The 143691-nt window shown below is 42.3% G+C and overlaps 6 protein-coding genes and 2 long non-coding RNA genes across 19 annotated transcripts in view; 6 read left to right on the top strand and 2 right to left on the bottom strand.

Annotated features, from left to right (window-relative positions):
• The window catches only part of LOC102077252 (homeobox protein NOBOX), a 25872-nt gene extending 4736 nt beyond the window's left edge, over positions 1–21136 (top strand). Inside the window, exons 2-10 of one of the 4 annotated variants that reach the window (XR_002060523.2) lie at positions 3014–3164; positions 3284–3389; positions 3590–3726; positions 4785–4921; positions 16668–16929; positions 17444–17748; positions 19347–19684; positions 20225–20301; positions 20841–21136. Coding sequence is in view for 3 of the 4 variants with exons in the window: in XM_019355893.2 (XP_019211438.1) it covers positions 3387–3389; positions 3590–3726; positions 4785–4921; positions 16668–16929; positions 17444–17748; positions 19347–19684; positions 20841–20948 (1290 nt within the window). In the remaining variant the exon portion in view is untranslated. Of the gene's footprint in view, positions 1–3013; positions 3165–3283; positions 3390–3589; positions 3727–4784; positions 4922–13990; positions 14014–15169; positions 15237–16667; positions 16930–17443; positions 17749–19346; positions 19685–20224; positions 20302–20840 lie in introns of those variants that run through there. The other 3 variants (XM_019355893.2, XM_019355894.2, XM_019355895.2) reach the window with 3 other exon arrangements.
• Positions 21137–49892: 28756 nt separating this feature from the next.
• On the bottom strand, positions 49893–55235 carry LOC109200357 (uncharacterized). 5 transcript variants are annotated; one of them, XM_019355901.2, is made up of 4 exons: positions 52918–55235; positions 52024–52181; positions 51543–51591; positions 49893–50638 (listed from the first exon to the last, which is right to left on the bottom strand). In XM_019355901.2, exon 1 carries the CDS (start codon positions 55195–55197, stop codon positions 54292–54294), a length of 906 nt encoding a protein of 301 aa, XP_019211446.1. In that variant the 5' UTR covers positions 55198–55235; the 3' UTR covers positions 49893–50638; positions 51543–51591; positions 52024–52181; positions 52918–54291. The 5 variants fall into 5 exon arrangements, with proteins under 5 accessions (XP_019211446.1, XP_019211450.1, XP_019211444.1 ...); XM_019355905.2 differs by lacking the exon at positions 51543–51591 and having other exon boundaries at positions 49893–50641; positions 52918–53311; positions 53810–55235; XM_019355899.2 differs by lacking the exon at positions 51543–51591 and having other exon boundaries at positions 49893–50641.
• A 14165-nt stretch (positions 55236–69400) lies between these two features.
• LOC102079431 (regulator of telomere elongation helicase 1) lies at positions 69401–83702 on the bottom strand. Its single transcript, XM_025904757.1, has 23 exons — positions 83587–83702; positions 83326–83456; positions 81871–82060; positions 80194–80287; positions 79597–79678; positions 78231–78291; positions 77603–77678; positions 76498–76582; positions 76258–76323; positions 75391–75547; positions 75057–75095; positions 74899–74971; positions 73862–73959; positions 73678–73733; positions 73364–73435; positions 73196–73209; positions 73128–73165; positions 72807–72939; positions 72328–72441; positions 71734–71774; positions 71144–71229; positions 69866–69943; positions 69401–69691 (listed from the first exon to the last, which is right to left on the bottom strand). The coding sequence occupies exons 2-23, from the start codon at positions 83425–83427 to the stop codon at positions 69416–69418; spliced, it is 2031 nt and encodes a 676-aa protein (XP_025760542.1). The 5' UTR covers positions 83428–83456; positions 83587–83702; the 3' UTR covers positions 69401–69415.
• Positions 83703–85800: 2098 nt separating this feature from the next.
• LOC109200355 (uncharacterized) lies at positions 85801–90426 on the top strand. The gene is made up of 11 exons (XM_025904756.1): positions 85801–85988; positions 86497–86551; positions 86821–87129; positions 87216–87390; positions 87502–87600; positions 87702–87847; positions 87984–88008; positions 88612–88658; positions 88778–88959; positions 89318–89542; positions 89640–90426. The coding sequence occupies exons 3-11, from the start codon at positions 86831–86833 to the stop codon at positions 90035–90037; spliced, it is 1596 nt and encodes a 531-aa protein (XP_025760541.1). The 5' UTR covers positions 85801–85988; positions 86497–86551; positions 86821–86830; the 3' UTR covers positions 90038–90426.
• A 275-nt stretch (positions 90427–90701) lies between these two features.
• On the top strand, positions 90702–96546 carry LOC109200356 (uncharacterized). Of its 2 annotated transcripts, XR_002060526.2 has the most exons (3): positions 90749–90894; positions 96127–96185; positions 96332–96546. It is a non-coding gene; the product is annotated as an uncharacterized LOC109200356 (long non-coding RNA). The 2 variants fall into 2 exon arrangements; XR_002060525.2 differs by having other exon boundaries at positions 90702–90894; positions 96127–96546.
• A 362-nt stretch (positions 96547–96908) lies between these two features.
• Positions 96909–102862, top strand: LOC109200354 (uncharacterized). Its single transcript, XR_002060524.2, has 4 exons — positions 96909–97151; positions 97252–97409; positions 98821–98998; positions 100081–102862. It is a non-coding gene; the product is annotated as an uncharacterized LOC109200354 (long non-coding RNA).
• A 1337-nt stretch (positions 102863–104199) lies between these two features.
• LOC109200351 (uncharacterized) lies at positions 104200–115227 on the top strand. Of its 4 annotated transcripts, XM_019355888.2 has the most exons (3): positions 104200–104387; positions 109359–109569; positions 109866–110720. In XM_019355888.2, exons 2-3 carry the CDS (start codon positions 109394–109396, stop codon positions 110560–110562), a joined length of 873 nt encoding a protein of 290 aa, XP_019211433.1. In that variant the 5' UTR covers positions 104200–104387; positions 109359–109393; the 3' UTR covers positions 110563–110720. The 4 variants fall into 4 exon arrangements, 2 of the variants coding, with proteins under 2 accessions (XP_019211433.1, XP_019211432.1); XR_002060520.2 differs by lacking the exons at positions 104200–104387; positions 109866–110720 and adding an exon at positions 115188–115227 and having other exon boundaries at positions 109178–109569; XR_002060519.2 differs by lacking the exons at positions 104200–104387; positions 109866–110720 and adding an exon at positions 110759–111253 and having other exon boundaries at positions 109178–109569.
• An 81-nt stretch (positions 115228–115308) lies between these two features.
• Positions 115309–125035, top strand: LOC109200352 (uncharacterized). Its single transcript, XM_019355890.2, has 3 exons — positions 115309–115345; positions 123679–123889; positions 124186–125035. The coding sequence occupies exons 2-3, from the start codon at positions 123714–123716 to the stop codon at positions 124880–124882; spliced, it is 873 nt and encodes a 290-aa protein (XP_019211435.1). The 5' UTR covers positions 115309–115345; positions 123679–123713; the 3' UTR covers positions 124883–125035.
• Positions 125036–143691: the final 18656 nt, after the last annotated feature.

The raw sequence follows: 143691 nt of genomic DNA, 5'->3' as shown, positions 1-143691 counted from the left end.
ACAACAGTGGCAGTACAGATTAAAAACACTTATTCTATTTATTCAGGTACACACTAATAGCTACTGCATAGATTTCTTGCTGAATCATAAATCTCCAGTCAGTCTTTAAGGGTCATATGAGTCAAGATGTGACTCCTCTGTGAGACATTGCCCTGCCATATTGTTGTGAGCTATTAAGGTCACATGAGTCAAGCTGTGGGGGTTGGGAAGAGGATTTCAGGACTGCATTATAGGTGGCTGATAGTTAGCGTCACTACCTCCACTCAGTGGTGGTTGTTCACAGTGCCTCTGTCTGTATTCTTGATCGAAGATCTCTGCTCTCCTATGTAAAGGTCCGAGCACTCCTCACTGCATTGCAGGGTGAACAATGCGTTCTTTAGCATGTGTCGGAGTATTTTGATTAGGTAGTTTTTTGTGAGGGTGTTGCTGTGTCTGAAGTGCACTGGGATGTTGTGCTTGGAGAAATTTCTCCAACAAACCTGCCAGATGCTGTCTGAGTAAAGCATGGAGGATGCAGGATACATGACGCCCACTCGCTTGTTGTGAATACTCTGGATAATTACCTGTAGCATCCTCATATGGGTTCAGGTGGAAATGATTCTGTATTAAGCAGCGCAAAGACAGTTTATCTGAATGATTTGGACATTTGTGTCGAGAGAATTTCAGGGTTACAGTGTGTGAAAAGACAAAAATAAACACATTATACTTGGCTGCTGATCATGAAGTTTAACCTTTAACCCAACAGTTTTGCATTTTCTAGTAAATCTCAACAGGTTTCTAATAATGGCTCATTCAGTGTGTAATTACAGTCTAGTGTGTATGAAATATGCACACCTAGAGTCCTCTGAATTATTAATGATGCAGCTGTGAAAATGGCATCCTGGATTTGAATGTTTGTCTCAGTGTGTAATGTCGTGTGATATCCGTAGGTGACAGATTCTTTGAAGCCATTAACAAGCACATTGAGCGTGTGGAGAATGATCTCATCTCACTGAAAAGCTATGTAAGGTGATAACGGTAAATAAATTGTTCTTTACTGTTATTTGCCAGGATGACACTCTTGGACCCACAGCATGCGCTGTGCTAGTAATCGGTACTTTTAATGTTTACTAGATAATGTTACGGGTTCTACGACAGCAAGACGTTTCAATTTGGCGAGCGCTGTACTTCAGACCAGATCAAATCAGAAATGATTGTTTGTTTTTGAACTACGCTGGCCTGAAGACAAATTTGTACAGAGACTGACAACTGAAATGTGAGTTCGGTAGAGCTGGGACAGTCAGACAGTTACCAGTTTGGCAGGAGAAGAACTGTTTATTTTCATAACTGATCAATCTTTAAAACCCTTTTTTTCCTCCCCCCCAAAAAATCCAAAGTTAGCGGTTGCAGCTTTCCCAGTTGTGATTTATTTGTTAGTTTTTCTTGTCTCTGGGGTGTTTTGATATTGTGAGTACAAGAAAGTAATTATTAGAATGTAATGTGTTAAATTTGCTTAGATGAGAGGGTCCAGCAGTAGATCAGATGAATAGGAAAGGATTTGTCTGTGTGTTTCAGTTTGGCTTAGCTGTAGGCTTGAGTGTGTGTACTTGTTTAGAGGGAAAGGAATTTATGGACACTGGGGGTCTGCTGTCATAAAAGGAGACGGGAAGCTACAGTCGGGGGTTGCTGATGCTGATGCTTGTACCTTTAATAAAAACTCTTAATTGTTCTAACTTAGAAGTAGGTTTGCAGGAGACTCTCCACCTTATCTGTAAATGTAAGACAACAAGAGGCCAATGGCCCAGTGGATGCAGAGTGGGGGTCTCAGTGTTTGTAATATGTTAACTCTGTTTTCTATGTTGTGTAGAGGAATTTGGTTAAGCTTGGGTGAGGAGATTACTTTTATGACCCGAAGGAAGTCACGTATGCAGAGACACACACAAACAGTGCTTTGACTGTTACGACACACCTACATGCACACTCACTCACGTGCACAGACATACGCACAGGTACGCGCACACAGTCACTCACAGGCAGGGATAGCTCAGTAGGTAGAGTGTCTGCCCCATGATCGGAAGGTCGGGGGTTCGACCCCACTGAACGGCTACCCTGAGGTACCCCTGAGCAAGGTACCGTCCCTACACACTGCTCCCCGGGCGCTGCACTGGTGGCTGCCCACTGCTTCACTGGGTGAATGGGTTAAATGCAGAGGAGTAATTTCCCTTCGGGGACTAACACAACACACTTTACACTTATGCACTCAAATAGACATACGGGTACGCGCACACACAGGCACTCACGTGCTCGTGCATACACACACCGACACAGAGTTTACAGCACACCATGGGTCCCTTCTACAAAACTGTGGTTCACAGACAAAGGAGTGAAGATTTTGCAGAGGGACACCGGCCTTGCACGTCTTCCATTCTAGAAGATGCATGCTTAAATGAAGATGAAAAAAGATGAATAAAGGTTTTGTGAAATAACTACTGAGTCCGGTGCCATCTCTGGATGCTCAAGGAATAAAAAAGAACCAGGGTGAAACTGATTTCGTAACAATATGTTTGAGTATTGTCTGTCATCAGAAAAAGTAAACAGTTTGAAGACATTACATCAGGTCCTGGATAACTGCGGTGGGCATTTTATATTCACTAGATTTAATGAACCAAGCAATTAACAGAAAATTAGAAAAATCATTACCTGCTGGCTGCAGACCTGGAACAGACGTGTTAATATCACATATGGGATAGAACAATGGAAATTAATTACTTCCTGGAAGTCCTAAATGAACTTTTATTTTTTGGAAATGATTGCTGCATTGCATTGTGTGGGCTGAAACATTCAACTCTGCACTGCACTCAAAGGTTTTTTTCTTTCCCCCCCAGACGACTCTCCAAAATTATATTCAGCTTTTAAAAATGTGATAATTGATACCTGATTATTTAAAATCCTTTTGAAAGAGGAAAAAACATTGGGACATTTTACTGAATTTGACTGAGAACATTTGTGCTGAGGTACTGTGTCTTCATGGCAGATGGAGATAACGCAGGTATACCCCACCCAACATAGCACCAGGGGCCGAGGTCGAGCCCTCAGCTTCCCACTGCTGCCAGGGATAGAGTCTGTGGACAGCTGCCTGCTGCCACCTGCACCGAAGAAGAGAACACGGATTGACTACAGCACAGGTGAGGGGAAACGTCTCTGTGTGTGCTCACATTTGACTGCTATGCAAATTATTGCCCTGTAATGTGTGTGTGTGTGTGTGTGTGTGTGTGTGTACACACTAACGTGCTCTTGCGTACAGATCAGTTAGAGCATTTAGAGGCCCTGTTCCAAGAGGATCACTATCCGGACGTGAAAAAAGAAAAGTGATTGCTGCTTCAGTCGGCGTCACACCTCAGAGAATTATGGTTAGACTCTTACTCTGTTCATCTTCTGTGAAATTTTACTGAAGGCTTATTTGTGATGTTTTCCTTATGAAGATCTACTACTGGCATTTTTTTCTTTGTGTTCCTGAAATCCCATCTCATCCTCTGTAAAGCAGTTTCTACCTTTTTGTTGGCCTCCTCAGTCTTTTATTTGTTTCCCCCTGAATGTTTCTGGGTCCCAGGTCTGGTTTCAGAACCGAAGGGCGAAGTGGAGGAAAGTACGTGGTGTTACAGCAAAGGTGGAACACGGACAGAGTAGAGCTGAATACAGTCCACATCACCAAATCAATCCCACTTTGCCCACACTGGCTCACAACAGGTATTTCTGTTTCTTTCCTGTGTGTCTGTGTAGGTTTGCAGTCATCCAGGTCATGGTAGTCTAGAGAGACTAAAAAAAATAAGGTAGATGGACATATTTAGGTTTGAAGGCTGTACACTTAAAGAATAAAGGTCACTCTTTTGAGGATGCCAGTGCTCACATTTTGGACTAAGAAGACAAGATGGTTTGAGAGAGATGTAAAGGAGGTCATTTGATCTTGCAAAGGGTTCTTTGGTTAAAAGGGAGTTTTTTCCTTCTTGCTGTTTCTTGCTCCTAGGGTGTTGTTTGATTGCTTTCTCTGCATTATTGTAGGGCCTTTACCTTACAATGCAAAGTGCCTCGAGGCAACTGCTGTGATTTGGCACTATATAAATAATCCAGAATTAAATCCACATCCACTGTGACAATGGATGTCGAGACAATGGTGTACCTGCTGCTCTGTGTGTGGCTTTTTTGCGTGTGTGTGTGTGTGGCGGGGGATTTCCCTCGTTCTTGGCTTTCAGAAATGGTAGTTTTGATTCTTGTGATTAAGTCGCTCTCATGACTGAGTTACGTCTGTTGAAATCACATTTTTGGATAGGCTCAGATCACTTCGAACCGGAGCCGAGTAGGTACTGAAAGTGTTATTGCAGTGTCTTTACTCAGTGTAGTCAGGTACTTTAGTGCTGATTCAAACCCTGCCTCAACTGAGCTATTAAGGTCACATGATGAGGTTGGGCAAGCCCTCACAGTGACTTTACCCTTAACCCCTGGTGATGGTAATAACCCACGGTCTTTTTTTTTTCTTTTTTTTCTCACATCTTGGCTCATGTGAAGAAGCTCTGGGTTAATAGTGGGTCAGTGACCCTCAGGGCCACTTCCAAAGGGGACAGCCCCCCACTAGACGTTAAATACCTGGGACTCCATCTTTGGTTTTTTAGAACTGATGAAGCCTCTTGGATGAGAGGTGAATTATCTTCACAAATGAACAGAATCCCCCCCACCTCTCTAGATTTTTATCTCTGTACTTTGATTTGATTCATGCTTAAGTGCATTTTTGTTCTTTGTCTTTGTTTTAGTAAGGGAGCCGCTTCTTTGTCTCGTTATTATGCTCTCAAGCTACCCCAGCTTGCCCCTGTGCCACCTTCATTCCCCACCATAACCACTCAGAGCCCACCCTCCCACAGCAGCCTGTTGGCCAGCCTCAGCACCCCAGGTGTGAAAATCCACACATGCACATTTTACCAGTGTTGGGCAAGTTACTTTGAAAAAGTAATTCAATTATAGTTACTAGTTACTACTTCAAAAAGTAACTGAGTTAGTAACTGAGTTACAATATCCATCCATCCATCCATTCGCTTCCGCTTATCCTTTCCAGGGTCGCGGGGGCGCTGGAGCCTATCCCAGCTGTCATAGGGCGAGAGGCGGGGTACACCCTGGACAGGTCGCCAGTCTGTCGCAGGGCCAAGAGTTACAATATTCTAAAAGTAATTAATTACTTGGAAAGTAACTATTGCGTTACTTAAAAAAAAGAAAAAAAAGAAAAAGAACGTTTAACCCCCTGGGGTCCAGGGTATAATTGGCCATTTTTTTACTACTCTTGATTTTCCCTCCACATTTTACCTTTAAAAACTATTTGCTTTGCCTTGTTTGGTGTCATTCTTTTTAGCACAACCTCGCATGCCTGAATTTACAGTTATGTTCTCATTTTGTCATACTGTATAACCAGAATTGATCTAAAATCAGACAAAAACCATAAAATCAGAGTAGAAAAAGTTATATTTTTACTGTAACAACCACAAACATCTTTAATGAATCATATTTCATAACTTCAAATGCAAATATTAATTGTAAATTTTAAAATCCTATGCACAAGTTTTGCAAACAACAAATTTATTTGCATCCATTTACCTTGATTTTTTAAATAACCATTTCAAACTATTTACAGAACAATCAGCTGTTCTTCAATAAGATGCCACACAAATTATTTGTGCCACTCCAAAAAATATTTTGTGTCCACTACAAAGGAGAACATCACAGCCTGATACCTGCAGGTCTGACAGCAGCAGGTGTATCACTGCTGTTTCTACCTGGAGACAGCAGTCGCCTCATTGTTCTAACACACAACACAAAACTATCCACAACACTACACACTAACTACACAAGACAACACATTAACTACACACTCCAAACACGCTAAACGTCACAAATCTCACATCTCAAAACTCACTCTCTCTCTTTTTCTGCTCTCTCTCTCTCTCTCTCTCTCTCTCTCTCTCTCTCTCTCTCTCTCTCTCTCCTAAAACTTCCCCTGTTTTGTTTTGTTTTTTTGCTCATAAGCAGAGAGTGCTTGCTAGCGCTAATGTGGCGAAACTATTGAGGAAAAACGCCGCGTATATCTTGTTTATCACGACTCTGGTTTTACGTGGCCTATCAACACAATTTAAAAACTGGTATATATCACCTTGTTGCTTTGTCTTTAAGTGGTCACGTGATTGACTTACCACGACTACTTTATTCTTCCTCAGTCAAACAGCAGCACTCGATTGTTTTGCCCCCTGAGCTCCAGGTGTTGTGCTAGACAGCGATCATGATTGCCGTCCGCGGGAGCGCGCAGCTGCTTAAAACTGTAGCGTCCAGATTACTTACAGCTACTTCCGTGCAGCTGATATAAGATGCGGTAAGCTGAACACAGCTTCAACCGTCTGTTTGTTGAAAAATAGTAACGGACCGCGTTTCCTTGTTAGTAACTGTAACGGCGTTGTAACGATAGGAATAGTAATTAGTTACTGAAAAAAGTAACGCCGTTAGTAACGCCGTTACTAGTAACGCCGTTATTCCCATCACTGCATTTTACGACACCCTGCTTTTAATGCATTAGCTTGATGAGCATTCAGTCTGTCTGTGAGGAATTCGGTTTATCTTATTAAAATAAACGACTCAACCCAAGTTCAAAATGGCATACAAAGGTGTTAAAGATCGCATCACCCTTCAGCTGAGCTATGATGTTAGTAAGCTCTGTGCCCTGTTGTTTTGCACATTATTACACATTTGCCTAATAAGCGGGAAAAGACATCCAGTGCAAAAATAAATATAAATAATTATTAAAAAGAATCTGCCAAATCAAACATGCATGCTTTCCCACTGTGGCGAGCCCTTGTGTATACGTGAACAGCTGAAAGTAGCATTGGAAAGAAAATAGGTCCTACATAAAACTGCTCATAACGAGGTTTTTGAATTTTTGCTTTGTCTGTTTAATCAAACAAAACTAAAGCTGTTAAGTTTTTTTGTCTTCTTAGAGCCCTGCAATGTGAAGGCCATCTCGTTCCATTGATGAAAATGGAAACCTCACAACAAAACAATCTAGATGGTTAAATAAGTCTAAAGGTCAGAGGAAAATATGTAAACTTGGATTTGGGATTAAGTTTCCCTTCAACCTGAATTATCATTCCTTTGTGAGGCCCTGATGAATGATTACAATCAGAATACTTTATTAATCCCAAAGGAAATGATCTCAAACCGGACCAGCTTAAATTCTTTGATATCTGGATGATCAAGCCGCGATGCAGTCTCCCCACCTCCATCATTCCTTGGAATTAGGGCTGTTCGATATAACGATATATATCGGATGACGATATAAAAACGTCTATCGTTTCATTTTACGCTATCGTTTGTTTCGTGGTGTCGCAAAATAAACTGTTTACGGCAATATTTTTTCACCGTTTTGATGGGTCACTGTAGTGACTATATTAATTTCTTAAAGTTCTCTCTTTCTCTTATATTTAATATAACCACACTATGGACGGACAAGCGCCTGTTTTTATGCGTTGTGGTTAGCAACAACGACGGTAACACCACCTCGTGTCCGCTTGTTTATGTTCCACATAATCCTTTCATAATAAAGCTCAAGATCCTGTTGAGACTTTTCAAAATAAACTGAATCACGTGAAAGAGCAGATTATTTACGGATGAGAAGTAAAAAAGAGCCGCCAGGTGCTAAAAAATAAACCTTAGACTCAAACGTTAGAACAGGCTTTTCCCCGCAGCACGCTGTGTAATAAATACTCACAAAGAAAACGGCGGCCGTTACAACTTATGTCTAAAAATCTATCGTTTCATGCATCTGTTAAAACACTGGACTTCAGCTACATGACGCGCAGCTGGAAACACTTCCAGCAAGTCGAGCTGCCCGAGATTCACAGAATTTACAGAAAATGTTAAATTTTTGTGATTTATATCGTTATCGGGACGATAGAATTCTTATATCGGGATATGAGATTTTGGTCATATCGCACAGCCCTACTTGGAATTGTTTGCCATTTTTTGCCATAAACGATTCCCTTATCGATTCCAGTCGCCCCAAAAGACGTCACCACGTTGCGGAGCGTCATTTACCTGGCAGGGCGCCTAAGCGGCTCAAACGCTCAAAGTTTGGTTATACTTTACGAGAACGGATGACAACAGGGCAACTTGCAATACTTGCAAAGTAGATATTTCATTTAAGGGAGGAAACACTACGAATATGCAAAAGCATTTGCTCACAAAACACGCCATAACCTTAAATGAATGTCGTGTTTTTAATTCCGCTCCGGACTCGTGAATCTCAACCCAGCAGCAGCGGTAACGTTTGCACGTCCTCTCCCGTTAATGCGGCAGATAAATAATAATAAATATAATTACTCTATAATAAATCATTACTGTGCGTTGCATTTAGGTGACCATGATAAGAGACACAGACAGAGTCTGGCTGGCTCAGATGCTGGCAGTTCTCGCTGCAGTCTACCGGTAGCGTCTCCTTTCAGGCCAGGATAGACGAAAGTCACCGAGCAGTGACTAAGTTTGTGGTCAAAGGCTTGCACCCATTTGCCACAGCAGATGCCCCCGATTTTCGGTGAATGTCTTTAATTGTAGGCAGGGACATTACTGGATATTCTTGTGTAATTGCTACAGAATAATTTATGTTATACTTTGTTAATGCTACAGAAGAACATTTATTTTACCTTTACAATTTTTTTTCCTGGGGACCCTGTGACACCCCATTGAATAGGCGTAGGCTGTGGATCTCTTAAGGTCTCACGGTTGGGTTTGTAAGGCCATGTTACTCCTAAATTTCTATCTTGTTCAAAGAGAAGATATAAAACAAATTTCTAAGCTAATCGACCTTAGTGTTCTCTTTTTAAAAAAATAAGAATCGATAAGAGAATCGATAAAGAATCGAATCGTTAAACAGAATCAAAAATGGAATCGGAATCGTGAAAATCTTATCAATACCCATCCCTAACCATCATTGAACAAGGATTCAGTTGTTCAATAATTATTTTTAATCTTGTATTATACATTGCTCTCATCACTGTCATATCATCAGCTTTAGTCACCATTCAGTGGTGCAAATTAGAAAGATCAGAAGCTTTGTAGTTGGATGTATAAATTACATGGTGATTTAATAAGGAAATGTATAGGTCAGCATCAGTGTTGGGACTAACGCGTTATTAAGTAACGCGTTACAGTAACTACGTTATTATTGTGGTAACGAGCACGGTAACTAGTTATTATGCCAAAACCAGGAACGCGTTACTCGTTACTGGGATTTAGATAGGCTCGTTACTCGTTACTTCGTGTGGTGGATATCGCGGAGCTTCCACAGATTCAATAACATTAGCAAGTGGTGGAAGCCAGCAGGTGGATGAAGGAAAAGGGAGGCAAGAGGAGAGACCCGAAGCGGCCGCCGGTCCGAGTGTCAGGTGAACTGAACTTCAGGTAAGAAGTTATGACCTGCAGTCTATCTGGGTCAGATATAAACCAAGTTTAGGTGGAGTTTATTTTCGGTATGCTGACATTTTCGTACTGCGTGCTAGCTAGCATGACGGAGTTTCTATACAGCTGGGTGGGTGCTATGTTACTAATGTTGAACTTTATTTTGTTCATACGGTTAATTATTAGAGTTGCCAACCGTCCCGTAAAAACGCGTTTCGTACTGAGGTGAAAAGGAACACAGTTTGTCCCGGACTTCAGCTACAATGAAAAAGACACAAAGCTGAAGCTGCACAGCTGCCTCTTCTTCTCTCATTCTCTCCTCTCCCGTTTCTACTTCAATCACGAAACTGATCAATGATCAGCTGATCGGCTTTTCTCTCTTGTTTATTTATCGCCCACTTTGCGCCAGAAAGAGGAAACCAGCGGAGGTCGCGTTAAACAACAGCAGCACGTTTAAGCTTGATCAGCTGTTGTTAGAATTTATTTAATATTAATTTCTAGTATCAGCTGATGTTTGCTGGAGCCACAGCTGTAAAACTGCTGGTCATGATATCAGTTTGGTTATCTGGTGAGAGGGAAACATGCAGATGAAACCAGGAGATGTCCTTACTGAATCATCAGAGCTGAACAGGTGATGGAGAAACAGGTTTACCTTTTAGGTGACATGGATGAGTTGAAGGGAAGTTATGAACTGTTTCTGAGAGACAAATAACACCAGGATCCTTTTCTAAGTAGCTGACAGCTGGTAACTGTGCAGGGGTGGATCTAGCAAAGTGTTGCCAGGGGGCCAGGTAGGGCATTAACAGGGAAAGGGGGGGACAAGGAAATACTTTTCTTTATTATTCTCATTTAAAATGTCTCGCTTTAAAAAAATAATAATTATCTGAGTCTTACAACAAACAATTGATAGATTGATACATATATACCATCAGAACAGTGTACATCACTGTCACAACAGCGTTTATTTTCATTCAAAGGCTTTATGATTTTTCCTATAATGGCGGGCCGGTCTCTAGTCAAAATGCCCGGGACGATTGTTTTGTCCCAGTCCAGCTCTGTATGCAGCTCATCTGCAGTCTGGTGTTACCTACATCTTCCTATTCAGAAGGCAGAATTTCCAAGTTCTGAGTACAATCAAAAGCACCACGACTGCAGTTTTTGTGTTGGATGTAAAAAGCAGGCTAGAATCATGGCGGCGGTCAACGACGGTCCAGGCGTGGGATTTCTCTCGTGGAAATGTGCACATTATTTTTTCCTTTCTGTTGGTAGGTGGCACAGTGCACTTGTGGCATGTAAGCAAGATAGAAGACTGACAAGACTGATTATCTTGTTAATAATTTTACCTCCTCACTACGTACGACTCTGGATACTGTAGCTCCTGTGAAAACTAAGGCCTCAAATCCAAAGTCCCTGACTCCGTGGTATAATTCTCAAACACGTAGCCTAAAGCAGATAACTCGTAAGCTGGAGAGGAAATGGCGTGTCACAAATTTAGAGGATCATCATTTAGCCTGGAGAAATAGTTTGCTGCTTTATAAGAAAGCCCTCCGCAAAGCCAGAACATCTTACTATTCGTCACTGATTGAAGAAAATAAGAACAACCCCAGGTTTCTCTTCAGCACTGTAGCCAGGCTGACAAAAAGTCAGAGCTCTACTGAGCCAACCATCCCTTTAACGTTAACTAGTAATGACTTCATGAACTTCTTCACAAATAAAATTTTTATCATTAGAGAAAAAATTACCAATAATCATCCCACAGATGTAATATTATCTACAGCTACTCTTAGTACCATCGATGTTAAGTTAGACTCTTTTTCTCCAATTGATCTTTCTGAGTTAACTTCAATAATTAATTCCTCCAAACCATCAACGTGTCTTTTAGACCCCATTCCTACAAAACTGCTCAAAGAAGTCCTGCCATTAATTAATTCTTCGATCTTAAATATGATCAACCTATCTCTAATAATCGGCTATGTACCACAGGCCTTCAAGCTGGCTGTAGTTAAACCTTTACTTAAAAAGCCATCTCTAGACCCAGCTGTCTTAGCTAATTATAGGCCAATCTCCAACCTTCCTTTCATATCAAAAATCCTTGAAAGAGTAGTTGTCAAACAGCTAACAGATCATCTGCAGAGGAATGGCTTATTTGAAGAGTTTCAGTCAGGTTTCAGAGCTCATCACAGCACAGAAACAGCTTTAGTGAAGGTTACAAATGATCTTCTTATGGCCTCTGACAGTGGACTCATCTCTGTGCTTGTCCTGCTAGACCTTAGTGCTGCGTTCGATACTGTTGACCATAATATCCTATTAGAGCGATTAGAACATGCTGTAGGTATTACAGGTACTGCACTGCAGTGGTTTGTATCATATCTATCTAATAGACTCCAGTTTGTACATGTAAATGGAGAGTCCTCTTCAGACACTAAGGTCAATTATGGTGTTCCACAGGGTTCAGTGCTAGGACCAATTCTATTTACATTATACATGCTTCCCCTAGGCAACATCATTAGAAGACATAGCATAAATTTTCACTGCTATGCAGATGACACGCAGCTCTATCTATCCATGAAGCCAGGTAACACACACCAATTAGTTAAACTGCAGGAATGTCTTAAAGACATAAAGACCTGGATGGCCGCTAACTTTCTGCTTCTTAATTCAGATAAAACTGAGGTTATTGTACTCGGCCCTGAAAATCTTAGAAATATGGTATCTAAGCAGATTCTTACTCTGGATGGCATTACCTTGGCCTCCAGTAACACTGTGAGAAACCTTGGAGTCATTTTTGACCAGGACATGTCCTTCAATGCACATATTAAACAAATATGTAAGACTGCTTTCTTCCATTTGCGCAACATCTCTAAAATTAGAAATATCCTGTCTCAGAGTGATGCTGAAAAACTAGTTCATGCATTTATTACTTCCAGGCTGGACTACTGTAATTCACTATTATCAGGAAGTCCTAAAAACTCGCTGAGAAGCCTTCAGCTAATCCAAAATGCTGCAGCAAGAGTACTGACAGGGACTAGAAAGAGAGAGCATATTTCTCCTGTTTTGGCTTCCCTTCATTGGCTTCCTGTTAAATCCAGAATTGATTTCAAAATCCTGCTCCTCACATACAAGGTCTTAAATAATCAGGCCCCATCTTATCTTAATGACCTTGTAGTACCATATCACCCTATTAGAGCACTTCGCTCTTGCACTGCAGGCCTACTTGTTGTTCCTAGAGTATTTAAAAGTAGAATGGGAGGCAGAGCCTTCAGTTTTCAGGCCCCTCTTCTGTGGAACCAACTTCCAGTTTGGATTCGGGAGACAGACACTATCTCTACTTTCAAGATTAGGCTTAAAACTTTCCTTTTTGCTAAAGCATATAGTTAGGGCTGGACCAGGTGACCCTGAATCCTCCCTTAGTTATGCTGCAATAGACGTAGGCTGCCGGGGATTCCCATGATGCATTGAGTTTTTCCCTTCCAGTCACCTTTCTCACTCACTATGTGCTAATAGACCTCTCTGCATCGAATCATATCTGTTATTAATCTCTGTCTCTCTTCCACAGCATGTCTTTCATCCTGTTTTCCTTCTTTCACCCCAACCGGTCGCAGCAGATGGCCGCCCCTCCCTGAGCCTGGTTCTGCCGGAGGTTTCTTCCTGTTAAAAGGGAGTTTTTCCTTCCCACTGTCGCCAAAGTGCTTGCTCATAGGGGGTCATATGATTGTTGGGTTTTTCTCTGTATTTATTATTGTGCTATCTACTGTACAATATAAAGCGCCTTGAGGCGACTTTTGTTGTGATTTGGCGCTATATAAATAAAATTGAATTGAATAAAATTGAATTGAATTGAATTGAATCTTGCTGGGTATCCAGTTACGGAAGCAACACATTAACAAGAGAATTCTGAGTAAAACCAAAGTTACTTTCCCTAGTAACTAGTTACTTTGAAAGTAACGAGTAACTTGAAGTAACTGAGTTACTTTTTTAGAGAAGTAACTAGTAATGTAACTAAGTTACTAATTTAAAGTAACTTACCCAACACTGGTCAGCATTAATTAATAAGACAAAAGGGAGTCATGTTGAGGGCACAGGAAAAACATTAGAATTAAATGGTATGCAGATGCTCTTGGCATATTTGAGGTGAAGGTGAAGTGTTTGAGGTTTCAATTACTGCCACTGAAGCTGAATTTTCAGTCTGTTTGGATCTGCATGTGTTTTCCATCCAGCTGGGATTACAGCGTACCAGTCTTACCCATGGGGCAACATGTGCAGTCAGCCAGCCATGCACCAGCGTACTCAGTGCCCTCCTGCTTACCCTGGCAGCTTGGGACCTGGTCGAGAGCACCAGCCTACCTCTTCCACCATCTTCCCTCTTCCTTCGTTCTTCCCTGGGGAGGACCAGGAGTCGTTGCATGCAAATTCCCAGGATCCTTCACTCAACCAGACTTTCACAAGCAGCACCACCAGCACTACCACCGTCCTGCCACCTGTGTCAACGCTCCTGCCCTCTTGCCTCAGGGTGGAGGATACTCCAGCCAGGAGTCATTGCTAATGCCCTCGCAGGTAACGCAGCCTCTCCATAAAGCCCTGCAGTGCCCTCTTGTGTCAAAATTGATTATGACAGTCCTAGAGAGATCCACAGCCACTTCCACTGCGACTTTTCTCCCATACATTTTTGAATTTAAGTGTGTGTGAGCATGTGTGCATGTGTTTCAACTGTCTATGTAAATATAATGTGTGTGAATTTCTAAATTTCCTGTTTTTATTACTATTAGGATGTTCTCAGCCGAAATGTGAAAGCCACCAGGCTGGAGTTTGCTGGCTACAATAAATGCTCATTGCGCGGTTAATCATTTATTTATTTGCATTTAACTTCCTTTTATAATATAAAACAACAATTGAAGAATATTTTAGTTTTTGTCTTTTGATGTCCCTTTTAAAGACAGTTTGTTTTTGCTCAAATTGTAGCTTATTTCAGGTACCTCAGAAAAGATATCTTGGTACCAGTTTAGAAATCAGAACGAGATGTGAAGAAACACTACACTGAAAAATAACATCACTGACTCTGTATTTTTTTTTTTTTTTTTTTTAAATTGGCTAAAGAATTAATCAGGGACATTCAAGTCTGGGCTTTAGTCACATGTTCCAGGGGAAGTCAGGTGACCGAAAGGAGATCACAGGTACGCGATTTGGGGATGCTCAGACGCCACTATTTATACTAGCGCCCCCTAATGTGCCAGACTGAAAGTAGGTTGAACCAAGACATAATATTCAGCCTGCCACATACAGATGAATTAGTTATATATCAACTCACATACAATTACACCATGTAAGGTAAAATCATAAAGAAAACAACTCATTTTCTCTGTATAATTACTTAGTACTCAGAACTTCTAGGCTTAGTGTTGACTAATGAAAGAAAGTTGATATAATCAATTAACAAGGTAAAGGAATCTGATGCAAGTAATTAATTGTCAGATTATTATGAAGTGGAGACTCTTAAGTGTTGTTGGTGTGCATGTGGCTTAATTCACACCTAATTAAAACACAAAAGTTAAAATCTTGAGGAACATACATGTCTTTTGGTAGATTTAACTGAATAACCATACAAAGATCCCCCTTGCTTTATATTGAGAAGACACCGATTGTGAGCATCTTTGGTATATGGAATGGTCACATGCCCTAAATATGTCTTTACTGTTTCCCTTTTGTGTTACAGACAGAAGAAATGGATGTCACAGTTCCTACAGATGACCAGGACATCCAACTCCCTCATCTGGACAGAAGTAAAAGTGTTTCTGCTTTTATCATTTCAATTTTGGCTTAGAACAATAAAAAAGAAAAAAGACAAAAAAAAGCTTAAAGGCTGAGTCACAAAAAATGTTCAAGACACCCTTGAAGTAAAAACAAAGTTCTTTATCTTTTAGCTAAATAAGGCTTTGCTTTTAAGAAAATTAAAGCATTTGTTAATGTCTGTGTTCTAAATGTCAAATAAAAAAGGTATTTCAGATCTGTGGACTTGTGTTTCTGAAGATTAAATAGCAATGCATTAAAAAAAACGGATTTTATTTTTTTAATTTTAGTCTTTTTATTCATAATTTTTGGTATCTGGAGCAGGTAACTAGTACTTTAAGAAATATGGCCTTCTGTGCAAGCATTGGGTCAAAAATAAATCTTCGTATTAAGATATAATACAATACAATTTTATTTATATAGCACATTTAAAAAACCACAGGTATGCCAAAGTGCTTCACAGAACGAGTTAAGAGGAATAATAAATACGAATACAAAACACAAAATACAAAATACAAATAAAATATGCTAACAGGCGGGTGACATAACTAACCAATAATATAGTAGGCACAACCCGAAAGGCTGAAGGTTCAAACATTCTAAACATTAATAAAGCGAAAAAGATAAGTTACAGTACACTAAAAATGTGGGCTCTAAGAGGCGGGGAAAGCAAGGCTAAACAAATAAGTTTTTAATCGAGATTTAAAAGATTGAATTGAATCAGAAGCCCGAATAGCTAGAGGGAGGTTATTCCTGAGGTAGGGTGCAACAGCTGCGAATGCGCAGTCACCTCTGGTCTTGAGCCAAGATCTAGGTCGCACCAGGAGCATTTGGCCTCCTGATCTGGCCTAAAGGTCAGAGGAAAATATGTAAACTTGGATTTGGGATTAAGTTTCCCTTCAACCTGAATTATCATTCCTTTGTGAGGCCCTGATGAATGATTACAATCAGAATACTTTATTAATCCCAAAGGAAATGATCTCAAACCGGACCAGCTTAAATTCTTTGATATCTGGATGATCAAGCCGCGATGCAGTCTCCCCACCTCCATCATGGCTGAAAAGTTTCGTTACATTTGCTTAGAACCCTCTGTTAACATTAGTTATTTTTAAAAGTAAAAATAACTAAGCCACTGGAAGAGAGGAGGACAAAGCTTGTCCACCAAAACTCCTTCAGTTGTTGGGTCGGTTATGTAAAGTAGCTGCAAATTTGACCTCAATAAAATTTGTGGCTTTCATGGCATTACAAACATTGGTTTTTAACGGATTTTCCTACATATGAGGAAGTGTTTACAGAAGAATGAAATCTTTGTTCAGCTCAGCGAACCTTCACACTGCAGGTTGAGAAAGTAAAATTACATAGAAACCAAACTACAGTATCCCTGTCTAATCTTGCTTTCTAATTGCTTGGTTTTTATCTGTTAGGTGAAAGCAGAGTGATGGATACAGGCCAGCACCAGCTTTCATCTCAGGAGGGTTTGGTGGAGTATCCCCCCCGTCCCATGCAGAGCCCTCCCCCTCTGCAGCTAGCCAGCCTTCCTCTTTTCACCACAACCTTTAACTCTGCAAACCCCACTCCCCCTCTCCTCAACACACCAGCCCACACCCCACCCCTCTTCCTGGATGCTCTGGAGGGTGGCTCTACCTTGGCCCACCATGAGACCCAGTCTCTGCCGACTGACACCAGGTCAGCTCTACTCGCAGCAAACTGTGACATGAATACTAGAGGATGCTTCAAATATGGATGAGTAGAAGAGCTGACAGCAGGACAGAGTAGGCAGAGAGGGAATCTGTGAAATACTGATGTAGTCATGGCTCACACATCGTCTGTAGTAGCAGGGAGTCAGTTTTAGCTAAAATATGCTGTGAGAGATTGCACTTAGTCACTTTGTTCTTATACAATTATGGTTGTATGACTATAGATGTGTAACAGCACTAAAACTTCTACTTTGTGCAAAAATATGTTTATTTTTTAATACGGTTGGCAGTATCTATCCATGTTCAGCCACGCAGATGCACTGCATAGAGATAGTGGCACAAACCTCACATAAATAATGTGAGACCTGAGAATAAAACTCTGATTGTGTCTGTCTGGCTCGATATCACTAGAAGTAATCATAAGAACAACAAAAACCTACAGATGGAGCAATAATCAAAGATGTTTGTTTTTGTGACTAAATTCTTGTTTGCGTTGTCCTCAGTTTGCTCTTTGACTTGGACTACCTGACGTCTAGCCAGCAGAGCAACACTTTGTCTTACCAGCTCCAAACCTCCTACCACACCAGCCAGCCTCAGCTCCAACCTCAAGCATCTCTGCCCCACATGACCTACCTCACACCACCTCCCTACCTCACCCTTAACCCTCCAGAGTCTAATCCTACCTCCTACCTGACTTTTGGCCCTGGAGGAAACTCGACAGGAGTGGTGACCGATTCCACCACGGGTCATGCCTACTTTCAGTCCCAGAGTGCAAGTCAAATCCTACTGCAGTCGTCTGGTCACCACGGTGAGTCACTGGGGTAAAATGAGATTGCATTAATTTATGTATTGGAAAAAATATGAAATTTTACTTTTTTTAAATTTTAAAATTTTACAAATGGAAAGTAAAATCTATACACCCTACATCAGTGTAAACTAACCGAGAAGTCAAAAGAAAGTTTTACTTGGTGCTTTCTATGTAAACAGATGTTTGCACCATCATTATGGATGGGTATCGAAACCCGGTTCTTGTTGAGAACCGGTTCCCACTGTTTCAATTCCTTGGAATTGTTTGCCATTTTTTGCCATAAACGATTCCCTTATCGATTCCAGTCGCCCCAAAAGACGTCACCACGTTGCGGAGCGTCATTTACCTGGCAGGGCGCCTAAGCGGCTCAAACGCTCAAAAGTTTGGTTATACTTTACGAGAACGGATGACAACAGGGCAACTTGCAATACTTGCAAAGTAGATATTTCATTTAAGGGAGGAAACACTACGAATATGCAAAAGCATTTGCTCACAAAAAACGCCATAACCTTAAATGAATGTCGTGTTTTTAATTCCGCTCCGGACTCGTGAATCTCAACCCAGCAGCAGCGGTAACGTTTGCACGTCCTCTCCCGTTAATGCGGCAGATAAATAATAATAAATATAATTACTCTATAATAAATCATTACTGTGCGTTGCATTTAGGTGACCATGATAAGAGACACAGACAGAGTCTGGCTGGCTCAGATGCTGGCAGTTCTCGCTGCAGTCTACCGGTAGCGTCTCCTTTCAGGCCAGGATAGACGAAAGTCACCGAGCAGTGACTAAGTTTGTGGTCAAAGGCTTGCACCCATTTGCCACAGCAGATGCCCCCGATTTTCGGTAAGTGAATGTCTTTAATTGTAGGCAGGGACATTACTGGATATTCTTGTGTAATTGCTACAGAATAATTTATGTTATACTTTGTTAATGCTACAGAAGAATATTTATTTTACCTTTACAATTTTTTTTTCCTGGGGACCCTGTGACACCCCATTGAATAGGCGTAGGCTGTGGATCTCTTAAGGTCTCACGGTTGGGTTTGTAAGGCCATGTTACTCCTAAATTTCTATCTTGTTCAAAGAGAAGATATAAAACAAATTTCTAAGCTAATCGACCTTAGTGTTCTCTTTTTAAAAAAATAAGAATCGATAAGAGAATCGATAAAGAATCGAATCGTTAAACAGAATCAAAAATGGAATCGGAATCGTGAAAATCTTATCAATACCCATCCCTAACCATCATTGAACAAGGATTCAGTTGTTCAATAATTATTTTTAATCTTGTATTATACATTGCTCTCATCACTGTCATATCATCAGCTTTAGTCACCATTCAGTGGTGCAAATTAGAAAGATCAGAAGCTTTGTAGTTGGATGTATAAATTACATGGTGATTTAATAAGGAAATGTATAGGTCAGCATTGATTAATAAGACAAAAGGGAGTCATGTTGAGGGCACAGGAAAAACATTAGAATTAAATGGTATGCAGATGCTCTTGGCATATTTGAGGTGAAGGTGAAGTGTTTGAGGTTTCAATTACTGCCACTGAAGCTGAATTTTCAGTCTGTTTGGATCTGCATGTGTTTTCCATCCAGCTGGGATTACAGCGTACCAGTCTTACCCATGGGGCAACATGTGCAGTCAGCCAGCCATGCACCAGCGTACTCAGTGCCCTCCTGCTTACCCTGGCAGCTTGGGACCTGGTCGAGAGCACCAGCCTACCTCTTCCACCATCTTCCCTCTTCCTTCGTTCTTCCCTGGGGAGGACCAGGAGTCGTTGCATGCAAATTCCCAGGATCCTTCACTCAACCAGACTTTCACAAGCAGCACCACCAGCACTGCCACCGTCCTGCCACCTGTGTCAACGCTCCTGCCCTCTTGCCTCAGGGTGGAGGATACTCCAGCCAGGGAGTCATTGCTAATGCCCTCGCAGGTAACGCAGCCTCTCCATAAAGCCCTGCAGTGCCCTCTTGTGTCAAAATTGATTATGACAGTCCTAGAGAGATCCACAGCCACTTCCACTGCGACTTTTCTCCCATACATTTTTGAATTTAAGTGTGTGTGAGCATGTGTGCATGTGTTTCAACTGTCTATGTAAATATAATGTGTGTGAATTTCTAAATTTCCTGTTTTTATTACTATTAGGATGTTCTCAGCCGAAATGTGAAAGCCACCAGGCTGGAGTTTGCTGGCTACAATAAATGCTCATTGCGCGGTTAATCATTTATTTCTGCATTTAACTTGCTTTTATAATATAAAACAACAATTGAAGAATATTTTAGTTTTTGTCTTTTGATGTCCCTTTTAAAGACAGTTTGTTTTTGCTCAAATTGTAGCTTATTTCAGGTACCTCAGAAAAGATATCTTGGTACCAGTTTAGAAATCAGAACGAGATGTGAAGAAACACTACACTGAAAAATAACATCACTGACTCTGTATTTTTTTTTTTTTTTTTTTTTTAAATTGGCTAAAGAATTAATCAGGGACATTCAAGTCTGGGCTTTAGTCACATGTTCCAGGGGAAGTCAGGTGACCGAAAGGAGATCACAGGTACGCGATTTGGGGATGCTCAGACGCCACTATTTATACTAGCGCCCCCTAATGTGCCAGACTGAAAGTAGGTTGAACCAAGACATAATATTCAGCCTGCCACATACAGATGAATTAGTTATATATCAACTCACATACAATTACACCATGTAAGGTAAAATCATAAAGAAAACAACTCATTTTCTCTGTATAATTACTTAGTACTCAGAACTTCTAGGCTTAGTGTTGACTAATGAAAGAAAGTTGATATAATCAATTAACAAGGTAAAGGAATCTGATGCAAGTAATTAATTGTCAGATTATTATGAAGTGGAGACTCTTAAGTGTTGTTGGTGTGCATGTGGCTTAATTCACACCTAATTAAAACACAAAAGTTAAAATCTTGAGGAACATACATGTCTTTTGGTAGATTTAACTGAATAACCATACAAAGATCCCCCTTGCTTTATATTGAGAAGACACCGATTGTGAGCATCTTTGGTATATGGAATGGTCACATGCCCTAAATATGTCTTTACTGTTTCCCTTTTGTGTTACAGACAGAAGAAATGGATGTCACAGTTCCTACAGATGACCAGGACATCCAACTCCCTCGTCTGGACAGAAGTAAAAGTGTTTCTGCTTTTATCATTTCAATTTTGGCTTAGAACAATAAAAAAGAAAAAAGAAAAAAAAAGCTTAAAGGCTGAGTCACAAAAAATGTTCAAGACACCCTTGAAGTAAAAACAAAGTTCTTTATCTTTTAGCTAAATAAGGCTTTGCTTTTAAGAAAATTAAAGCATTTGTTAATGTCTGTGTTCTAAATGTCAAATAAAAAAGGTATTTCAGATCTGTGGACTTGTGTTTCTGAAGATTAAATAGCAATGCATTAAAAAAAACGGATTTTATTTTTTTAATTTTAGTATTTTTATTCATAATTTTTGGTATCTGGAGCAGGTAACTAGTACTTTAAGAAATATGGCCTTCTGTGCAAGCATTGGGTCAAAAATAAATCTTCGTATTAAGATATAATACAATACAATTTTATTTATATAGCACATTTAAAAAACCACAGGTATGCCAAAGTGCTTCACAGAACGAGTTAAGAGGAATAATAAATATGAATACAAAACACAAAATACAAAATACAAATAAAATATGCTAACAGGCGGGTGACATAACTAACCAATAATATAGTAGGCACAACCCGAAGGGCTGAAGGTTAAAACATTCTAAACATTAATAAAGCGAAAAAGATAAGTTACAGTACACTTAAAATGTGGGCTCTAAGAGGCGGGGAAAGCAAGGCTAAAAAAATAAGTTTTTAATCGAGATTAAAAGATTGAATTGAATCAGAAGCCCGAATAGCTAGAGGGAGGTTATTCCTGAGGTAGGGTGCAACAGCTGCGAATGCGCAGTCACCTCTGGTCTTGAGCCAAGATCTAGGTCGCACCAGGAGCATTTGGCCTCCTGATCTAAGCACTCTCCCAGGGGTATAAGAGCTGAGGAGATCCGTAAGATAGGTGGGTGCGGTGTTATTTATGATTTTAAAAGTGAGCAATAAGATTTTAAAATCAATACGAAATTTAATAGGGAGCCAGTGCAGGTCGGAAAGAACTGGAGTAATAGACTAAAACTTCCAGTTCCCGTTAAGAGATGCACAGCCGCATTTTGAGCGAGCTGCAGTTTGTGAACAAGGGTAGAATGGAAACCAGTATAAAGGAAATTACAGTAATCTAATCTTGATGTAACAAAGGCATGGATAAGTTTCTCCAGGTCTTTACATGGTATGTAGGGCTTGGCCTTAGAGATTAGACGTAATTGATTGAAACTCGATTTAACTACAGAGGACACATGTTTGTCCAACTTGAAGGAACTGTCCAAGACAACACCCAGGTTCCTCACAGTGTCAGAAAGGGAGTCAGCAAAGGGCCCAAAAATACCAATTAGGTTAGCCCAAGAGAAGGGAGTATCAAAGATTACAATTTCAGTCTACTTATCATTTAGAATGAGGGAATTGCTCAGTAGCCAGATTTTAACTTCATTCATACAATTGGAGAAGTGTTGCAACGACGACCTGACATCCTCAGCTAGTTCAAAATAGATTCGAATGTCATCTGCATAAAAGTGAAAAGAAATATTGTCTTTATCAAAGATTTGGCCCAAGGGTAACAAGTATAAAGAGAACAGCATGGGACCCAGCACAGACCCCTGGGGGACACCAGAGGTAACAGGGGCAATGGAGGAGGCGTAGGTACCCATGGTGACAGAAAAGGACCTTTCTGAGAGATAGGATTTAAACCAGCTAAGGGCACTGGCTGTGATGCCCACCAGATGCTCAAGCCTCATTAAAAGGACATTATGGTCCACTAAATCAAAAGCAGAGGACAAATCAAGCAAAATTAACACCACAGGGCGCCCTGAGTCAGCAATTGAGAGAAGATCATTAAAGACTCTCAGTAATGCAGTTACCGTGCTATGGCGTGGCTTGAACCCCGACTGAAATTTTCCCCCGATATTATTTACATCCAAATAAGTTTGAAGTTGGGAATGAACAATCTTCTCTAGGATTTTAGACAGAAACGGGAGTTTGGAAACGGGTCTAAAGTTAGCGAGGTCATTCTGATCAAGGGAGCTCTTTTTGAGTATAGGTTGCACTACAGCATGTTTAAAAGCAGCCGGAACACAACCCGATAACAGTGACAGGTTAATTAATGATAAAATACAGGGCCTGATAATGTTAAACCCATCTTTAATAATGCGAGATGGAGGGATGTCATGAGCAGCATTTGAGTTTTTTAGGTGATCAATTATAATCTTAAGAGTAGGGAGCAAAACTGGATCAAACTGACTGAGGTTAGTAGAGTATCGTAATGCTGGGGCCTGACTCATCACAGGGGGGAGTGAGGCTCTTAGAGATAAGATTCTGCCTGTAAAATGAGTTAAAAAATTTTCACAAAGGGCTAAGGAAGCCAATCTAGGCGTTTCAGGACAAAGATTGATCAATGAGTTAAAAGTCTTAAATAAAATACGTGGGTTGTGACTATTATCTGCAATGACACCCGACAGAAAAGCCGCTTTAGCCAACTTAGCAGATTTCTGAAATTCCAGGCGGGTCCTGCGAAGGATATCAAAAGACACCTGGAGCCTATCTTTTTTCCACCGTCTTTCAGCATGGCGGCAAACACATTGTAAAGCACGTAAATAGTCATTTAGCCATGGCTGAGAGCAGCTTCTAGGCTGTTTTACTTTCATAGGGGCCACAACGTCCAGTAAAGAGGAGCAGGTAGAGAGAAAGGAGTTAGCAAAATCATCAACTGAAGAGGGTGTAGAATGATCAAAGTCAGGGAGAACAGATTCAGAGAAAGCAGCTGAAAATTCAGCCACAGTCCCAGGATTGATTATGCGCACAAGACGTCGAGGACCCTCAAAGTTCTGGTCCAATTTGCATAACTCAGCATCAAAGATGGCTGGGAAATGATCGGAGATTCCAATGTTGATGATGTCCCTGATACAAATGTCCAGTCCGTAAGAAAAATCAAATCAAGGGTATGTCCTTTAAGGTGGGTAGGTGCATTAACCCACTAGATAAGATTAAAAGAGTCAACTAAGGCTAGAAAATCCTTGGCAAACACATCATCTTTACAACAAATGTAAATCTTAAAATCGCCAGTGATAAGAACTGTGGTGGCAGATTTCTTTTCTCATGTATTAATCACATATTTAATCATATCACATTAGTTATAGTTGTATCACTTTCTCACATTACTATAGTAAGAGCACTCCTGTTACTAGTTTACATGCATGTGTAATGTTAACACAGTGAGGCCATTGTAATGGGAGACATTACACAGATAGTGAGACTCCCTTTGCTTATCAGGGATGTAAATCCTTAGGTGAAGGCTAAGCAGAAAACAAGGTCATAATTCTCTCTGTGAGGGAGAAGGTATAGCCCCCCGTGAGAGGGGGGGAGGACATGTGAGAGTTTGTGGAATGTTCTTTGTCTGTGTCTCTGTATATAAGATGTAAGGGCGGTGGCCACAATTCAGAGATGATCCTGGTGTTTCACTGGGATGCTCTCTCCACATTGCAATGTGTTCATTAAACCCACTTCAAATCAAGCTCACTGGGTGTGTTGCAGGTTATTGTTAAAATTTCCACAACAATTTGGCGTTGTCGAACAGGATTCCTCACGTGAGTTTCGCTGAATCGCAGGTACGCGGTGACTGGCCATCCTGGGGGAAAATTGCCCCAGTCCCACCGTTCTTTTCAAAAAAAGGGGGAACCGCTAGAGGCCTTCAGCGACTGACACATGCAGGAATTTAACGAACTATGAGGTAAAGAAATGGGAAAAGAATCTGCAACAGTGAGCTGTTTTGATTTGTGGGGAGTTTTCAAGTGGACCACAAAAAGGGAAAATCTAAAAAAAAAAACGACGCCTAAATTATGGATTGTCGTGGGAAGGACTTTTCTGTCCTTGGGAAGGACTCTTCTGTCCTTGGGTTTATGGTTTTTAGCACTTTGTACCGAAGCAAAGGCTGCAGAGGGGACGCCCGGCTGTAATGGGTGCTGAGCTCAGCAAAGCGGCTACAGGAGCCGTGGGGAGGTTGTGTCCCTAGAGGTGGTCTGGGTGAAAACTCCAAATGGGTGAAGTATGTTTTGTGTAAGAGAAAGATGTTGACAGGAATAAGAGGGTTTTTTTTTTTTTGTTTGTAGTTTATTCTTAAGTTGTTGTTGCTTTTGTTGTTGTCCTTTTGTTTTGGATGGACCACTGGGAGGGAAACCTCAGGAATACGACACCTAATTTCAGGACTGTTGTGGGAAGGACTCTGTCCTTAGTTTGTGGTGTTTAACACTTTTGCACCACAAGGAAAAGGCTGGACGGCGAACGTGCTTGTCCACAAAGCTGAGGTCAGCAGTATGGCCACCTCCGGGTGGTCTGGGCAAATCCAGGTTTTGATTGCGTGATTTTTTTTTCCTCTTTCAGAAATATGGGAAAGAAGACGTGCTGTGGGTGTGTGTACAACCGAGAGTGATGGAAAGAGATGTGTTAAAATGTGTACAGAAGAATAAGAGAGGGAAAGTGTTAATGAGCAGTGATGAAAATGATATCAAATAAATGTCTTAGTGTTTTTGTACAGGTGGCTACGGAACAGGATCAACGTCCTCCACAAGCACAGCGGCCGGAGCAAAATGATAGATTAATATAATTGGAACCACATCCAGCCGTGTTTTGGCTGAAAATTACACAGCTTCACTCCATGTACATCTTCCGATGAAGAACAAGCTTTGAGGGCAATCGATCTCTCCCCAAAGACAAAATGCAGTTCGAGAGCAACGGCGTCGACTTCAAGACTCAACAATGTGAACGCACAGCAACACTGCCCTAAACCTTAAAGGGTTCAGCAGCATGTACAAATACCATGGATGGATGGAAGTATGCGCTCCCAGTGACATCACTGTGTGTGAATGGACTTGAGAAGACTGTTTGAGTTTCACATTGCCATACTGGGAGCTGAAATGGCAAAGGAAGAGACTGAAAAGAGTGAAAGACAAAAGGCAAAGCTGAAGAAGAACGGCCCACTGGGCCGCTGACACGCCATAACTGTGAACTGCTGCAGATGTGGGAGACAGAAGCTGTGAGAAGAGAGCACGGAGGAAAAATGAAGTCTGTTGTTGTTAATGTGAGAACACATGAAAATTGGGTTGGAAAACTGTGCCCGGCTGTCTTGTGGAGGTTGAGAAAAGTCCGTAGGATCGCAACAAAGGTAAAACTAAAACACACACAAACACAGAGATAAATGTGAAGGAAAGGCAGCTCTAAGGACATGCCCTGCTGAATCTGCAGCTCCACTGCACACACATCCATTAAACCTGCCTACTAACACACACATGCAAAGGAGATCGACTTGTTATCTGTCATCAGTGTTAAAATTGTACAAATTTCACAGACACTTGTTATTAAACGCTGAGTGTATCCACTGCTGACAATTAACTCTCCAGGTTGCAGGACTACAGTTTAACTTTTGTGGGAAAAAAGATTCTGGTTTGACCAACCAGTGATCAGACAATAAATTTAGTTGTTAATATAGTAAATTGTCAAATACTTTCTGCTTGATTGGTGCAGCACAAGTAATTTACTGTATGAAGGAAATTCTCTTTTGTGATAATATTTTGAACATGCATTTCTGTTGTCCTGTCAACTTGGTGGGTTAATAGCTGATATGCAAATTAGTTGATTGTTACTAGATCAGGGAAGGGTGACTGGATTATAAAACAAGTGAATAAGATGTAGCAGAGGATTGAAATTAGTTTCCTGTTTCTGATGTATGGGTGAAGCTTACACCCAGATATAAACTCTGATTACATGAGAACAAACTTGTTTTGTGAAATACACGACAGCATGTTACATTTTATGTTTGGGGAAGAAAGAAAAGGGGGAAGAAATTCACATTCCAGTGATAAAACATTGATATGAAGTATTTAGGAAGCTTTTAATGGTGAACATTAGTGTTGTGTGAACTGTGCAGCTGCTAATAAAAAAAAGGATGGACAGTTGTCTGTGTATTTAGCAGGTGGAACTTTGTTGGTTGGCCCCAGACTTTCCAGAATTGTGTAATATTCTGGAGCACTTGTGGGCAACCAGTAAATATGATGTGGGGAAAATGAGCAAAGGTAGTAACTCTTAAGTCTGATTTCAGACCATGTAAGCATCAATTGTTAATTAAAGCCAGAAGCAGTGACTGCAGCACTGCATGGCAGGTTCTAATGCATACAGCCTGTTATTTCACCTGAAGGCAAAACTTTTCCTGTGATTTTTACGGTAAATTTGGGGTTTTTTGTTTTAGTACCAAGCTGATTTTGCCAGTTAGGTTTGGGTTGTTTTTCTTTTTCTAAGAGAAAGACTGTTTTTTTGTTTTGTTTGTTTGTTTGCTTTTTTACACTTAGACATGCCCAGAACCGGGCCTAATTTTGGGGTTGTTGTTTCTTTTTTGTAACAGTGCACTTAGGAAAAAACCTGCCAGGTATCGCCCCCTGGGCGTGATATTTTGTGTGTTGATGATTTAAAAGCAGGCCTGCAAGATGGGGAAAAGCGCTATAAAATACTTTAATTGAGAGCAAATATAAGGTGAGCTTCTCTAGATTACAATTGGATTCTGAGAAAATTCACCTACATAGGATGCTGACCATATCAGATGGTAAGTCCTGTGTTTAAAAGGATTGTAGCGATTCAATCCACTTCAAAAGCAATAAGAATTATTTTTGTTTTTGGAATGACGAAATATTGCTGTCAGTGGATATTTATATTTGTGCGTGGTTTTCCACTGTCAGCAATGATCGTTATGAATGCATGTGACTGGTATAAATGCAAATGCAGAGGTCACTGTGAGAAAGTGTTTATACACTGTGGAATTACAGGGATTATTTTACATAACCATCATCTTATCATTGCAGTAATTATCATTTCATCAAAGTGTTTATTGAAGCTGCTGGCATTATGTTATAATTTATATTATAGGGGTTATCATAATTAAATATTAACATGTTTATTACAGGTGCAGTTATAACTACTTTAAAATGATTGAGTTAAATATATGTATCATAACTCATAGGCTGAGTACATGGTTACAGTAAAATAGTAGCTGAGCAAAGGCCTGAATGTATTCAGCTTCTTGTGGTATTTGAGTTTGCCTAGTTACAGGTGACGGAAGGATGTCCAGTCCAGGGTGACCTCAAAGGCCTTAGATCATCACCATATTCGGAAGAGTATGCCACAAGGAGGAACTTCTGTGTTTGCATTTAATTCTTAAAATACATGAATGTTCTGTACATGCAAATTATGTGCTTGTAAACGCAAGAAGGGGCGTTACAATACCCTGATGTTATAAAAGCAATCTAGAGTGTATTTTGGGTAGAGATGTACAACTGTTTTGCAGTTTGCACCTCTCCACGCTGCGTGCATTAAAATCAATTGTTTGAACGACCTTTTCTGGACTATCATTGTTTTACTCTCATCCTCAATTTCGAACCCGTAACATTTGGTGCATTGGCCGAGGTTGAGTAGAGAGAGTTGGAGGTTGAGACCGAGAGGGTCCAAGGTGCTCAAACAGGCAGACACGAGTCAGTGGTCGAAGTGAGTGGACATAAGCCGGCTTATTGAAAGGTAAGGCACTACCTGTTGAATTATTTCCAAACAGTGCTGAATTGGTTCTGACAAAATTGAAAGTCTACTCACTGAAAATTACTGGTAAAGGTCTGTTTTGATTTTGGTGAAAATCTCATGAGAATTGAAGTTGAAGTAATGATAATGTAAGGTTAAGTGACAGTACTGATTAAAGGAAAAGCAGTTGGACTGCTACGAGGATTTAAATGCAGTTGGACTGCTAAGGAAAGAGAATTTAAAGTAGTTGACTGAATTTAGGATTATAGGTCATTTGAAATCTGTATATGGTCATGCAGTTATAATTGAATATAAAGCTGGGCTTGGACATCAATAAAGTAGGTTGTGTGGTTTTATAGGATGTCTTTAAAAAAAACACAATTAAATTTCTGTAGGACGGAACTGTGGGAAGTTCTAGGAAGTGCATCGCTCAGAGGTAACGCTTGCCGGAGTCGGGGACGCTTAGACTCCGTCCTCTATGAGGGATAGTCAGTTGGTCACTGTGGAGCTTGGGGCACTCCAGAATAACTAGTGGTTGGACCACTTTGCCGTTTGGAACGGTTTATGCACTTTTTTGGGTAGTAAAGGTTGGACCTTGGGCGTTGGACGCTTTTAAATTGACTTAGGAACTTTAGCAATTAGACCAGACACAGGTTGGACCTGATACTGGGTCATTGATTATCAAAAACTTGGAGTTTGTCCCTTGGAGGGTTAATTCAAATTTTGTCTAAATTATGTAGGTTGTGCAATTTAAGGCCTTGTAAATATTATTTAATTTATCAGACGTCTCTGTGTTATAATTTTTATGTTTGTATATAGGCTCTGTCTGCCACGGGCACTGCAGCAGGCTGGTTATTTTGAGAGTGTGTCTGTGTCTATGTAAATGAGATGCCTGTGACTTATTTAGAGTGACATTTCCTGTTTACTAATGAGTGGCTAACGACTGACTGCAGAGCCTGGGTTAAGGACGACTTACATTGGTGTTTTAAGGGAAGAATTGCTTTTATTTCTACTTTGTTGGCATTACGGTTGTTAATTACGATGACTACTTTATGATACATGTAGAATTGGAGTATGGGTTTTGCTTTACACGTCCTTGAACGACGTAATACTTGTTGAAAGTAATAGGACTTGTGTTTTATTGACTCTTTGTACTGACACCGTGTTTTTTGACTAACATTTTATAACAGTTTGTGTAAATACACATGTTGGATTCAGGGTATTGTGTAGTTGAATATACATGAATGGTGATGTGTGTGGAGAAGTGTTAGTTGTCCTGATGTGTGAAAGAGCGCTATTAAAATGTGTGTGAGTGAAATGAAGGCATATTGTTTTTAGATAAAGATTTAGTAGAATTACTGATTATTTGTAGACTGTGAAATTAAAAGGAAGTCTCTGCAGAAGCTGTAGAAACAGGAAACCGTGTGTGTGTGTCTAGGACAGGAAATGCATGCCCATAAAAGGGAAGCTCACGGTGACAAGTGTGCACCCAGAGTAGAGAGAAGAGATTTAACTCTGGGCAGATGAAGCAAAAGGGAGGTTTTAAGATAAACAATGAATATGATACTAATTATATGCTTTAGTGTGCCAATACAGGTGGACTCTCTCAACTTTGCAACCTTGAGTTCAGCAGCAGAAAAGTAGATTAAAAGAATTGGGAGAAAATAAGCCAGTCTTTGGCTCGAAATTGTGCAGCTTGAGCTCTCACTTTGTGCTTGACCTGAGAAGAAACGCAAAGGACAGTCAATTTCCTGATGAAGACCGATAGAACATCGTGGACGTGAAGAAGTAACGGAAGCTAAAAGACAGTGCAGGCGAAAGCAGTAACACTGACAACGACTGATGAGTCCAGCAGCATGGAAGAAAGCACGTGATGCAACATGCATGCTGGTGAAGAACAGCGTGATATGTCTGCTTGAAGGCACTGACTGTCATATTTGCCAAGCTTGGAGCAATCTTGGAAGAAAAGACTGAAAAGATGAATGGAGAAGAAAACAGAGCAAATGAAAATAAGACTGAAGGAAGAGGAAATACTGAAAGATCAAAACAGAGAAGAAACAGACTGTGTTTGCTGGGGCTCTGAAGCCCGAACAGGACACTGTGAATGGAAAAGGACCAGTGAGAGATGAAGCTGGACGAGTTTGACTGCGAGAAGATAGGAGATGATTGGATTGAAATTGAACCCTGAACTCGGGATAGTTTAGGGATGTCCACCATATCACAACAAAGAGGTAAACAATACAAAAGGTAAAGATAATCAAAATAACTGACAATTATATTAATGAATAGAAAACACACAAATACCAATTGTTACATGTGAGACTATTTTTGAAACGAATCAGAAGTGAGATAGTTTGAATCTAGAGCTCAGTGAAAAGATGCATAAATTAAATATGAATATATGAAAATGCAATGAATACATAAGGATGTAATGAAGAAAACAGCTTACACTGCATTTACATGACCACATAACGCAAGGAAGAACACGCTTACATACATGGCATAATTGGTATTTTTGACTAGAAAAAGAGAAATGGGTCGTTTAGGCGTCCGTGATAATAATGAAAATGTTTTAGTTTGTTATTTTTAGGGGCAAGCAGACCTGGACCAATTCTCCAGATGCAGGAGTCGGACGAAATTACAGGTTAACATGAATGGATATGTTAAGGCAAGTTTCTGATTGAATTGTTTACAGTGTCCAGGAACCTGACAGCAAGCCCTAACTGGTGGGGGAAGATCAGGAGGGCTGTGATTTAAGGTGGGGAAGTAAAATTTGGGTTAGTGATTGGGGGACGGAGAAAACTGACTCTTTAACTGGAGAATGGGAAAGTGTCTGTGAGACTGTGAAGCCATATATGCAAAATAGCACACACAAACATACGCAATGAAGATCGGCTTGCTACTTGTATGAGTGATAGAATGGTGTGAATGTTGAATAAACTGATTAAACTAGTTTAAAAGGGTGACTTAGCAGTGCTTTTGCACTGAGTGATCAAAACAAGTGATTAGTATAGAAAGAAAATGAAAATAATTGAATAGTGGCATGAGGTTTAAAAAAGTATTTCTCTTGCCAAGTTAAATTGTTGAGATATGGCTGAGTATGGAAAAAGTTTGAGAGCTTGTGTGAATGTGGACAGAGGAGCTTGCTGTGTGTGTGTGATTGAGGCCTTAAAGGAGGGGTAGATTGTTCAGAGGTGCAAATTTGATTAGGAGGTTTATAAATTAGTGTTGACACATTGTTGTAAGGTGTTAGGCTGAATCTGAGTATGGTAAAGTGCTTAACCGGGGTTATTGTTGTGTACGAAACGGTGTAGCTTTTGGCGAGGTTTTCGGTGTGTTGAACGGGTGAAATTTAAGATTGTTTCAGATTTTTGAGGCTGTTGTTTTATTTCCAGAGAGGGTGTTTGATTAAGACATGGATATGTCTGAGAGGGGCCCCAAAAATTTTTGTAGTAATAAGTGCACTCAGGAAAAAACCTGTCAGGTGATTTTGTTTTGTACTTTGATGAGCTAATAATCAGCTCTCTTTTTTCATTTTTGTTCTAAGCAGGCCTGGAAGAGAGCGAACGGACGGCGTTGACAAAATTACCAAGTACGAAAATCAGGTGGGCATTACAGAATTATAATTGATTACAATCAGAGACTGATTGGCGGCAAGTCTCTGTCTAAAAATGGATTGATCGAGTCAATCCAGTCAAAAGTATAGAGAACTATTTTCCTAAAAAGGAAAACGAGATAAAACAAATGATTGAGCTCATTTTGCTGATGTGGAGCATATGATGATGTGCGCAGAAGGCTGCAGTATCAGCAAAAATATCATGTGTGAATGCATGTGAGTGAATGCGAGTGATCGGACCAAGAGGGGAAATAAATAAAAGGTTGACAAACAGGAGGAGTGGAAGACTTAATTCTGGGGATGTTGATGTTTGTTTTGAGAAAATTATTTACTGGGGTTGGATTCTGTTTAAGTTTATTTTGTGTTATAACACAGGTTGGATCATAAGTGGGGAAATTGAGTATGAAATGTGAAGTTCTGGTTAACACACAGGTTTTTGTTTCTAGGACGTTTCAAGGATGCAGAATGTGGATGGAGCCAAGAAAAGATTTGACATGATGATTAATTTGATTTCATTCCTTAAACACAGGTTTGAAGGTCCGGAGCATGTACCTAATATGATAGGACTAAACTTTTCTTTTAATTCCCTAACCTGAGTGAAGGATTTTGAGTTTGTAACACATGAGATGTGTCACAAAAAGGGGGGTGTTAATATATGCGATTAGCTACATGAAATGTGCTCTTTTAGGGTTACTAAGCAAATGTCTACGTGACCTTTACCTAACAACCTTTGTGATGAGAAACTTGTTTACCGACTTGCTCTCTTGTAGAACATACAGACTTAGAAAAGGGGAACCTCAGCTCTGAGTTCTGAGAATAACTCTGTTAAGTTGACAGGAAACACGTCGAGACAGCAATATAGGGCAAATATGTTTGAGCTTGTAATTAAATGTGGGGCTTGAAAAGAGGAAGCAAATTTGGTACAGGACGTACTTGAGATGATCAGACGAGAGAAGGAGAAGGTCAGGAATAGTTCAAACTAAGATTGAGAAAGTAAATGGGGTAAAAGGGGGTGTAGCTTCAGGGCAGTTCACAGCCTGGCGTAAACGCAAGGTGCTGTCACACAGCTTAAGTTATTTGGTTGATTTATTTTATGACAAAATAATAACAAATAAAGAACAATACAGAATCCAAATTTGAACCAAAGAACAAAATAGTGAAATGTGGATTATTGGGTTTTTCTCTGTATATATGAAGCATTTGTAATGTGTATCTGCTAATGAAGGCTTGTAGAGGCCAGTTTATACTCACAAACAAGTGCTCAGCCAGACTGAAAAACAGGAAGCTTTAGTGCACAAGGCATATTAATAAATATAGACACAAAAAGAGGAACTCCCCATATAAACAACGTTCAAAAATGTGTGAAGTGTAAAGTACCGAAATAACACTATATAAGTCACAGTTGATGATTCTAATGTTAGAGAGCTCTTGCAACTGGCGTCTGAGCTGTGCAGAGGTCGATGTTGGTCATAACAGTGATGTCTCTATTTACAGGTTGAGTTAATTTTATACACAATGCATAACTGTGCTTGTTTAGAGTTGATGTTCCGTCCAAAAGGGTTTTAAGCTTCACTGGTGAGAGTGTCCAGGTGATACATGTTGAGGGAAGATGAGAACATAGCAGGTGAATTGCATGCACGCTTACAAACACACATGATTTAAATATAGGCCAGGCCAAAGGCCTGGACTTGATGCAGCTTTCAACTTTACAGCTCCTAACTTGCAGGAATGGCGGGGAGTGTAATGAATGAATGCAAAACATGCTTACAGACACAAACATGACAGGGGTTTATTTTACAGGGTAAAGGTGGACCACAGGTTGCTTTGTTTCTGCTTAGCAACTACTGAGGTAGAAGGTGTTAAAGATAAATATGCAATAAGTAAACAGGAAATGTGTGAGGGTGAGCCGGGTGAAACAAAATGTTGTAGATAATGGAAACTTGTCTAACGGGCATTAACAGTAACTTTTGCATGTTATGTATATGCTTGAGGCCAAAAGAGGCGTAAATCCAGATAGAAAACTTTGAAGTGTGCTTTTTAGCGGAGAGTCAGGCTGACATGGGGATGGTGTGTATTTTACTGGGGTTGTGTTTAATAAAACTAAAAGCGTTGCTCACACACATAAAGAGTATTGAGATTGAATAAAGTTAATATAATGGATAGAGCCCAGAACATGATAATACATAAGTGAAATCAAATGCAATGTTTGATTTTACTTTTATTGGGAAATAATCAGGCTAGAAATGTGAGTAACCTATGTTTAAACTGTGAAAACACTCTCCACATACTTTGAAACTGCGCAACTCTGAGTGGGCAATGTAATGAAGCAACTGTTACATATTTGCATTAAACTAGCCAACATAGACTCACCACAAAATGATGTAGGATGTTGCCCTGCAGCGGGGGCAGAAAATCATTTGCAAACCAGGGATCTTATGTTGATTATTATATTCTTACTTATGTACACACACACACACAGAAGGGAAAATTTCAAAACAAAACAAAAAACAACTTCGCTTAACCTGTCAAGCACAGGAGCAAAATAAAAATCTCTTTGGGCTCTGTTAAAATTTCTTTAGTAAAAGTGTAAAAGGCCAAACCTAGGAAGTTCGGCAAACAGGAAAGTTCCTCGAGTATCAGGAGTTAATAGTCAGGAAACATTTCTCACATTAACGCCTTATATCTGACAAATCATTGACTCATAGATGCAGATAGACATACAAGTGCACATACATCCAGATGTGCATTTAGACATTAAAAGTGTAGAGACATGTACACACAGATTGGCAAATCGGTACAGAGTCTAGCTGAAGAGCTTAACAAAGTAGACGTGGCAGTAGGGTTTGTGATTTTGCCTGATATGATATTGTGAACCAACTTTGAATAATGACAGGAACCTTAGATGAACACAGTAGGTTAGTAAGGTGTAGCAGAGAGAGGCTGTTTGTTTTTAATTCAATTCAATTCAATTCAATTTTATTTATATAGCGCCAAATCACAACAAAAGTCGCCTCAAGGCGCTTTATATTGTACAGTAGATAGCACAATAATAAATACAGAGAAAAACCCAACAATCATATGACCCCCTATGAGCAAGCACTTTGGCGACAGTGGGAAGGAAAAACTCCCTTTTAACAGGAAGAAACCTCCGGCAGAACCAGGCTCAGGGAGGGGCGGCCATCTGCTGCGACCGGTTGGGGTGAAAGAAGGAAAACAGGATGAAAGACATGCTGTGGAAGAGAGACAGAGATTAATAACAGATATGATTCGATGCAGAGAGGTCTATTAGCACATAGTGAGTGAGAAAGGTGACTGGAAGGGAAAAACTCAATGCATCATGGGAATCCCCGGCAGCCTACGTCTATTGCAGCATAACTAAGGGAGGATTCAGGGTCACCTGGTCCAGCCCTAACTATATGCTTTAGCAAAAAGGAAAGTTTTAAGCCTAATCTTGAAAGTAGAGATAGTGTCTGTCTCCCGAATCCAAACTGGAAGTTGGTTCCACAGAAGAGGGGCCTGAAAACTGAAGGCTCTGCCTCCCATTCTACTTTTAAATACTCTAGGAACAACAAGTAGGCCTGCAGTGCAAGAGCGAAGTGCTCTAATAGGGTGATATGGTACTACAAGGTCATTAAGATAAGATGGGGCCTGATTATTTAAGACCTTGTATGTGAGGAGCAGGATTTTGAAATCAATTCTGGATTTAACAGGAAGCCAATGAAGGGAAGCCAAAACAGGAGAAATATGCTCTCTCTTTCTAGTCCCTGTCAGGACTCTTGCTGCAGCATTTTGGATTAGCTGAAGGCTTCTCAGCGAGTTTTTAGGACTTCCTGATAATAGTGAATTACAGTAGTCCAGCCTGGAAGTAATAAATGCATGAACTAGTTTTTCAGCATCACTCTGAGACAGGATATTTCTAATTTTAGAGATGTTGCGCAAATGGAAGAAAGCAGTCTTACATATTTGTTTAATATGTGCATTGAAGGACATGTCCTGGTCAAAAATGACTCCAAGGTTTCTCACAGTGTTACTGGAGGCCAAGGTAATGCCATCCAGAGTAAGAATCTGCTTAGATACCATATTTCTAAGATTTTCAGGGCCGAGTACAATAACCTCAGTTTTATCTGAATTAAGAAGCAGAAAGTTAGCGGCCATCCAGGTCTTTATGTCTTTAAGACATTCCTGCAGTTTAACTAATTGGTGTGTGTTACCTGGCTTCATGGATAGATAGAGCTGCGTGTCATCTGCATAGCAGTGAAAATTTATGCTATGTCTTCTAATGATGTTGCCTAGGGGAAGCATGTATAATGTAAATAGAATTGGTCCTAGCACTGAACCCTGTGGAACACCATAATTGACCTTAGTGTCTGAAGAGGACTCTCCATTTACATGTACAAACTGGAGTCTATTAGATAGATATGATACAAACCACTGCAGTGCAGTACCTGTAATACCTACAGCATGTTCTAATCGCTCTAATAGGATATTATGGTCAACAGTATCGAACGCAGCACTGAGGTCTAGCAGGACAAGCACAGAGATGAGTCCACTGTCAGAGGCCATAAGAAGATCATTTGTAACCTTCACTAAAGCTGTTTCTGTGCTGTGATGAGCTCTGAAACCTGACTGAAACGCTTAAATAAGCCATTCCTCTGCAGATGATCAGTTAGCTGTTTGACAACTACTCTTTCAAGGATTTTTGATATGAAAGGAAGGTTGGAGATTGGCCTATAATTAGCTAAGACAGCTGGGTCTAGAGATGGCTTTTTAAGTAAAGGTTTAACTACAGCCAGCTTGAAGGCCTGTGGTACATAGCCGATTATTAGAGATAGGTTGATCATATTTAAGATCGAAGAATTAATTAATGGCAGGACTTCTTTGAGCAGTTTTGTAGGAATGGGGTCTAAAAGACACGTTGATGGTTTGGAGGAAGTAATTATTGAAGTTAACTCAGAAAGATCAATTGGAGAAAAAGAGTCTAACTTAACATCGATGGTACTAAGAGTAGCTGTAGATAATATTACATCTGTGGGATGATTATTGGTAATTTTTTCTCTAATGATAAAAATTTTATTTGTGAAGAAGTTCATGAAGTCATTACTAGTTAACGTTAAAGGGATGGTTGGCTCAGTAGAGCTCTGACTTTTTGTCAGCCTGGCTACAGTGCTGAAGAGAAACCTGGGGTTGTTCTTATTTTCTTCAATCAGTGACGAATAGTAAGATGTTCTGGCTTTGCGGAGGGCTTTCTTATAAAGCAGCAAACTATTTCTCCAGGCTAAATGATGATCCTCTAAATTTGTGACACGCCATTTCCTCTCCAGCTTACGAGTTATCTGCTTTAGGCTACGTGTTTGAGAATTATACCACGGAGTCAGGGACTTTGGATTTGAGGCCTTAGTTTTCACAGGAGCTACAGTATCCAGAGTCGTACGTAGTGAGGAGGTAAAATTATTAACAAGATAATCGACCTCTGTTGGAGTAGCGTTCAGATAGCTGCTCTGCTCTATGTTGGTACAGGGCATTGAAGATGATAACAGTGGGTGGATTATATTCTTAAACTTAGTTACAGCACTTTCAGAAAGACATCTACTTTGATAAAGTCTACTCTCCACTGCTGTGTAATCAATTATTGTAAATGTAAATGTTATCAGGAAATGATCAGACAGCAGAGGGTTTTCAGGAAACACTGTTAAATATTCAGTTTCTATGCCATATGTTAAAACAAGATCTAGAGTGTGATTAAAGTGGTGGGTGGGTTCTTTTACATTTTGAGAGAAGCCAATTGAGTCTAGTAACAGATTAAATGCGATGTTGAGGCTGTCATTTTTAGCATCTACATGGATGTTAAAATCACCCACAATAATTATTTTATCTGAGCTGAGCACTAAATCAGATAAAAAGTCTGAGAAATCAGAGAGAAACTCTGTGTAAGGCCCAGGTGGACGATAGATGATAACAAGTAAGACTGGTTTCTGAGTTTTACAGCTGGGGTGGACGAGGCTAAGCATCAGGCTTTCAAATGAATTAAAAGTCTGTCTTGGTCTTTCGTTAATTAATAGGCTGGTGTGAAAAATTGCTGCCACACCGCCCCCTCGGCCTGTGCTTCGGGATTTCTGGTAGTTAGAATGACTCGGGGGTGTTGATTCATTTAAACTAACATACTCATCCTGCTGCAACCAGGTTTCTGTAAGGCAGAGTAAATCGATTTGTTGATCAATTATTAAGTCATGTACTAACAGAGACTTGGAGGAGAGAGACCTAATATTTAATAATCCACATTTCACTGTTTTACTCTTTGGTTCAGATGTGGATACTGTATTGTTCTTTCTTTGTGATTTTTTATGTTTAAGTTGTTTATTGCTGGTTTTTAGTTTGTTTTTTCTCTGTTTGGGAGCTGACACAGTCTCAATGGAGATGGGTTTTTGGGGGGGTAGCAGGAGGAGAGAAGCTGCAGAGAGGCGTGTAAGACTGCAACTCTGCTTCCTGGTCCCAACTCTGGATAGTCATATTTTGGGGGGTTTAATGAATTTGTCCATATTTCTAGAAATGAGAGCTGCTCCATCCAAAGTGGGATGGATGCCGTCTCTCCTAACAAGACCAGGTTTCCTCCAGAAGGTTTGCCAATTATCTATGAAGCCCACATCGTTTCTGGGACACCACTCAGACAGCCAGCAATTTAAGGAGAACATGCGGCTAAACATGTCACTCCTGGTCTGATTGGGGAGGGGACCAGAGAAAACTACAGAGTCCGACATTGTTTTGGCAAAGTTACACACCGATTCAATATTGATTTTAGTGACCTCCGATTGGCGTAACCGGGTGTCATTACTGCCGACGTGAATTATGATCTTACTGTATTTACGTTTACCCTTAGCCAGCAGTTTTAAATTTCCTTCAATGTCGCCTGCTCTGGCCCCTGGAAGACAATTGACTATGGTTGCCGGTGTCTCTAGCTTCACATGTCTGAGAACAGAATCACCAATTACCAGAGTTTGACCCCCGGCGGGTGTGTCGCCGAGTGGGGAAAAACGGTTAGACACATGAACAGGTTGGTGGTGTACCTGGGGCTTCAGTTTAAGACTATGCTTCCTCCTCACCGTCACCCAGCCGCCCTCTTTCCCCAGCTGCTTGGGGTCTGCCGGGGAACAGCTAGCGGGGCCTACGCTATCTTCGGCTGCACCAGCTACAGGGGCCTGGCTAGCTACGGGTGAATGAAGGGTGCGAAGCCGAGTCTCCAATTCAGTAATCCTGGCCTCCAGAGCTGCAAATATGCTACATTTATTACAGGTATCATTACTGCTAAAGGAGGCCGAGGAGTAACTAAACATCTGACACAATGAGCAGGAAAGTGCAGGAGGGACAGGTGAAGTAGCCATGGTGCTAACGAGTCGGCTACGAGCTAAGCTAAGCTAGCGAAACAGTAAAGAGACAGTGAGTGAATACTTTGGCTATAAATTAGGTAGTGAGTACACAGAAAGGGTGATTCAGATGAAGCACGTTAAGATTATACTATGAAAAAGGGATGTATCAAAAGATTTAAATTAAATTGCTAAGCAGAAAAGCTACTCAGAAACACCACTGTGTTTGAGCAGGAACAGGAAGTGATACTATACCACAGAGCGAGCGAATCTTCTCCTGTATCCCTTACAGGAGAAGATTTCCACTAGAGAGGGACCCAGAAGAGGAGCGGAGATCATTTAAGCATGAAGTGTTTTCAAGTGGGGGCTGGTGTTTATTACTAGACCACCTAGAGGACAGGAGGTTATTGTCTGATTTGCCGAGTCAGGGGGCCGAAGAGAGAAGAGCAGCAGTTGAGAAGGTCGCCAACAGAAAGGAGCGGTGACAAATTGAGGACTCCACAAAAGCAGGGGAGTTTTTTTTCCAGGATACAAAGTTTATATAACATGATGCAAACACGTGAATCAGAGACACGTAATGAGAAGAAACTTATTAAAATGTTCCTTACTACTACATGTTTATTGTATGCAATGATATTAACCATGGCTGTGTTGTTCACTGTTTATATTTTGCAGGGTACTCCAGACCCCTTGTCTGAACACGGAGGCCAGTCCAGTCCAGCACTTCCTGAGACTGTAGTTGCTAAAACGGGATCGGTAAAAAGACAAAAGCGCGAGGTGTCAGGTAAAGGTGATGAGTGTCTCAGCAGCAATAATGGCATAGAGTTGAATTATGTTAAAGGGTCTACCAGCTCATTCACGTTTGATTTGTGTAACGTCATTAAGTGTACAGGAGCTAATAGTAGTTGGAGAGCGTATGATGTACAGGTCTGCAATCACCCCATGATATGCTTAGGTAAATTTAGTTGATCCAAAGTCTAAGCCGCTCGCAGAAAGTTCTATCACCATTCTGACTGATCAGATGCTAACTTTGAGAGCAGTAGCTCAAAAGCAACAGGAACCAAAAGGGAGAGTACTTCTGACCACAGATTACTCTAGACTGGAGCTTAAGGATTTAATCGAGCGTGTCACTGGTTTCAAGGACAGTAACCTCTGGCTTGATTGGGTGGCTCAAAATGCTAGAGAACAACATGTATCTGACAATGTTGCCTGTGCTTCAGCCAGGCCACGTTTGTCTACAGAGCGACTGGGAGCTCCACTCATGCTGATTAGAAACCAGGTAAAGACTATTCCATAACACAACTCGCGAACTTTAGCTGCCAGACATAAGAGACAGATTTTGGCCAAAAGAGGGACCTAGGGTACACATGTTTATGATCCTCGCCTAAACTCACCGACCTGGGTAGACTCCATAGGAGTGCCTAGGGGAGTTCCAGACGAGTACAAGCTGGTAAATCTGATAGCTGCAGGATTTGAGAGTATATTTCTTTGGGTAACGCCTAATCAAAATTTTGACCGCATTAGGTTCACTAAAACCTGCTGAGACTCTCTAACCTCACCAGGGACGCCATGATGGGGTTGGAAGAACAATTGGGTCCGAGTTTGCTGATGGGAGTGTAAAATCAAATGACCCTTCACGTGAGAGGGGAGGCGTATGCGCCATGTTCGGAGACATGTGCTGCACTTTTATCCCTATTAATACTGCCCCAGATGGCTCAGTAACCTGAGCTCTGGTGGGTCTGAAGAATTTGTCTAAAACAATGCATGAGCACTCAGGTATCGAAAATCCGCTGGCGTCCTGGATGACATCTGTGTTTGGACAATGGAAAGGTGTGGCTATGTCAGTGATATGTTCATTGGCTGTATTTTTGGGAATGTTGGTCATCGCTGGTTGTTGTATCATTCCTTGTGTAAGAGGACTGTTGGTAAAGGTAATGGGTTGTGAACCCTGGCTGGGTTGAGGGCATCTATAGGATGAACTTAGAACCCATAGAGCCGAGCAGGGAGTGATGCAACACGAAGTGTGGTGACATTCCTGATTGGAATGTCAAAAGAGGGAATTGTGGAATTACAGGGATTATTTTACATAACCATCATCTTATCATTGCAGTAATTATCATTTCATCAAAGTGTTTATTGAAGCTGCTGGCATTATGTTATAATTTATATTATAGGGGTTATCATAATTAAATATTAACATGTTTATTACAGGTGCAGTTATAACTACTTTAAAATGATTGAGTTAAATATATGTATCATAACTCATAGGCTGAGTACATGGTTACAGTAAAATAGTAGCTGAGCAAAGGCCTGAATGTATTCAGCTTCTTGTGGTATTTGAGTTTGCCTAGTTACAGGTGACGGAAGGATGTCCAGTCCAGGGTGACCTCAAAGGCCTTAGATCATCACCATATTCGGAAGAGTATGCCACAAGTAGGAACTTCTGTGTTTGCATTTAATTCTTAAAATACATGAATGTTCTGTACATGCAAATTATGTGCTTGTAAACGCAAGAAGGGGCGTTACAATACCCTGATGTTATAAAAGCAATCTAGAGTGTATTTTGGGTAGAGATGTACAACTGTTTTGCAGTTTGCACCTCTCCACGCTGCGTGCATTAAAATCAATTGTTTGAACGACCTTTTCTGGACTATCATTGTTTTACTCTCATCCTCAATTTCGAACCCGTAACAACACCTGCGCAGGCTAACATTTACATTCTCTTTTCTTTCATCATGTGATCTGATTCTGTGATTTATGGTAGGACACACAACTGGTTAATTTTTTTTTTTTCTCACAGGATTACTGGGTTTATGTGTGAAGGCAACTGTGATTACAGGTTATATGTTAGTTATGCAATTACACTATGTTGTTGAGAAAATGTTGGAGAAAATGTGAATACAGTGTCAAACATACTGTGCTTGAAACCAGTATTACTTCTTTCTTTTAACTTTATGATCTTTTTGCAGCACCTCTGGAACCTGTTGATCCAGGAAAAACCTCCAGGATGCTTCATATGTTTTGCTGATGTTTGCTTCTTTCTAAGAGTGCTGGTGGAGGATTCGGCACAGACACAGACAGACATAAGTGAAACGAAACAGGTTGTGCAGTGATTACAGAACATCTTACTGTTGGGCTCCTTATCATATCACTGTTGAGCTCATAGTGTGAAAACAAGTGAGTGACAATACTTAAGAAAAGTCACTGGTTACTGTAGTTTTGATTAAACACATGGGGTGATTCATCATTTGGGTAAATTATGGCAACAGTAGTGTTTTTAATTATCTGGGGAAATAAACTGCACATGGCACACTTGTGTCTGTGGTGTGGGATGCCTTATTGCTCCTATGACCCTACAGTTGTTTGCAAGTGTGAAGTTTGTATTTACTCACCGATTTTGCTTTCTATGTAATTGTGGTGTGGATTCGAGCTCCAGGCAGAGCCAAGAGTTAGACCAACTTAACATTTAATACTAATTTTATTCTTTAACAATGGGGTTTACAGGGCTGGTGCGAAATTACTCTGGAGGAGAAGCCCTGATGTTGTCTGAGAAATGATTTAATTAACCATTTTCTTTTGTTGTTCTCCTAGTTCTGATGAGTTGACTCATGGGAGAGACCATGTGTCAAAAGGAGGGATTCCAGGTTTAACATGAAACAATGCTTTCTATGTTTTCCATGATGATTTTGTCCATGGCTTTTTACTGTGATTAGTGGGATAACAGTTCATTTCAGGTATTAAACCTCTACAGGGCGTAATTCCATGTTCAGATAAGCTTTTGATGATCTATAAGTAAACTTCACTGAACTGGAAGGGAAATGTGGTTTGATGATGGTTGACATGTTTTCCAAACGGTTAGAAGTTTGTCCTCCTATAAAGGGATACAGGTGCAGTGGTCAGAGTATTGCTGGAAAAAATCATCCCAAGGGTGGAATCTCCTGACTGAGACTGGGTGCTGATCAGAAGTCTTCAGAGACCCAGCGAGAAACAGGGACCATTCATAGCAAAGCTGACAGCCCAGGCAGTGGTTGAGGTCAAAGGTCGTGCGGTTTGGCGCCCTACTAAAAATCATGAGAAGATTCCAGAACCACAGCAATGACCATAAAGCTGCGTTGGAATGAGAGGGTGAGGGGTGAAAAGAGCGCCCTCCTCCAACAAGGGCGTGCCAAGCTCCAACTCAACGACTGCAGAGCAGACTCTGAGCCACCCAAGAGGGATCAGCGAATGAATGCAGATCACACCTGCTTAAACAGCCAATCAGTTTCCCTGGAAAGCTTAGTATGTTTTTAAGTTTAGGAGGTCGTTGGTGTGATGTTAATAATCATTTTATAAATGATATGCATTTACATGACTCTCCGAACATCACAAACTCTGTTAGGGTCCTGAGCCTGAGTAGAAGTGATTGGAGTAATTATAGCATGCAAGTTTTACAGCAACTTGTGCGCATTTTGTAGGGAAGCTAGACTGATTATCTAGCTGTCAGTTCCTGATGCGTAAGTGCATTAGGCCCTCATTGTCTGAGTAAACATAATAACAACAGTTGTGAGTTCTTTTGACATGTGTACTCAATTTTGACACATTTGACACCGTAAAGGTAGGATTTGGGGTTCATCACATTTCATTGAGGGATTTTGATCTCAATGAAATCAACCTCAAACATGCTGGAAGCACCTAAAGCAGGAGGTCTAGAGTTAAATGTGGTTGTTTTGGTTTCCCCAATCACTGATGTGGGGACAGTAAAGATGATTGTAAATGCCCTTGAGAGGGTTTACACCTTTTAAACAGGCCGATGGCCCCACAATAGTAAAGAGTACAGTACACTGCATAGATGGAGTGGAAAGATCTATAATTCTGTTGCAAAATGTAGCTCAGAAGTGTTTGATACATGATGGCTATGTGGAAATTCATGGCTACTTTTGGGTTTTACTCTAAAAGAAGTACTAACATCAGTGTTAGTATATGTTTGTGGTATTAATTTACAGGTTCAGACATATTCACTGTCCTTGATGGCAAACATCTGGACAGGGCAAAGCAAATGGCACAAAGTAGGGTGTGATGTTTGGTGAGGCATGTGTGCCTCGATCCCTAATAACACTGGGGAAGAGGGTCTTTTATAGAAACAGTTAATAAATTGGGAGACTTAATGATAAAGTGGGAAAATATATCACACACTGAAAAACTTCCTTATCTTAACAACGGGTTCTTATGAGAGAGCAGCTTGATGTAACTATGGTTGAAGTTTTCTTTGCAGATGAAAAACAAACACTGTTTCATTTCTATACATGATCTCATATTGTGTTTTATTTTATGATATAACTGCCATCCTTCGAACAAAGGGTGGAGACTCAGATGGAGAGAAGATGGCCATAAAATGTAAATTTGTTGTTTCCTTCTGACCATAGGGAAGATGCACATTGTGAATTCTTTGAGTACACAATGGTGCTGATGTTCAGTAGTTAGAAAAGAAATCTCCATGTGTTTTTATGTGATTCTTAATTAATTATTTTTAATTCTTAATTGTGGTATCACAAAGGGTGGAATGTGGTGGCAGATTTCTTTTCTCATGTATTAATCACATATTTAATCATATCACATTAGTTATAGTTGTATCACTTTCTCACATTACTATAGTAAGAGCACTCCTGTTACTAGTTTACATGCATGTGTAATGTTAACACAGTGAGGCCATTGTAATGGGAGACATTACACAGATAGTGAGACTCCCTTTGCTTATCAGGGATGTAAATCCTTAGGTGAAGGCTAAGCAGAAAACAAGGTCATAATTCTCTCTGTGAGGGAGAAGGTATAGCCCCCCGTGAGAGGGGGGGAGGACATGTGAGAGTTTGTGGAATGTTCTTTGTCTGTGTCTCTGTATATAAGATGTAAGGGCGGTGGCCACAATTCAGAGATGATCCTGGTGTTTCACTGGGATGCTCTCTCCACATTGCAATGTGTTCATTAAACCCACTTCAAATCAAGCTCACTGGGTGTGTTGCAGGTTATTGTTAAAATTTCCACAACAGAACACAATCATAATTTAGGTAAAGAGATGCTAAAAAGTCACCAAAGTTGTTAATGAAACCTTATTATATTTCGGGGGATGGTAAATCACAACACAGCCTCGTCAGGGGGCTGCCCCGAGAACCTGCCACCTCACCCGGACCTAGTACTCCCTCTGTGTCCACCCTCCATCTTCAAACAGTAAGGCAAATTACTGTGATGTTTCCAAATTTTCCCGTACACTATTTCCCAGCCTTAATTATTAAATCCACTCTCCTCTCTTTGCAGCACACTGAGACTCCCAGTGCATTTCCCGCAGTCTGCGTCTCCCCTCTATGCTCATGAGAAAAGAGTTTTTCATGAAGATTTAGGTTTTGCTAGTTGATAACTCAGGTCAAGCCCTTGTTTTAAGTTTTGTTTACAGGCATAGAGGAAAACCTTAGTTTATGGTACCTTGTTATTTATCTTAACATTTTTCCTTTTTGGGAAATAAAGACTTATTCATGTTTTCACATTCATGTGATGTTTTGTATGAATTCTGCAGTTGAGTCCTCCCGTCAGCCCGGCCTAGGCCATGACAGAAATTTTATTCCATGTAACCTTCTCCTAACTTGACATAACAAATGTTAAATTAGTAAAGTGTGCAACCTACCTGACATTGCAAAACTTTGTTGAATGCCTCTCTTTATGTTAAAAGGAGCACTTAAACTGCCAATGACCTTCAAAACATAACATGGTCAATCACTTTTCTCAACTTGCATGCCCATACTTTGAGAAGATCTTATAGTCAGCACATAAGAGACTGACTTGTCTCCAATTCTTTATTTCATAAAGATCTTCATTCTTGGGAAGAAGCGTGAGTACAGCTCTGCAACAGCTTAGGGGGAACTTTCCCCCAAGCCACACTGTCATTGAGAACGTCCAACAGAGCTTCAGCCAACACAGACCAATGTGATTTATCAAATTCCACAGGCAAGCCATCTATTCCTGGAGTTGTATCTTTTTCCATACTCAACAATGCCTCCAAGACAATAACTATGCTGCCAAGTCAATGTTCTCTTGCTGTGAAACCTTGGGCAAGTTATTAGGAAACTCTTCACTCATCAACAAATCTTTTCTAAACTCACTGACATATGAAAAATAATCTGCAGCTCTTTTTTTGTAATTCAGTGGGGTCAACTCTTTTGCATCCTCACATCAAATTCAGTGAAAAGATCGATTTTCTCAGTTTTTTCCCTCCAAACTAAAGAGGTATTTAGAGGAAGCATTCATATTTAAAAAATATTTTGAAAACGGGTTATAGAGCTAGATGGTAGATATTGGGTGTTGATTCTTTATACAATGAGAAGTTGGTCCTATACAGCCTCTTTATTATTGGGGTTGAAGATTACATCTTTCTTATCCTGTTGGGTTAGGTGGACAAGTATTGGGAATGAAGTATGAACTATGAAGTTTGACTACGAATAACACTAGATGATCTGTGCAGAACACTGAATTGAGCCACCATGGTTTTGGACCCCATATGGCCTCTGAAAGGAAATATTCCAGGTGAACATTATGGAAGGTTGTACCTGTTCTTTCCCACAATGGTGGGCCCCCAATTTCCTTTCCTATTTGTTCCTCGAGTTACGGCAGACTGTCACTACTTCTAAATGGAACGCAGCCTTCCTACGGCGGACAGCTAACAACAGGAATCGGACGCGCGGTCCACCCTAGTCCACAGCAACCACCATAGCAACAGCCTAGCATGACTTTAAAAACATATTCTTTCTTCATAACTTTCAAAAACGTGAAATGATTTGTAAAGTGTTAAAGTGTTACAGCTACAGAGAGCTATGGCGCAGGGGCGATTTTAGCCCATTTTTGGGGGTGCTTCAGCACCCCCAAAATGAATCAAAGCACCCCCAAAGATTTCTTACTTTTTTTGACAATATTTGCTGTTTGTGGGACACACTACTAAAAATATAAAAAGCATACAGTACGTAATTGAGATGGAACATTTTAACAACAAAAGTATAGTTAACCCCTCCCCCCCTCCCAAAGTGGTTTGTTCCAGCTCGGCTCTCCCCCACTCTGGCTCTAGCGCCGTTGCTGCCAGAGCGATGGTGGCTGAGACGCAGCAGAGCGGAGGTGGAAGCACCTCCCTTAAAACAGGACATATTAGCTGCATTTAACCTTCAGTTACTCTTTATATAGTTAGGTAGGAGTCAGGCCATGTTTCGTTTTAGCTGAAAAACATTACACCCAGGTAACCTGCTGTGTTGAAAACGTGTTTCCCGACTATGTTTGCTACCCTACAATCCGTCCTATTCTGTAGTAACATCAGCGACATTTGACCGTCCTGTTGCTCCCATTTAAATGTATACAGCCTATTTAAAATCTAAAACTTAACATTGTCCGTAGCCTGCTGTTGTTACCACCATCCTGTTTGAAATGTAATGAGAGAAACTGGTTATTTTGTCCAATGTACAAGGTACTAACTAGCTAACTGGCTGGATGCCCATTAACCTTATAACTCCACTGTTGTGTGTGTGTGTGTGTATGTTTGTGTACAGAGAGACAGCCAGGTTCATAATGGATATGAGGAAGTTTTTTCAAAAAAAGAAGCCACATTTAGGTAAAAGTGTAAGGTCAAATTATCCCTCAATAAAGGATAATGTTGGGTCAGTGTTTCAATATTTATATCCTTTATTAGATGTACATGCGGTTTGGTTATTTGCCTTTTGGTTGAAAGTACACTGAGAGAGGACATTTTTATATTAGTGATCTTAATGGTATTTTTTTTTTTTTATCTAATTGAATACAGTCTATTTGTGTATGATTGTCAGTCCAAAGAGGGAGAGAGGAAAGAGGAGAACCTGAGGAGAAAGTACAAGGTCAGGAAGAACCAGGTAAGAAAACAGACAGGGAATACTAACAGGCAAAACAGAAACTGTTAAACTGGCAAAGAAAAACCCCCAACTCATTTTACTCATACAATCTGGAAGTTGTGTTCTCCCTATATTAAAACTGCTATACAGAATCTGCAAAACAAACTGGGTTGTCAGCCCTGGCACTGCATTACCATATTGAACTTCAGTCAGAGGAAGTCACGGTTGCCAAAAACTTTTTGAAGCTGAAGAGTGAGGCTGGTGCCATTCCAGATATCTTAACATCTTCTGGATAATCAGATCTTCCCCACACTGAAAACTGTTATTCAGGTTGCCCTAACAAACCCAGTTAGAAGCTGTAGCTGTGAAACGTCTTTTAGTGTCTTGAGTCAGCTCCATACCTGGCTGAGAAGGACCATGGGTCAAAGCAGACTCCAGCACCTGGCTGTGATGTCAGCTGAGAAAGAGGTGCTTGAGAGACTTGACCATGAAATTGTGATAGACAGATTTACCAACCTCAAGGTGAGGTGACATAGGAGAAAAGAAAAGAAAAAATCTGCAGAGCCACAGTAGTATCTGCAGTAAAGATCTTTTCATACATTGTATACATTGTACCATAGGCCAAGGTGTCTCATTTTTTTTAATTTTTTAATAATATTTTGTACAGTTCAAGGACTCTTCTATTTTTGGAGTGTATTTTTTATGTATCTGTATTGTATTATACATACACTTTAAAAGTGAATCTCTGTCCAAAAAATGCACTCAGTTTACTTTTTACTGACTATGAGCATCATTCATTATTCTCCCGCAGTAATTAAGGTTAGGATATGTATTTTTTTTAAAAAATTCCAATCCATTCTTCTTTAGCAGCATTTAAATAACCTTTATCAGATTTGCTGGTTTTGTTACAGACTTTTCAAAAAAGTGTTTTGCTTTTCTTTCACAAATGTGGGGATTAAATTGTGTTAAAATGTACAAAACAGTGATGTCATGTTTTGTCACGAGGACCCAGGCACAGAAAGACTTGATGAATTTAAGAATCTTATGACTTAATAAAGAAATTTGCAGACTTGCACAGAGAGGGTAAAATTATGATGACTGATAATGGAGATGAAGACAACAGACGATGAGGACAGGGAGGAACAGGGGTTTAAATGCACCAAAGAGACAGTCAGAGGGAACTCGGGACAACGGGAGATATTTAAAGATGCAGGGACTGACAGAGACGGGGAAGAAGTCTCATCGTGACGAGTAAAGTTTACCTTGCCTGCATGGGCAGCTCTCTGGGTGCTCAGCACCCCCAAAGCTCTGATCCTAGAATCGCCCCTGCTATGGCGGTATCTTTGGAAGCTGTTTGCATAGCTAATACTATACGATGTAACCATGGAGACAGTCAGTCACGTGAGCTAGCGGTGCACGTTTACTACAGCGTCCACACGCTGCACAGGGTAAAGACATTACTTCAATATTGTTTTATATTTATATATATTTGCCTTCTGTTGACCATCACCTCAGGTTCACCATTACAGTTTCAGCATACAGATGCACACTGTCTAAATATGAACACATTAAAAAAAAAAATCATGTCTCAGAAATAAGCACAGCTGTTCATGTTTGTCATTATAGTTTTATTTGTAAGAAAACTGTGAACTTCAAATTGTGTATCAAGTCAAAGAACATTTGACAAGTCTGAGTCATTCCTTTGCCCTATGAGAGCTGGAATAAATATATATCCTGACAGTTACAGTTGAAACAGTAGAGACAGGTAGAAATGGGATCAGATTCATCTTTGCTTAGTCAGACACGTCCTGTGTTGGCCTTAGCCCGAATTTTCCTTGGGGTCAACCTTCAGGATAAATAAAGTTTCATTGAATTGAATTGAATCATATTAAAAAACAAACAATAGAACGATCCGTGTGATTTTGCATCCATTTCCAAATTGTAGTCAAGCAGCCCAGTCTCATAAATAGGTAACAGAAATGTCTCTAATGTAGACGTGTACAGTGTAGTGTAAGCATTAAAAGACCATAAAGGAAACACTAACATTTATGTGAAACTAATTGTAATAAAAAATGAGCAGGTGCTTTACAGATTTATAAGAAAGAATCTGAAAACAACACTTTTTTTGGTCTAAGTGGTCAAAGTAGAAAACAGAACTGATGTTCAAGAACAAACTGTAGCTGCACTAATATTACACATCTCAATTGTTGTGGTGAACAGACATGTTGCTTTTAAAACCACATGCAGTGTGTGACCATGACTGTCCACTGAGACCATGAACGCCACTTCGCTGAAGTCGTCTTCTTCTTCTTGCCATCAAAATGGAAGCAGACAGAGCACGAGCTGCTTTGATCTACTGAAAGGAAAAAGCAGAACATATGAGCTGAAACTATTAAGATAGAAACAATCGTTCAGTGCAGTCTCTCAGGTAGCTTAGCCTGTTACAGTACAGTTAACACAGTGTCAAGGAACTCCAGTGTGGGAACTAGTGGCTTTAGGTTTATAGTCATTTGAATTTCATCCATTCATTCATTTAATTCAGGAGGAAGAAATGCCAGGTTGGCGCAGGCTGGATAGATGCATTTGGTCCCATACTGTCTTTAACTAAATGACTTGGTTCACTTTATGGCTGGGCTGTATGTGGGGTTATATCATGTTATTTGGGCAGGAGTACCTGTCCCCTGTTAGGCTTAGAAAGTTTCTCCATAAGCAGAGCTTCCAAGTCTTATAGCTTTTAGCACATCTGTAGCTGTGCAGGCTGACAGGTTTTTGGTGGCTCTTTCTACCCCACACTGGTTGTGAGTGTGTAAATACCCCCACTACTTCTTTTGGGTTGCAGTTATCTTGGGAGGAAGGGGTGAGTCTGCCAGGACTAGATGAATAACAATGATCCGGGATACATAAATTTCATAATCTCTATCAATTAAACCTGGCCTGAGGGCTGCCATTTTTTACATTCAGTTATTTCTCTTAGAAATGTTGGATCTAAATAATGAAGGTGTTACAGTTAAAGTGACACTGGTCAGTGTATCAATATAAAAAATACCTGATATCGAGTGTCAAACAATATCAAAGCTGTAAAAGCTGTTTACAGTCAGAATTTATAAAACTATGATGTTTGTAAATAAATTCAAACAAGTGAGATTTTCTCTTTGTGCTGAATATCAACACTGTGACTTCTTAGGCAGTAAGCTTCACATCAGCACAGTTGTAGAAGCCGTCACTCCAAATGTCTTTTGATAACAAGAAAAAAATACCTTGTCAGTCCACAGCCTGAAGTTCTTCTCCAAACATCTTCTTTGTCTGCTGGTTTGAAGACAATAAACCACAAAAAGATGATTTAGTCACTTTGTCTGCATCATGCAGCTCGAATGTGTCGTGCAATGATGTTGAATAGCCGTCGTTATCCCTCTGCTGTGTCACTAAGATTGTACTGTACAGCATCTCATTGACATGTGAGGAACGCTTATGTAACACGATAACAGACGTCTGGTCTTACATCATTAAAATATAACGGGCAGGAGATATTAAGATATTTTTATATTTATATTATATTTTATAGCTGACAGATATTACTAAATAGATAGAATTTACTAAATGGTTGATGTACATGAAAAATATGTCCATAATCACAAATGACCATGAGAGCCAGTAGAATTAATTCAACTGGACACTCAAAAGACGTCCTTAAAAGCTCTTTAAGTGGCAGAACAAATGAAGAAACAGTTAATTGCTCACTTGAGATGAAATCTGCTCAGCTACTTTGAAAACAGCTTCTAACTGGTTCCTCCTTTAACAGGATGACTGCTCAGGGGTAAGGCCATCATGCAGTCCAGCAACCTTTATGGTTCTGCTTTGATTCACCAGGAACTATTAGGGAAACCTTCCAGCGCCTCCTGTGAAAGACACAGGGATAAACACAAACATTTATTAACATGTTCCACAGTCTTCCAGTTTGATTTTCTCATCCTGTGGACAACAACATACAGGGATGCAGGTTTATTGTTAACTTTTGTAAGGTTTCTTTACTGAACATATCCAGCTGCAGCTCCACTGTGATCCTGGATAAGCACTTAAGAAAATGTGTCAATAAATGGACATACATCAGTTTACTATATTTATCCAAACAGACGGGACCAATAATGCTTGACTGAGTTAGAGACTTTAACAGACTCTTCTATGTAAGAATGTCTCGTGCTGATAGACCTGCAAATTTGACAACAAAGGTTTTTCAGACTACATGTGGCTGTCCTCTATGTCAGCTCACACATTTACATTCATGTCACACTTATTTCTGCTTTCCCATTTTTATCATTATTACTTACATTTTGATTAGATACCTTGAGTTTGTAAATGATCAGATTACATAATTGGGATACAATTCAATACAATTCATGTACCCAATTCAGGGTTGTGGGAGGATGAAGCCTATCCCAGCTGATACAGGACAAAGACAAGCTGCCAGTTATCGCAGGGCTAAGACAATACGTGTAACAGAAAATCCACTTAAATGTTTGATATTTCTAATAATAATCATAATTATGACTATTATTTAAAGGTTTCTTTATAAATACATTTCGATTTTTTTTTATAACCCCTAGAATATAAACCTGAGCTGTTTCAGATTCTGACCTCTGACCTCAGTGACAGGCTGTGTCCTCACTGCAGCTCCCTCTGGGAAGTACGTCTGCTTCTTGTCTTCCCCCAGTGTTGACCGCCTGCCCTGAATATCACGTACTGTACCTGAGGAACTAAAAGGACAAACACTTGCCTTCATTTATGAAGTACATTCATACAGAGATAATCTATGGAAACACACTAGTTCAATCTTTGGGAGGAATCAGTTCCTGTGAAACATTTCTGTAAATCAACATCGTGGAGAATGAAATGAGTTCTTCAGGTGACTCAGCAGTCCGACACTGACAAATGAAACTTCTGTGGATGAAGAATCAGGATTTTTTTGATTTCCAATCCAGTTAAACTATTAAGGATGAAGCAACAGTGCTCATCTTCGCTCTTCTGAAATCTGTGTTAAACAACAACAAACATAAATTAGTAACAAAAATACAGCTGAGTAGAAGCTTTACAAACCACCAGCAGCCATAAATTAATTAATTAATAAATAAATGTAAATTTTAATCTTCAAATGTTTCTGAGCCGTCTTCAACCTGCTTTTAACACAGAAAAGTCCCACAGTCAATGCAGCCTGACTCAATCCTAAATGTTCAGCACACACAGAGACACAGAGGGACCGTTTAAAGTTTAGTGTTAACCTGAGTCACTGATCATTTACAGTATTACAGAGTCTGGCAGTTGTGATGGCCAAACCCGTGGCCACACTTTAAAGTCAGTAACTCTTCATTTTTTCATTTGAACATAGTAACACACTTTAGTTTCCAATAACTTTATTGATTGGTTTGGATACATTTGTTCTATTTGTAAGCGCGCACATTTAGTTTACTTATGTATTCATACCACTTCATTACTTTGATTTTTGACTAACCTTTGTCTTTTTATTTCTTACCTGCCATCATCCCTGGGAGTTGCTGGAGAAAAGCTGGTAGCCAGGGTTTGAAACCATTAAATACAAAGAGGGCTAATTGGACCACACCACCACTTCCTGCTAAAGGGGAGAATATGTGTTTTCTTTACTTTAAAAACAAAGTATTTGTATTTAATTAAATATTTGAGTTTAGGGTTTAATGGGGTTTTTGATTTTCCTCTTTGGTGTTTAGTTTATTAACAAACTAGATTGTACTGCATTGTTTTGTGATTTATGATTGTGTTTGTTTGTTACCCCTCATGTGTCACAATGGTCTGATCAGCCATTATATATACCCTTGTATGTTATTTCATGTTAGGTCAATTATGTTTGTTTGGGCAGTCATTTGGTTTGTTAAGTTTGCAGTCTTTGCCTGAGTTCAGTTTTGTTTCTTTGACCTCTTTTATGAGCTCAACATTTATTACTTTTGTAAATATAATTTTTGGGGGTTAAATAAATGGAAACTATATTGTAACGATGGATAAATGTTGTGTTATAGTCAGGTTGTTTATCTCTGCACGCTGTTGTTTCTTTAAGATACATGTTTGGTTGTGCTGCAGGAAAAAGGGTGTTAATGTGTGCAGGAAGGGGAGGGCGGTCCTGTGTTGTTGTGGTTGTGTGTGACTGTGCGGGGCTGAAGTGAGGGGTTGTATGAGAGCACTCTCCCCGGAGTTAACGGCCTGTTCGCCTGTCACCGAATAAACGGACAAACTGAGACCCAAACGTCTGGTTCTTGAGAACGTTACACTGGTGTCAGAAGTGAAGAACGTCCGCCTGAAACGCCCGACAACCTGTTGCTGGCGACGGTGACCGTCACGAGACCGGAGGATGTTGCCGGACAAGATTAAGAGGGAGACAGAGGAGAGGGAGGTTCGTCCGCGCTCGCCTGCCCATAGAGTGAGGGAAACGGCGCTGCGGCTGTCTGCTGAGGCTGGATTTTCTCCAGGTTTGACTAGGCTCGGGACATTTTCGCACCGTGGCCGCGATTCCGGTGGGGGGGAGTCGACCTCGCTTGGCGCGCCGTCACGTGATGTAAACAAACATGGCGGCGCCCAGCAAGCTGCCGCGAACATAAAAACGCCTAAGTTCGGCGGCAAGACGCCATGGGAAGTGTTTATTGCACAGTTTGAGCTGTTAGCTGTTGCAGCTGGCTGGTCTGAGGAACATAAAGCTCTCCAATTGGCTTTGTGCCTGTGTGAGGATGCAGCTGCATGCCTGCTGCTGCTGACCGAGGAGCAAAGGGGGATTATAATGCTCTGGTTGGGGCACTTCAGAGACGTTTCGGGCAGTATAACCAACCGGTGCTGCTGAGGTCGGAGTTCCACAACAGACGCAGATTGCCAGGAGAGCCCCTTCGCATTTTGGCCCATGAAGTCGAGTGTCTTTGCCGGAGGGCGTATGACAGCATGCCACCATCAGTGCAGGCGGAGTTAGCTCGGGACCAGTTCCTGCAGGCCCTGAGCCCTAAAGAGCTCCGTATGCAAACTCAGCTTGCTCGACCAGCCACGCTCAGTGTGGCCCTGGAGCTAGCGTTGGAGAGGGAGATGCTTGCAGGATCCTCTGGGGGCGCTGATGACACACATGTGGTGAGGGCTATGTCAGCACCTGCGGAGCAGATGGAGATGCCGGCGGGCCCGTGCAGTTTGGTTCAGATGGCTTCTCTGCAGTCGCCTTCCCCTCGGGCTGGCCCACGCCGCCGACCACAGAGCTGCTGGGGATGTGGACAAGTCGGACACCTCATCAGGCAGTGCCCCAAGCTTGCAATGGTTCAGGGAAACGCCCACGGGCCCGTGTAGGTGGGAGTACACGGGCCAGGGAGAACGACATCCCCACACCACCGCCATTTCCACCCAGTGCGGTCATCGCTGTGGGCTGGACCCAGGTTGGCGACTTTTGCCATGTTCCAGTGATGATTGCGGGGGTTTCCTGTACGGCCCTTCTGGACACGGGGTCCAATGCAACGCTGGTCCGACCCGATGTCGTCCCAACCGGAGCTGCTGTGCAACCGACTAATGTGCGACTTAACACTGTGACCGGGGATCTGGCCCCAATTAGAGGGAGGGGAGTGTTCCAGTTTAAGGTGGGGGACCTCGGTGTGCCTTATGCTGCCTGGGTGGCTGACGTGCAGGACGCCTGCATCCTTGGGCTGGATTTTTTGCGAGCCATTGGTGGTGTACTGGACTTGGGCAAAGGCTTCCTCATACTCCCTGATGGGAAGAAGGTGCAGCTTATTCCTCCCCCGGTCTGCCCAGCATCTGCCGCAGCATCCACCTCCACCTCGGAGACCCCCGCGGACCCGCCAGCAGAACAGCAAGTGGGGGAGGAGGAGAGGCTCTCAGCAGTGAGGAGCATCTGGTCCAAGAACTGTGAGGGGCTGACTCCACAGCAGCAAGAGAGTCTATGGCAGGTACTAAGAGAGTTCAGTGACATTTTTGCCCTGAAGGAAAGTGATGTTGGCTTGACACACTTGGTAGAGCACGTCATTGAGACCGGGGATGCCCAGCCTATTAAAGTGCGCCCCCGCCGCCTGCCCCTGGCTCATCAGGAGGCTGCTGACAGAGAGCTGTGCGAGATGATGAAGGCGGGCATCATAGAGCCATCTGATAGCCCGTGGGCCTCCGCTGTGGTGATGGTGCCTAAGAAAAATAGCCCAAGGATGCGTTTCTGTGTGGACTACAGACCACTCAACAAAGTGACAAAAAAGGACTCTTACCGCCTTCCCAGGATTGACGAGTCTCTCGATTTAGTAGCCGGATCCTCCTGGTTCTCCACCCTTGACCTGCGGAGTGGCTACTGGCAGGTGCCACTGTCCCCTGAGTCCAGACCGAAGACAGCCTTCTGCACCAACAGGGGACTATGGCAGTTCAGGGTCCTGAGCTTTGGTCTTTGTAACGCTCCTGCTACCTTTGAGAGGCTGATGGACAGTGTGCTGGCTGGTGTCCCACGCCAACGGTGTCTGGTCTACCTGGATGACCTTCTAGCACACGGGAGCTCCTTTGATGCTGCCCTGGATGCCCTGAGACAAGTGTTGGGGAGGGTGGCAGCTGCAGGCCTGAAGCTGCACCCCGACAAGTGCCACTTCATGAGGAGGGAGGTGGAGTTTCTGGGCCACAAGCTGGGTCAGGAGGGCATCGGCACTTTGGAGGAGAAAATTCACACCATTACTGAGTGGCCCACACCAGCGGACCAGAAACAGCTCAAAAGCTTCCTAGGACTGGCGTCTTATTACAGGAGGTTTGTGAAGGGCTTTTCCTCTATAGCTGCACCACTCTTCCGCCTGCTGCAGAAGGACCGTGACTTCATCTGGACCCAGGACTGTCAGCAGGCATTCAACACCCTCCACAGATCGCTGACAGAGTCCCCAGTTCTCGCCCCCCCTGACCCCACCCTGCCTTTTGTCCTGGACACTGACGCAAGCAATGTGGGGCTGGGAGCTGTGTTGTCGCAGGTTGGGCCGGAAGGTGAGAAGGTGGTGGCGTACTTCAGCCGGGTCCTGAACAGGGGTGAGCGGCGCTACTGTGTCACACGACGAGAGCTGCTGGCCGTGGTGGCAGGGGTGAGACACTTTAAGTACTACCTGTGTGGCACATCATTTGTTATCAGAACTGATCATGCCGCCCTCCAGTGGCTGATGTCTTTCAGGGAGCCAGAGGGACAGGTAGCTCGCTGGCTGGAAGAGCTCCAAGCCTTCAATTTCACTGTGGAGCACAGAGCAGGGATGCACCATTCTAACGCAGACGCCCTCTCTCGTCGCCCATGTGCTGCAGCTGGCTGCCGTTACTGTGAGAAGCGAGAGGAGACAGAGCGGGAACTCACAACAATGGATGGAGCAACACAGCTCACCTGCAGGGCTCTTCTGGTGGTGGATGCAGCGGAGTGGAGGGCACGGCAGGAACAAGACACTGACCTGCTGCCAGTCCTGCAGTGGCTGGAGAGGGAGGAGCGACCCCTTTGGGATGAGGTCACTGGGTTTTCCATCTGTACCAGGGGGCTGTGGGCCAAGTTTACAGCTCTCAGGCTGAAGGAGGGGGTGTTGGAGCGTGCCTGGAAGGATCCTGCCACAGGGGAGGAGAGGTGGCAGGTTGTGGTGCCAAGGTCGCTGAGGTCAGCTGTGCTGGAAGCCTGCCATGGGAGCACTGGCTCCGGCCACTTTGGGGTGTCCAAGACCCTCCGCCGCCTCCGCCAGGGCTACTACTGGGGTCAGCAGCGGAGGGATGTTGAAGACTTTTGCCGCAGCTGTGATGCATGTTCCTCGCACAAAGGGCCACAGGACCAGTCCCGGGCTCAGCTTCAGCAGCAACCAGCTGGAGCTCCAATGGAGCGAGTAGCTGTGGACGTCATGGGCCCATTTCCTCGTACAGACAGAGGAAGCCGCTATGTCCTTGTGGCCATGGACTATTTTACCAAGTGGCTGGAAGCATATGCCATCCCAGATCAGGAGGCTGAGACTGTCGCTGATGTATTAGTGGAGGGGATGTTCAGCCGCTTTGGAACAGCAGAGACCCTCCACAGTGACCAGGGGCGTAACTTTGAGTCCAAGGTATTTGCTGCCATGTGCGAACGCCTGGGGATTAAGAAGACCCGCACCACCCCACTTCACCCCCAAAGCGATGGACTGGTGGAAAGGTTTAACAGGACGCTGGCCCAGCAGCTAGCCTTCCTTACCTCAGAACACCAACAGGACTGGGACTACCATCTTCCCCTTGTCCTCATGGCCTACAGGTCGGCAGTGCAAGACTCCACCCAATGTACACCTGCCCTGCTCATGTTAGGGAGAGAGCTGAGAACTCCTGCAGAGTTGGCTTTTGGGAAGCCCCCGGACGCGCCAGAGGCACCACCAGGCCGGGAATACGCAAGGAGGCTGCAGGACCGGCTAGATTCTGCACATTCCTATGCCCGGGAGCAGCTGGCGAAGGCAGGCCTGCGCCAAAAGAGGAATTATGACATCACCACTAAGGGGAGGCACTTCCGTGCTGGGGAGCTGGTGTGGGTCTACAGCCCAAAGAGAAAGAAAGGACGGTGTCCTAAACTGGATAGCAGTTGGGTGGGGCCCTGCAGCGTCCTGGAGCGAGTGGGGGAAGTTGTTTACAGGGTGCAGTTGCCTCCTAGAGGGAGGAAAGTGGCGCTGCACAGAGACCGGATGGCCCCCTATAGAGGGCAGTCCCTCCCCTCCTTCCCTGAGGGACGTGTACAGAGCTCCCATGACCCTGCACAGAGGGACCCCCGGCCGGAGCTGCATTCCCCTCCCTCGGACTCTCCACCTCAAAGCCCCGAAGCTCCGTGTACACCCCAGGGGCTCAGGAGGTCAAGGAGGAAACGTAGGCTACCACCCCGCCTCAGAGACTGTGTTGTTCCCTCGAGGACGAGGAACTTATTGCTGGGGGGGCAGTGTAACGATGGATAAATGTTGTGTTATAGTCAGGTTGTTTATCTCTGCACGCTGTTGTTTCTTTAAGATACATGTTTGGTTGTGCTGCAGGAAAAAGGGTGTTAATGTGTGCAGGAAGGGGAGGGGGGTCCTGTGTTGTTGTGGTTGTGTGTGACTGTGCGGGGCTGAAGTGAGGGGTTGTATGAGAGCACTCTCCCCGGAGTTAACGGCCTGTTCGCCTGTCACCGAATAAACGGACAAACTGAGACCCAAACGTCTGGTTCTTGAGAACGTTACAATATTTTTCTAATAATTCCTGGGACTCCTCCTGTTTTTCAACTCGGTCCATCACACAGTCTTTGCATGATGTCCACGTCACTGTAAGTTTCTAGCTGACTCTCAGGTGTGACAGGTGTGCCAGCAGGAAATAGTAATAAAAACCTGCATCCTGAGGTTTGTCATGCAGGATTAAAGGAGCCAGACTTTGTTCACACAGCTAGGATTGTATTTTACACTGACCCTGGGTCAGTATAAGTATCATACAGTTTGAACGAAGCACTGAAACTTGCACATAGAGATGCATTGAAGCTAATCGGCATATTTACTGTCAATCTGTGGCTGCGATTAATCACTTTACTGGAAACTTTATTAACTAGTAACTTCATCAGTCATGACAGAAGCTAATATTTCTGTGCTAACATCGTTTAAACAGTAACAGCTTTACTACAATATAAGCTAACATTTACACCTTAACTTTAAGCTAGCACCATAAAGACGGTGTTGTGGATAGGCGTAGCTTTGGGTCACGTGGTGTCGGTGATAGTAATAGTGATTGCTATATCACCTGTTCAGGTCCCGAGGGGATTTTTGTGAATGAGTGGGTGATGGGGGAAGTCGACTTTTGCTGACCGCCCATTTTAGAATGTTTTTGTCACTGCTTTTCTACGGATTTTAAGGATTGATAACAAATAAAGAAGTTTTTAATCTGGAACTTTGACTTACGTTTTGAACAGCGGGCGCGTCAACATTATTCCCCTATTCAGCTGCTCGGCGACTCAAAGGCTTGACGGTCGCCAATATTTGTCAGCAAAAAGTGCGACGGCAATGGAGCTTCCCGCAATCAGCGCTGAATAAACGCCGACGCGAGCCCACACACCGCCGCCACTTCACCCATTAAAGCGGCTAGTCTGACAGATAAGGAGAAGACGACGGTGGTATGTAAACTGTGTTTTTTCTGCTGCGTATTGCTTGTTGGAACGCAGTGTGGATTCTGACCATACGAAGACGTTTTTGTGACACGCCCACCGCTACGTTTGCTGTTGGATGTGGTGTATGTGTGTGCTGTGGCTCTGCAGGCGTTCAACTGAGTTTGAAGGAATTGCTGTTGCCTTTGTTTTGGATTTGGAATGCTGCTTATGTTGAATGCTTAAAATGAGTGGATCACAGGCTGCATCTGTTGTTGGAAAAACTGAAAAGGATAAAAGATTAATTTCTCTCACTGAGAAAGCTCTTGCAAACAAAATTGAAACTATCCAAACAGATCGGAAAAGGCATGTAAACAAAATGAAAAGTGTTATTATGTCTCTTAAAGAACTAATGAAAGATGATAAAAATCATTCACAAGTCAAAAAACAGTTTGATGAGTTAACACACCTGTTTAAGGATGCCAGTACATTGCATGAATCTTTACTTTCTCTAATCTCATTTGATGAGAAAGATAAACAAAATACATGGTTCTCAAGCATCGCTAAATACAATAAAGGGTTTATGGAGGATGTTAAGATATGGCTTTCTGAAACTGATAAACGTACGGGGAGGCCATCATCTGACAAAGCACAGTCACAGGAAACTTGCCTGGGAGGAGAAATGGAGTTGCTAGAGCACCCTGGAAAAGAACCTCAGTCATCTCTTAATCCCCAGAATGATGTTAATGATGATGTGTTACCATCCGACAGTGTGTCAAATCAAGGCAGTAGGTCAAGCTCAAGAGTATCATCTACTTCATCTGCACGTCTCAGGGCAGAAGCTGAAATGGCCGCCTTGCTCGCACGTCAACATATGCTGAAAGAAAAACACTCTCTTGAAGAGCAAGAGGAACAATTGAGGAGAAAGAAAGAACAACTTCAGCTTGAAGCAGATATAGCTGCAACTGTTGCAAAGGTTAACGTGCTGAGAACTGGATCCACTATGCGGAGCGTCGCTTCACGGAAATCTAATGGAATGGAATCATATATTAAAACAAAGGGAAACAGCCTTGAATTTCTTGATGCGGATGCAGAGACTTTTCTTCCACAGATGCTTACAAAAGGAAACATAATCACTGGGAATGCAGAGCTTCAAGTAAAAACAGTGCAACAGACTATGAAAAGGGAAAAGCCTGCACCCGCTCTTATGGGGCCTTCTGACGCTTTTCGATCAATTCCACTTTTGCCTAAGCCACAAGCTGCTCATCCAGTAGCCAATGAAAATCTGTTGTCCATTATGGAAAAACAAAATGAATTAACTTGTATGTTGGTCCATCAGCAAAGTCTTTCTTCACTGCCCAAAAGGGAGATTCAAACCTTTGATGGTGACCCTTTACATTTTCAGGCTTTTATGCGCTCTTTTGAACAGGTCATAGAAGCAAAGACTGGCGATGCTGGCGACTGCCTGCATTATCTTGCACAGTACACCAAGGGGCAGCCCAATGAACTTGTTAAAAGCTGTCAACACATGTCTGAGAGTGCTGGATATGTAAAGGCAAAGACTCTGCTGTATGAGCACTTTGGGAATGGACATGTGATTGCATCTGCTTATTTGAACAAAGTTCACTCATGGCCACTGATTAGATCGGAAGATGGAAAAGCTCTTCAGGCATATTGTTTGTTCTTACGTGGATGCTGCAATGCAATGGAAGAGATTAATGATCTCTCTGAATTAAATACACCTGCCAATATGCTTGCTGTGATTAGAAGACTGCCATATAAGTTAAAAGACAAATGGCGAACAGTAGCATGTGACATTCAGGAGAGGCAACATCGCAGAGCCGCATTCACTGACATTGTTTCCTTCCTTGAGCGTCAAGTTAAAATTGCAACAGACCCCGTCTTTGGAAATCTATGTGACGTTCCAGCGACACATCTTTCAGCCAAGGGCAGCAATGGAGGGAAACGTTCTCCACATCTAAGAGCTAAAGGAAGTAGCTTTGCCACAACAGTCTCTGATGTTGAGAGACAGAATCAGACAGGGGCTCAAGATCGTCACAGCACTGTGAAGGCTTGTTTTTTCTGCAAAGGCGGACACACACTGGAGTCATGTGCTCTGCTTGATAAGAAACCTCATAATGAGAAGATTTCTTTTCTTAAAAAGAACAGCATCTGTTTTGGCTGTTTGTGTACTGGGCACATAAGCAAAGAATGCAGAAAACGCCTTTCATGTAAAATCTGTGGTCTCAGACATGCAAGTATACTCCATATCCACCATAAAGAAAAGAATGAAGTCAGACCTGATAATGAGGCAGATAACATTCCTGTTACAATTCAGACTAGTGGTCTTACTGGGGCCGGTGAACAAGACTGTAAGCTTGCCATTGTGCCAGTTAAAGTAAAATCAAAGAGAGGTCAAAGAATAGTGGAAACGTATGCCTTTCTGGACCAAGGGAGTTCAGCATCCTTTTGTACAGTGGGTCTTATGGACAAGCTGAATATTGCCGGGAGGAGGACAAAGATTCTCCTGCGCACCATGGGACAGGAGAAAGTGGTGGACAGTTTCATTGTACCTGAACTTGAAGTTGCTGGATTGGACAGTGACATGTACTGTGATATGCCTAACCTCTTCACTCAGCAGAAAATGCCTGTAGATCTTGGTAACATCCCAAATCAACAGGACCTAGATGACTGGCCACATTTGAAGCATGTTCATTTGCCAGAAATTAAGGCCAATGCGGAGCTTTTGATTGGCATGAATATGCCCAGAGCTCTAGAACCTTTGGAGGTCATCCGAAGTGTAGGTGATGGACCTTTTGCCATTAGGACTGTGCTTGGCTGGACAGTGAATGGGCCACTTAATCGAGAATGCTGTGGAAGGCCAGGATGTCTGGCAACAGTTACTGCCAACAGAGTTTCTGCTGTCACACTGGACAAGCTATGGAAACAGCAGTTTAAGATGGACTTTCCTGAGAGCAGCAATGATGAACAGATGGGGCTGTCAAAGGAAGACTTGAAGTTCCTGGAATTGGCCAGCAAGACGGTGACTTTGAGGGATGGGCACTACAGCATTGCCCTGCCACTGAAAGACCGAGACATAAGAATGCCTGACAACCGTGCAATTGCTGAGCAACAAGCCTTGGTTTCGAAGAAAAGGTTAATCAGAGATAAAGAACTTCCACATGAAGATCCGGAAGTTAAGGTGTCTGCTGCCATCGAGGTCTCACAAGCACACGATGATGATCATCCTCTGACCCTTTTCATCCATCGTGCCTCATCCTGGATTCGTCTCATCAGGGTGATGGGTTGGATTTTGAGGTTCAAGACACTGCTATTGCATCGCAAGAAAATACATTTCCAGTCTGCATCTAATATAATTCAGTCTGAAGATGCTCAACATAAGGTTGATTTCCAGCATGGCTTTCTTTCATTGGGAGAGATTGAGGATGCTGAGATGCAAATAATTAAGTTCTGTCAGAGGAAGAGCTACGCTGAAGAAATTTCTTGTCTCCAAAGGGGAGAGTCTGTGAAACGAAGCAGCCACATATATAAGTTGAATCCTATTCTGGAGGATGATGTGCTGCGGGTTGGTGGACGTCTCAGTAGGGCTGTCATGTCAGGAGATTCCAAGCATCCTGTCATAATCGCTAAAGAGCTTCACATTTCTAATCTCATTCTACAGCATATTCATAAAGAGGTGGGTTATGGTGGAAAGAACCACATACTCTCAAAGCTGCATCAAAAATACTGGATTCCTGGTGCTGGTACTTTGATTCGAAGCATCATGTCGAGGTGTGTGACCTGCAGAAGGTTTCATGGAGCTGCAGGCCAGCAGCAGGTGGCTGAGTTGCCTGAAAGCAGAGTGACCCCTGAGAAACCCCCATTTAGCTTTGTTGGAGTGGACTATTTTGGCCCATTTGAAGTGAAGCGTGGGAGAAGTCTTGTGAAGCGGTATGGTGTTATTTTTACTTGTTTGGCAATTAGAGCAGTACATATTGAGGTTGCCTCATCTCTTGACACTGACTCTTTCGTTAATGCCTTACGACGTTTCATTGCAAGACAAGGTCAGGTACAAGAACTGCGCTCGGACAATGGGACTAACTTTGTGGGCGCAGAGCGCGAGCTGAGACGAGCTATGGAAGAGTGGAATCAGCAAAAGATCTCTGATGCTGTGTCTTTGAAGGGAGTGAGATGGATCTTTAATCCTCCAACTGGATCGCATCATGGCGGAGCATGGGAGCGGTTGATTCGTTCTGTCAGAAAGGTCCTTAATTCTGCTCTCCAAACACAGCATTTGGACGAGGAAGGGCTCCAAACTGCTCTTTGTGAAGTAGAGTCAATCCTCAACAGTAGACCCATTACGCTGGAATCCACTGATCCAAATGATTTGGAAGCCTTAACACCAAACCATCTCCTTCTTCTCAAGTCCAACCCGTCTTTACCACCTGGTCTGTTCCGGAGGGACGATCTCTACGCACGTAAACGATGGAGGCAAGTTCAATATATATCTGACCTGTTTTGGAAAAGATGGACTAAAGAATACTTGCCACAACTTCAGCAGCGCCAGAAATGGGGAAGGATTAAACGCAACTTTGTTCCTGGAGATGTGGTCCTCATAGTGGATGATTCTGCACCTCGTGGTTCCTGGATCATTGGGAGAGTCACCGGAGCTGCGCCAGATGAAAAGGGGCTTGTGCGTCAGGTCTGGATTAAGACCCCAACCAGCCATGTGTGCAGACCCGTAACAAAGATATGCCTTCTTCAGGAGACCTCTGACCCATGACGGTGACATTTTTGACACAATGTGACATAACTAACTTTGAATTGACTTTGTTGTTGTGAGATGTACATCACAGACTGACTATATTTAGGCTAAGTGCTGGTAGCCTCTGGCCTATGACTGACTGACTGACCATGTGCAGACAGAAGAAAAGAAGAGAAGAAATGAGAAAACAACTTTGGTGGACTTTTGAGTATGTTATGTTGTCTCACTGGGTGTCTGTGATGTGATGTAGTGTATGTCTTGAGTTATGGTGTCGATGTGTAATTATTACTGTGAGAATGTAATAATTAGGGGCCGGAATGTTGTGGATAGGCGTAGCTTTGGGTCACGTGGTGTCGGTGATAGTAATAGTGATTGCTAAATCACCTGTTCAGGTGTGACAGGTGTGCCAGCAGGAAATAGTAATAAAAACCTGCATCCTGAGGTTTGTCATGCAGGATTAAAGGAGCCAGACTTTGTTCACACAGCTAGGATTGTATTTTACACTGACCCTGGGTCAGTATAAGTATCATACAGTTTGAACGAAGCACTGAAACTTGCACATAGAGATGCATTGAAGCTAATCGGCATATTTACTGTCAATCTGTGGCTGCGATTAATCACTTTACTGGAAACTTTATTAACTAGTAACTTCATCAGTCATGACAGAAGCTAATATTTCTGTGCTAACATCGTTTAAACAGTAACAGCTTTACTTGCTGACCGCCCATTTTAGAATGTTTTTGTCACTGCTTTTCTACGGATTTTAAGGATTGATAACAAATAAAGAAGTTTTTAATCTGGAACTTTGACTTACGTTTTGAACAGCGGGCACGTCAACATTATTCCCCTATTCAGCTGCTTGGCGACTCAAAGGCTTGACGGTCGCCAATAGACGGTAAAACACGTAATAATATCTACAAATGCATCTTAAAGCTGTTATATTAGCACTCGCTGTATTACTAACATAACCACATTAACATTATTGACACTTGCTGACTTTTAATAGTCATTCTATAAATGCTGTCCGTTTAAATGGTCTTACCTGTAAACACTGCTGCATCCACCGGATTCCAGCCAGAGTGGATTCTGGAGTCTTCCCACGCTCCTGTTAGTGATCCTCCATCTGGATGGATGATAACAACCTTCTGAACAATCTAGCAGGTGGAGATGGCCCACATCTATGGGACTGATTTCTGCTAATAACGCCCATTGTATGGACTGATAACAGCCGAAGCGGGTGAATAAAGTCACCCAGTCGCTAGCTGTGCCATTACCCAGCATACACCTCTTCCTCCGTAAATGCAATAAACGATACAAAAGTAATAGCCTATAATTACTTTATCTGCTGTTTCTCAGGTAGTTGCTTACATTATATAATATATTGTGTTCAGTACACGTCACTACAATGTGATTTTGGAAATATGTAAATATACGAACAACAGGCTCATCCGCGGAAATCTCTTTTCGTCAATAAACAACGATTAGGGGGCAGCATAGTTTTCAATAGGAGGACCCTGCACGTCAATTCTCGACGCGAGGGGGGGTACCCTGCGCGTCCATAAGTGAAGCAGAGGGAGCCTGACCATGCGTCACACATTTGACGAGTTGGGAGTGAGAACGTGTTGCAACGATCTACCATCTATCATACCTTGCGGGGGAGCAGCCAAACACAAGGAGCAGCCAGAACAAACAAGCAAAACAAACGAAAACAGAGCCGCTCTCTAATAATAAAACTAATAAAATAGAAGAGTTAACTAAGAATGGATGGTCAGATATTATAAAATAATAACAGTAAATTGCCACCACAACGAAAAAGAACTAAATCAGGCCATGACACTTCTATGCTCAAAGTATATTTGTTATTCACTAACTATATGGCCTGAAATGAAATTATCCAACATTACAATCATGACAACAGAAGCTTTACCGGTGAGTAAGCATTTGCCTTTCAGGTCGTAACATTCTCTTGTCCATTTGGCTTGAGCTGTTGTACATATGAACTTGCCTCAGATGGATTAACAAAAATATGTCAGTCCCCTTGAAAGGTTATCAGCATCCTTGCTGGGTAGATAATGCCAAAACGGAGGTCCGGGATGCGAAGTGTTAACAGCTGGTTTTTTACTGGGTCAAACAACCTTCGTTGTTTACGGAGCTCCATTGAGAAATCTGGAAAAAACATGACTCTCTTGCCCTCGTAAAGTACGCTGCCCTTTTGCCTGGCGATTCTTAGAACCCGAACCTTATCAGCAGATTTTAAAAACTTCATTAACACCTCGCGGGGCCGTGTTGGATTTACTGTTGACTTTGAAACATCCCGGGGTCTCCCGATTCTGTGGGCTCGCTCAAACATTATGGGTTCTGGAAAAGATTGAATCCCAAGCACCTCTGGGATCCACTTAGTTAGGAATTCACACATATCTGTGCCCTCTTCTCCTTCAGGGAGACCCACCAAACGAATATTATTTCTTCGGCTGTTATTCTCCAGCTCTTCTACCTTGCGTGTTAGTGTCTCCAACTTTGTTTCCAAAGCGGTATTCGTAGCTTTAATTTATTAAAGGTATTCGTTTGTTCCAATTCTGTCTTCTGCCAGTGCGACACGGTTTGCCAGAAGTTGTATATCACATCTTGCGGCTTTGATTTTGGCAAGCACAATATCAAATCTTTTCCCAAAGTTAGTGATGGCCCGCGTGAAGCTGACGCTTCGGAGCGTGTGTCGAAAAAAACAACACACTGGTTCAGAAGCACTGTGTCGAGGCTTGCTTCGTTTGGCAAAAGTCACATGACCAGTGACGTCCGAAGCTTCATTACGCACGTAACTGCTTTGGTACCTGATTCAAATGGATATAAGGAAGTGAATCATTCACGGGATATGTGGAGTGTGTTGATGGTGACAGATAGCGAAGTACCTGGAGGCAGGACCTCACAGCAGAGGCATGCGCCATAATGTGTTGTATGTTATTATATGTATTTTGCATCTATTTTATTTACCAACATCAAGAAGTCATAATCAAAGAAAGGCCACACCATGGTGCATGTTTACATAAGGAAAGTTTATTGATCAAAATGTATTAAGCAAATAAGCATTACAATTTTTTCAGCCCCCCAATCGAGGAAAAAAAATAACATTTACATGTTCAAAGCAACACAACTTTGGCCCAATATCAGAGAGAACTCCACTCTGGAGTGAGCAGTGATAATTAAGCAGTTCGTTTTATTTTGCAGATTCAAGCTGCTCTTCATAATTTTCGCCACCAGATGTCACCGGAGAGGACTGTGTTGAAAAGCTTCAAGTAATGAACCGTTTTTCAATACAAGCTTCAGTGCTTCAGAAAGCTTCATTTGGCCATCACTACCCAAAGTCTACTTGCATTGACTGAAGTACGGATGTCGGGACAACTTCGCTAGCATTAGCATCCGTAGTTAGCTCATCTTCCGTCATCTCGCTAGCTTGTTGTTCCGGATCTTGAACCAGGCTAGGCTTTTGCTGTTTTGAGTGCTGCTTCGTAGTTTTGGGAGGCATCGTATATATTTTTTCGGATTTGGCACTTCCAGTAAAGTTAGAATTTGATGTAGATTCGATTAAATTAGTAGTTAACTCCTTGAAAGTTAGGAGTGGCTCTGCCACGCGACTGCTCAGCAGCGAACCATAGCGGAAGTCCAAGTAGCTTCTAATGATTTCTTTCAACTGCTCTTTTTCCAGGTTGCTATGGTTTTACAGCCTTCATCTATTATGACTTGAACATTATTGGATGCACTACTTTAAATTAATTGAGATTTTATATTAATCGTACGGGGTCAAAGGCATATAATAAACTCAAATATTAACATACATCCACTTAAATCTTTCATAAGGTCTTTGTCTTTTAAATTGATGAGGTCAAGGCCGTTAAACTCATCAGTGATTGTGATGTATTACAGCTGGAAGTTTCTCTTTGCAAGCATAAAAGGGATCTGTGTGGATTGACAAATACTCAGAACAACATGAAAGTCCAAGGAACTCAGTTTATGTAAATTGGGAAGGTCTCTTGGAACCATTCTGAACTGCAATTCCAAGATCATTAGTTCAAACAATTACATACAAGATATTCAAATGACTCACTACTTTACCATGCTCTGAAGGTCCCCTAGGATATGAACAACTACAACATTTGCAGGTGCCCACATAGATAAGCCAAATGATTTCTGGAGAACAGTTTTTTGGACCAAGAAAAACAATGACCGAGTTGTTGTCCACAATTACAAGGTGTGTTTGGACGAGTAAAAGTGAGGACTTAACACCTAACAACACTGCACCAACTATCAAGTATGGTACAGATGGATGATTTGTACGAACATTCATGATCATGATGATTGTATGTAAACTTCTGATCGCAACTGTATACCCACACTATACAGCAAAAGTTGGAGCTGAAACATGACAACAGAAAACATTGTAGGACTTTTGCAGAGTCCATGGACAGCCTCCTCACCTTCCCTCGACACACACCAAAGAAGGCTCCTCCTTTGGATCGGGGATCATTGACTTTGGTGTAATAACCATCAATGACCTAGGAATAGACAGAAAGAAGCTCAATTTCTTTCAAGGCTTTAGATTTTTATAACTATATAAAGTTATCCTAAGCTTTATAACCAAAGCTTAGGAAATTTCTTTAGATGTGAAATGTTTAAAGAGGGGTTTACAGCCGAGTGATAAGACACCTAAAAAATAAATAAATACTAACTTCATTAAAGGTGCCCTTCTCTGTAGGTTCAACAAACATGGGCTTTAACTTCTCAATGCGGTTTGCATGTCCGTTAGCCTGGCGATAACACATATACACACGCAGGAAATTACTTTATACAGTAACATCTTAGATTGTTATAAATGATTAAATTGACTGCGGAGTACCTCATTTAAGAAGGAAGAAAGAAAGAAAGAAAGAAAGAAAGAAAGACAGAAATTAGTTCATACAGGTTAAAAGGCTTTTTACTTTTAATTATTACATTCACGGTGGCACGGTGGTTAGCACTGTTGCCGCACAGCAAGAAGGTCCTGAGTTCAATTCCACCATCAGGCCGGGGTCTTTCTGTGTGGAGTTTGCATGTTCTCCCCGTGTTTGCGTGGGTTCCCTCCGGGTACTCCGGCTTCCTCCCACCATCCAAAGACATGCAGTTTGAGGGGATAGGTTAATTGGATAATCCAAATTGTCACTAGGTGTGAATGTGAGTGTGAATGGTTGTCTGTCCTTGTGTGTTGGCCCTGCGACAGACTGGCGACCTGTCCAGGGTGTACCCCGCCTCTCGCCCTATGACAGCTGGGATAGGCTCCAGTGCCCCCCGCGACCCTGAAAAGGATAAGCGGAAGCGAATGGATGGATGGACATTTATATTTTGATATCTTTACATGCTATTTTTTAAAATATGCACACTGTACCCTTATGCACCCTGATGGCTCCCCGCCCCACCAGCTTATCGTGGTGGAGGGGTTTGTATGTCCCAGGTATCCCAGAGGCTAAATTGTGAGGGGGCTATTTGCCCCGTGGTAGGGCCACCCATGGCAAACTGGTCCTGGTTGAGGGGCCACACAAAGAGCGATTTAAAAGGCCCCTGGTAATAGAACATCAAAGGAACAGTTCCCACTACCCGGGACAGGGTTACCAGGGAGAATGCTGGACAGACCACGTGAATGTAAGGGTATAGTTAGAAGTCCACAAAACTTCTCAAAGTCGACTTTGAGAAGGGTGTCTGGCCCATTGCTCCGGGCCATTCGATCCTTATACGACCGTTGCAAAAGCTCGTCTGCATGGCCCATCATCCACTGGAAACAATAGCAGAGTTGTCTGTATATTAAATTTCCATTAAATTTATTTCTAATTTGCTAGACAATACAAAATATAATTCATGGAGGAAGAGAAAGCAAAACATAAACATAAAAGTGACTAGAAAAGCTAACCCCCCCCCCCCCCCGGCCCCCAAACCCTTATGGTTTTCCACAGGTGATTCTGCTGAATTCCACTTACCCTCCAGAATTCCAGTGCTTTTTCCATTGAAGGAAAGGAAGGGAAAAATACTAAGAGTCCATGAGGAACCAGACGACTCAGGTTGGCTGAGGAAAGAACACAGGTTACAAAGGTGTATCAGAATCAAAACCAAGGTAACAATTAAGTTTAAAATCCAGGCATCTGTGAAAATAGAATTTATGAAATTTAACAGAGTTAAAAGGTAGCAGAGAGTTAGCTCACTAGTTTCCACCTAAACATAATACGCCATGTTCTGATCGAGAGATTTCTAAAAAAAACATTACAACATACAGCTGAAGGATGGACGCTAACTTTTTTTTCTTAAATGGGCTTGCTGAGATTGAATAGAACAAGATAAAAGCCTTAAAACGTGTTAAAAACACAACAGCCTCAATAAATGCTGAGTAGTTTGGGCCCGGAAACAGGGGTCAGGTACGTCATCACTTAATGAAAAAGATAATAAGCAATATGAAATAACCATGAAGAACAGAGCATTAAATTAACAGTGTTGCTGATGTCAGTAAGAAAAAAAAAATCTCCTTAGAAACAGCAAAACCAAACAATTTCAATACTGTATATTGTGATCTTACCAACAGTGTTGCCTAAAGATGCCATGTTTTCAGGAACAAACCTGTCACAGAAATTTAAAGTTTGAGTTTAGCAATCAAGTAAAAACTTCAAAGTCAGAACCAATGTAGGTATATATTAGTGCTGTCAGCGTTCACACGTTAATCTGGCGTTAACAGGCTTAAACGCGTTAAGGCAGTCCTCACAATTAACACAATTAATATTTTAACGCACTCAATCCATCTGGAGTGCAGAATATAAAACAGTATGATTGGTGGGGTGTTCTTTCTAATATTTATCTTGCAATACAAAGTGCATTGAAAAGACTGTTTTCTTGAATTAGTATTATATAAAAATTAACTAAAGTCTTACATACACATAAAAGGATTTTACTTGAATTTATAATAAATCAAAAGATGAGAAAAAAATATGGTTACACAACGATAATTGACTCCAGAAGTCAGAAAAACTAGCCAATAAATGAGCAAATTATAAGTTTTGCCATGCACCTTAATTTGTATTTAGGCATATGGCAAAACATATTTCATTTCAAAGAACTGCAAATTTCCAAAGTGACCTGTTAGAAAGTAATTATATGCTAAAAAAAGAATACTGACCTTCGATCAAACGTTGAACTTAAGGGCACTCCATCTGGGCCTTGTGCAATGACGCCCATAAAGATCTGGTCGCGCTCAATCACATAGCTGTTCTCCAGACATACTGGGAATTCTCTGTAAGAGGAGCAGCAGAAACTCACTGTGATCAAATTTTAGAATCATTCTTATTTATTCATAGACCATGTCAAACCAGTTCGCCTGGCTATAAAATGAATCATTAACTTTCATGTTGAGCATCGTTCAATTGCTAGAAAAATCAAATAATGAACAGAAGATTTAAATTATGAGATAGTGAACAGTTTCTACATCAAATAGCAGTTCACTGTAGAAAGGGTTTAATTCTTCTGTTCAATGTTCAGACTAAACAGGTAGAAATGTGATTGCTTTTTTTTTTTTTTTTTTTAAATTAGTTGCTACTCAAGCTGGTGTGGGAAAAATTTAATTGTGCAGCAGTGCAGTCAGAGTGACAGCTAACTTACATTCTCATCTCAGATGTGAAAGAAGACAGGGGCGATAGGGTACCACTTGTCAGAATGATGCAGCGAATGCCTTGATTCACCAGATCTTGCATACTGAAGGCCGGAGAGAAGCACCAGTAACTCAGAATATTTCCTGCAATTTCCAGAGAAACACATCACATTTACCTGTAGTACGAATCTTTCATACACTAATAACAATTGAATCTATAACTTTTAACAGGGTTCACACTCTAGCAGAAATATATAAATGGTATTACTAAAATTCATTCTGTCAATGTGGATCCACGTAACACAACAATGCATCAGGTTGTGCACCGTTACCTTGCTTTTTGGATGAACCTGAAGCCCACATATCAACACTAGGTTTTTTTGAGTGAATGCTGGTGTCTCAATGGATATGAACCTGAGCCGAACAGATGACAAAAGCTCATAATTAGTTTTTTTTTTTTTATTATTATTTAAGATACCGGAACAATAGTGATAGTTTCAGTTACTTTTCACTCACATGTGGCAAAGATATGTTACTTACTATTATTTCATTGACTTAATGAACACACCTTAAAATGAGCCGTGTTGGTTTCCATCTGGTGTTGTTTCTCCTTTTCTGATGGTTCACCACAAAATACCAGCTAAAATAACAAAACAAAGGGGAACATTCAAACATGCCACAAGGTGATTAAATAGCTACTCTTTATACAACGAAGAGTAATGGAATTCTATAATTTTATTGAATGTCCTCAATCAAATCTGGTAGGCCACACAAATAATATGGGAACAATGCATATTAGTTTTCAAAAATCAAAGACCCCCCCACCCCACCACAAAAAAGATTACTATTGACCAATTTCTTTAATAGCCATACAATGTGTACCTGTATGATATCAGAAAGCTTCTGGAGTCCACTAGTATTGAGAAATATTCCTGGCTCTGAGGAGAGACATGCATCAAACAGGTCATTTGTTAATTAGTTGCACTGATCTGTATAATAAAACCAGCCAATGTTACAAATGATAAATGACGTGATAATGTGTCTAAGCCAAAATATGATGCCCTACGTTGTGCCAGGTATCCAATGATGTGCTCCAGAGCTTCAAAGACTGCTGTCTTGCTGCTGAACGTCAGATTAGCTTTTTCGAACACCTCATAGATGAAGCTAGGACACAACAGAGAGACATGCAGTGCTTACTAGGTTTATTATAACAGTTAAGATTAAGAATCATTGTCTCAGCAGCTTTAAGTGAGAACCCGCACTAGGGTCAAGGTACTAACTACAGAGACATTCTATGACCACACTTTATTCTTGTTGTTGGTGTTTTTTAACATATGATTTGAAAAGCACAGACTTGTTGCTTCTCTTCAACATTACAAATATTTGGTTTTCTTTAAATGACTGTCACAAAAATTGGCTACAGCTACAGAAGATTATTGCAAATATGGATGTTTTTTATGATTTCTAAAACATCAATACTTCACAGCAACAGTAAAGACAAGCATTTTACAATCACCAAAAGGTGATTGTAGGGAGGAACGCTGGTTTGAGCGCAGAGTCAAGGAGCCCATTTACATGAAAAGGGAAAGACCATCTGTGAATCGAGGAGGGGGCCTAAGGGTACGTCTTTCACCATCTTACAATGCTGTGATTGCAGCCATTCCCCAACTCTCTGTGAATGGTACTCATGGTCATTGATCAGTGGGTTTTGGTCAGCGGTTGTTTATCAATGGTCATGAGAATTTGCATAATTAAGATTAAGGAACTGACCTCCAAGCCCTTTTTTCCTTCAATGGGCTGGTTTCAGTCATTATGCAAATATATATATGATTATTATATATATGAACCAATGTATAATATGACAGTAGTTACAATCAGGTAATCAGGTGTGTTTCTTCAGGTCACTTTTGTTTGATACATATAGTATATAGTAGGAGGAGACAAGTAAGGTAAGGGTCAACGTGTGAAGTCGTGTGTCACTTGTGATTTTTGATTAACTCTACAATCAGTTTATTAATGGGCAGTTGATATGCTCTTATTTTAAAAGCTTGGTCAGATGGAGTAGCACTGGTCACATATTTGTTCTACCATGCTGTCACCTACATTCCAGGTTTGGTAATGCCTTGATCACTTGGATCATAGGCATGAATGGCAGCTTCCAGATCCAGTAGTATCTCTGTTAAAGCAGAAAATAAGTTTTAAAAACTCTTGTCACAAACCAACAGGACGACTGACTGTGCAATACTTTAATAAATACTTACGTTTGATTTTTGCAATGGTGGAGACGCCTAATTTTAAACCTAAAACAAAAAAAAAGAAAATATCAAAAGACGTGCAGCTGACCATCCTTTACTTGCTTTACAAAACAACAAAAAATTATTACTATTAATAATTTAATAAGGCCAAGGCTAAACTAAGGCTAATAAAGTTAGTGAAGACTTAAAAGGTAGAAGTAAATCCAAACTTATACAAGAATACAAGTAGCCCAAAATACCATGAAATTTATACACAACTATACATGCTATATATTCCATGGAAAACTCTTTTAGAAACATGTATATAACCTGAGAAATTGAGACAAGTATGTTTCCTTACCAGAACTGGAGGTGTCTACACTAAAGTCTACATTCACAGAGCCTCTGTGGCTGATTTCTTTAGACTGCTCCACAAGCAGCCTGTCCACAGCGTCAATGGCTGAGGCTACATCGTAGGGAGTGAGATCAAATGATGTTGAGTCTTCACATGTCTTTTCCTGCAAATAAAAGGAGTAAAAATTCCAGGAGGAACCCACCCGAGGGATTAATAAAGTTTTATCTAATCTAATCTAATATAAACATTGCTACCCCAAATTGAAAGGTCTGCAAATGTTTTGTTCATGTGAAAGTGGAATATGTATCAGCCTGTAAATAACATTGATGGAACCACATTGTGTGTTATTTATTACAAATTGTTTGTAAAGCACAAGTAACTGAAAAATTTAATACATTTCACTTCAACTATTATGGCATGATGATGACAGTAGTACTTTAGTATGCCCAAGAGTACATTTCATTGTTCACATTGTTCATGTTTAAATACTGTACACTGAACATTTTGTGAAACTGCAGATCTACTGTTATCAATCATTTGTAATGCACAGTAATGACATGGGATGTAATAGAAAAAATGCATTGAACAGCATAGCTTCACAAAAAAAATATCTGGCTTGCAAAAGGATAGTTCATTAAATGTGAATTTTGGCATGTACTTGTTTCTCTACACTAAAACGAAAGGAAAATCTGGAAGCATTGGTTTTAATATGTGCTTATGGTTTGAGCAGCCCAGCGGTCTTTATTTAGGATCTATGTGGCCTGCAAGTTAAAATGAATTTGAAACCCTTAGTAGTGGGTCACTTCTGGTCTTCGAAGCTTTAATTTAGTTTATTTAGTGAATACATTTGACAAAGGAAAGATATAACCATACCACATTGTGAGCCTCGTCAAAGATAACCACAGCTCCATTCAGGTCGATACTGTGCACCTTACGGCTCTGTGGAATGGAAAGATGGAGAGAGCGAGAGAGCGAGAGAGCAGCAGTCGAATATTAGCATTCATGGAAATTGGAAATGACAGTGCCAATCATAACACTAAACTCTCTGTTGATGCTCAATTATGGTCACATATATCATCCTCAGATGTAATGGGGATGGATGGCTGAGCTCACCTTTGGATCTAGCAGGTAGTTGTATGGCATAAAAATGACATCTGCTTCTTGTTTCAGTGAACGGGAGAGGTAGTAAGGACAGACTCTGTGAAAAAATGTGCAAATCCGAAATCAAATACATGAACTTCATGCAAAAACAGACCCATCCTGATTGCTGTTAAAAAATGAAAATTCAACACTTTGATCAACTCTAGATCTTTGATCTGCTTAATTTGTCATGAAATGATGACAGACCAGTCCTTACCTGGCCATGAAACTATCTATCAGTCAGTTATCCAGCTACTTTAAATTGCTAAAAATAGAGGACGATGCATTAAAAATGGCTGAAATTCCTAAACGGTTAACACCAAATATCTGTTAAGCCCCATTCATTTTGCAAGTCTACACTTAAATGACATTTATATTGCTGACTTTGAGAATTCACTGTAATGGTATGCAGAGTGAAAATTACAAAGATTTCATAATTGTCTAAATGTTCATGAACTATACACTACAGTTTCCCCGCCAACCACTCATTCATTACATAGTTTAATTTACTTGCGATCCATTAGTATTTAGTAACTAAACAACAGTATCATTTTTTTTGTAACAGAATTTTAATTATTGGTAAATATGCAATTTTCCTGATTTGCAAAGGTAATCCAGTATTCTACAGTGGAGCCCTTGGAAGTCTTGTTCTTGCAGTACCCCTAACTAAAGTGGATAAGCAGACCCACCCACTCTAATGAAATGCCTCTATTCTGTAACATATTTATTGGGTCACCTGACTGTTCCGATCAAGAGTTCAGCTTAACTTTAAGTTGTGACCCATCTATAGATTACCTACAGGGGTTTCACACTGGCAACAGTTTTAAAGGGTCTTGCTGGACAACACTAAATAGCATCTTATACTGAAGTAAAGAGGATAATACTGATAAAGTGACTGATTAAGAAAATACTATTTGATTCATTAGCTTCTATTAAGACAATACTTTGGTGTCACACAGAGACATACCCACCTGCCAATGCTACCAATGATTATTTCTTACCAAAGTAAGAAAGTGCAGAACACAAACTTATTAGTGAAACAGACATTTACAAAAAAAAGAACACATCAATTACAAACCTCTGCTTGTTGCCAAATTGGACCAAATCCTCCACATCAAGGATAGAACTAACAAAGTCTCTATCAGTGCTCTTTTCTAGAAGAAAAAAAGAAGATCAAGCTTAAGATTGAGTATTTATAAGATAAATTGCTATAAATCACTGATGGAATAGAATAGACCTTTAAAATCCCACAAATTACAAATTTGGGATGGTTACACAGCTCTTATAGCAAGACAGATATAAACACAAGTAGTCCTATATACAGAAGAAACCAAATTTGTATGTGCAGATAAAAATTTACAGAGAGATGTATAAAAATGACACGTGTCAAGTTTCCTGTTTCTATCAAATGGGCGATTTTTATATAAGTTATAAAACAGCATCCTAATAAGTTATTATAATTCACTATTCTCGAAGTAACAAATGCATGGACCACATTCTCAACATAACAATTTTCATTCAAATTTTGACAGCCACTAAAAGCAGGCAGTAGACATTTCATTAATATCCACATTTTGGACATTCCTGGACTTCAAACTTCCTCACAGTAGTACTTGAGGTCTGTACAACACAAACAAAGAAGGTAAATTACATGCTTTTCTAGATTATTATGCTACACAGATATAGTCACTCTGTTAGACCATTACCTTCAACTTTTTTGTAGTAGACACATGACCCGGTGGAAACTTTTCCTCTGCACATATGAACCTGGAAAACAAAAAATTGATTCCACAATAAGACTAAAATCACAAACTATCTACCCATAACCTCTTACTTATCATTTTTTTTCCACCAGCTAGCTCATTGGCTCATTTTTAATAGTACACACACAGACATATTAATTAGAAAGGATAGCGTCACATATGTCTTTTATGCTTTATTCCACACACAGTTAGGTATTGCAAGTTAGATGTAGACTGGCACACCCAGGCACCATTAAACACTGGAGAAGAAGAGACCCGTCTCTGACCTTTGGGAGTGAGAGGGCCTGCGGGGGGAGGCCTTGGAAGGTGAATCTTCATGTGACTGTTACGTGAAAAACACGGTTGAGAGACTCTTGCGGCAGATAAAATAACTATTTTTTGACATGCTGGTGAGGTCTTGTAAGATGCCCAAACCACCTCAAATGGCTCATTTCAATGTGGAAGAGTAGCGTCATTTAAACTCTGCGAAAATTTACCCTGGATAGGTTTCCCTCTTTGACACTGAGCAAGTATAACAAGTTGGTAGAGGCACGATTGGCACGCAGTAGAAAGACAACTACTAGCAAATGGCCTGAGCCCACCAAAATTAGAAAATTGGCATGATGTAATGTTGTAAATATTTAAAATGTAAAAGCAGTCTACAACTATTGCAGCATAACTAAGGGAGGATTCAGGGTCACCTGATCCAGCCCTCACTATACGCTTTAGAAAAGAGGAAGATTTTAAGCCTGATCTGTCTCCTGAATCCAAACTGGAAGCTGGTTCCACAAAAGAGGGGCCTGAAAACTGAAGGCTCTGCCTCCCATTCTACTTGTAAGTAAGACCTTGTATGTGAGGAGCAGGATTTGGAATTCATGTAAAGGGGCTGATGTGGTGGCCGTTGGTTTCATTGAGCTGCTTCGACAAAAATGAGGATCTCATCTTGCTCTCAGATATAATAAAACTCCACTGTCTTGAAGCAGAGCGGGCGATAGTAGTGCTTGTGTTCCTGAGATCTAATGCACACTGAAGGCCCACACCAACCAGAACCTGCAGCAGGTGGAGAACTGATTTTTGTAATGCTACTGTTTTAGGCAGTTGACCAGAACAAGAGTGAAGTTACTATTCCGAGCGGAAGTCCAATAGAGTACAGTTGGCACAACTGATTTTTGTTCTTTCTAAATGTAGTCAAACTCGAAGTAGATTTTTGTCCTTTTTTTTCAGCAGTGAGCTTGAAGAAATGCACTGTTTTGTTATTAAGACAATTCATTAGACATAGCAGTTAAAACATCCCATTTATAACTCTATCGCACTTGCCTTTATAACTTACTTTGACGTGGTTGCTCTTCTGACACATGACGTCCTGATTAATACACAACTGCTCTCTTGAGCCCAGCACACACACCTTTGGGCTGAATCGAAAGAGACATGGAGAACAGGTTTACCATAAATAGCCAACAAAACCAGAACAGACAAAAGGTGCTGCAGTCAGTAAGACTTCAAAATGATTATAGCTTATGTAATAACCATTTAAAGCCCCAGTAGTATTTGGTTAATTGTGACTTATATTGTGGTATAATGTGTTGCTTTTTGAGATCTTTTAGCCTGTTAAACTTTGTCAGATATGTTCTGTTATTAGGTTTCAGTTATCAGGCCTGAGTGTATTTTTGTGAAACTGAACTCATTACACAACAAAAAAACCCAAAAACGGTAGCTATTGTACCATTCCAAGATCAAATTCAGCTATACTAAAATGTATACTGTAAACCTGGTAATTAAAATTTGTATCTCCCTAGTAAATACTAACAGTAGGGGGTTGGTGTCCTCATTACACCATGATCACAAAACCTATTAGAAATGTTGTTTTATATTGTGAATAGCTGTCATTCAGACACTGACGCATGATCAAAAAGTTAGAAATGCTTACCTGTATGAAGTGTTCTTTAACTCATTAATAACCTGTGTAAGCTGAGAATGTGTCCTCGTTGCGTATATGATCTTGGGGACATCAGTGTAGTAGGCTTGACAACAATAAGAAAAGACAATTAGGGCTTTATACGTTGCTAAAAAAAACTTAATTGAACACTTTTTAACATAGTATACCATCAAGTCAAACTTCTGGGATATTGGGCCTGATTTACTAACAGTGTGTATGCGCAAATCTGTCTTTGAAGAAATTGGAGAATGTATGCAATGATCCAAAAGAACAGAGACAATACAGTTTGAACAGATTAAACAGCTGAGCCATAAATATGCCAAAGTTGCAACATGATGCATATTCTAAACTTCTGTATCAGGGCAGCTGTGCCTCCACCAGTGTGTGAATGTGAGAGTGAATGAATAGTGGAATTGTACAGCTATATAAATGCAATCCATTATTATTATTATTTTTATTATTATTAGCTGTGCTACCACCTCAAAGAGCCACTGAACACCAAGCTGAGCGGCCTCCTACAACTCACACATTCTTTGTATGATTTGAATGCATAGCTGAAACATGGGGATGACAAAGCCCTTGAGGCCTATGCTGGGTACCAGTCTGACTCTTATGATGCTATTAAAGCTGCACTGTTATTTAAGTTTTATGTGACAGAGGACACCTACATATACCAGTTCTGGAGCACCACTGTACCAGTGGAAGAGAGTGTTAGAGACACCAACAATCAGTTAAGTGGGCTCTATAAATGATGGATAAAGCATGAAAGTCAGAGTAAAGAAGAGATTGGGAAAACCATTATCTTAGAGAAGTTTCTTTGTGTGCTTCATCCAAATGTCTGCACACATGGGTGAAGGAGAACAATACAAAGAACAGGTCTGACGAATCAAAATATCAAAGTTCGGGTTTAAATTATTGTCACTATGTATGGAGGATGTCAGGACAGAAGTACAACATAAGTGTGTACAGTCATCTGTAAAACAAAATCAAGGCTTTATAGCTTAGGACTATTTCAAAAAGTGGTGTTGGGAATTTTGTCAGAACTGGTGGAATTGTGAATACAGATGTTGATCCAGTATTCAATACCATCTAAAAAACATGTGGTTTAACCCATTCCCAACCCATCTTAACAGGGGATGGAACAAAGAGTAGCAAACATCCAAAGAAGAGCTTTAGAACATGCTTTGAAAATCTGAAGGAACTATTACTTAAGACTGGTTAAAGGAATCACAACAAATGTTGCCTAGGACTTCAGACTATGTTGAAGAAGAAGGACATCCTACCAAATATTGACTTCCAACCTTGTTAGAGTAGTACAAATGCTGTTTTGAAATATGTAGAATATTTCCATGTATGGTTGGAAACATTACATGTTTGAGTAAATCGTTAAATCCTATTTTCCTAACAAAATATAAAGTGGTTTGAGTGCTCAAAAAGAGTAGAAAAGCACTATAGAAGAAGCAGTCAATTTACCATTTATCAAAATATAATATAATCCGTGCTAGCTCATTTTCTTTTGCATAGCAATGTAAGCACACAGCATGTCTTTGTAGCTTATATCCTTTGCATTTTTGTGTATGTATGTATGTATGTATGTATGTATCTGTTATTCTTCTTTGACCAGTAAAATTAAAAATGACTCTTGATTTGCAGATGATACAAACATACTTGGTTTGTCACCGTGAGCTGTCCCCCAGGAAGACAGAGGTGTGTTTGGAAACATCTCCTGGCCCAGCGTCTCTGGCATCATACAGGTAGACATGGTGTCCTTGAAGTTCTCCCTCCAGGCCAGGGTGGCGCACAGCAGGCACAAAGTCTTACCTGTGCCTGTGGGGCTCTCCAGAACCCCATTGACTTTCTGAAATAAACAGACAGGTAAAGTTATACATGAAATAATTTTTTTTTTTAAAAATCTGAGAAAACCCAAAAACCCAAATTCTGATGGTACCAACATTAAAATATTAGAGACTTCCATGTATTAGACTATGCTTTTATGAGCAAACATTTGGTATTGTGGAGGAAGATCTTCCTTTTAGCAGAAAGAAATCCCTAGCAGATCAGGTTCAGAAAAGGGCAGATATCTGCACAAATCAGTTAAAAGGTGAGGTGAAAAATAACTAAATAAATAAAACAGCAACATGTGCGTCAAGATCCATTAGGTGACAATTGTGTGCAAGTTTGATCAAATTCTGACCAGCACTCTAGAAGTAGAAATTCTTGTGACTTGTGGATGAATATGTGGATATACGCCTTGCAATTGCATAAACTGACCTTTGGCCAGATGTGTAGTGTGGTGAGAAATACAAAAAAAGTCTATCAGAGAGAGTACACAACCACATGTTTAGTGCAAAAACACCCTAAGTCAATTTTTGCACTAAACATGTGGTTGTGTACTCAGCAGCCTAACATAAGGATGGTTCAGGTTCATTAAGCTTTCACTGCCAGAGTAAATATGTTATGATTCAAAAACATTGTAATCATTCATACACATGAAAAGACAGATTTAAAATGTCTTTTAAAAATTACTTTCTTTCTTTAATTACTTTTCTTCTGTAATCAAGAACTGTTAAAATCAGTTCTTGATTAAACATCGGGGGTATTTGAGCTGTTTGTCAGTTGTCAAGAGGCAGGGTAAACCTAAGACTAGTCAGCAGAGTGCTATGTGTTACATAGAAACTCTACAGAAATTCTAAGGACAGGTCAATAACGTGAAGCCTCTTTTGTCATATGTTTTTTTCCCATCATCATCATCATTATATTCTGTGAAGCCACATTTTGGACAAGCAGACGTCAGATGACTTGCCGTTTGGCAAATGGTAAGCATGGTGGCCTCATGGGGCTTTGGAGCGTGATGTCACGGGAGGGGGTGTGACTGGCGAGGTGCCATTTTAGCAGACCAAAAAAAGGGCCGAAGGAGGGAAAGCATCAGCTCTTTTGAGCTGCTTTTAAGTATGGTACGTTGCAAAACTTCTGTCCACCACAGTGTTTGTTTTGATTCGTGGCCTGCTAACATGGCGCTGCGCTGACGTCAACTCCAAAGCCCAATAGCCATGGCTACTCGGTATTTTGCCCCTTTACAGCTTATTTCCATCAACGGACATACACATCACAGTCGATACTTACCTCCTGAAGACATTCGATTACTTTGTTCATGTATGCCTTCTGAGATTCGTATGGAGAAAAAGGGAAATTCACAGTCACTCCCCTAAGAGTCAGTGAAGGCATCCTGTCGTCTGGCGTCAGTCGGCAGCAGCCTAGACGAAATAGTTGTTTAAAATAGAGAGATATTTCTTCCAGCTCTGCAGTCACAGTCACTCCCACTTTTCGACCCGGATAAATGAGTCAACTTTAGTAAAAAAACAAACAAAACCAAAACCCAATTACTTTCAGCATCGGCTCGTTTACGATTAGTAGAAAGCAGTTCCAAATGGTTTTGTCAACGTCCAAGTAAGGACGATCACTATTGGCTGTCCTAGAAGTCGCGAGATAACGTGATCGCATACTTTGCATAATTGGTCCTGCCTAAGTAATTGTAACAGACACCGTAGGAGAGAGAAATAACATCGTGGAATACACATAAAGTGAGTAAAAAAAAAAAAGGGAAAAAGGGTTTAGAATACATTTTGAACTATACATATATATATATGTATATGACCTTGAACTCTGGGTCAAAGATGCAAGTAGCAGTTATTTATATTTCCTATCACCTTAAATCTTCACTCAAAGACAAGTATCTCTGACAGTGTATATGTAGATGTATTATATATAAGAGACAAACATTGTTCTTTCAATATGTTGGCATTACTAAATTTGGCTCAATGCTTACATATATGTGTAAAAAGAAAATGTACAAGCTGTGATAACTGTTTCTGATAGAATGAAGATCAGACTGATATATGAAATATTCCTTTATTGGGTGAGAAAATCAGACCATGTCATAACTGCTTTAAGTCATACAGAATAGATCTCAGAGGCTTAAACAGGCTGACTTCTGCTAAATGGGTCAAACTGGGCAGAAAGTCTACAAACACATAACATCCTTATAGAATATGATGTAACACTAAAGATCAACTTACCTCAGAATATATAAAGCATATAAACAATTACAGCAATATGATGCAACAAACACAGCAGTGCTACTAATCCAAAATACTCAAAGCTTCATAGAACTGAAACAAACATTTATTTTTAGCTCCATTCTGCTGCTGATACATACTTTAGGTTTCTGAATATTAAACTTGTTGCTGCCTTTCATAGTGTGTAACTTGAAGGCCCTGTGTACTTTCTCCCACACTGAAAACACTGGGATGATAACATTATTTGAACATTACCTGATAAGACTGATTCAGGACAGACAACTAGTTATGTTAAACTTTCCTAGCAGTCCTTCACAAACAGGGAACAGTCTGTCTATTCTCTCCATCTGCCAGCTGCTGCTGGCTCTTCCTCCTCCTCTTCCTCACACACTGCTGAGTTTGTCCTGGTGGATCATCAGGGTGCAAAGCCTCACAGATGATGTGCAGCAGTGGGTCCCTCAGTCTGTCCTCACTCTGGACAGTTGTCACACATGGAAATCAAATATGTGATAAGCTGCAGGATTCAAACACAAGTGTAACTTATAAATACATGTTCATACTTTTATTCCACAATCAGAGAGAAAGAAACAGAGAGAGAGTGCAGGACAGACAGACAGGTGACAGTCTCAGGTGTACACACTGCTACAAAACAGCACAAGAGAAGGAGGATTTAGTGTTTGTGTTATTACGAGTGCTAAACAAGAAGAGTTCCAGATGGTCCAGTGGACACATGTGTGACTCATGTGATTAAAGCATCTTTACTTCAAGCGTGCGGTCTCTGAATTGGGACACAACCCCTGTCCACTGTGAGTGACCATCTTTTAACAGAGGCGGTGGTTTACGACACCAACTGTCTGCCATCTATAATCCAGTTTTGAGTTCCCTCCCCAGACGCCTTAACGCCCACTCACATCCTGGGCCATCTGAACTCAGGAATTCACATGACAAGGTGGGGCCAGGTTTCACAATGAGCTCACCCGAAACCCTGGCTGATTAGGTCCCACACCTGCTTTCACACCTTGGCGCATGTGATTAGAGGATCACCAGGGGGTCCTTTGTCCCTGCTTGGGGGGATACTCACACTGGGTTTAAATCTGGGACATTTGACCTTAGAACTGAAGAAGCTTCTCGGATGAGAGGTGAAACGTCTTCAAGCAACTTAAAGAAGTCCAGATGCTTTTCTTTGCAAATTCCTTTGACTACAATGACCTCAATGACTGAGAACCTTCACAGACATACTGACAATGAACAGTTCCGGTCCCTTTTATTCACAGTCACAGAACAAAAGGCTTTTACAGTTGCAGTTCACACCTTGGCTCTAAACAGAAAAACTCTCTATCACCTGTGTGAATCTCCCCCAGTCTGGGGTCAAGTCTTCCTGTGTGAGCTTCCGTCTCCTGGGAGACATTCACCAGTTTCTCACTGTCTGTTTCCCAGCGTGAATGAGTTGTGAACCAGACATACTAAACTAAGTGACATGAAAGCATTGTTTTTATACTTGAATCACTACACAATGGAACAACTGGGACATGTGTTGTTCTTACATGTGCTCTTTTTGATCCAGCTGCTGAGGGAATCACTGCCGGTAGCAGCCTCACACAGCTATTGTTGAGGGCACAGAGAGGACTCCACATGGACACACACATTTTAAAAAAATGCCTCAAGAAAAGGGCACTTTGGCCACCATCACAAAATGAAAGCTCATCTTTGGTGAGTGTGATGAGAGCATTTAGAGATGTCGATTTGGAAAGCTGACAGCTAGTTAAGGCATATGGCCTGAAAGGAAGAAGGTGATTTTTGACAGATACATGGTGGATCTCTTCTTTTCTTTTGTTTGTGTGTTTATTTTTTCTCCAACTGTCCTGTTGTGTGCACCCACAGCCCCGTTACTTTACTATTAAAAGTCACAATGGAAAAATTCTCCCACTGAAAACTCTATGTCGAGAAGAACAAAATAAACTTTGGGAGAACGGACCAGTTAGTTTTAACAGCTCCTAAATTAACATGAAAAACAGTTTTCACCAACAAATTCAGTTCACTGTTTGGGTCAATGCGTCGTTCAGTGAGTCGTTCAGTGGGTTGTTCAGTAGGTGGTAAAACTGGGCCTTTTGTTTTGTCATTAAGTAGGCAAAAGGGGGTGGGGTAGCATACAGCTACAAAGATATAAAAGTAGCCAACTTGTGTTATGCTGTGGTTATTTGCCACTGTGTTTCCGCAGGACACTGACTGAGAGAGAGAAGGACGAGAACAGAAGACAACTGTTCAGTTTTAATGTAAGTACTGTTTGTTGGGCTTTTAAGTGGTTGAACATGTAAAACTTGCATGTGCCATTCTCCTCATTTTTAAACTTTAAAACTTTTTTTAAAACTTTTTTCTTGAAGTTTTATTTTTTTTTAGGGGGGAGGGGGGGATGGAAGCAAAGTTTCTGTGTGGATGTATTCTTGTTGTTGTTTGTTTGTTTTCTCATACTGTCAAAATATACTAAATTGATATGCAGAGTTTTTCTCACTCACTCTCTGCCTCTCACTCTTTGTATTTACAGTGTAAACAAGATGGAGACAAATTTTGTGTATTGCCTGCTTTGCAAAAAGCCTCAAAATTGCATTCAAACACACCTGAGAAAAGTTTGCCTGAAAGACTGCACACCACAGGAACGTGAGGAAGAAGCTTCCAGAGCCATTGACTCACAGAAGCTGTTTGGTAATGAAGGTAGAGTCTGGAACTTCACAGAGCTCCAGGAGTACTGCAAGGATGAAGAAGCTTGCATTAAACTCTGCACTCGCCTTCAATCACGTGGATTTCTCATCACGAACAGTCCCCAAGCATGCCCGACAGTCGTGCCAACAGCGAGGTATGATGACCTTATTGCCACTTCCACATATTGGATGACACATACACACTTTCAATAATGTCTTACCTCTGTCACATTTGCAATAGGCCTGATAAGAAGAAAATTCTTGCCGTGGCCATGAAGGACATCGACTATTTCCATGCAAGACTTTCAGGCGGTGATTCCATCCCCACATTTGCAATGACTACCTTCAGACAGTACTGCGAGGCCATCCTGATTTTACAGCATGGACTGACAGCAAATGCTGTTCAACAACTTTCTGTAAGTGCGCCGCCAACAATAAAAGTGCACGATAAGTGAAATTACAGCTGATGTAAGTCTGTATTTCTTTAAGCTCCAACACCTTTTTTCCCCCCACACACACATACACAGGTAGAGGAGTGGATGGCGCGGAAAGCAGTAACTGATGGTGCTGAGCTGAGTTCCACAGCATTCAGTGGTAACTTGATGATAACCAGCCAGGAAGAACAAGTAAGTCATTCATTCTCGGCATCGACTGTCTTCTTACTCTATAGGTACCTTGTGAATTGATTTTATGAGATATTTAACATTGATTCCTTTATTCTCTGGAGTTGTTGGACTGCTATTTTAGGAACATCCGTGCAGTGTCCTTGCAAAATCAAGTTGCTGGCAGCGATGACAGGGGCAAGTTCTTCCTAGGAGAATGTGGGGTCCCACTGTCCAACCCATCATTAGATGTAAAACGCCTGAGAGCGAGGTGAGTGCTGGACATAAATGGATCAACAGCATATTAAGAAAGATTTGTTTCTTTGATCTGACAGAGAAAACCTTGTACTTCGGCTTTTTCATCTCTCTTGGCTCTCTAATTCATGTACATGCATTAAAAACCACAGATACCTGAGCACTGAACCTGAGGATGCGGGGAGGATCATCAAGGACTCCAGTCACCCCAGCCATAAACTCTTCAGACTACTTCCATCAGGAAGGAGGTTCTGCAGCATCCGGTCCCGTACCAGCAGACTGAGAGACAGCTTTTTCCACCAGGCCATCAGACTGCTGAACACGTCATAGACACCTCACCCTCACTACTGGAACTTCAACATTATGCACTCCATACTGTACATTAATGCCACTGTTTTGCACATACCTACCTCTGTATATTTTATATTTTATATATCTTATTTTATTGTTTACTCTATTTCATTTGTAAAACATGTATATACACACTCACACACACACACACACACACACACACACACACACACACACGTAGAAAAACATATTTAGTACACACATTCAGTAATGTATATACCTTTATATATGGTACATATATTTATTACTTTTTAGATTAACCATTTTTATATTTTGCTTGTTGCACGTTATTGTATTTTGCACAACTCTGTTGCTTGTGAAGCTTGCACACAAGAATTTCACTCGCATGTACTGTACCAGTGTACCTGCACATGTGATGTGACAATAAAGGTGATTTGATTTTGATTTGATTTTTTTGCTATGGCTGAGTCAGCATCAAGCTCAGTAGGAGGACTACAGACACCAGGACAGGCCAGGTACACTTTTTTTTTTTTAAATATCACACACTACCACAAGTCAACCTGTGTTACAAGTTTCCACATTTAAAAACTTTTGATGGATTTGATCCATCCCCTCCTCTACACCTTTCGTGTAGCACATCATCTACGCACCGCCCACTCCAAGAATGGGATGCCTTCCTCCAGGCCTTCCCGGTCACCCTGAATGGAGAGCCACCATCCAAACGGCAGTGTGTACAGGCTGGCTTTCCACAGCACAGACACCACTACAAGAAATGGAGGGATATTCAGCTGAAGAAAAGAGTTGGGTACATTCTCGGTAAGGCCTGGGCATGTCATGTTAATGGAGCCTCTTCTGTTGAATTGCTTTGTTTGTTTTGCATGTATTTCAGAATGAAAATACTTCAATAATCTCCAAGAAAATTATGTGGGTTACACTTGTGTAGACACAATAGCAGTAACAGACTGAACTAATTAAATAATACAATACATGTAAGTACAACCCACTCAGTGTTATACACCAAAATATACACAGATAGCTCAATTATAAATATAAGGAATATTTTAAGGTACAAATATGTGATTGACTAAAATGCATATGGTTGATTTTTCATTTTTAAGCCGCAATAATCACTTGCATTATTTCTTGTACCTCGCTTTGTGACCACTTCGTTTAGGTCAGTCAGTTGGCAGAAGAGGTAACCCACCTCAGCCTGCACGTGTGCAGATGGCTTTGGACAAGGAGAAATGGCACACCAACAAGCCCACTGTCAATGCCATCTTGCAGGCCTGGGTTGCTCCGCAGCCCAGTATACAAGACAACGAGTCCCTCATGTCTTCGATTGCAGAGCAGAAGTGGAAGGGCCTGGCTTTGCAAGACTTCGGGGAACGGAAGGGCAAAGGTAAAATGCACACATCATTTAAACTACACGGTCTTTAAATTGCAAGTGAACGTTTCTAAGAGCCCTGTCATGACCGATGGTCTCTTTCAACTTACAGGTGTGATCGCACTTATGCCTTTCCACAAAGGGGATATCGTGTGCGATTACCACGGGACATACATCAGTGAAGCAGAAGGGAAACGGAGGCCCCAGTCGGGGTATCTGTTCTTCTTCAGGGACGAGTGTGACCGAGGTATGTGCATCGATGCCACTGCATTCCCCTGTGCCTGTCATCCCGACATTGAAACCTATGGAAGGCGAATGAACCATTCCCGGAAAAATCCCAACATCAAGCCCCAGAAGTTTACAATGAACTTCCCTGCAGGACCTCAGGAGACAATACTTTTCATCGCCTTGAAGGACATCACAGTTGGTGAGGAGCTTTTATGGGACTACGGAGTAACTCGGAAATCTTATGGTGGTGAAGGGGAAGACTTGGAGTGGCTGGACAGCTGACTTTGATTTTATCTGTTCTTTTCCTCTTCTCTTTGCTTGGGTTTTTTTATGCAGTGATTTTAATCTTCCCGGAGATGGCAGTAATTTGTTTTAAAAAAAAAAACAAACAGCTGTTTTTACATTGTATTGCCAGTCATTTAAATGTGGTTTGAGGGTTTGTTTTGTTTTGTTTTGCTTTAATTTACGTATTGAAATAAAAAGTGTCATGTTTCCAAACTTCACTCTGCTTCATATTGTATTATATAGGTTCACCGTTTCGTGTTTTATTGTCAAAGTCTTGTGTTTCCATGTTCAGGTGTCTTGTTTTGCTTCCCCTGTGACTCCATTTTAATTTCTCATCTGTGTTCCCCATGTCATGACGACTCCTGAAGAGCATGATGATTAACATAGCCAAGGCGATTATGAAACACGTCAGGTTTACAGATGAATAATAATAATAATAATAATAATAATAATAAGTGTGACATACTAGCTCTACATGAGTGTCTCATGCAGTCAATATGTAATACACAGATGACAGATGAGGTGAGATATCTAGGCATTATCTCTTGTCATTTGAAAGATTAACTATTAACAGAAAATAAGAATATCTCAATAATAGACTTAGAATTTTCTATTCTAAGATAGAGAGAAAGGACACAAAAGAAAAACAAATCTCCCTGATTAAAATTTGCCACAGACATTCACGTGATCAACAACAGACACACATCATGCCCCTATCATGGTCTAAACCAATCAGAGACAGTCTCTAGAAGTTGCTAAATGACGGCATCGCCTAATTTGCATAATTGGTCACGCTGATGTAATTGTAACCTACGTTGTTGGAGAGAGAAGTAACATCGTGGAAGAGACATAAAGTGAGTAAAAAACGTCCTAAATGCAGTTAGAATTTATTTAGAACTACAAATTAAATTTCTTTTAGTAATAATTGTTTTTTAATGTCACAATTCCAACCCTGCTCCTTTATCCGGGTTTGGACCGGCAAGAGTGACCCGAAATTGGCACGACTGCGTTACAGTCAGTGCGGGAGCAGCGGCTTCGCTCTTGCGCGATTCATTTGCCGTTTGGAGGCATAGGTGTGAACGTCTCCTGCCCTGATAGCAGCTGGGGAGGACTATCCTCCGCCTGTGAGCGCTTTGGCACGGGTGAAGTGCCCATGGCAGCGCTGCTGCTTGTTGAGAGTAAGACTTAAATACTTATTACTATTCCACAGTTTTGAGACAAGCTTCACATATGGTATATCATTTTGTGCGGCTGAATCAGGAATGGTGTGCTATGACTTTTGGTGTTTATTACTTCTGGTGTTTATTACTTCTATAGTTTTTTTAAATATGAATATTTTAATGCAAGTTTTTGCCCATTGAAATGAATGGGAAGGCTTCATTTGTGGTGTGTTGGCTCTCTCTAGTGGTATGCCGGGAGTGGTACGGCCTGTCTACCCTTATTTGGATTACCGTAATGACGACAATATCAATGGCGCGCACAGCGTCTCTGCTTTCAGGAACCATTGGAAGTTTTAAGGTTGCGCGAACCATTGAATAGTTACGGTAACGGAAAACTCCATATCCCACAATTCATAGCACACCTCTGCCGAGTTAAACAATGGCGGACACCTCTTCGTTTTAAATGTATTTTATTAGTGTTTCTAGGTCACAAAATAAACTTTTAAGATATTTCAGGCGAGAATGTAGGTGTGTAACTTCAAATATCTGCTCGTTTTGTGAAAACATCCCATAATAGCAACAGTGTTCTGACGATGTTGCTGATAGCCGGCTAGCTAGCTAACCCGATCGGTACCCCGCATGCGCGAAAGGTGTCTACTTCCGGTCGAAGCGTTTTAGATAGTTAGGGTCAGAGTATCTGTTAAGATGTTAAGAATAATAAGTATATCTTCAAACGTTTGCAATAATGAAGCATTTCAGTACAATGTAGACAAAAACGAAAAATAGAAAGATAGTTACGGATCAGGACTCCCCGATCCTTACTGCGCATGTGCACAGTCCGACCTTACAAATCGGGTCTACCCGATCCGTACCGCGCATGTGCAGATGTTTTCTTCTTCTTCTGTTCGTTTAATGGCAGTTTACTCCCCAGTGTACGAGGATACCGCCACCTGCTGACGGAGCGAATGAACCCTGTTATAAACTGAATTAGCGTATTTCAAATGCGTGTTAAATTTGATTTAGCGATAGTCAAGTGTGTTTATGCTTGTCTGTGTGGAGAGGATTGATTGGAATAGTGATGATGATGTCCGTTTCTATCACTGTCATTGTCAGTAAACACTTAATCTGGCTGATGAATCTTCACGTGACCTATTACAAAGTCTGTATTATTAAGTCTGTAATTAGGCGCCATTCTTATTATTTTACGGAGCTTTTGTTCAATCGGGGGACGCTGTCTGTTGAGGAGAAAAGCATGAATTTGTTTGTATACGGATTATCCATTGTTTAAATGTCCCGGTAGTCGAAAAGGAGGCAGAGCTGTTGAGAAATGCTAGGAGCTAACTGGGCGCTAACTGTATCCATCCATCCATTCGCTTCCGCTTCTCCTTTTCAGGGTCGCGGGGGCGCTGGAGCCTATCCCAGCTGTCATAGGGCCAACACACAAGGACAGACAACCATTCACACTCACATTCGCTCGCACATTCACACCTAGTGGCAATTTGGTTTATCCAATTAACCTATCCCACAAGTTGCATGTCTTTGGACGGTGGGAGGAAGCCGGAGTACCCGGAGAGAACCCACGCAAACACGGGGAGAACATGCAAACTCCACACAGAAAGACCCCGGCCTGATGTTGGAATTGAACTCAGGACCTTCTTGCTGTGCGGCAACAGTGCTAACCACCGTGCCACCGTGCTGCCCACTAACTGTATCATTCAAATATATTGAATGTCGCAATGCTGGCAAAGAGAGGAAGTGACGTAAGATTTGCGCATGCAGGGTACCGATCGGGTTGTGGTACGGATCGGGTAGCGACAGCGCCGCTAGCTGGCCCCCCTTTTGCCAGGGGCCAGGTAGGGCATTAACAGGGAAAGGTGGACACAAAGTTATACTTTGATTTCTTTCTCTCATCATCATAATAATAATAATAATAATAATGCATTGGATTTATATAGCGCTATAAATATTTAGCTTTTATTAAATAGTTATCTGAATCTTACAGCCAAAGTTTGTATAATAATACACAAGATTGGCTGTAGACCATTGTTCATCATTCAGAGCACTGTGTAAAATAACAAAACCAAAAAGTGAATGCAAAAGTGCATAAATATTTATTTTACGTGTTTGATGTGTGTGGCGGGGCGTGGTCTGCAGTGCCGCTGCAGGGGAAGTGGACCCACCTGAGCAGCATCTGCAATCACGACTCTCGGGCGTAGTCTGTGCTCTCTCGGCTGTTTTTAAGGTGTGTGTCGGGCTGTAAGTTGAAAAGCTACAGCCGGCTGTGTGGGTAAACCAACCATGTGTGAAAAGTGGTCCATAACATAATGCTTCAAAGCGTGTTCGTGCAAACATTGTCGGGTCTGCCGTGGTACAATGGGACTTCTGCTCATGAACCTGTGTGCACAGCATCTGCAAATCGGCGCGGTACGAAGTAACTTCATCTTTACACAAAACTGTAAGCTGTCATCTGTGAAGCGTGAGCGGTGTTTGTTTTTACCATAGTTCATGGTGGAGAATGGCTGCTCTTCTGAGTTTTGCCCTAAGCAGCCGTATGAATGGCAAACTACACTGATTACCAGCGGCATAGCCACACTTAAAATTTCTTCTGAAATTTTCGCTTTCTAGTTCATTCGCTTATTACCCATCAGTCTACCGATGTTTATAGCGCTGGCGGCCGCTGTGTTTTATTTTCTTTGTACTTAAATGACCTCGGACAAGAAGGCTTATTTTCTGCAGTTCAATACTGAAGAAATGTAAACTTTTTCAAATTTTGTATAATTGCAGAACATTTTTAAGGTTATCTGCTATAAAATCCATGCCAGGGAAATCTCTTTCAAGTTTTTTTTTTTTGTATTTTATTCTGTGCATTTAAAACCAGAGACTCAAGACACACAAGACCCAGTAAAAGAGCCTGAGAGGAGTTCAGAAGCGCTCCCATAAAAGATGCAGGGACTGCAGAGAAGATCTCCATGACTCTGACAGAGATTTCAGTTTTCATGAAGAAATAGGACATGGAGCTTCAGCTGAGAACAGAGAAAGAGAGGGGAAGAGGCTGCCATCACAGGGTTACGGTTGCAGAGGAGAAATGAAGGGCATGGCTTTTCAAGACTGCTATGTCTGAAAATGGTCTCTATTTATAAAGGCAATTTCAGAACACCACATTTTTGACTGTGGGATGTTTATGGACCCGGAATCCAGAGAGTTATCATGGCGTGTGCAAATTCTTTTACGTAGCCCAGCTTAAATTGCATTTAAAGAAAGAAGAAAAAAAAAAAGTAGGCAATTTCAGAATACCTGTTAGTTCCCACCAGAGTTAAGAGCACATCTCTGGGTTATCATTATAACAGACTACCTGAACGTGTCACATTCCTTTTGTCCTTGCTTTAATTTTCTTGGACTGCTGGCACTGGGACCGGGCCATGGAGAAGCAGAAGAAGATGGATGGAATTTGAGATCAACACATTTTTGACTGTGTGATGTATTTATTCTGCATTAAAATGGACCAAGCACCTCCAGCTCTCCCTCCTAGGTCAACAAAGGCACCCATCTTCCACCACAAACAACAGGAAGGCCGACACTAGAAGAAGCCTAACATGACAAAACAACATGATCTGGTACCTTGTGCCTTTTTAGTGACACTATATCGGTGTGTAGTATCACTGCAAAATATATGAGTTTAAGACAAAACTGCTGTCAACGATGGTGAAACTCTACATTTTCATGGTTTAGTTTATAACATGCAGTCTGTCCCCTGAAGAAACCATCCCTTATGCCATTTTGTGGCCAAGTTGCTGTCTCTGCCTGCTGTGAAGTGCACACACTGGGATCCTATATTAATGTAATTCTAGTCTCATAAATCAAATTCATGCAGCCTGGAGATGAAAAGTTAGGCAATCTGGGAATGTGTTTGGGATATTTTTGCACCAGCATGTTATTTCTTTTCTTCTTCTTTTTTTTATTCATGCATACAGCCATATGTCAGCACTCATGTTTTTGTTTGTTATTTGGGCCATACTGCTTGGACCTTCTGGAGCCGGAAAGGTGACTCGTGGCCCTCAGCTCGGAGAGAAATACTGCATTTGACACCCATTTCTAAACTGCTGAACCACTTTTGTGAAGGTGCTGGATACAGTTTGGCTGTGGCACTCAACTTCACTCAGACCAAAACAGAAATGCCAAAAAACAGAGCTCCATATCTGCCTTTTTCACAGCTCCTCGGAGAGTTCTCAATAAGATGTGCACTTGTGAGCCACCAAACATGGATTCAGTGCAGCCTCTTTCATCATCATACCGAATTTCCCAGAGGAACCCACCCGAGGGATTAATAAAGTTTTATCTTATCTTATCTGACTCAGCTACACCGACAGCCACAGCGTCAGGGAAAAACGAGGGCGGATTGTTGGTCTTGAAAACTCCGACTTTGAGCCCGTTTTAGTTGACGAGTGTAAAATTAGAAATGTGACTGAGAAGGAAACAGAATTATGGCAGGCACATTCAGAAAACCATTCAACTTTACAAAATGTATACTGTGAATCTGAAGAAGAGAAGCCTGGAAAGTGTGAACCACCACAGAATAAGAGGAGGGTCTCTGATGCCACCTTTACACAAGATGACAGTCAACCTCTACCACAGACGTGGAGTCAGGACCCTGTTCACTTTCAGTCAGTACACTGAAAATGAGTTTCATCAGACTAACCACAAATGTACGACAGTCAAGAACTTCAGCAGCTCTGAGCCAAGTTTCCTAAACAGTCTGCAGTATGAGGAGGACGAAGTCTTTAGAAAACTGATAGCTGCAGAAGGACTAACCTCAACTCAAAAATCTTTAAAACGCCTTCATTCTTCTCATATGATTAATGAGAAGGAAAACGGGACGCCACTGTCTTATAATTCCCCAGGAAAAATCTCCTGTTTCTCTCATTTCAGACCTGTTTCAAATCATAAGCAGACACAACCAAAAACCGCTTCATGTCGGAAACAAACAGGTAAGACTTTTTAAAAAAAATCTTTTATCATGAGGAGCAGAGAAGATGACAAGAACAGGAAAGACTGAACTAACAGTCTTTTAGTATACTTTTTATTACAAACCCTAACGAGCAGTAACTGATTATGTGTTGCTCTACACTTGTAGGATGCATCTTAAAGGCATGCGGGGCAGAGGAGATGAGCGGAAGAGGAAACAGATATGGAGGACAGATAGCGCCATCGATATGTTGCTCATCAATGACCAACAATTAGCAGAAATCTGGCAACGGACAGTTGGCAAAAAGACGGCATTACACCCCAAGCCTCCACTGTCCCAGTAACAGCGGATTACCATGGAGAGTAAAGTTTTCAGTTGGTAAAAAAAAAAAAAAAAAAGTCAGAGGGCTGCCTCCTGCCCTGCCCTCTGACATTTTTACTCTCCATGGTAATCCGCTTCTCCCCTCTCCCCCCTCGTCCTCACCTCCTTACCTGTGCCCCTCCCTTTAGGCAGGGAGGGGTCTAAATTCATTTCCCTGTTCATATTTCAGCCTCCCTTCTCCCCACTCAACCCTCCTCCTCACCTCCTCCTCATCCCTCCTTCTCTCCCTTCCTTTGTGTGGAGTTTGGTGTGGAGAAAAAAAAGTTTCTCTTGTTGATACCACACTTCCACTAAACAGTACCGGGATAGACACAACACTTAAAAAGTTAACGGCTACGACAACGGGGAAAAAATGTTTAAAAGAAGCCTTACGGTGGATCAGATTCCTTCCACCCAAATGTTATTTATGTGAAAATAAAAATGCCACCGCACACGTTTGCTTGAGGAATCCATCAGACCAGACCACCTCCATTTTGTGAGCCCACAGAACCCTCCCCATCTGGCTCTCCCCTCCTCACCCCTCCTCCTCTCCCATCCTCTGTGTGGAGAAAACCATGTTTCAGAACTGTGGGATGTTTATGGACGCGGAATCCAAAGAGTTGCCTTGGTATGTGCAAATACCTTTTACGTAGCCCATCTTAAATTACTTAAAAAAAAAATAAGAAAGAAAGAAAGAAAGAAGGCAATTTCAGAATACCTGTCTCCAGCTCTCCCTCCTAGGTCAACAAAGGCACCCATCTTGCACCATGAACAACAGGAAGGCCTAACCCAGAAGAAGCCTAAGATGAAAAAACAACACGATCTGTTACCTTGTACAGACTGGTGGAGATCGGAGATTTGATCGAGGAGTGGCCAGAGACAAACGGTATGTAAAATCCACCCTGAATGAAAGAGCTGAACCTCGGAGGAATAGAGTACAATCGGATGATCCACACTTTTTTTTATTAAAGTGTGCAAAATTTACAGACTTATTAAAGCGGTTGATCATCTGAAAAATGTTTCAGAAGACAGTTATCATCAATTTCTGAATAAGAATAACCACAAATTTAGTAACTTTGATTAGACTATTCTTATTTCTGTTAATGATAAGAGACAATAATGATGAACAATAGTTTATTGTTCATCCCCTTCAGTAGCACAAACCCTGCAATTTCTGCAGTCTGCCTTTGATGTCGTTCAGTCCCATTTAACTCAACTTAAGTTGGTGTTAAATCCAGAGAAATCCAAGTTCATGTTATTCTCAAATGGCAAAGAGTTGTTAGCTACGTCTCCTAAGATTAAAACAATTCAAGGAACTGAAATTGAAATGGTCACATCTTACAAGTATCTAGGGATCATTATAGATCAGAATTTGTCATTTAAGACTCACATTCAAAGGCTTGTGTCGAAGTTCAAACTAAAACTAGGTTACTTTTTTAGAAACCAATCCTGTTTCTCCCTCCAAGTGAGAAAACACTTGATTCATGCAACTTTTTTACCTTTATTGGATTATGGTGACCTGCTTTTTATGAATGCACCTGCCCACTACCTAAAGAGGTTGGATACTGTGTACCATTGTGCTTTACGTTTTATTACTAGCTATGGAAATCGTGTACAACATTCTTCTTTGTATGCTGCTGCTAAATGTCCATCTTTGCATATTCGCAGACTCTCCCATTGGTTGCTCTTTATCTAGAAATCTCTCCTTGGGCTGGTTCCATCTTATTTATGTGTTTATGTGTAAAAACCACAACCAATACAGCCTTCGTTCGCACAATATCATACAATTGATTGTCTCAAAAATCAGAACAGAATTGGGGAAAAAGGCTTTTAAATACGCTGCCCCTGCTTCCTGGAATAATCTGCAGAAGGAACTGAAATTATCAGAATTGCTTACATTGGGAGAGTTTAAGTCTGTCTTAAAGGAACGAGAGAACAGCTCTTTTACTCAGTGTGATTGTTTTTAATGTACTCTTAATTTGATCTGTTATTGTATATTTTACACACGTTGGTATGGGATATTGTATTTGTTTTAAATGTTATATACCTATGTGGTATGTGACTTTTGTTCGAATGATGCCAGGTCTCTCTTGGAAATGAGATTTTTAATCTCAATGAGATTTTTACCTGGATAAATAAAGGACTGATAAAATAATAAATAATAGACCTGCTATCTCCAATAGAAGGACACAGACTGTAATTGAGGAAATGCTAAAAACTGGGCTGAGAGATCAATTGTTATCCTCCATGACCATTATAACCAAAGCATAGAGTATGAGTTTAAAATTTGTTTTCAGTTTTCTAGAGAGGCCCCTTTGAGATGGCACCATCCTGGGAGAAACGGAACCTGGGCCGCCGTCTCCAGCCCGACTCGTTGGACCAGAACCAGGCGGTGGTTATAGCCAAGCTAGCAGACTGGAATCCAGCTACCACATCAGCAGTGACAAACCCAGTAAACAAGAATGACAGCCACAGGTGAGCAGGGAAACGACAAAGCGGAATAACCGTGTCAACTCCTCACTGAAACAATACAGCTTTGAGTTACACTCACACACCTACACAGATTGAAAAATTGTGTGCAGACCCGCCTCCAAACAAGAATAACAGAGGACTCTGTCAGGAATAGAAATATTGTCCTGCTATTAGTTGCTGCTATTTTTATAATCATCATTAACATTTCAGTGTTAATAGTGATGTTGCTTTCCTAGATGCATTCAGATGTTCAAACATATTGGTATCATATTAGTTTTTATTACAGGTCCAGTAAAAAGAACCACTTTAAACTGTGGATGTTAATGTTAATGTTTATGCAGACTGCAGGGTGAAAGAGTAACTCCAAAATGAGACAGGAAGTTATAGGCTTTTGAAGTTGCAGGCTTTGCAAAAGTGAAACCAAAACCAGAGTCTGAGTTTGTATAATGAGTTTATACATTTTACATAGAAGTTAAGATCATTACACACAGGATGGCCTGAGCCTGGTTGGTTGCCTAAGTTGAGGTCAACTAAGGTGCAGAGAGCAGATGCACACTCTGTGCACGCACAGACAGACAAATAGTGAGAGGTCATGACACGTACGCAGTACACAGCATGCACGCGCCCTCGCACGTGTACGCACAGACACACATACACACACACACTGTTGGGGTGTAGGTGAAAGTTGACTGATGAAGCAGTAGATGCACGATGCGAGAGCTGAGCTGGCTTACGGGAAACCACCGGGGAGAAGATGGAAGCCAGTGTACTTTTTAATTGTGCCTTAAGTTGTCAAATAGAACATTTGTGGTTTTGAAGCTGATGTATGTGATGACGCAATGAGGGGGCGTCACTAAATATACTCTGATGCATATAAAACTGTATTTTGATGTTAGGAGGATGAGATTGTGGGGCTGTCTGCTTACAGAGTCCGCTCATTCTCCCACGCGTGTCATTTCATTAAAATCATCGTCTTTACCCTTTGGACCAGTGTGGTTACTTGCATTCCTCCTGTGTTTCCTTCCCTATATTTTTGAACCTTAACAACTCCTCCTCTTGTCTCCCTTCCTCACCATCCTCACCAGAACGACAGGTCTGCACTCCAACGAGAGACCCCAACACACAGAGGAAACTCCAGGACTGGAATCTTCATGTGAAGAAAATATCGGTGATCATCGGTGACTCCAATGTGCACAGACTCCTCCGTCCTATAAAGCAGAGGGGTACAGATCGACAGATTTCCATGAGCGAAATGTTGCCACCCGGTGAGGCCCAGCTGGAGAAAGCACACTGTGGAAAATCTGGTTTTATAACTTTGGACTGAATACCAGTGATGGAGCTGAAAATGGGACTAAAGGCAGAGCAGTAAGCAATCTTTCTAAGGCCCTTCTTTGTGAAGAACAAGCCACATCGTTGCATCTGAACAACTTTATTACAGGTTTAGATGAACAGATTCCTGCACTTCCTACTTTGATATTCAGCACAGAGAAGGACAACATTCACTCGACCAGTAGAGCTGCAATGTGTATGTTAGAACAGTGGAACCAGTGTGTAAATGAGGCATCCCCCATAAGCCTTGAAAAGTGGGAGGAGAGTAGTGGTGTGATTCACCTTTCTTAAGTTCCAATGCTCAGCGGGTCCTTTGGACAGAAATAAGTTCTTCTTCTTTCAATTATTGTTTATTCTGTTCATTGTAGAATCAGCTAGGCTCCAGTGGTCAGGAGAAGCTTCTGCTATATGAAGCTGTTACAGTGCTTTTTGTTACATTGAACGAGAGTAGTTTTTCTTGTTGCTTGTTTGATCTACTGCCGTTTAAAAGATTATAATTACTGAAGTGAATGTGTTTTGAGACAGTTTACAGTGACACTGAAGCTCCACTCAACCAAGTGTGCCTCAACAGTCTGAAATGAAAAGATTTTTCTTCCTTTTTTTTATTTCTCTCCCTCTCATGCTTCTGTTTGGATTCCCATTGGACAAAGCACTTCGGTTTGTGTTAGCAGGCTGAAAACAATAATTTTGGATGTTTCTTTCGGCTCTTGAGGTGCCCTCATTGAGTGCGGTTTGCTCAGTGTCCTCGAGGGTATGTGAGGAGCCTTCCATAGTTGGGTTGTTGTGTTTTTACCCCAGCAGCTATTCATCTCCATCTCAACAGTTCATGACCAACATGCCGTGGCTGCCCCCTGTACCTGTTGAGTACCTTTACCCTCATCCACTGGAGCCTGGACCTCCAGCTGATTGCAGCCACTTTAGTGCAAGGAGGATATGATTGCGTTTTGTGTGACTGTCTGGCAGTTCACCCTTCCCTTTCTACCCAAACCCATTTTCCACTCCAGCCTCTACCCCACTCAGTTCAGACCCCTCCTCAGGCAGGGAGGGGTCTGAACTGACTGTCGCAGGATTCTCATTAATACAGGAAAGAAGGGACTGGAAGACGAGATGAGGACTTTTAGCAATTCTCCCCACCCCCAACCTTAACCCACCATCCAGTCCTGCCCCCCTTCTCTCCTCATACCGGTGCCCACAGTTCAGACCCCTCCTCAGGCCCCTTCCTGCCTGAGGAGGGGTCTGAAGTATTTCCCAGCCTTATAAAGAAAGGAGTGTCGGATGGGGCAGCCTTCCCGATCTCCAATCGGGCAGATTTACGCTTAAAGAATCCCATTGTGCTGTGTAAAAGAGAGAATTACACTGTGTCTCAGCTGGTGGTGGAACCAGACAGTCAGGCAAGTTCAGGACCGTGCACGTCCTCCTGCCTTCAAAAGAGGGGGGAGGAGGAGGTGAATAGTTCAGCCTTCCTTCTCCCCCCTCACCCTCACCCTTTACCCGTGCCCCTCCCTTTAGGCAGGGAGGGGTCTGAACTTCATTTCCTTGTTCATATTCACGTCCTCCTGCCCTCTATGAGGGGGCAGGAGGACGTGAATATTTCAGCCTCCCTTCTCCCCACTCACCCCTCCTCCTCCTCACCTCCTCTCTTTTACCTCGGCAGCCCATGACCGACATGCCGTGGCTGCCCCCTGTACCCGTTGAGTACCTGTACCCTCATCCACTGAAGCCTGGACCTCCAGCTGATTGCAGCCACTTTAGTGCAAGGAGATGATTGCGTTTTGTGTGACTGTCTTGCAGTTCACCCTTCCCTTTCTACCCTAACCCATTTTCCACTCCAGCCTCTACCCCACTCGGTTCAGACCCCTCCTCAGGCAAGGAGGGGTTTCAATCCCATTTCCCGCACCCCCAACCTTAACCCACCATCAAGTCCTGCCCCCTTCTCTCCTCATACCGCTGCCCACAGTTCAGACCCCTCCTCAGGCCCCTTACTGCCTGAGGAGGGGTCTGAAGTATTTTCCAGCCTTATAAAGAAAGGGAAGGCTGAAGTGGCAGACCGTCGTGCAAAAAACGAGCATCTCCTCCATGCACTGCTTACAGTCAAATGACAAAATATGTGAACTCTTTTTAAACAGGAAAAAGGAAGAAATTGTACACCAGAGGGTGCTGTATTTATTATGTAGCTGTTTTTTGTTTGTTTTTTTGTTTGTTTGTTGTCTCTTGTTTTTTCTCTCCATACAGGTGATCCAGGTGTTTTGTTTGTTTTCTTTCTTTCTTCTCCCCTTTCTCGCCATCTCTTCTCCCCTCAATTTTTCTTTCTCTCCCTTTCTTTCTTTCATTCTTTCTCCCTGTCCTATCTCCCAGTCATGTCTGTCCCGACTGTAACAACTGAAAATAAAATAAAATACACAATTATAATAAAGGTCAATCAAATGGACCAATATGGCAAGGCCATGATGATCCAGTTGGTAAAGTAAATCCGCTTGGCATCTCTCTTGGCCTTAAGACAACAATTCTGATGGCTAAAGATCCAAACGGGACAGGGGGGGGAAAAAAAAAAAAAAAAGAAATTGTACACCAGAGGGGGGCAAGAAGGAGAAAAACCGTTGTTCCTTCCCTCCCCCAGAAGGCAGTAGAATATCATGTTTTAAATGCCACTTTTTTGGGGGGGTAAAATTTCTTGACAAATATGTTTCTCTTTTTTGTTTTGTTATTTCGTCCCTCTTTGGTACAGCTACAAAACATGTGCGAGGTGTTGCCCCATGGGAAATTGTGCTATAGCTAGAAACCTGTGTTTTCATATATACATGCATATATAACAAGCTTTTTAGTTTCTCTGTTGCTTTGTTGAAGTTCTTTGTGTTTCAATAAACTCCCTGTATTTAAACAGTACTGCATTGACTTCAGTGTAAAATAAATGGGATCTGCACACACAAAACAAAACAGAAGTTAAACCCTCCGCCCCCCCGGAGACTCAAACAAACCACAGAGAAAGACATTCTATCTTTGACAGTGTATATATACATGTATTATATATAAGAGACAAATATTGTTCCTTCAGTGTGTTGCCATTACTACATTTGGCTCAATGCCTACATATATGTGTAAAAAGCAAATGTACGAGCTGTGATAACTGTTGCTGATAAGATGAAGAGTAGACTGATATATGAAATATTCCTTTATTGGGTGAGAAAAGCAGACCGTGTCATAACTGCTTTGAGTCATACAGAATAGATATCAGAGCCTTAAACAGGCTGACTTCTGTTTTTTTCTTTTCTTTCTTTTTTTTTTTAATTTCATAAAATTTTAATTCAATTGTTTCATTCCAGAACATTAACAAAAGTACATGAGAACCTCTGTACGCGGTCCAACTCAAACCCGGTGATCTCCAGAGAAATTAATTTTGACTGTAACTTAACGTGCAGAGGCACAACAGCTTATCTCCAGAGCGCACAAGCTGATCTCCTGATTTCTAATGTAGTTTTTCTTAAAAACTGCATTTCTAATACTTCACCCCTTTTCCTTTAAGCTACATTGGTTTTGTTATAGTTGAAGTTTCCAAATTCCACTTTACAAAAGTGAAGGAGAAAAAAAAAAGCACACAAACAGGCTGACTTCTGCTAAATGGGTCAAACTGGGCAGAAAGTATACAAAAACATAACATCCTTATAGGATATGATGTAACTCTATAGATCAACTTGCTTCAGAATATATAAAGCATATAAACAATTACAGCAATAGGATGCAACAAACACAGCAGTGCTACTAATCCAAAATACTCAAAGCTTCATAGAACTGAAACAAACATTTATTGTTAGCTCCATTCTGCTGCTGATACATACTTTGGGTTTCTGAATATTAAACTTGTTGCTGCCTTTCATAGTGTGGACGAGGACATGCCAAGAACAGGAAACACAAGAGAGTCAGCCGTCCGAGCTTCACAGGGCCCGTATCAGCTGAACCCATATTCAGCCCAACGCTGCCTCCAAATCTCCTCGTCCTCTCCTCCGCCTGCTGGGACCAGTAGGCAGCGCATCGCCTGCTACTGGGACCTTTCGGCAGCAGCAGCCAGGTAAAGCATGCACTGTGACTCACTGTCCCAGCACCACAGGCCCTCTCTCACACTGACATCTCTACTCATTTCTCTTGTTTTGCCCTGACCTGTGAGCCGCTGTGTGTGTGTATGTGTGCGTGCGTGCGTGTGCTGGCCTGTGCGTGTGTGTGTGTGTGTGTGTGTCTGTGTGTCTCTGTGTGTGACACAGAGAGAGGGAGAGAAAGGCACCTGACGTGCTTTGGAAAACCAAACCCTCAAACAAAGCAAAGAGACTGACAGATGCAACAAGAGATTGTATTATTTGTGGTAAGCCACGACGTCTTGCTCTCCAATTGTAGTCTGCGGCCCGAAGCCAAAGGAGCGGAGGAGCAGGTGACGCAGTGCTCCAAAGGCCTGCTTCTGCTCTCTCCCTTCTGCTGTCTCCTTCTGCAAGCGCTTCTGTGCAGGGAGACATCTTACCAAAAGGTTTACAGCTCTGTCTCCAGATAGGAGGGTCTGACAAAGACAGGGCGGCCACCCGTGGAGTCGGGGTAGGGTTCCGCATGCGTGGGCGCATCACATGACCTCTCTCCAACCACTGCCCCATCCTGCAAAGGTACTCTGAACGGTGCCATGTCGGGCGCCCACGGATGCGCCCGGACACAGGCAACACAGTGCCAGTGGAACCAGGCCCTTTGGACCTTCGTTTCTCCAATTGGGACCGTTTTGTCCCATCCTCTTTGGTCCGATTCGCCATATCTCCAGAACCGAAAAGGCCATCGGTGCCGGCACTTCACCACAGCGTCCGCCACCCATCAAAACCCCCGCCTACACACAAACATCAGCCCTCTACGCCTCTTACTTTTCCAGTTATTACACTTTTGTCCCATCCTCTCCTGGCTTTTCTCCCCTTAACCCTAACCCTAACCCCCTAACCCTAACCCCCCCTTCATTCCCCAAACCTCACTCATGTGAGGAACCCTCATGTTCAATAGTTCATTAACATTGTTTTAAAACACATTGAAAAATACACAACATCACTGCAAAAAAACAAAAAAATACACAAAAAAATACACAAAAAACTCTAAAATATCTTGAAAAAACATCAAAAACTTCATTTCTATTTGTTCACATTGTTTGTAAATAGTTAAAAATAATTTTTCCTGTTAGTATTGTGTACAACGTTGTTTATCTTTAAAACATGCAAAATTCATAATTAAAAATATAATTAAAAGCACCAAAAATGAATAAACAGAAAAAAATATAAAAACCACCAAAAACACCAAAAAAATATTTAAAATCAGTTCATAAAATACTAAAAACACTTTCAAACGAAGTTTCATTTAAAACTTTTATGTTGGTTAAAAACTATTAAAAAACCTTAAAAAACAATTTTGTATTACTCAATTATATGCACATTTTCTATTTTCTATTTTTTTCATCACTATTGGCAAGGCTGCAAAAACTCCAAACATCAGTTCATTGAAAACTGCATTTTCAGTTTACTTCATCAGAGGCTATATAAGGGGAGGAGTGCTGAACACCCTCATTCTTGCCCTGACAGCCGAAGGAGCAACATCTCCTGATAGCTTACAGCAGCCAGTTTTTCAGTTTGTACAGCGTGTGCCCTGGCCTGAAGAAGACCCTGTTGGGTCGAAACGTTGCCCCGGGCACACTACTAATTGGCCTATTTTGAATTTATTAAAAATTAATTAATTTTTTTATTTTTATTAAAAAAATCACTTTTTTCGTTCTTTTCATTTTATTATCTTTTTTGCATTATTAATTAGATACATTACCATTCATACCTACATTCATAAATAACAAACAAATACATTTTATTAAACTATAATACCAAAGGCTGCATCATCCACACAATTTCATTATTAGATAACAAAGGCTTCACCAGAGACAAGACAAACAACACAACAAAAAACAAAACAAAAAAATGGTCTACCTGGAGGATGACCAGGATTGGATCCCTGTACGGTACCGGGACGGCGCTTAGTGCCTGGTGGCCGTAACAGGCAGTGGAGTAGCGGGAGGGCCCAAGGGAAGGACCGTGCACCTCCGCGTCCCTTTAGGGACCGGAACACTTTTCCTCTCCCTAACCCCTAACCCCTAACCCTAACCCCTATACCTCGGTCCTCCCCAGGGAGGACGGGGCCGTAACCCACCTCCTAACCCTACCCTAGTTCAGTATCCCGCAGCAGGAGTATGAAAAGGTGTCCACTTCTCTTAAAGACATGATCGTGGGGATTTTCATCAAAAACAGTAAGTTTGAGAAAGCAGAAGAGGTGCTGATGAAACACTTTCCTCCCAAAAATATTGGAAAGAGAGCAATATTCATGGGTCTCATCAGGAAAAAGAATAAGATTCATGACGTCATTGAGCAAATCAACTTTCAGCAGTTCAAGGAGGAAAGGGGTCGCTCCCGTATGCAGACCAAGATCAATCGACCCCAATCTCAAGACCAGGATTGGTCTTCTTGGGACCGGGGAGGGAGGGGCCCGGGAGGGAAGGACCGTGCATACCTCGGTCCTCCCCAGGAGGACGGGGCCGTAACCCACGTCCTAACCCCTAACCCTAACCCCTAACCCTAACCCCCCCTGCCCTGTAGATCCACTTAGTGTGGCCCCCTTTCCCTGGCGGGTTGCAGAGTATGGGGGTGCCTACTGGGGTCAGCGGGGGAGCTGGCCCCAGGGAGGGGTCACTTGCCCCTCCCTTCCTTCCCTCCCCATCTCCAGCTGCCTCCCTCTTCTCGCTCCACCACAGTCACCCACACATGCAGGGCCTTGGGGTAGGGGTGTGTCACCAGGGTGCAGGGGAGGCATCCCCCCCTCTGTCCCCTTCTGGCTGCCTCTGCCTCAATTTTATCCCACAACTTAGACATTCACATTACTCACACTCTCATTACACATACATATAGGATCTTGGGGGTGGGCACGCCACACAGAATCCAAATTACCATCAGGGTGTACACCTCACCCCTGGCGTCGTTGCCCACCTCTCAATTTTAAATACACGTAGACATTGAGGGCTAGCAGGAGGGGCTATACGCTTACCTGCTGCTCTGGCAGGTAGCTCCATGCCCTCCTGGGTTTTAAATGCACCTTAGAACACACATACATCAACACTACATATGAGCGGGTGGAGGGAGGTTTGGAGTCTTCACACACCCCCGTTTTCTGCGGCCTGCTGGAGCGGGGGGCTAGGAGGAGGAGTTGGCCGTCCGACTGGGGTCTGGAATGTGGGGCCTCCCTGCTGCTGCGGAGTCGGGGCGGTCTGCTTCTCCCCACCGCAGGGAAAAGGGTAACACCACCTGGGTCTGGGTGCAGTTTCCCCCTCCAGGGGCAAGGGTACCCGGACCCGGTTCTTAGAGTACGCTTGGGGAGAGTGATTGTGTGTACAGCGTCTCTTTATGTCTGTCTCCGCGTTGGTTGAGTGTGGAATAATTGCCTATGAGAGCATGAGGGTGGGAATGGATGTTTGTATCTGTGTGTGCCTGTATGTCTGTGTCTATATGTCAGGTTGGGTATCAGACGCCACCTCTCTGGGGACATCTCAGGCCCTCCAAGGTTTGGAGGCCTATCTCCCCCCACCACTTCCCCTGCCGGTGGTGGACGGCCTCAGACATCGGTGCGTTGGTGGTTCTCTGTGTCCGGGGGTGGGCGCCCAGGTACACACCGGCTCACTCCTTGGCGGCTGCTTATCGGGGCCTGGAGCCTGGGGCTCGCTCGGGCCACTTCGGAGGCGGGGTGTCCTCGGCCTCTCGGCCCAGGGCTCGGTCACTCAGGCACAGCTGGCTGCCGGCGGAGCTCACGGGCACGTCACTGCAACCCCCCCGGCTTCTGCTCCGCGGCTGCTGAGTGACCCCTCATCTGGGACTCTCCTCAGCTCTTTCTGGGATAGTGACGCGGCTGCCCCTCTGTTGGTCTTCCTTGGTCTCTTGTGTTCTGGGGGCCTCTGGATGTCTGGAGTTTTGATCTCCTCCATACCTGCTTCATGCCCTGGAGGACGGGGCAGTGGCCCCCCACACCCTCTAGCAGATCATTACATGAAGGAACCTTTTAAAAACAAGCGCGTTCATGCTCACAGGTATACACACAGGTGATCACACACAAACTACACCCTTTTTGGCTCTTACCTCAAAGCACACTGTGCGCTGTCGATCTTACGTGCTGCACAATAATGTTTAATATTTAGTATTTACTGTCATATTCCCATAGATCATTGTGATGTTGTTTATTACTCTCGTTTTCTTCTGCTTGCTTTCTCTTTCTTTCTCAACAGGTGAACCAGATGATCGATATATGTATTTTTTGTCTGCTTATTTTGTTGGTTTTTGGTTTTTTGCCCTTTTTCCCCGTCCCTCTTCCCCGCTGTTTTTCTTTCCCTCTTTCTTTCTCCCCTTTCTTTCCCCCAGTTAAGTCTGTCCCGTATTCAGCAAGTGAAAATAAAATAAACAATAAAAGGTGAATCAAATGGACCATTACGGCAAGGCTGGGATGGTCAATTTGGTAAAGTAAATCCGTTGGGCATCTTTCTTCGCCTTTAGACAATAATTCTGATGGCAAAAGAACCAAACGGGACAGGTCAAAAAAAAAAAAAAAAAAAAAAAAAAAAGATCCACTTAGTGTGTCTCTCTGTGTGTGTGTGTGTGTGTGTGTGTGAGTGTGTGTGTGACAGAGAGAGAGTGCCACTTGCTGTGTATTTCAACACAAAAGGCAGTACTCTTACTGTTTGGGATTATCTGGGGAAAGTGCTTTTGTGTACTAGGCTTTCTCTATATTTTCAGGTTTCTTTTCACTTTTGTATTGTACAAATTACTTCTTTGTCTGTGTAGCTTTAAGCTTTAGTGTAAAATAAATGGGATCTGCACACAGAAAACAAAAGAGGAGTTAAAGCCTCCCCCCCCCCAGACACTCAAACAAAGCACAGAGAAAGACAGACCCACAAGGCCATTCTGTTATTGCGTTAACTGATCATGTGTTGCCCTGCCACTTGCAGGCCTCATCCTGCCGCACATATGTGTGCACCAGGACATGCCAGGAACAGGAAACACAAGAGAGTCAGCCATCCAAGCTTCACAGGGCCCGAATCAGCTGAACCCATATTCAGCCCACCGCTGCCTCCAAATCTCCTCCTCCTCTCCTCCGCCTGCTGGGACCAGTAGGCAGCGCATCGCCTGCTACTGGGACCTTTCGGCAGCAGCAGCCAGGTAAAGCATGCACTGTGACTCACTGTCCCAGCACCACAGGCCCTCTCTCACACTGACATCTCTACTCATTTCTCTTGTTTTGCTCTCATTTCTCAGCCGCTCTGTGTGTGCGTGCGTGCGTGTGTGTGTGTGTGTGACACAGAGAGAGAGGGGCCGAAAGAGAGCCACACAGAATGACAGGCAGGCAGATCACAAAGCACTGAAATTCAAATTTTGCCCTGTAGATCCACTTAGTGTGTCTCTCTGTGTGTGTGTCTGTGTGTGTGTGTCTCTCTCTCTGTCTTTTACACAAACAGCACATGTCACTGCATTTTCAGCACCTTTCATATGCAGTGCAGTGCTGTTGCCCTGCTAGGCGCCCTCCTGTGGACAAGACAGGCAATTGATTGTCACAACCTTGAAAGGTATAGAGAGCATGGAATGCCATGGCTGCCCCAAGTGATGAAGAGGATTCCAGGGAAGACTGAAAAGCACACGCGGAACAAGGTCTTGGTGCTGGTCAGCTCAGTGGGACTTATCATGAATAAGGATTTTGTGTCCTATGAGAAACTGAAGGACCTACTCCTGGAGCTGAAGATGACACAGGCAGAGCTCCAAAAGTACAGGATCCTTTCCACATCAGTTTGTGAAAAAGTTTTCGGCTTCACTCTCTATAAGCTCCACTACGATATCCTTTATCGAATGGGGAACCCAAAACCCCATACGGAGAAAAAGTTGCCTCCAGATCTTCCCCTGGAGATGGAGGAAGAGGATGCACCTGTACTTGAAGAGGATGAGGAACCTGACCTATTGCAGACGAGAGCTGTGTACATGCCCGCTCACACCAGCAGACACTGGACACAGCAGGAAGAGGGATTTATCAACCTTGATCCAACAATCTCCACTGGCGTGGCATACAAGGAGTATGTCGGACAATGCAAAGCAGCAAGACTACCTGCAAGGTCGTACAAGGGCTTTGGGAGAAAGCGAAGAGACCTTCTCAGGAATGAATAGGCATGCAAGTTGATTTCCTGTTCTAATGATGTCCTTTTTTTAAATTTTGACTTTATGTTAGAACTAGCAATTTCAAAAAAACAACAAAAAAACAACCCACCCCTCTTTCTCTTATTTTGACTTTATGCTTAGAACTAGCAATTTCAACAAAAACAACAAAAAATTTGAATTTTTGGTTTTTGTTTGGCAATTTCAGAATACCTGTCTCCAGCTCTCCCTCCTAGGTCAACAAAGGCACCCATCTGCTGCTGCTGCCCCTTTGAGATGGCAGCATCCTGGGAGAAACGGAACCTGCTTGACTTCCAGGTGTGAGAACTTGCAAGTGTCCAGAATCAGGAGAGATTGGGGGACCCACTTTAGCAGGATCATCTGTGAATAGACTGGATAGAAATAAGTTCTTCTTCTATCAGTTATTATTTATTCTGTTCATTATAGAATCAGCTACTGTTCTGCCAGACCTGAGAAACATGTTCCCAGTTCAGTTCACATCTTACTTACACTGACAACTTTGTTTTGGCTGTATATTTGTTTAGTTTTATATATATATAACTTGTTTTACAATTTATCTACCAGGTCGCACTAAGACGATGTACATTTCAATCTGTCAAGTTTAGTTCATAAATATGTTTGTTCTGGGTAGATCATTGCTTGAGAAATCTTCTTTACAAAATGACTGTTGTGTACTAAAAGGGGGGGAAAAAAATAAAATGTGTACTTCACATTACGGTTGAAACTGGGGTTTTTTAAAAAAAAAAAAAGTTATTTTATATAAACAATTTTTGCTCATAACCAATTAAAAAAATATTTTTTCCAAAACAAATTCTTTGAAGAAATGTACCTCACATCTTCCCACCTGCTTTCACTGCATAACAGCCCACACTAGTGAAACAAGACCCAGTAAAAGAGCCTGAAAGGAGTTCAGAAGTGCCCTGAAGCACCAATTTTGCCCGCAGGCACCGCAAGAGCCTTTATGTTTGTCACAAAGATAACTGCTAGACTCCACATACAGTGGTGAAGATGAAAATTATTTATTTCTTACTCTTCTTATATTTATTGTTTGTTTACTTGCACTGCTGTAACTGGAGCCTCCTCATCTCGTCTCTCTATATACTGTACTGTATGTAGCGGAGATGACAATAAAGTTTACTTTGACTTCAGCAGCGAGCAGGCGCACCGAGGGCTCTCGCGCTCACTTTTCGTGTATAGAATTTCGAAAAAACATCGGTGCAAATTTTAAGTCTGTATCATAATGTCTGCTGTTTTCGTGTTTGTTTGTGAAGCGAGATCGATCAACTGCAGACCAGACAACAAACGACGGAGGCACCAGACAAGTGCAATCAAACGACGAGTTTATTAACACAGGAGAACAACCATCAGCATATGGCCTGTTTTGCTCTGACAAAAATACACTGGGTTCTGGTTTTATAACATAGAGGATCACGCCCCCATGTACACGTCAAATACAGGTCAAAAATACATTGTTTACAGACAAGGGTACATCATGTACATCTTAATAACTATAAACAGACATCTAACTTCTCTTTTCTATATCACTTGCCTTTTACGGTAATAAACTTCAAGCTTCAGGGTCTCTAAGAGCTAATAATGGACACTCGTCATTAATTACTAAGTAGACTAAATTGCAGCAAGTCTCAAGAAGGAGCAGAAGACACTTGGGCCTTCGCTCAGGCCTGTTGCTAGATTTATGTGTATTGTAAGCATGCATGCAATTAACCTGCTATGTTCTCATCTACCCTCAACATGTATCACCTGGAAACTCTCACCAGTGAAGCTTAAAACCCTCTTGGATGGAACATCAACTCTAAACAAGCACAGATATGCAATGTGTATAAAATGAACTCTACCTGTGCATAGAATGAATGTGATGACAAACATATTCAATGCAATATGAACCCTGTAAGGAATATTACTGATAAAATAATACTGTAAACCATATTATTAATGCATTCATCATAAGGCAGATTATATCGTAGCAATAAAAGAATCTCTGAATCCCAACATTCCTTCTTTTGACATTCCAACAAGGAATGTCACCACATTTCATGTTGTATCCCTCCCTTTGTTCGTATTTTTGTTTTATTTTGCGAGTTGGTTATCAGATGCCGCTCCAGCCAGCCAGAGACTCCCCCGCCAAGCAAATGGACGATAGAAAACCCATCTGTGCATATGCCATTCCCAATATGCGCTGCCTGATGTCGGGGCAGCATGAGCATGAGCAACCTTTTTTATTTTTTTTTTATTTTTTTATTTGCCGTCGACCACCACCAGGCCGCCGACCCCGGTAGTCCCCCCCACTACTGGGCGTGACCTCGAATTGGCAGTAGTCCAGTTGAAAGTGGAGGTGGACAGAGAAAGGTGAGTAGCTTGAAGGAAGCGATATCGATTCTTTAAATCCTGAATTGACTGAATATAAATGTATTTTACCAGAAATGCCAGAATCTCAGGTTAAAGCTCACAAAACTATTTCAACAACCAGCAAATGAGAGCAGGAAACGCATTCCACATAAATGGGTAAACACAGAGCGGACCCGACGCATCAGAATTAGCTTAGTGGCGTCGGGGCTGAAAGCCATTAATTCCCTCTTACTTTTGCTGTTTTTCTTCCAACACGATAAAAACCACAGTTCATGCACAGCTCTCACTGTACTTCAAGAACAGTTTCCCATCTCAAACATCTGTTTTCCGCATTAATCATTCGCTTATTACCCATCGCAATGTTCCCTCTAAGCTGCGCCCGTGCGCAATTGCGCATTGCTGGCACGGTCTACTATGGAAAAAACATGGCAATAAAACAGCTGACCACCATAAAATAGTCTTGATGCAGTGGAACTGATATGATAGAGTGGTGTGAATGTGATTGAGAATATATACATATACTGTGTGTGTGTCGGTCGCAAAAAAAACGGCCCGTAGAGCCGCCTCCTTGAAGTGAATAACGGGAGCCTGCTCTGTTTTTTTGTGTGTGCTCTCAGCAAGGGAGGGGACGGGTGCAACAAAAACAGCCACCTGTTTGCTGGGCAGAGGGGGGAGGGGCAGTCGTCACTCTCCCAGTGGCATGTCAACAGACGGGGGGGAAGAGAGAGAGATCGTTTTTTATCTTTTTGGATTCAAGTGCACATTTGAAGTCTGTGGCTGTATCCCAATTCATGGTCTGCAGCCTTAAAGTACGCAGCCTCAACGGTCCTCAAGGGCCGCGTACTCAAAGACGGCTAAGGCCGGAAGTGCGAGGCTTGTGAAATGGGACGATCTAGCCTCCGTGGCGCTGCCCAGGTTGCCTAGCAACCATGATAGCTGGAAACGTGTGGTTGACAGAAATGAAGGAGAACATTTGTTTGTTTCTACACGAGCTTTGTGTGATTTAATAAGTATCTGAGGCTGAGACCACAGGACTGTAAAACATGATTGTTGGACTTCATTTCTGTACTGAACAGTCATTTTAAGATTAGCTAGTAAGTAACAATTAGTTAATGTTGTTCATGAGACTAAAGTCAGTGTAAATATGATATGGCCAATATTATAGTTATTATATTAATCATTATTAGTTATTACAGCACTGAGTTTGAAGTCTTAAATCAATTCACTTTTATTGTCACATCACATGTGAAGGTACACTGGTACAGCACATGTGAGTGAACTCTGTGTCAAATAATGAGCTCCAGTAAAGATTCAAGTTGTAGTTGTTTATATGTCCTATCACCTTAAATCTTCACTCAAAGACAAGTGTCTTTGACAGTGTATATATACATGTATTATATATAACAGACAAATATTGTTCCTTCAGTGTGTTGCCATTACTACATTTGGCTCAATGACTACATATATGTGTAAAAAGCAAATGTACGAGCTGTGATAACTGTTGCTGATAAGATGAAGAGTAGACTGATATATGAAATATTCCTTTATTGGGTGAGAAAAGCAGACCGTGTCATAACTGCTTTGAGTCATACAGAATAGATATCAGAGCCTTAAACAGGCTCACTTCTGTTTTTCTCTTTTCTTTCTTTTTTTTTAATTTCATAAAATTTTCATTCAATTGTTTCATTCCAGAACATTAACAAAAGTACATGAGAACCTCTGTACGCGGTCCAACTCAAACCCGGTGATCTCCAGAGAAATTAATTTTGACTGTAACTTAACGTGCAGAGGCACAACAGCTTATCTCCAGAGCGCACAAGCTGATCTCCTGATTTCTAATGTAGTTTTTCTTAAAAACTGCATTTCTAATACTTCACCCCTTTTCCTTTAAGCTACATTGGTTTGGTTATAGTTGAAGTTTCCAAATTCCACTTTAAAAGAGTGAAGGGACAAAAAAAAAGAAGCACACAAACAGGCTGACTTCTGCTAAATGGGTCAAACTGGGCAGAAAGTATACAAACACATAACATGCTTATAGGATATGATGTAACACTATAGATCAACTTGCTTCAGAATATATAAAGCATATAAACAATTACAGCAATAGGATGCAACAAACACAGCAGTGCTACTAATCCAAAATACTCAAAGCTTCACAGAACTGAAACAAACATTTATTGTTAGCTCCATTCTGCTGCTGATACATACTTTAGGTTTCTGAATATTAAACTTGTTGCTGCCTTTCATAGTGTGGACGAGGACATGCCAGGAACAGGAAACACAAGAGAGTCAGCCGTCCGAGCTTCACGGGGCCCGAATCAGCTGAACCCAAATTCAGCCCACCGCTGCCTCCAAATCTCCTCGTCCTCTCCTCCGCCTCCTGCGACCTTTAGGCAGCAGCAGCCAGGTAAAGCATGCACTGTGACTCACTGTCCCAGCACCACAGGCCCTCTCTCACACTGACATCTCTACTCATTTCTCTTGTTTTGCCCTGATCTGTGAGCCGCTCTGTGTGTGCGTGCGTGCGTGTGTGTGTGTGTGTGACACAGAGAGAGAGGGGCCGAAAGAGAGCCAAACAGAATGACAGGCAGGCAGATCACAAAGCACTGAAATTCACATTTTGCCCTGTAGATCCACTTAGTGTGTCTCTGTGTGTGTGTGTGTGTGTGTGTGTGTGTGTGTCTGTGTGTGTGTGTGTGTGTGTGTGTGTTTCTCTCTCTCTGTCTTTTACACAAACAGCACATGTCACTGCATTTTCACCACCTTTCATGTGCAGTGCACTGGACTTGCCAGCTGGTGGGCGCCCTCCGGTGGAGAAGACAGGCAATTGAGTGTCACAAGCTGTTAGCTGATAATGTGGTCGAACAGCGGCAGACACTTTGTGCTGCATTCAGCCAGCAGAGGGAGCCCCTCTTGTCAGATCACACTTTGACAGAAGCTGCCCTGCTTCTCCTTGTGTGCTTGTGTGACACTTGCCATGCATTTCAACACAAAAGGCATTACATATATGTGTAAAAAGCAAATGTACGAGCTGTGATAACTGTTGCTGATAAGATGAAGAGTAGACTGATATATGAAATATTCCTTTATTGGGTGAGAAAAGCAGACCGTGTCATAACTGCTTTGAGTCATACAGAATAGATATCAGAGCCTTAAACAGGCTGACTTCTTTTTCTTTTTCTTTTCTTTCTTTTTTTTTAATTTCATAAAATTTTCATTCAATTGTTTCATTCCAGAACATTAACAAAAGTACATGAGAACCTCTGTACGCGGTCCAACTCAAACCCGGTGATCTCCAGAGAAATTAATTTTGACTGTAACTTAACGTGCAGAGGCACAACAGCTTATCTCCAGAGCGCACAAGCTGATCTCCTGATTTCTAATGTAGTTTTTCTTAAAAACTGCATTTCTAATACTTCACCCCTTTTCCTTTAAGCTACATTGGTTTCGTTGTAGTTGAAGTTTCCAAATTCCACTTTAAAAGAGTGAAGGGACAAAAAAAAAGAAGCACACAAACAGGCTGACTTCTGCTAAATGGGTCAAACTGGGCAGAAAGTATACAAACACATAACATGCTTATAGGATATGATGTAACACTATAGATCAACTTGCTTCAGAATATATAAAGCATATAAACAATTACAGCAATAGGATGCAACAAACACAGCAGTGCTACTAATCCAAAATACTCAAAGCTTCACAGAACTGAAACAAACATTTATTGTTAGCTCCATTCTGCTGCTGATACATACTTTAGGTTTCTGAATATTAAACTTGTTGCTGCCTTTCATAGTGTGGACGAGGACATGCCAGGAACAGGAAACACAAGAGAGTCAGCCGTCCGAGCTTCACGGGGCCCGAATCAGCTGAACCCAAATTCAGCCCACCGCTGCCTCCAAATCTCCTCCTCCTCTCCTCCGCCTCCTGCGACCTTTAGGCAGCAGCAGCCAGGTAAAGCATGCACTGTGACTCACTGTCCCAGCACCACAGGCCCTGTCTGACACTGAAATCTGTACTCATTTCTCTTGTTTTGCCCTGACCGGTGAGCCGCTCTGTGTGTGCGTGCGTGCGTGTGCTTGCCTGTGCGTGTGTGTGTGTGTGTGTGTGTGTCTCTGTGTGTGACACAGAGAGAGGGAGAGAAAGGCACCTGACGTGCTTTGGGAAACCAAACCCTCAAACAAAGCAAAGAGACTGACAGATGCAACAAGAGATTGTATTATTTGTGGTAAGCCACGACGTCTTGCTCTCCAATTGTAGTCTGCGGCCCGAAGCCAAAGGAGCGGAGGAGCAGGTGACGCAGTGCTCCAAAGGCCTGCTTCTGCTCTCTCCCTTCTGCTGTCTCCTTCTGCAAGCGCTTCTGTGCAGGGAGACGTCTTACCAAAAGGTTTACAGCTCTGTCTCCAGATAGGAGGGTCTGACAAAGACAGGGCGGCCACCCGTGGAGTCGGGGTAGGGTTCCGCATGCGTGGGCGCATCACATGACCTCTCTCCAACCACTGCCCCATCCTGCAAAGGTACTCTCAACGGTGCCATGTCGGGCGCCCACGGATGCGCCCGGACACAGGCGACACAGTGCCAGTGGAACCAGGCCCTTTGGACCTTCGTATCTCCAATTGGGACCGTTTTGTCCCATCCTCTTTGGTCCGATTCGCCATATCTCCAGAACCGAAAAGGCCATCGGTGCCGGCACTTCACCACAGCGTCCGCCACCCATCAAAACCCCCGCCTACACACCAACATCAGCCCTCTACGCCTCTTACTTTTCCAGTTATTACACTTTTGTCCCATCCTCTCCTGGCTTTTCTCCCCTTACCCTAACCCTAACCCTAACCCTAACCCTAACCCTAACCCCCTAACCCTAACCCTAACCCTAACCCTAACCCTAACCCTAACCCTAACCCTACCCTGAGTCATACAGAATAGATATCAGAGCCTTAAACAGGCTGACTTCTGTTTTTTTCTTTTCTTTCTTTTTTTTTTTAATTTCATAAAATTTTAATTCAATTGTTTCATTCCAGAACATTAACAAAAGTACATGAGAACCTCTGTACGCGGTCCAACTCAAACCCGGTGATCTCCAGAGAAATTAATTTTGACTGTAACTTAACGTGCAGAGGCACAACAGCTTATCTCCAGAGCGCACAAGCTGATCTCCTGATTTCTAATGTAGTTTTTCTTAAAAACTGCATTTCTAATACTTCACCCCTTTTCCTTTAAGCTACATTGGTTTTGTTATAGTTGAAGTTTCCAAATTCCACTTTACAAAAGTGAAGGAGAAAAAAAAAAGCACACAAACAGGCTGACTTCTGCTAAATGGGTCAAACTGGGCAGAAAGTATACAAAAACATAACATCCTTATAGGATATGATGTAACTCTATAGATCAACTTGCTTCAGAATATATAAAGCATATAAACAATTACAGCAATAGGATGCAACAAACACAGCAGTGCTACTAATCCAAAATACTCAAAGCTTCATAGAACTGAAACAAACATTTATTGTTAGCTCCATTCTGCTGCTGATACATACTTTGGGTTTCTGAATATTAAACTTGTTGCTGCCTTTCATAGTGTGGACGAGGACATGCCAAGAACAGGAAACACAAGAGAGTCAGCCGTCCGAGCTTCACAGGGCCCGTATCAGCTGAACCCATATTCAGCCCAACGCTGCCTCCAAATCTCCTCGTCCTCTCCTCCGCCTGCTGGGACCAGTAGGCAGCGCATCGCCTGCTACTGGGACCTTTCGGCAGCAGCAGCCAGGTAAAGCATGGACTGTGACTCACTGTCCCAGCACCACAGGCCCTCTCTCACACTGACATCTCTACTCATTTCTCTTGTTTTGCCCTGACCTGTGAGCCGCTGTGTGTGTGTATGTGTGCGTGCGTGCGTGTGGTGGCCTGTGCGTGTGTGTGTGTGTGTGTGTGTCTGTGTGTCTCTGTGTGTGACACAGAGAGAGGGAGAGAAAGGCACCTGACGTGCTTTGGAAAACCAAACCCTCAAACAAAGCAAAGAGACTGACAGATGCAACAAGAGATTGTATTATTTGTGGTAAGCCACGACGTCTTGCTCTCCAATTGTAGTCTGCGGCCCGAAGCCAAAGGAGCGGAGGAGCAGGTGACGCAGTGCTCCAAAGGCCTGCTTCTGCTCTCTCCCTTCTGCTGTCTCCTTCTGCAAGCGCTTCTGTGCAGGGAGACATCTTACCAAAAGGTTTACAGCTCTGTCTCCAGATAGGAGGGTCTGACAAAGACAGGGCGGCCACCCGTGGAGTCGGGGTAGGGTTCCGCATGCGTGGGCGCATCACATGACCTCTCTCCAACCACTGCCCCATCCTGCAAAGGTACTCTGAACGGTGCCATGTCGGGCGCCCACGGATGCGCCCGGACACAGGCAACACAGTGCCAGTGGAACCAGGCCCTTTGGACCTTCGTTTCTCCAATTGGGACCGTTTTGTCCCATCCTCTTTGGTCCGATTCGCCATATCTCCAGAACCGAAAAGGCCATCGGTGGCGGCACTTCACCACAGCGTCCGCCACCCATCAAAACCCCCGCCTACACACAAACATCAGCCCTCTACGCCTCTTACTTTTCCAGTTATTACACTTTTGTCCCATCCTCTCCTGGCTTTTCTCCCCTTAACCCTAACCCTAACCCCCTAACCCTAACCCCCCCTTCATTCCCCAAACCTCACTCATGTGAGGAACCCTCATGTTCAATAGTTCATTAACATTGTTTTAAAACACATTGAAAAATACACAACATCACTGCAAAAAAACAAAAAAATACACAAAAAAATACACAAAAAACTCTAAAATATCTTGAAAAAACATCAAAAACTTCATTTCTATTTGTTCACATTGTTTGTAAATAGTTAAAAATAATTTTTCCTGTTAGTATTGTGTACAACGTTGTTTATCTTTAAAACATGCAAAATTCATAATTAAAAATATAATTAAAAGCACCAAAAATGAATAAACAGAAAAAAATATAAAAACCACCAAAAACACCAAAAAAATATTTAAAATCAGTTCATAAAATACTAAAAACACTTTCAAACGAAGTTTCATTTAAAACTTTTATGTTGGTTAAAAACTATTAAAAAACCTTAAAAAACAATTTTGTATTACTCAATTATATGCACATTTTCTATTTTCTATTTTTTTCATCACTATTGGCAAGGCTGCAAAAACTCCAAACATCAGTTCATTGAAAACTGCATTTTCAGTTTACTTCATCAGAGGCTATATAAGGGGAGGAGTGCTGAACACCCTCATTCTTGCCCTGACAGCCGAAGGAGCAACATCTCCTGATAGCTTACAGCAGCCAGTTTTTCAGTTTGTACAGCGTGTGCCCTGGCCTGAAGAAGACCCTGTTGGGTCGAAACGTTGCCCCGGGCACACTACTAATTGGCCTATTTTGAATTTATTAAAAATTAATTAATTTTTTTATTTTTATTAAAAAAATCACTTTTTTCGTTCTTTTCATTTTATTATCTTTTTTGCATTATTAATTAGATACATTACCATTCATACCTACATTCATAAATAACAAACAAATACATTTTATTAAACTATAATACCAAAGGCTGCATCATCCACACAATTTCATTATTAGATAACAAAGGCTTCACCAGAGACAAGACAAAACAACACAACAAAAAACAAAACAAAAAAATGGTCTACCTGGAGGATGACCAGGATTGGATCCCTGTACGGTACCGGGGACGGCGCTTAGTGCCTGGTGGCCGTAACAGGCAGTGGAGTAGCGGGAGGGCCCAAGGGAAGGACCGTGCACCTCCGCGTCCCTTTAGGGACCGGAACACTTTTCCTCTCCCTAACCCCTAACCCCTAACCCTAACCCCTATACCTCGGTCCTCCCCAGGGAGGACGGGGCCGTAACCCACCTCCTAACCCTACCCTAGTTCAGTATCCCGCAGCAGGAGTATGAAAAGGTGTCCACTTCTCTTAAAGACATGATCGTGGGGATTTTCATCAAAAACAGTAAGTTTGAGAAAGCAGAAGAGGTGCTGATGAAACACTTTCCTCCCAAAAATATTGGAAAGAGAGCAATATTCATGGGTCTCATCAGGAAAAAGAATAAGATTCATGACGTCATTGAGCAAATCAACTTTCAGCAGTTCAAGGAGGAAAGGGGTCGCTCCCGTATGCAGACCAAGATCAATCGACCCCAATCTCAAGACCAGGATTGGTCTTCTTGGGACCGGGGAGGGAGGGGCCCGGGAGGGAAGGACCGTGCATACCTCGGTCCTCCCCAGGGAGGACGGGGCCGTAACCCACGTCCTAACCCCTAACCCTAACCCCTAACCCTAACCCCCCCCTGCCCTGTAGATCCACTTAGTGTGGCCCCCCTTTCCCTGGCGGGTTGCAGAGTATGGGGGTGCCTACTGGGGTCAGCGGGGGAGCTGGCCCCAGGGAGGGGTCACTTGCCCCTCCCTTCCTTCCCTCCCCATCTCCAGCTGCCTCCCTCTTCTCGCTCCACCACAGTCACCCACACATGCAGGGCCTTGGGGTAGGGGTGTGTCACCAGGGTGCAGGGGAGGCATCCCCCCCCTCTGTCCCCTTCTGGCTGCCTCTGCCTCAATTTTATCCCACAACTTAGACATTCACATTACTCACACTCTCATTACACATACATATAGGATCTTGGGGGTGGGCACGCCACACAGAATCCAAATTACCATCAGGGTGTACACCTCACCCCTGGCGTCGTTGCCCACCTCTCAATTTTAAATACACGTAGACATTGAGGGCTAGCAGGAGGGGCTATACGCTTACCTGCTGCTCTGGCAGGTAGCTCCATGCCCTCCTGGGTTTTAAATGCACCTTAGAACACACATACATCAACACTACATATGAGCGGGTGGAGGGAGGTTTGGAGTCTTCACACACCCCCGTTTTCTGCGGCCTGCTGGAGCGGGGGGGCTAGGAGGAGGAGTTGGCCGTCCGACTGGGGTCTGGAATGTGGGGCCTCCCTGCTGCTGCGGAGTCGGGGCGGTCTGCTTCTCCCCACCGCAGGGAAAAGGGTAACACCACCTGGGTCTGGGTGCAGTTTCCCCCTCCAGGGGCAAGGGTACCCGGACCCGGTTCTTAGAGTACGCTTGGGGAGAGTGATTGTGTGTACAGCGTCTCTTTATGTCTGTCTCCGCGTTGGTTGAGTGTGGAATAATTGCCTATGAGAGCATGAGGGTGGGAATGGATGTTTGTATCTGTGTGTGCCTGTATGTCTGTGTCTATATGTCAGGTTGGGTATCAGACGCCACCTCTCTGGGGACATCTCAGGCCCTCCAAGGTTTGGAGGCCTATCTCCCCCACCACTTCCCCTGCCGGTGGTGGACGGCCTCAGACATCGGTGCGTTGGTGGTTCTCTGTGTCCGGGGTGGGCGCCCAGGTACACACCGGCTCACTCCTTGGCGGCTGCTTATCGGGGCCTGGAGCCTGGGGCTCGCTCGGGCCACTTCGGAGGCGGGGTGTCCTCGGCCTCTCGGCCCAGGGCTCGGTCACTCAGGCACAGCTGGCTGCCGGCGGAGCTCACGGGCACGTCACTGCAACCCCCCGGCTTCTGCTCCGCGGCTGCTGAGTGACCCCTCATCTGGGACTCTCCTCAGCTCTTTCTGGGATAGTGACGCGGCTGCCCCTCTGTTGGTCTTCCTTGGTCTCTTGTGTTCTGGGGGCCTCTGGATGTCTGGAGTTTTGATCTCCTCCATACCTGCTTCATGCCCTGGAGGACGGGGCAGTGGCCCCCACACCCTCTAGCAGATCATTACATGAAGGAACCTTTTAAAAACAAGCGCGTTCATGCTCACAGGTATACACACAGGTGATCACACACAAACTACACCCTTTTTTGGCTCTTACCTCAAAGCACACTGTGCGCTGTCGATCTTACGTGCTGCACAATAATGTTTAATATTTAGTATTTACTGTCATATTCCCATAGATCATTGTGATGTTGTTTATTACTCTCGTTTTCTTCTGCTTGCTTTCTCTTTCTTTCTCAACAGGTGAACCAGATGATCGATATATGTATTTTTTGTCTGCTTATTTTGTTGGTTTTTGGTTTTTTGCCCTTTTTCCCCGTCCCTCTTCCCCGCTGTTTTTCTTTCCCTCTTTCTTTCTCCCCTTTCTTTCCCCCAGTTAAGTCTGTCCCGTATTCAGCAAGTGAAAATAAAATAAACAATAAAAGGTGAATCAAATGGACCATTACGGCAAGGCTGGGATGGTCAATTTGGTAAAGTAAATCCGTTGGGCATCTTTCTTCGCCTTTAGACAATAATTCTGATGGCAAAAGAACCAAACGGGACAGGTCAAAAAAAAAAAAAAAAAAAAAAAAAAAAAGATCCACTTAGTGTGTCTCTCTGTGTGTGTGTGTGTGTGTGTGTGTGTGAGTGTGTGTGTGACAGAGAGAGAGTGCCACTTGCTGTGTATTTCAACACAAAAGGCAGTACTCTTACTGTTTGGGATTATCTGGGGAAAGTGCTTTTGTGTACTAGGCTTTCTCTATATTTTTCAGGTTTCTTTTCACTTTTGTATTGTACAAATTACTTCTTTGTCTGTGTAGCTTTAAGCTTTAGTGTAAAATAAATGGGATCTGCACACAGAAAACAAAAGAGGAGTTAAAGCCTCCCCCCCCCCAGACACTCAAACAAAGCACAGAGAAAGACAGACCCACAAGGCCATTCTGTTATTGCGTTAACTGATCATGTGTTGCCCTGCCACTTGCAGGCCTCATCCTGCCGCACATATGTGTGCACCAGGACATGCCAGGAACAGGAAACACAAGAGAGTCAGCCATCCAAGCTTCACAGGGCCCGAATCAGCTGAACCCATATTCAGCCCACCGCTGCCTCCAAATCTCCTCCTCCTCTCCTCCGCCTGCTGGGACCAGTAGGCAGCGCATCGCCTGCTACTGGGACCTTTCGGCAGCAGCAGCCAGGTAAAGCATGCACTGTGACTCACTGTCCCAGCACCACAGGCCCTCTCTCACACTGACATCTCTACTCATTTCTCTTGTTTTGCTCTCATTTCTCAGCCGCTCTGTGTGTGCGTGCGTGCGTGTGTGTGTGTGTGTGACACAGAGAGAGAGGGGCCGAAAGAGAGCCACACAGAATGACAGGCAGGCAGATCACAAAGCACTGAAATTCAAATTTTGCCCTGTAGATCCACTTAGTGTGTCTCTCTGTGTGTGTGTCTGTGTGTGTGTGTCTCTCTCTCTGTCTTTTACACAAACAGCACATGTCACTGCATTTTCAGCACCTTTCATATGCAGTGCAGTGCTGTTGCCCTGCTAGGCGCCCTCCTGTGGACAAGACAGGCAATTGATTGTCACAACCTTGAAAGGTATAGAGAGCATGGAATGCCATGGCTGCCCCAAGTGATGAAGAGGATTCCAGGGAAGACTGAAAAGCACACGCGGAACAAGGTCTTGGTGCTGGTCAGCTCAGTGGGACTTATCATGAATAAGGATTTTGTGTCCTATGAGAAACTGAAGGACCTACTCCTGGAGCTGAAGATGACACAGGCAGAGCTCCAAAAGTACAGGATCCTTTCCACATCAGTTTGTGAAAAAGTTTTCGGCTTCACTCTCTATAAGCTCCACTACGATATCCTTTATCGAATGGGGAACCCAAAACCCCATACGGAGAAAAAGTTGCCTCCAGATCTTCCCCTGGAGATGGAGGAAGAGGATGCACCTGTACTTGAAGAGGATGAGGAACCTGACCTATTGCAGACGAGAGCTGTGTACATGCCCGCTCACACCAGCAGACACTGGACACAGCAGGAAGAGGGATTTATCAACCTTGATCCAACAATCTCCACTGGCGTGGCATACAAGGAGTATGTCGGACAATGCAAAGCAGCAAGACTACCTGCAAGGTCGTACAAGGGCTTTGGGAGAAAGCGAAGAGACCTTCTCAGGAATGAATAGGCATGCAAGTTGATTTCCTGTTCTAATGATGTCCTTTTTTTAAATTTTGACTTTATGTTAGAACTAGCAATTTCCAAAAAACAACAAAAAAACAACCCACCCCTCTTTCTCTTATTTTGACTTTATGCTTAGAACTAGCAATTTCAACAAAAACAACAAAAAATTTGAATTTTTGGTTTTTGTTTGGCAATTTCAGAATACCTGTCTCCAGCTCTCCCTCCTAGGTCAACAAAGGCACCCATCTGCTGCTGCTGCCCCTTTGAGATGGCAGCATCCTGGGAGAAACGGAACCTGCTTGACTTCCAGGTGTGAGAACTTGCAAGTGTCCAGAATCAGGAGAGATTGGGGACCCACTTTAGCAGGATCATCTGTGAATAGACTGGATAGAAATAAGTTCTTCTTCTATCAGTTATTATTTATTCTGTTCATTATAGAATCAGCTACTGTTCTGCCAGACCTGAGAAACATGTTCCCAGTTCAGTTCACATCTTACTTACACTGACAACTTTGTTTTGGCTGTATATTTGTTTAGTTTTATATATATATAACTTGTTTTACAATTTATCTACCAGGTCGCACTAAGACGATGTACATTTCAATCTGTCAAGTTTAGTTCATAAATATGTTTGTTCTGGGTAGATCATTGCTTGAGAAATCTTCTTTACAAAATGACTGTTGTGTACTAAAAGGGGGGGAAAAAAAATAAAATGTGTACTTCACATTACGGTTGAAACTGGGGTTTTTTAAAAAAAAAAAAAAGTTATTTTATATAAACAATTTTTGCTCATAACCAATTAAAAAAATATTTTTTCCAAAACAAATTCTTTGAAGAAATGTACCTCACATCTTCCCACCTGCTTTCACTGCATAACAGCCCACACTAGTGAAACAAGACCCAGTAAAAGAGCCTGAAAGGAGTTCAGAAGTGCCCTGAAGCACCAATTTTGCCCGCAGGCACCGCAAGAGCCTTTATGTTTGTCACAAAGATAACTGCTAGACTCCACATACAGTGGTGAAGATGAAAATTATTTATTTTCTTACTCTTCTTATATTTATTGTTTGTTTACTTGCACTGCTGTAACTGGAGCCTCCTCATCTCGTCTCTCTATATACTGTACTGTATGTAGCGGAGATGACAATAAAGTTTACTTTGACTTCAGCAGCGAGCAGGCGCACCGAGGGCTCTCGCGCTCACTTTTCGTGTATAGAATTTCGAAAAAACATCGGTGCAAATTTTAAGTCTGTATCATAATGTCTGCTGTTTTCGTGTTTGTTTGTGAAGCGAGATCGATCAACTGCAGACCAGACAACAAACGACGGAGGCACCAGACAAGTGCAATCAAACGACGAGTTTATTAACACAGGAGAACAACCATCAGCATATGGCCTGTTTTGCTCTGACAAAAATACACTGGGTTCTGGTTTTATAACATAGAGGATCACGCCCCCATGTACACGTCAAATACAGGTCAAAAATACATTGTTTACAGACAAGGGTACATCATGTACATCTTAATAACTATAAACAGACATCTAACTTCTCTTTTCTATATCACTTGCCTTTTACGGTAATAAACTTCAAGCTTCAGGGTCTCTAAGAGCTAATAATGGACACTCGTCATTAATTACTAAGTAGACTAAATTGCAGCAAGTCTCAAGAAGGAGCAGAAGACACTTGGGCCTTCGCTCAGGCCTGTTGCTAGATTTATGTGTATTGTAAGCATGCATGCAATTAACCTGCTATGTTCTCATCTACCCTCAACATGTATCACCTGGAAACTCTCACCAGTGAAGCTTAAAACCCTCTTGGATGGAACATCAACTCTAAACAAGCACAGATATGCAATGTGTATAAAATGAACTCTACCTGTGCATAGAATGAATGTGATGACAAACATATTCAATGCAATATGAACCCTGTAAGGAATATTACTGATAAAATAATACTGTAAACCATATTATTAATGCATTCATCATAAGGCAGATTATATCGTAGCAATAAAAGAATCTCTGAATCCCAACATTCCTTCTTTTGACATTCCAACAAGGAATGTCACCACATTTCATGTTGTATCCCTCCCTTTGTTCGTATTTTTGTTTTATTTTGCGAGTTGGTTATCAGATGCCGCTCCAGCCAGCCAGAGACTCCCCCGCCAAGCAAATGGACGATAGAAAACCCATCTGTGCATATGCCATTCCCAATATGCGCTGCCTGATGTCGGGGCAGCATGAGCATGAGCAACCTTTTTTATTTTTTTTTTATTTTTTTATTTGCCGTCGACCACCACCAGGCCGCCGACCCCGGTAGTCCCCCCACTACTGGGCGTGACCTCGAATTGGCAGTAGTCCAGTTGAAAGTGGAGGTGGACAGAGAAAGGTGAGTAGCTTGAAGGAAGCGATATCGATTCTTTAAATCCTGAATTGACTGAATATAAATGTATTTTACCAGAAATGCCAGAATCTCAGGTTAAAGCTCACAAAACTATTTCAACAACCAGCAAATGAGAGCAGGAAACGCATTCCACATAAATGGGTAAACACAGAGCGGACCCGACGCATCAGAATTAGCTTAGTGGCGTCGGGGCTGAAAGCCATTAATTCCCTCTTACTTTTGCTGTTTTTCTTCCAACACGATAAAAACCACAGTTCATGCACAGCTCTCACTGTACTTCAAGAACAGTTTCCCATCTCAAACATCTGTTTTCCGCATTAATCATTCGCTTATTACCCATCGCAATGTTCCCTCTAAGCTGCGCCCGTGCGCAATTGCGCATTGCTGGCACGGTCTACTATGGAAAAAACATGGCAATAAAACAGCTGACCACCATAAAATAGTCTTGATGCAGTGGAACTGATATGATAGAGTGGTGTGAATGTGATTGAGAATATATACATATACTGTGTGTGTGTCGGTCGCAAAAAAACGGCCCGTAGAGCCGCCTCCTTGAAGTGAATAACGGGAGCCTGCTCTGTTTTTTTGTGTGTGCTCTCAGCAAGGGAGGGGACGGGTGCAACAAAAACAGCCACCTGTTTGCTGGGCAGAGGGGGAGGGGCAGTCGTCACTCTCCCAGTGGCATGTCAACAGACGGGGGGAAGAGAGAGAGATCGTTTTTTATCTTTTTGGATTCAAGTGCACATTTGAAGTCTGTGGCTGTATCCCAATTCATGGTCTGCAGCCTTAAAGTACGCAGCCTCAACGGTCCTCAAGGGCCGCGTACTCAAAGACGGCTAAGGCCGGAAGTGCGAGGCTTGTGAAATGGGACGATCTAGCCTCCGTGGCGCTGCCCAGGTTGCCTAGCAACCATGATAGCTGGAAACGTGTGGTTGACAGAAATGAAGGAGAACATTTGTTTGTTTCTACACGAGCTTTGTGTGATTTAATAAGTATCTGAGGCTGAGACCACAGGACTGTAAAACATGATTGTTGGACTTCATTTCTGTACTGAACAGTCATTTTAAGATTAGCTAGTAAGTAACAATTAGTTAATGTTGTTCATGAGACTAAAGTCAGTGTAAATATGATATGGCCAATATTATAGTTATTATATTAATCATTATTAGTTATTACAGCACTGAGTTTGAAGTCTTAAATCAATTCACTTTTATTGTCACATCACATGTGAAGGTACACTGGTACAGCACATGTGAGTGAACTCTGTGTCAAATAATGAGCTCCAGTAAAGATTCAAGTTGTAGTTGTTTATATGTCCTATCACCTTAAATCTTCACTCAAAGACAAGTGTCTTTGACAGTGTATATATACATGTATTATATATAACAGACAAATATTGTTCCTTCAGTGTGTTGCCATTACTACATTTGGCTCAATGACTACATATATGTGTAAAAAGCAAATGTACGAGCTGTGATAACTGTTGCTGATAAGATGAAGAGTAGACTGATATATGAAATATTCCTTTATTGGGTGAGAAAAGCAGACCGTGTCATAACTGCTTTGAGTCATACAGAATAGATATCAGAGCCTTAAACAGGCTCACTTCTGTTTTTCTCTTTTCTTTCTTTTTTTTTAATTTCATAAAATTTTCATTCAATTGTTTCATTCCAGAACATTAACAAAAGTACATGAGAACCTCTGTACGCGGTCCAACTCAAACCCGGTGATCTCCAGAGAAATTAATTTTGACTGTAACTTAACGTGCAGAGGCACAACAGCTTATCTCCAGAGCGCACAAGCTGATCTCCTGATTTCTAATGTAGTTTTTCTTAAAAACTGCATTTCTAATACTTCACCCCTTTTCCTTTAAGCTACATTGGTTTGGTTATAGTTGAAGTTTCCAAATTCCACTTTAAAAGAGTGAAGGGACAAAAAAAAGAAGCACACAAACAGGCTGACTTCTGCTAAATGGGTCAAACTGGGCAGAAAGTATACAAACACATAACATGCTTATAGGATATGATGTAACACTATAGATCAACTTGCTTCAGAATATATAAAGCATATAAACAATTACAGCAATAGGATGCAACAAACACAGCAGTGCTACTAATCCAAAATACTCAAAGCTTCACAGAACTGAAACAAACATTTATTGTTAGCTCCATTCTGCTGCTGATACATACTTTAGGTTTCTGAATATTAAACTTGTTGCTGCCTTTCATAGTGTGGACGAGGACATGCCAGGAACAGGAAACACAAGAGAGTCAGCCGTCCGAGCTTCACGGGGCCCGAATCAGCTGAACCCAAATTCAGCCCACCGCTGCCTCCAAATCTCCTCGTCCTCTCCTCCGCCTCCTGCGACCTTTAGGCAGCAGCAGCCAGGTAAAGCATGCACTGTGACTCACTGTCCCAGCACCACAGGCCCTCTCTCACACTGACATCTCTACTCATTTCTCTTGTTTTGCCCTGATCTGTGAGCCGCTCTGTGTGTGCGTGCGTGCGTGTGTGTGTGTGTGTGACACAGAGAGAGAGGGGCCGAAAGAGAGCCAAACAGAATGACAGGCAGGCAGATCACAAAGCACTGAAATTCACATTTTGCCCTGTAGATCCACTTAGTGTGTCTCTGTGTGTGTGTGTGTGTGTGTGTGTGTGTGTGTGTCTGTGTGTGTGTGTGTGTGTGTGTGTGTTTCTCTCTCTCTGTCTTTTACACAAACAGCACATGTCACTGCATTTTCACCACCTTTCATGTGCAGTGCACTGGACTTGCCAGCTGGTGGGCGCCCTCCGGTGGAGAAGACAGGCAATTGAGTGTCACAAGCTGTTAGCTGATAATGTGGTCGAACAGCGGCAGACACTTTGTGCTGCATTCAGCCAGCAGAGGGAGCCCCTCTTGTCAGATCACACTTTGACAGAAGCTGCCCTGCTTCTCCTTGTGTGCTTGTGTGACACTTGCCATGCATTTCAACACAAAAGGCATTACATATATGTGTAAAAAGCAAATGTACGAGCTGTGATAACTGTTGCTGATAAGATGAAGAGTAGACTGATATATGAAATATTCCTTTATTGGGTGAGAAAAGCAGACCGTGTCATAACTGCTTTGAGTCATACAGAATAGATATCAGAGCCTTAAACAGGCTGACTTCTTTTTCTTTTTCTTTTCTTTCTTTTTTTTAATTTCATAAAATTTTCATTCAATTGTTTCATTCCAGAACATTAACAAAAGTACATGAGAACCTCTGTACGCGGTCCAACTCAAACCCGGTGATCTCCAGAGAAATTAATTTTGACTGTAACTTAACGTGCAGAGGCACAACAGCTTATCTCCAGAGCGCACAAGCTGATCTCCTGATTTCTAATGTAGTTTTTCTTAAAAACTGCATTTCTAATACTTCACCCCTTTTCCTTTAAGCTACATTGGTTTCGTTGTAGTTGAAGTTTCCAAATTCCACTTTAAAAGAGTGAAGGGACAAAAAAAAAGAAGCACACAAACAGGCTGACTTCTGCTAAATGGGTCAAACTGGGCAGAAAGTATACAAACACATAACATGCTTATAGGATATGATGTAACACTATAGATCAACTTGCTTCAGAATATATAAAGCATATAAACAATTACAGCAATAGGATGCAACAAACACAGCAGTGCTACTAATCCAAAATACTCAAAGCTTCACAGAACTGAAACAAACATTTATTGTTAGCTCCATTCTGCTGCTGATACATACTTTAGGTTTCTGAATATTAAACTTGTTGCTGCCTTTCATAGTGTGGACGAGGACATGCCAGGAACAGGAAACACAAGAGAGTCAGCCGTCCGAGCTTCACGGGGCCCGAATCAGCTGAACCCAAATTCAGCCCACCGCTGCCTCCAAATCTCCTCCTCCTCTCCTCCGCCTCCTGCGACCTTTAGGCAGCAGCAGCCAGGTAAAGCATGCACTGTGACTCACTGTCCCAGCACCACAGGCCCTGTCTGACACTGAAATCTGTACTCATTTCTCTTGTTTTGCCCTGACCGGTGAGCCGCTCTGTGTGTGCGTGCGTGCGTGTGCTTGCCTGTGCGTGTGTGTGTGTGTGTGTGTGTGTCTCTGTGTGTGACACAGAGAGAGGGAGAGAAAGGCACCTGACGTGCTTTGGGAAACCAAACCCTCAAACAAAGCAAAGAGACTGACAGATGCAACAAGAGATTGTATTATTTGTGGTAAGCCACGACGTCTTGCTCTCCAATTGTAGTCTGCGGCCCGAAGCCAAAGGAGCGGAGGAGCAGGTGACGCAGTGCTCCAAAGGCCTGCTTCTGCTCTCTCCCTTCTGCTGTCTCCTTCTGCAAGCGCTTCTGTGCAGGGAGACGTCTTACCAAAAGGTTTACAGCTCTGTCTCCAGATAGGAGGGTCTGACAAAGACAGGGCGGCCACCCGTGGAGTCGGGGTAGGGTTCCGCATGCGTGGGCGCATCACATGACCTCTCTCCAACCACTGCCCCATCCTGCAAAGGTACTCTCAACGGTGCCATGTCGGGCGCCCACGGATGCGCCCGGACACAGGCGACACAGTGCCAGTGGAACCAGGCCCTTTGGACCTTCGTATCTCCAATTGGGACCGTTTTGTCCCATCCTCTTTGGTCCGATTCGCCATATCTCCAGAACCGAAAAGGCCATCGGTGCCGGCACTTCACCACAGCGTCCGCCACCCATCAAAACCCCCGCCTACACACCAACATCAGCCCTCTACGCCTCTTACTTTTCCAGTTATTACACTTTTGTCCCATCCTCTCCTGGCTTTTCTCCCCTTACCCTAACAGTTAAACCTCATCATGCCTGCATTGGTCCACTGGAGGGCGCCAAATCACAGAGCGCTGAAATTCAAATTTTTCCCTGCAGACCTCACAGTGTGTGTCTGTGTGTGTGTCTGTCTGTCTGTGTGCGTGCGTGCGTGCCTGTGTGTGTGTGTGTGTGTCTGTGTGTGTGTCTGTCTGTCTGTGTGCGTGCGTGCGTGCCTGTGTGTGTGTGTGTGTGTGTGTGTGTGTGTGTGTGTGACAGAGAGAGAGTGACACTTGCTGTGCATTTCAACACAAAAGGCAGTACTCTTGCTCTTTGGGATTATCTGGGGAAAGTGCTTTTATGTACTAGGCTTTCTCGATATTTTTCAGGTTTCTTTTCACTTTTGTATTGTACAAATTACTTCTTTGTCTGTGTAACTTTAAGCTTCAGTGTAAAATAAATGGGATCTGCACACACAAAACAAAAAAGAAGTTAAACCCTCTCCCCCCCCCCCCCCCAGACACTCAAACAAAGCACAGAGAAAGACATTCTATCTTTGACAGTGTATATATACATGTATTATATATAAGAGACAAATATTGTTCCTTCAGTGTGTTGCCATTACTACATTTGGCTCAATGCCTACATATATGTGTAAAAAGCAAATGTACGAGCTGTGATAACTGTTGCTGATAAGATGAAGAGTAGACTGATATATGAAATATTCCTTTATTGGGTGAGAAAAGCAGACCGTGTCATAACTGCTTTGAGTCATACAGAATAGATATCAGAGCCTTAAACAGGCTGACTTCTGTTTTTCTCTTTTCTTTCTTTTTTTTTAATTTCATAAAATTTTCATTCAATTGTTTCATTCCAGAACATTAACAAAAGTACATGAGAACCTCTGTACGCGGTCCAACTCAAACCCGGTGATCTCCAGAGAAATTAATTTTGACTGTAACTTAACGTGCAGAGGCACAACAGCTTATCTCCAGAGCGCACAAGCTGATCTCCTGATTTCTAATGTAGTTTTTCTTAAAAACTGCATTTCTAATACTTCACCCCTTTTCCTTTAAGCTACATTGGTTTGGTTGTAGTTGAAGTTTCCAAATTCCACTTTAAAAGAGTGAAGGGACAAAAAAAAGAAGCACACAAACAGGCTGACTTCTGCTAAATGGGTCAAACTGGGCAGAAAGTATACAAACACATAACATGCTTATAGGATATGATGTAACACTATAGATCAACTTGCTTCAGAATATATAAAGCATATAAACAATTACAGCAATAGGATGCAACAAACACAGCAGTGCTACTAATCCAAAATACTCAAAGCTTCACAGAACTGAAACAAACATTTATTGTTAGCTCCATTCTGCTGCTGATACATACTTTAGGTTTCTGAATATTAAACTTGTTGCTGCCTTTCATAGTGTGGACGAGGACATGCCAGGAACAGGAAACACAAGAGAGTCAGCCGTCCGAGCTTCACGGGGCCCGAATCAGCTGAACCCAAATTCAGCCCACCGCTGCCTCCAAATCTCCTCGTCCTCTCCTCCGCCTCCTGCGACCTTTAGGCAGCAGCAGCCAGGTAAAGCATGCACTGTGACTCACTGTCCCAGCACCACAGGCCCTCTCTCACACTGACATCTCTACTCATTTCTCTTGTTTTGCCCTGATCTGTGAGCCGCTCTGTGTGTGCGTGCGTGCGTGTGTGTGTGTGTGTGACACAGAGAGAGAGGGGCCGAAAGAGAGCCAAACAGAATGACAGGCAGGCAGATCACAAAGCACTGAAATTCACATTTTGCCCTGTAGATCCACTTAGTGTGTCTCTGTGTGTGTGTGTGTGTGTGTGTGTGTGTGTGTGTCTGTGTGTGTGTGTGTGTGTGTGTGTGTTTCTCTCTCTCTGTCTTTTACACAAACAGCACATGTCACTGCATTTTCACCACCTTTCATGTGCAGTGCACTGGACTTGCCAGCTGGTGGGCGCCCTCCGGTGGAGAAGACAGGCAATTGAGTGTCACAAGCTGTTAGCTGATAATGTGGTCGAACAGCGGCAGACACTTTGTGCTGCATTCAGCCAGCAGAGGGAGCCCCTCTTGTCAGATCACACTTTGACAGAAGCTGCCCTGCTTCTCCTTGTGTGCTTGTGTGACACTTGCCATGCATTTCAACACAAAAGGCATTACATATATGTGTAAAAAGCAAATGTACGAGCTGTGATAACTGTTGCTGATAAGATGAAGAGTAGACTGATATATGAAATATTCCTTTATTGGGTGAGAAAAGCAGACCGTGTCATAACTGCTTTGAGTCATACAGAATAGATATCAGAGCCTTAAACAGGCTGACTTCTTTTTCTTTTTCTTTTCTTTCTTTTTTTAAATTTCATAAAATTTTCATTCAATTGTTTCATTCCAGAACATTAACAAAAGTACATGAGAACCTCTGTACGCGGTCCACCTCAAACCCGGTGATCTCCAGAGAAATTAATTTTGACTGTAACTTAACGTGCAGAGGCACAACAGCTTATCTCCAGAGCGCACAAGCTGATCTCCTGATTTCTAATGTAGTTTTTCTTAAAAACTGCATTTCTAATACTTCACCCCTTTTCCTTTAAGCTACATTGGTTTCGTTGTAGTTGAAGTTTCCAAATTCCACTTTAAAAGAGTGAAGGGACAAAAAAAAGAAGCACACAAACAGGCTGACTTCTGCTAAATGGGTCAAACTGGGCAGAAAGTATACAAACACATAACATGCTTATAGGATATGATGTAACACTATAGATCAACTTGCTTCAGAATATATAAAGCATATAAACAATTACAGCAATAGGATGCAACAAACACAGCAGTGCTACTAATCCAAAATACTCAAAGCTTCATAGAACTGAAACAAACATTTATTGTTAGCTCCATTCTGCTGCTGATACATACTTTAGGTTTCTGAATATTAAACTTGTTGCTGCCTTTCATAGTGTGGACGAGGACATGCCAGGAACAGGAAACACAAGAGAGTCAGCCGTCCGAGCTTCACGGGGCCCGAATCAGCTGAACCCAAATTCAGCCCACCGCTGCCTCCAAATCTCCTCGTCCTCTCCTCCGCCTCCTGCGACCTTTAGGCAGCAGCAGCCAGGTAAAGCATGCACTGTGACTCACTGTCCCAGCACCACAGGCCCTCTCTCACACTGACATCTCTACTCATTTCTCTTGTTTTGCCCTGATCTGTGAGCCGCTCTGTGTGTGCGTGCGTGCGTGTGTGTGTGTGTGTGACACAGAGAGAGAGGGGCCGAAAGAGAGCCAAACAGAATGACAGGCAGGCAGATCACAAAGCACTGAAATTCACATTTTGCCCTGTAGATCCACTTAGTGTGTCTCTGTGTGTGTGTGTGTGTGTGTCTGTGTGTGTGTGTGTCTGTGTGTGTGTGTGTGTGTGTGTGTGTTTCTCTCTCTCTGTCTTTTACACAAACAGCACATGTCACTGCATTTTCACCACCTTTCATGTGCAGTGCACTGGACTTGCCAGCTGGTGGGCGCCCTCCGGTGGAGAAGACAGGCAATTGAGTGTCACAAGCTGTTAGCTGATAATGTGGTCGAACAGCGGCAGACACTTTGTGCTGCATTCAGCCAGCAGAGGGAGCCCCTCTTGTCAGATCACACTTTGACAGAAGCTGCCCTGCTTCTCCTTGTGTGCTTGTGTGACACTTGCCATGCATTTCAACACAAAAGGCATTACATATATGTGTAAAAAGCAAATGTACGAGCTGTGATAACTGTTGCTGATAAGATGAAGACTAGACTGATATATGAAATATTCCTTTATTGGGTGAGAAAAGCAGACCGTGTCATAACTGCTTTGAGTCATACAGAATAGATATCAGAGCCTTAAACAGGCTGACTTCTTTTTCTTTTCTTTTCTTTCTTTTTTTAAATTTCATAAAATTTTCATTCAATTGTTTCATTCCAGAACATTAACAAAAGTACATGAGAACCTCTGTACGCGGTCCAACTCAAACCCGGTGATCTCCAGAGAAATTAATTTTGACTGTAACTTAACGTGCAGAGGCACAACAGCTTATCTCCAGAGCGCACAAGCTGATCTCCTGATTTCTAATGTAGTTTTTCTTAAAAACTGCATTTCTAATACTTCACCCCTTTTCCTTTAAGCTACATTGGTTTCGTTGTAGTTGAAGTTTCCAAATTCCACTTTAAAAGAGTGAAGGGACAAAAAAAAGAAGCACACAAACAGGCTGACTTCTGCTAAATGGGTCAAACTGGGCAGAAAGTATACAAACACATAACATGCTTATAGGATATGATGTAACACTATAGATCAACTTGCTTCAGAATATATAAAGCATATAAACAATTACAGCAATAGGATGCAACAAACACAGCAGTGCTACTAATCCAAAATACTCAAAGCTTCACAGAACTGAAACAAACATTTATTGTTAGCTCCATTCTGCTGCTGATACATACTTTAGGTTTCTGAATATTAAACTTGTTGCTGCCTTTCATAGTGTGGACGAGGACATGCCAGGAACAGGAAACACAAGAGAGTCAGCCGTCCGAGCTTCACGGGGCCCGAATCAGCTGAACCCAAATTCAGCCCACCGCTGCCTCCAAATCTCCTCCTCCTCTCCTCCGCCTCCTGCGACCTTTAGGCAGCAGCAGCCAGGTAAAGCATGCACTGTGACTCACTGTCCCAGCACCACAGGCCCTCTCTCACACTGACATCTCTACTCATTTCTCTTGTTTTGCCCTGATCTGTGAGCCGCTCTGTGTGTGCGTGCGTGCGTGTGTGTGTGTGTGTGACACAGAGAGAGAGGGGCCGAAAGAGAGCCAAACAGAATGACAGGCAGGCAGATCACAAAGCACTGAAATTCACATTTTGCCCTGTAGATCCACTTAGTGTGTCTCTGTGTGTGTGTGTGTGTGTGTCTGTGTGTGTGTGTGTCTGTGTGTGTGTGTGTGTGTGTGTGTGTTTCTCTCTCTCTGTCTTTTACACAAACAGCACATGTCACTGCATTTTCACCACCTTTCATGTGCAGTGCACTGGACTTGCCAGCTGGTGGGCGCCCTCCGGTGGAGAAGACAGGCAATTGAGTGTCACAAGCTGTTAGCTGATAATGTGGTCGAACAGCGGCAGACACTTTGTGCTGCATTCAGCCAGCAGAGGGAGCCCTCTTGTCAGATCACACTTTGACAGAAGCTGCCCTGCTTCTCCTTGTGTGCTTGTGTGACACTTGCCATGCATTTCAACACAAAAGGCATTACATATATGTGTAAAAAGCAAATGTACGAGCTGTGATAACTGTTGCTGATAAGATGAAGACTAGACTGATATATGAAATATTCCTTTATTGGGTGAGAAAAGCAGACCGTGTCATAACTGCTTTGAGTCATACAGAATAGATATCAGAGCCTTAAACAGGCTGACTTCTTTTTCTTTTTCTTTTCTTTCTTTTTTTTAAATTTCATAAAATTTTCATTCAATTGTTTCATTCCAGAACATTAACAAAAGTACATGAGAACCTCTGTACGCGGTCCACCTCAAACCCGGTGATCTCCAGAGAAATTAATTTTGACTGTAACTTAACGTGCAGAGGCACAACAGCTTATCTCCAGAGCGCACAAGCTGATCTCCTGATTTCTAATGTAGTTTTTCTTAAAAACTGCATTTCTAATACTTCACCCCTTTTCCTTTAAGCTACATTGGTTTGGTTGTAGTTGAAGTTTCCAAATTCCACTTTAAAAGAGTGAAGGGACAAAAAAAAAGAAGCACACAAACAGGCTGACTTCTGCTAAATGGGTCAAACTGGGCAGAAAGTATACAAACACATAACATGCTTATAGGATATGATGTAACACTATAGATCAACTTGCTTCAGAATATATAAAGCATATAAACAATTACAGCAATAGGATGCAACAAACACAGCAGTGCTACTAATCCAAAATACTCAAAGCTTCACAGAACTGAAACAAACATTTATTGTTAGCTCCATTCTGCTGCTGATACATACTTTAGGTTTCTGAATATTAAACTTGTTGCTGCCTTTCATAGTGTGGACGAGGACATGCCAGGAACAGGAAACACAAGAGAGTCAGCCGTCCGAGCTTCACGGGGCCCGAATCAGCTGAACCCAAATTCAGCCCACCGCTGCCTCCAAATCTCCTCGTCCTCTCCTCCGCCTCCTGCGACCTTTAGGCAGCAGCAGCCAGGTAAAGCATGCACTGTGACTCACTGTCCCAGCACCACAGGCCCTCTCTCACACTGACATCTCTACTCATTTCTCTTGTTTTGCCCTGATCTGTGAGCCGCTCTGTGTGTGCGTGCGTGCGTGTGTGTGTGTGTGTGACACAGAGAGAGAGGGGCCGAAAGAGAGCCAAACAGAATGACAGGCAGGCAGATCACAAAGCACTGAAATTCACATTTTGCCCTGTAGATCCACTTAGTGTGTCTCTGTGTGTGTGTGTGTGTGTCTGTGTGTGTGTGTGTCTGTGTGTGTGTGTGTGTGTGTGTGTGTTTCTCTCTCTCTGTCTTTTACACAAACAGCACATGTCACTGCATTTTCACCACCTTTCATGTGCAGTGCACTGGACTTGCCAGCTGGTGGGCGCCCTCCGGTGGAGAAGACAGGCAATTGAGTGTCACAAGCTGTTAGCTGATAATGTGGTCGAACAGCGGCAGACACTTTGTGCTGCATTCAGCCAGCAGAGGGAGCCCCTCTTGTCAGATCACACTTTGACAGAAGCTGCCCTGCTTCTCCTTGTGTGCTTGTGTGACACTTGCCATGCATTTCAACACAAAAGGCATTACATATATGTGTAAAAGCAAATGTACGAGCTGTGATAACTGTTGCTGATAAGATGAAGACTAGACTGATATATGAAATATTCCTTTATTGGGTGAGAAAAGCAGACCGTGTCATAACTGCTTTGAGTCATACAGAATAGATATCAGAGCCTTAAACAGGCTGACTTCTTTTTCTTTTTCTTTTCTTTCTTTTTTTTAATTTCATAAAATTTTCATTCAATTGTTTCATTCCAGAACATTAACAAAAGTACATGAGAACCTCTGTACGCGGTCCACCTCAAACCCGGTGATCTCCAGAGAAATTAATTTTGACTGTAACTTAACGTGCAGAGGCACAACAGCTTATCTCCAGAGCGCACAAGCTGATCTCCTGATTTCTAATGTAGTTTTTCTTAAAAACTGCATTCTAATACTTCACCCCTTTTCCTTTAAGCTACATTGGTTTGGTTGTAGTTGAAGTTTCCAAATTCCACTTTAAAAGAGTGAAGGGACAAAAAAAAGAAGCACACAAACAGGCTGACTTCTGCTAAATGGGTCAAACTGGGCAGAAAGTATACAAACACATAACATGCTTATAGGATATGATGTAACACTATAGATCAACTTGCTTCAGAATATATAAAGCATATAAACAATTACAGCAATAGGATGCAACAAACACAGCAGTGCTACTAATCCAAAATACTCAAAGCTTCACAGAACTGAAACAAACATTTATTGTTAGCTCCATTCTGCTGCTGATACATACTTTAGGTTTCTGAATATTAAACTTGTTGCTGCCTTTCATAGTGTGGACGAGGACATGCCAGGAACAGGAAACACAAGAGAGTCAGCCGTCCGAGCTTCACGGGGCCCGAATCAGCTGAACCCAAATTCAGCCCACCGCTGCCTCCAAATCTCCTCGTCCTCTCCTCCGCCTCCTGCGACCTTTAGGCAGCAGCAGCCAGGTAAAGCATGCACTGTGACTCACTGTCCCAGCACCACAGGCCTCTCTCACACTGACATCTCTACTCATTTCTCTTGTTTGCCCTGATCTGTGAGCCGCTCTGTGTGTGCGTGCGTGCGTGTGTGTGTGTGTGTGACACAGAGAGAGAGGGGCCGAAAGAGAGCCAAACAGAATGACAGGCAGGCAGATCACAAAGCACTGAAATTCACATTTTGCCCTGTAGATCCACTTAGTGTGTCTCTGTGTGTGTGTGTGTGTGTGTCTGTGTGTGTGTGTGTCTGTGTGTGTGTGTGTGTGTGTGTGTGTTTCTCTCTCTCTGTCTTTTACACAAACAGCACATGTCACTGCATTTTCACCACCTTTCATGTGCAGTGCACTGGACTTGCCAGCTGGTGGGCGCCCTCCGGTGGAGAAGACAGGCAATTGAGTGTCACAAGCTGTTAGCTGATAATGTGGTCGAACAGCGGCAGACACTTTGTGCTGCATTCAGCCAGCAGAGGAGCCCCTCTTGTCAGATCACACTTTGACAGAAGCTGCCCTGCTTCTCCTTGTGTGCTTGTGTGACACTTGCCATGCATTTCAACACAAAAGGCATTACATATATGTGTAAAAGCAAATGTACGAGCTGTGATAACTGTTGCTGATAAGATGAAGAGTAGACTGATATATGAAATATTCCTTTATTGGGTGAGAAAGCAGACCGTGTCATAACTGCTTTGAGTCATACAGAATAGATATCAGAGCCTTAAACAGGCTCACTTCTGTTTTTCTCTTTTCTTTCTTTTTTTTTAATTTCATAAAATTTTCATTCAATTGTTTCATTCCAGAACATTAACAAAAGTACATGAGAACCTCTGTACGCGGTCCAACTCAAACCCGGTGATCTCCAGAGAAATTAATTTTGACTGTAACTTAACGTGCAGAGGCACAACAGCTTATCTCCAGAGCGCACAAGCTGATCTCCTGATTTCTAATGTAGTTTTCTTAAAAACTGCATTTCTAATACTTCACCCTTTCCTTTAAGCTACATTGGTTTGGTTATAGTTGAAGTTTCCAAATTCCACTTTAAAAGAGTGAAGGGACAAAAAAAAGAAGCACACAACAGGCTGACTTCTGCTAAATGGGTCAAACTGGGCAGAAAGTATACAAACACATAACATGCTTATAGGATATGATGTAACACTAAGATCAACTTGCTTCAGAATATATAAGCATATAACAATTACAGCAATAGGATGCAACAACACAGCAGTGCTACTAATCCAAAATACTCAAAGCTTCACAGAACTGAAACAAACATTTATTGTTAGCTCCATTCTGCTGCTGATACATACTTTAGGTTTCTGAATATTAAACTTGTTGCTGCCTTTCATAGTGTGGACGAGGACATGCCAGGAACAGGAAACACAAGAGAGTCAGCCGTCCGAGCTTCACGGGGCCCGAATCAGCTGAACCCAAATTCAGCCCACCGCTGCCTCCAAATCTCCTCGTCCTCTCCTCCGCCTCCTGCGACCTTTAGGCAGCAGCAGCCAGGTAAAGCATGCACTGTGACTCACTGTCCCAGCACCACAGGCCCTCTCTCACACTGACATCTCTACTCATTTCTCTTGTTTTGCCCTGATCTGTGAGCGCTCTGTGTGTGCGTGCGTGCGGTGTGTGTGTGTGTGACACAGAGAGAGAGGGGCGAAAGAGAGCCAAACAGAATGACAGGCAGGCAGATCACAAAGCACTGAAATTCACATTTTGCCCTGTAGATCCACTTAGTGTGTCTTGTGTGTGTGTGTGTGTGTGTGTGTGTGTGTGTGTCTGTGTGTGTGTGTGTGTGTGTGTGTGTTTCTCTCTCTCTGTCTTTTACACAAACAGCACATGTCACTGCATTTTCACCACCTTTCATGTGCAGTGCACTGGACTTGCCAGCTGGTGGGCGCCCTCCGGTGGAGAAGACAGGCAATTGAGTGTCACAAGCTGTTAGCTGATAATGTGGTCGAACAGCGGCAGACACTTTGTGCTGCATTCAGCCAGCAGAGGGAGCCCCTCTTGTCAGATCACACTTTGACAGAAGCTGCCCTGCTTCTCCTTGTGTGCTTGTGTGACACTTGCCATGCATTTCAACACAAAAGGCTTACATATATGTGTAAAAAGCAAATGTACGAGCTGTGATAACTGTTGCTGATAAGATGAAGACTAGACTGATATATGAAATATTCCTTTATTGGGTGAGAAAAGCAGACCGTGTCATAACTGCTTTGAGTCATACAGAATAGATATCAGAGCCTTAAACAGGCTGACTTCTTTTTCTTTTTCTTTTCTTTCTTTTTTTTAAATTTCATAAAATTTTCATTCAATTGTTTCATTCCAGAACATTAACAAAAGTACATGAGAACCTCTGTACGCGGTCCAACTCAAACCCGGTGATCTCCAGAGAAATTAATTTTGACTGTAACTTAACGTGCAGAGGCACAACAGCTTATCTCCAGAGCGCACAAGCTGATCTCCTGATTTCTAATGTAGTTTTTCTTAAAACTGCATTTCTAATACTTCACCCCTTTTCCTTTAAGCTACATTGGTTTGTTGTAGTTGAAGTTTCCAAATTCCACTTTAAAAGAGTGAAGGGACAAAAAAAAGAAGCACACAAACAGGCTGACTTCTGCTAAATGGGTCAAACTGGGCAGAAAGTATACAAACACATAACATGCTTATAGGATATGATGTAACACTATAGATCAACTTGCTTCAGAATATATAAAGCATATAAACAATTACAGCAATAGGATGCAACAAACACAGCAGTGCTACTAATCCAAAATACTCAAAGCTTCACAGAACTGAAACAAACATTTATTGTTAGCTCCATTCTGCTGCTGATACATACTTTAGGTTTCTGAATATTAAACTTGTTGCTGCCTTTCATAGTGTGGACGAGGACATGCCAGGAACAGGAAACACAAGAGAGTCAGCCGTCCGAGCTTCACGGGGCCCGAATCAGCTGAACCCAAATTCAGCCCACCGCTGCCTCCAAATCTCCTCGTCCTCTCCTCCGCCTCCTGCGACCTTTAGGCAGCAGCAGCCAGGTAAAGCATGCACTGTGACTCACTGTCCCAGCACCACAGGCCCTCTCTCACACTGACATCTCTACTCATTTCTCTTGTTTTGCCCTGATCTGTGAGCGCTCTGTGTGCGTGCGTGCGTGTGTGTGTGTGTGTGACACAGAGAGAGAGGGCCGAAAGAGAGCCAAACAGAATGACAGGCAGGCAGATCACAAAGCACTGAAATTCACATTTTGCCTGTAGATCCACTTAGTGTGTCTCTGTGTGTGTGTGTGTGTGTGTCTGTGTGGTGTCTGTGTGTGTGTGTGTGTGTGTGTGTGTTTCTCTCTCTCTGTCTTTTACACAAACAGCACATGTCACTGCATTTTCACCACCTTTCATGTGCAGTGCACTGGACTTGCCAGCTGGTGGGCGCCCTCCGGTGGAGAAGACAGGCAATTGAGTGTCACAAGCTGTTAGCTGATAATGTGGTCGAACAGCGGCAGACACTTTGTGCTGCATTCAGCCAGCAGAGGGAGCCCCTCTTGTCAGATCACACTTTGAGAAGCTGCCCTGCTTCTCCTTGTGTGCTTGTGTGACACTTGCCATGCATTTCAACACAAAGGCATTACATATATGTGTAAAAGCAAATGTACGAGCTGTGATAACTGTTGCTGATAAGATGAAGACTAGACTGATATATGAAATATTCCTTTATTGGGTGAGAAAAGCAGACCGTGTCATAACTGCTTTGAGTCATACAGATAGATATCAGAGCCTTAAACAGGCTGACTTCTTTTTCTTTTTCTTTTCTTTCTTTTTTTTAAATTTCATAAATTTTCATTCAATTGTTTCATTCCA

The sequence above is a fragment of the Oreochromis niloticus genome, unplaced genomic scaffold, assembly GCF_001858045.2.
Source record: "Oreochromis niloticus isolate F11D_XX unplaced genomic scaffold, O_niloticus_UMD_NMBU tig00006735_pilon, whole genome shotgun sequence".
Classification (NCBI taxonomy): domain Eukaryota; kingdom Metazoa; phylum Chordata; class Actinopteri; order Cichliformes; family Cichlidae; genus Oreochromis; species Oreochromis niloticus.
The sequence above is the reverse complement of the archived record's forward strand: the minus strand, read 5'-3'. Positions and strand labels throughout refer to the sequence as shown.

Coding starts and splice junctions, on each gene's coding strand:
- LOC102079431 (XM_025904757.1), bottom strand. CDS start 83,427: ATGCCTTCACTGACTCTTAGGGGAGTGACTGTGAATTTCCCTTTTTCT. Junction 77,679..78,230: donor CTACTACAAAAAAGTTGAAG/GTAATGGTCTAA, acceptor TTTTTCTTCTAG/AAAAGAGCACTGATAGAGAC. Junction 72,940..73,127: donor AGGTTCATCCAAAAAGCAAG/GTAACGGTGCAC, acceptor TGGAAATTGCAG/GAAATATTCTGAGTTACTGG.
- LOC109200351 (XM_019355888.2), top strand. CDS start 109,394: ATGCCAGGAACAGGAAACACAAGAGAGTCAGCCATCCAAGCTTCACAG. Junction 109,570..109,865: donor CTTTCGGCAGCAGCAGCCAG/GTAAAGCATGCA, acceptor TTACACAAACAG/CACATGTCACTGCATTTTCA.
- LOC109200357 (XM_019355901.2), bottom strand. CDS start 55,197: ATGGGCCAAAATGCGAAGGGGCTCTCCTGGCAATCTGCGTCTGTTGTG.
- LOC109200352 (XM_019355890.2), top strand. CDS start 123,714: ATGCCAGGAACAGGAAACACAAGAGAGTCAGCCATCCAAGCTTCACAG. Junction 123,890..124,185: donor CTTTCGGCAGCAGCAGCCAG/GTAAAGCATGCA, acceptor TTACACAAACAG/CACATGTCACTGCATTTTCA.
- LOC109200355 (XM_025904756.1), top strand. CDS start 86,831: ATGGAGACAAATTTTGTGTATTGCCTGCTTTGCAAAAAGCCTCAAAAT. Junction 87,848..87,983: donor GTAAAACGCCTGAGAGCGAG/GTGAGTGCTGGA, acceptor TAAAAACCACAG/ATACCTGAGCACTGAACCTG. Junction 88,960..89,317: donor AAGAGTTGGGTACATTCTCG/GTAAGGCCTGGG, acceptor CACTTCGTTTAG/GTCAGTCAGTTGGCAGAAGA.